Below are 120,693 nucleotides of genomic sequence, written 5' to 3'. Positions count from 1 at the left end.
GATTATAATCAAACCATAGTCTGTTCAATTAAATGTCTGTAGCTAGGGCATGAGCCAGTCACAATATTCAGTAATGGCAGGCACAGAGGAAGCAAAGACATAAGCCTCCGGCTCTGACAGCCTTGTGGAGTCAAGTATACAGCAAGATGCTTTAGAGCAAGGAGGAAAGTGGAGTACTTTGACCAGAATCCCTGGCACTTCAGGAAGCCTATGAGAAATGCAGATGCTCAGGCCTGTCATCCTTAGCTACTCATAAGGCTGAGAGCTGAACAATATTGGTCTGAGGCAAGCCATTACAGACTGAAACGTCTTTAAGACTCATTCCCCAAAATAACCAGCAAAAAAATGCAGGGTTGGAGGCATGGCCCAAAGGGTAGCTCACCCAGCCAAACAAGCAAGAGAATCTACCACAGACACTAAATAAAGTAACAGTTTTGATTACAGCTATAGATCTCAGTCAGGAGTTGTGCAGTGCCTGGGGTTGAAGCACCCCTCCACCCTCCATTTTACTAGGCACACACTGGAGAGCGAGATGGATGGCTATTAAGGAGTATCTGAGTCTGCACAGCCAGGATTGGGCAATTCTAGCAAGCTTTTACGGGGTGACACTGGGACCACATTATTAAGTGATGTTAGAAAAAGTTTTCTCAAGATGTTGGGGTGTCATGTAGGAATAAAGACACTAACTCAAAAGGAACTCAGCAAGGCAGAGTTTTTGTCCTGGGCTTGAACTTGGCTTGGGTGCTATCTCTGAGTCTCTTTGTGTCCAAGGCTAGGACTCTACCACTTGAACCACTGTGCCACTTCTGGCTTTTTCTGAGTATATTGGAGATAGAGTCTCACAGGCTTTCCTTCCCAGGCTGGCTTTGAATCACAATCCTCAGATCTCAGCCTGAGTAGCTAGGATGACAGGTATGAGGCCCCAGCACCCCACTGACAAAGTTTATTTCTACAGAATGGTGCCCTAGTGCCCAAAAATCTAGCAAGCAGGCACACAGAACAGGCAGGCTGCTCCCTTTTTAATCTCTAACCCAACAGGCCCTGGCCCTCCGCTCCCATTGGTTTAGGTCAGGTTCACAATCTGAAAAACAGGATGGGATTAAAATTCAAGGAATTTCTAACGGGCTGTCTGTTAAAGTGCTCAAAAAAGAGATGTATGGGGCTGAGAATGTGGTTTAGAGGTACAGTGCTTGAAGCAGTGCTAGCATGCATGAAGCCTTGGGTTCCATTCCTTGGTACCACATACACAGAAAAAGAAGTGGTGCGGTGGATCAAGTGGTAGAATGCTAGCTAGCCTTGAGCAAGAAAGAAGTTCAGGGACAGTGCCCAGGGCCCTGAGTTCAAGTCCCAGGACTGGCAAAAAAGGAAGGAAGAAAGAAAAAAGGAAAGAGATGTATGTAACCAAAATAGGATTAACAAGGGCCAAGCCAGGCACCTTTGTGGCTCATGTCTGTCATCCTAGCTACTCAGGAGGCTGAGATCTGAGGATCACTGTTCAAAGCCAGCCTGGAGCAGGAAAAGCCGGAGACTCTTATTGCCAATAAACTTCTCAGAAGAAGTCGGAAGTGGTGCTGTGGCTCAAGTGGTACAGCCCTAGCCTTGAACACAAAGGAGGCCCAGGGACAGAGCCCAGGCCCTGAGTTCAAGCCCCAGGACAAGCCAAAAAAAAAAAAAAAAAGGTCAAACCACCAAGCCAAAGCAGAACCCCTTTAGAAAAACAATTCTCTCAACATTGGCAACAAAAAAAGAAGTAATCTACTTAGATAGAAAAGACCCTCTTCTCACAATGGCCAACGTGGGAAGCCACGTCTCCCAATCAACAACCATCCTGCACCTGACCAGCGCAGACTGAGAGAGCTTCAGGCTTCATTTTTCCCGCCATCCTTCGCGCCGGCCCGAGATTGGCCCCACCCCCTGTCCGCTTGGCCCCGCCCTGGGACGCTTAGGCCCCGCCCCTGGGATTCAAAAAGAACCACCCAGCTGGGCTTCGGTCTCCAGCCCCGAGCCCCCTGCGCATGCTCGAGGCTGGCCCCGCCTCCCAGCGCTCTGAGTGGTGGCTTCCCCTTACGTCAGCTCTGCGCCCGGCGCGTCAGGCGCAGAGCGCGGAGTCCAGCTGGTGGCTGGAACGCTGTGGGCGTCATGGCGGCGAGGACGCCGTCCTCGCGCGGCGCGGGCCCTGGCCCGGGCCCTGTGTCGGCCACCGCTTACCCCGACACACCGGCCGAATTTCCCCATCACCTCCAGGCCGGCGCGATGAGGCGCCGCTTCTGGGGCGTGTTCAACTGCCTGTGCGCCGGCGCGTTCGGGGCCCTGGCCGCCGCCTCCGCCAAGCTGGCCTTCGGCCGCGAGGTGCAGCCCGGGGCGCCGCTGCTGCGGGCGGGGCGGGCGGCGGAGGGCGCTGCGGGGCCCGGGGCGGCGCGCGCGGAGCTGGGCGGGCTGGGGGAAGCCTCCCGCACCCCGACTTCGCCATCACCCCCACTCCCCCCCCACCCCGGCCCCCTCGTCCGAGGTGTGCGGCGGGAGACGCCGGGGACTGAGGCCTCCTCCTCCTCCTCCTCCCTTCCCTCGGGCGGGGAGCAGCTCCACCTCCCATCTGACATTTTTTAGCCCCCCCCCCCCACACTGTGCTCAGCTTTCCTCGGCACGTTGACTCTTGAAGGTGAGAAACCTGTTGCCCGTCTTAGTTGTTAGTCCTCCCTTCCCTTCCATCTTTTCCCTGTTCCCGCCGGCCAGTCTACCTGCTCAGCCAGGAAAATTGAGCATTTGGGGATTACCCCCCCCAAGTATAGGCAACATTGAAAAAAACATCGTTGTGGTCCCAGGCCCCTGGGCGGCTTATCTCCCTGCTCTACCCATTCAGGGGGGTACTAGATGGGCCTCGGCTTAATTGGAGGCGGGAGGGAGGATTCATTCGGTGCAGGTAGGCCCTGAGCTGGATGAGGAATGACTGGTTATTTAAATTTCAGCCCTTCCCAAGGTTGAAGTTAGTATTCTGTTCTTAGGTTAAACAACAACAACAACAAAAAAAAATCATTGGATCATAAAGGGTTTTGTATTGGCTTTTTAAAAAAGAGTTCGTTCGGGCTGGAAAGATGGCTCAGTGGTAGAGTGCTTGCCTTGCATGCATGAGGCTCTGGGTTCAATTCCTCCAGCAGCACACAAGCAGAAAAAGCCAGAAGTGGCGCTGTGGCTCAAGTGGTAGAGTGCTGGCCTTGAGCTGAAGAGCTGAGGGACAGCGCCCAGGCCCAGAGTCCAGACCCCATGACTGGCCAAAAGAGAGTTCGTTTTTGTGTGTGTGAACTCGGGGCCTAGACACTTGTCCCTTTAGCTCTTTCTGCTGAAGGCTGGTTGGTGTTTCTACCACTTAAGCCACAGCTCCACTTGCAGGGTTTTTTGTTTTTTGTTTTTTTACTGGTCCATTGGAGGTAAGAGTCTCAACAGCCTTTCTTGCCCAGGCTGACTTCAAACTGTCATCTCAGCCTCCTGAGTAGCTAGGATTACAGGCATGAAGCACTGTTGTCTGATTTTTTTTTTTCCTCCTACCCCACTCTTATTTTGGTCTTGTCTTCATAACCAGAAGATCAGGTTGCCACTAGTCCATTGGTTGCCCCTTCCCAAAACATGCTAGAGATTCAGCTTCTGGGAAAACTAATAGAACAATATCTATATGGGCCCATTCCTTGAAGAAAGTTGTTCTGTCTGTGTTTATTCACTTGTACCAAACAGATCCACATAACCTGTGTGTGAAAGCTTCCTTGCTAAAGGTTTTCTCTTTCATTAAAAATAAATAGTTTTAAGGGTTGAGAATGTGGCTTAGTGGTAGAGTTCTTGCCTAGCATGCATTGAAGCCCTGGGCTCAATTCCTCAGTACCATATAAACAGACAAGGCTGGAAGTGGTGCTGTGACTCAAGTGGTAGAGCTCTAGCTTTGAGCAAAAGCAGCTCAGGGACAGTGCCCAGGCCCTGAGTTCAAGCCCCAGGACTGGCAAAAAATAAAAATAGTTTTAAAACAAATAGTGGGGTGCTGGCACCAGTGGCTCACACCTGTAATGCTAGCTACTGAAGGCGCTAAGATTGTGATTAAACGCCAGCCTGGGCAGTAAAGTCTGTGAGACTATTTCCAACTAAGCACTAAAAATCCCGAAAGGAGAGCTGTGGCTCCTGTGGTAGAATGCTACTCTTCCTCTTCTCCCTTCTCCCTTTTGTCCTTTCCCCTTTCCCCTCTCCTCCTCCATTTTTTTTTCCTTTGAGCTTGAACTCGGCCTGGGCACTGTCCCTGAGCTCTTTGGCTCTAGAGCTCTCCACTTTGACTTTGAGCCACAGCTCCACTACATGGTCTAGTCTTAAGAAAAAGAAAACGGGGGGGGGGGACCCTCAGGGACACACCTAGGCCCTGGGTTCTAGCCTGAGGACCGGTACCAAAATAGATAGATAGATAGGACCTGCAAGTTTTCTAAGCAATGCCAGAACAGCCCAGATAGCCCTAGACAGACAGGGCTTTTGTCTGTGCCATACAGAGCACGGAGAACATTTGCCTGAGTTTGAATCTTGTCTGCTTTCCCCAGTTCTAGGTAAGTTCTATAGTACCTCTGTAAAATGAAATCAAGGAGTTAACAAGAATGTCTTGAAAACATTTAGCACAAATTCCAGCACAGAGGAAAAGCTCAAGAATGCTCAGAGCAGCTCACCTGAGTGCAGAGAGTTAGGCATGAGGCACAGATGGCTCATTTATGCTTGACCTGACCCCAGGAAGGAAAGACCCTTCCTTGACCCTCTCATACACATATCAAATAGTTGCAGCTTAGCTGTTTGGGTCTTAGCGTCCAGACCTGGTTCTTGTGGGATCAGTAAAGGATTCCACTGTTTAGCAGAAACGACTAGATCTGGACTGGCCACTGGTGGCTCATGCTTATCATCCTAAGTACCAAGGAGGCTGAGATCTGAAGATTGTGGGTCAGAACCAGTCTGGGCAGGAAAGTCCCTGAGATTCTTTATCTCCACTTAACCATCAGAAAACTTGGAATGACACTGTGGCTAAACGTGGTAGAGTGGTAGCCTTGAGCAAAAAGAGCTCAGGGAAAGCCAGGTACTGAGGGCTCATGCCTGTCATCCTAGCTACTTAGAAGTCTGAGGATCATGGTTTGAAGCCAGCTTTAGCATTAAAGTCCAGACTTTTTTTTTTTTTTTTTTTTTTTGGTGCCAATCCTGGGTCTTGAACTGAGGGCCTGGGCACTGTCCCTGAGCTTTTGCTCAAGGCTAGCACTCTACCATTTGAACCACGGTGCCACTTCCAGCTTTTTCTGTGTATGTGGTACTGAGGAATCGAACTCGGCCTCAGGCATGCAAGGCAAGTGCTCTACCACAAAGCCACCTTCCCAGCCCTCCATGAGACTTTTTATCTCCAATAAAATACTCAGAAAAAGCTTGGAATGGGGCTGTGGCTCAAGCGGTAAAGCACTAGCCTTATGCAAAAGAAACCTCAGGATAGTACCCAGCCCTCGAGTTCAAGCCCTATGACCACCAACAACTAAAAGACTCCATGTGGATGACCATTTTGCTACTAAGGTCACTCACATGGGCAGCAAAGGTTTTTCCCTGAGTTGGCTCTGCTGCCCGCTAAGGGCTCAGGAAGCTGTGTACTGGGACAGGGGTGGGGGCTCAGTAGACATCTGATCACAGCAGCTCTGGCCTGGCCATGACCGCAGTAACACTTCTCTTGCAGGTGAACATGGGCCTGTGCGTCTTAGGTATTATCACCATGGCGAGTACCAACTCTCTGATGTGGACTTTCTTTAGCCGGGGCCTCAGTTTCTCCATGTCTTCAGCCATTGCCTCTGTTACTGTGACTTTTTCTAACATCCTCAGCTCGGTGAGTACCCCCAAGGGCATGGTACCCTTGTCCGAAGCCTAGGTTCTAAGTGGATTGTCCTTGGGGGGACCCTGCTCCTTTCCCAGACAAGAGAAAGCACAGGAAAGGAAGTAGAGGTTGGATGTGGAGCTGTTTCACAGAGAAGTCTTGGCTTGGGCTGTGGTGGCTCACGCCTGTCATCCTAGTGACTCAGGAGGCTGAGATCTGAGCATCATGGTCTGAAGCCAGCCAGGGCATGAAAGTCTATAATAGACACTCTTATCTCCAATGAACCACCCCCAAAACCAAAAGTAGACCTGTGGTTCAAAGTGTTAGAGCGCTAGCTTTGAGCAAAAAAGCTCAAAAAGGTCCTCCGGGGCCTCAGTGGCTCACAGCTACACAGGAGGCTGAGATCTGAGGATTGTGATTCGAAGCCAGCCAGGGAAGGAAAGTCCCTGTGAAACTCTTATCTCCAATTAACAATTCAAAAACCGGAAGTGGGGCTCAAAAGTGCTAGCCTTGTGCTAGAGTGCTAGCCTTGAGCAAAAGACCTCAGGGGTAGCGCCCAGGCCCTGAGTTCAAGCCTCACAACCAACAAGAATAACAAAAAGCTCCAAGGGCTGGGAATGTGGCTCAGTGGTAGAGTGCTTGCCTAGCATGCATGAACCCTGGGTTCGATTCCTCAGTACCACATACACAGAAAAAGCCGGAAGTGGTGCTGTGGCCCAAGTGGTAGAGTGCTAGCGTTGAACAAAAGCTCAGGGACAGCACCCAGGCCCTGAGTTCAAGCCTTAGGACTGGCAAAAAAGAAGAAAAGAAAAGCTCAGGTCCTGAGCCCCACAACCAACAACAACAACAAAATAGAATTCTTACGAAGTTATAGGAGTGAAACCTGACTGTCAAAAGTCTATGCGTTGTGAACACTGTTATATATTACAGACTGTGGTAGACAATTTGCTCCAGGGAAGTTAGAATGAACTTGTGACTTTGAAATTATGTAATCATTTAATCACAATCAAAAAAAAAAAAGAACCTCGGGGAAGGGAGGGAGGGAGGGGATGGTAGGGGGAAAACAATGGAGGGGGTAACAATGTTCAAGAGGAAGTGTACTTATAACCTCACTCATGTAACTGTAACCCTCTGTATAGTAGCTTTACAATAAAAAAAAAAAAAAAAAAAGTCTATGCGTAATAAGCCAGGTGCTGGTGCCTCACGCCTGTTACCATAGCTACAAACGACATTGAGATCTGAGAGTCCCCGTTCAAAGTCATCCAAAGCCGGAAAATCCATGAGACTCTTACCTGCAGATTAACTGTGAAAAGGCTAGAAGTGGAGGTGTGGCTCCAGGGGTAAGAGAACCAGGTGCAATGTGAAAAAGTTAAGGGGGGAGCGCGCAGGCCGAGTTCAAGCCCTAGGATGGGTACACACACAAAAAGCCTGTGTACTTGCTGACCCTCCAGGCAGCGTAGCTGGCTCCCAGTGTGGAACATCAACGCCCCAGTAGTCGGTCCTCAAGAGAGAGTTGAGCGGTCAGTCCTGAAGAGCGTAGAAGGCCGCAGTTGCCTAACTAGGGTCAGAAATCTCTTAGGAACCCAGTGCTCCTGGGAAACACCTGCTGGGCTGCCACTGGACTCCTCAAAGGCTAAGGCCCTCCCTGCTCTCTCTGCCCACAGGCTTTCCTGGGCTACGTGCTGTATGGAGAGTGCCAGGAGGTCTTATGGTGGGGAGGTGTGTTCCTCATTCTCTGTGGACTCACCCTGGTCCACCGGAAGCTCCCGCCCACCTGGAAGGCCCTCCCACACAAGCAACAGTAACCTCCTGGCTGGAAGGACTCGTGAAAGGTGACCAGGGCTCTGCGGCCTTGGGTTGGTGTTCGCCACCACTTCCAGAGTGGCCTGGATACCCAGCCCTCCAGTTGGTGGCCACAGGGAGATGCTGGAGCAGCCAGGCCAACAGGCTAGCCCCGATCCCAAGAGATCAGGCCTCTGGCCACACAGCCTTGAGGGTGGTACTGCCATACTGGCCTCTGCCCTCCACCCAACATGTGGAGAGTGCTTTGATTCTTTGCCCACCGCCAAAACAACCTCAGACCAGCTGTACGTCTGTGTGGCTCACGCCTGTCATTGTAGCCCCTCAGGAGGCTGAGATCTGAGAATCGCGGTTCAAAGGCAACTCCGAGCAAGAAAGTTGGTGAGACTCTTTCTCACCAGTGAACCACCAGAAAACCAGAAATGGTCGAGCGCTAGCCTTGAACGCAAAAGCTCAAGGACAGCACTTAGGCCGTAAGTTCAAGCCCCACTACTGACCCAAAACAAAACAAGACAAAAAGCCTTGGAGCCCTGGCACAAGCTGAGATCCTGGGTGGCTCAGCTTTGTGTGCGACACAGTTCCTAAAACCATGCTGTCTGTCCTGATCGAGGCCTCTCTGCGCCCTGCCAAGGCCTTCTGCACAGCGCCATGCTGCGGGACTCCAGCCCGCTGCATGCCTGGCTACGGGAGCCAGAGAAGGGAAACGAGTTAATAAATGTTGTGTTGGTTTGTTTAGTTGTGTTTTCAGTTAAAGCTATAGAATCTTTTTGGAGCCACCAGTGTGAGCTGAAATCTGTGGAGCAGAGCAGGTGGCATTGTGTACAGTGCCCAGGCCAGTGCCCTGGGAAGCATGAAAACTGGGTCAATCAAAGAGGAAAGTAGGGCCTTCCATTAGAGCCCCTGATCATTTTGCTTCCTCAGAAAAGGAGGTGTCCCAGAACACACCCCATCTTTCATTTGATATCAGGAGACATGGACAGAACGGTATTCAAAACCTTCATCTCAGGCTGGGAAGGTGGCTCAGTGGTAGAGCGCTTGCCTAGCAGGCATGAAGCCCTGGTTCGATTCCTCAGCACCACATAAACAGAAAAAGCCGGAAGTGGATCTGTGGCTCAAGTGGTAGAGTGCTAGCATTTGAGCAAAAGAAGCTCAGGGACAGTGCCCAGGCCCTGAGTTCAAGCCCCATAACCGACAAAAAAACCCAAAAAACAAAAACTTCTTGGTTTCATGGGGACCCAAAGGTATGGTCTCCAGGCTGCTCATTGAGCCACCTTGCTGGGGGACAGCTTGCCAGCCACCCCAGAACAAGGATATTTTTCTATTCTTACCCTCAGAGATGGGTGGAGGGTGTCATTCGCTCGGGGTCACCCAGCTAATGAGGACTTTACTGCTTTGACCGTCTCAACCCGTTCTGCCTCTGCAGAGCGCCACCAAGCCCACAGGAAGCCATGGCGCACTGCTAGAGCATGAGAGCTGTCATGGCTCTCTTGGCACCAGCCACCTGTGTGTAGTCTCACCTCGTCATTCTGACCACCCAGGGAGAGCAAGGCTTCCGCAAGGGGGCTGTTCCCCCGCGAGCCACGCCCCCCAGCCACGAGCACCAGTGAAACAGCTGAACTAATCAGTGGTACAAGCAGGGCACCAGGTGATGCAACCTGCCAATCTACCCCTCAGGAAGCCGAGATCTCAAGGATGGCGGTTCAAAGCCAGCTCAGGCAGGAAGTCCCTGAGACTTTTTAGCTCCACTGAACCACCAGAAAACCAGAAGTGGAGCTGTGGCTCAAAGTGGGAGAGCATTAACCCTAAGTGAAAAGGCTCAGGGATAGTGTCCAGACCCCCAAGTGATAGGACCTCCCTGGGGAGAGAAGTCTCTGGAGAGAGCAGGAAGGAAGAAGGCCATCTTGGAGCCAGCCTTGGTCTTCAGGGAACCTGGCCTCCCATCTAAACACCTGCTGATACAAAAGAGCCAGTGTTGATTTAAGATGCTCTGACTTGAATCAACAGATAAAGCCTCCAGGAAGAGCACCAGATAGCGATAGAAGGTGCTTTCCCAAGGGGAAGATGACTCTCCCCCGCTCCGACCCCCAGGAAGCAGCTCAGGGTGCGCTGCATTATCTCAGGCAGGGAGCATTCGCCATGTTCCTTCCTTCCAGAGGCCATGTGGCCTCCATGTGATTCCATTCATTCAAATACTTGAGACACCACTTAGTAAAGAATATCAAGGCTGAGAAGGTGGCTCAGTGGTAGAGTGCTCGCCTATCATGCATGAAGCCCCGGGTTCAGTTCTTCAGTACCACATACACAGAAAAAGCCGAAGTGGCGCTGTGGCTCAAGTGGTAGAGTGCTAGCCTTGAGCAAAATAACCTCAGGGACAGTGCTCAGGCCATGAGTTCAAGCCCCAGGACTGGCAAAAAAAAAAAAAGCTGGGCATTGGTGGCTCCCACTTGTCATCCTAGAAGGCTGAGATCTGAGGATCATGGTTCGAAAACAACGCAGGCAGTAAAGTCTGTGAGACTTCCATCTCCAGTGAGCTTCCAAAAAAGCCAGAAGTAGAGCTGTGTTTCAAGTGGTGGAGCACTAGTCTCACGCACAAAAGCTCAGGACAGCATCTAGGCCCCAACTTGGAGTCCCAGGACTGTCAAGTATATATATATATATATGTGGTTGTGGGCTTGAACTCTGGGCCTGGGCGCTGTCCCTCAGCTCTTCAGCTCAAGGCGAGCACTCTACCACTTGAGCCACAGCACCACTTCTGGTTTTCTGGTGGTTCATGGGAGGTCAGCTCTGCTCCTGGTTCTTTGAGCCTAGATAAGGAATGGCGGGGTCCAGTGTGGAGAAGGGAATTGTGGCAGGTCACAATTTAGCCAGGGCTAAAACTGGATCAGAGGGTGGTTTACTCTAAAGTCTACAAGTAGGAAAAAAGCCTCTAGAGCAAGGGCTGAGGGGGCCCAGACTCCCCCCATTTCCATTCCACTGCTCCTAAGGGCTGAGCTAGCTCGGATCCCAGAGAGCATGCCTACAGCTCTCCTAAGCCTCCGAATCACCAGGTGTTGGTGGCTACTCAGGAGGCTGAGATCTGAAGATCACAGTTCAAAGCCAGCCCAGGCAGGAATGGCCTTGAGACTCCTCTCCCATGAACCACCAGAAAAGCGGAAGTGGTGCTTGTGGCTCAACTGTGGTAGAACCCTAGCCTGAAGCACAAAAGCTCCCAGCAGCCGGGCGCTAGTGGCTCACGCCTGTAATCCTAGCTACTCAGGAGGCTGAGATCTGAGGATCGCGGTTCAAAGCCAGCCCGGGCAGGAGAGACCGTGAGACTCCTATCTCCAATAACCACCAGAAAACCGGAAGTGGCGCTGTAGCTCAAGTGGTAGAGTGCTCGCCTTGAGCTGAAGAGCTGAGGGGCAGCGCCCAGGCCCAGAGTTCAAGCCCCAGGACCAGCAAAAACAAAGCAAAACAAAACCACCTGAGAAATGTGGCATGAGAGAGATGACTTTCAAATCAGTGACTGTTCAAAATCAGGGGTGTGGGGGTATGTGTGTGTGTGGGGGATCCGTCCACGGGGCAGGCTTCTGGGTGGGTATTGTGAGCATCTGAGGACCGTGTGCAAGAGAGAATTCAGACACCCTCGTGTGCCCCAGAGCGGGCACGAGGAACAGACTTCAGGAATCTAGTATGTTTTTTTTCTTCTTCTAATTTTCCTATAAAATTGTTTACCTTTCTAGGAACGCTGAGCGTCTGATCCATGATAAAAGCCACACAAAAACTCTAGGTTCAGAGAGAGACACGAGGAAGAGATGTGATGCCCCGCAGCTCGGTGGGTGCGTATTTACTGACTCCTCCCCGGCCCACAAACAAGCACATCAAAAGCAAGCAGATGGCCATCTTTACGACACAGGCCCACAAGCTCGGCGCCGGGAGTAGCCCCCGTGCTGGCGCCTGGGCCCCTGCCAGTGCCTTGGCTGCCCTGTGCCTTCTCTGATTTGGAGGAGGAGGGACAGAAATGGATGGGAACAGAACTTGAATTCCCCACAGCCATGTTTTCCCAGCCTGATTGGGGTCCCAGGAGGAGAGCCTGGCATCTGTGCCAGCCCTTCCTCCCTCCCTGCCACCTTAGCCTGGCTCAATTCAAACATTTGCCATTCACTCGCCCACCCCGGAACAACCTACCCGGCCTTTTCTGGTTGAAGTGTTCTGTGCTGGTCCTGGGGCTTGAACTCAGGACCTGAGTGCTTTCCTTAAGCTTTGGTGCTCAAGGCTAGCACTCTTACCACCTGGAGCCACAGCTCCCATTTCCAGCTTTTTCCGTACTTAATTGGAGATCCGTCTCATTTACTTTTCCTAGCCTAGGCTGGCTTGGAACCGCGGGCCTCAGATCTCAGCCTCCCAAGTAGCTTGGATTATAGGCATGAGCCACTGGTGCCACCTTCCCTTTCTTTTGGCATTAGGGATTGAACCCAGGGCCTCGGGCAGGCCAGGCAAGCTCTCTACCACTTGAGCTCTACTTTCAGTCCGCCTGGTTTTATTTTGCCTTTGAGACAGAGTGCTCCCTTTGCCCAGGCACCTGATGATTCGCCCATCTCAGCCTCCTAAATCCCCGGGATTATAGGCATGCACTATCACACTCAGCCTTCATACCCACGTTCTAGGAAGGGGCTTTCAAAGCCTCCTGTCTTCTGATGGTCCCTTGTCTGGTCCCTTTCATGAATGGAAAGCAGAAAGTTCTATCCCAGCATAAGGCCCGGGGGCTTTATGTGAGCCAGAGTTGTGGGGGCTCTCAGTACTGGCCTGTCACCCGAACGTGCTTCGGCTCAGGCTAGACTGATGACAGATGACCCCTGAGGACCAGATGACTGAGGAAAGCCATGAGCACAAGGTTAAGAACCTGCTCTGCAGAGGTCTAGGAGTTCCATTGGAGCTGGAGGGAAGGAAAGCAAGCTCAGAAACACGTGTGTGTGTGTGTGTGTGTGTGTGTGTGTGTGTGTGTGTGCGTGTGCGTGCATGCTGTGTCTTGAACTCAGGGCCTACACACTGTCTTTAGCTTTTTTGCTTAAAAATGGCACCCTACCACTTGAGCCACAGCAGCACTTCCGGTTTTCTGGTGCTTAATCGGAGATAAGAGTCTCATGGGGACTTTCCTGCCCAGGCTGGCTTTGAACTGCGATCTTCAGATGTCAGCCTCCTGAGTAGCTAGGATGACAGGCGAGAGCCACTGGCTCCTGGCTCATTTTGGTTTTGTTTAATGACCAGTGTTCCTTGGGGAGAGCCAGGGCACTGATAGGATGTCAGATCTGCCATTGATCATAACTGTGTTTGCTGTTTGGCTCAAATTCTCACTGAGTAAGGCCTTGCCCTGAGCCCCACGTAAAGTCTGCATCAGGAGGCATGGTCTGTGTGCCAAGGATGGGTTTGTCTTCACAGCAACTGATTGGCTGGCAGCCAACCCAAACACCCTATGGAATCGCTGGGAGATAAGTGACTGGTTATCAGTACAAAGGAACTCTACTGCGCAGCTGCGAGAAAGGCAGACCAGCTCATCCTGGTGGGAAAAAATCCCTCCCATCTCCAAGGCCTAGTAACTGAGGACACACGCAAGGTACGAACACGCATAGGTAGGCATCCCTTGTGAAATAAGACGGAAGATGACAGAGACCTCTGTTAGGCCTGGAGGCCCCGAGTACGTCTGAACCCTTCAACTGTATGAGGCATGTTTTAGAAAAGTCACAAGGGGGCTGGGAAGGTAGCTCCGCGGTAGAGTACTCATCTAGCCTGCATGAAGCCCTGGGTTCGATTCTTCAGCATCCCATATACAGCAAAAGCTGGAAGTGACATTGTGGCTCAAGTGGTAGAGCGCTCGCCTTGAGCAAAAGATGCTCAGGGACAGTGCCCAGGCCCTGAGTTCAAGCCCAGGACTGGCAAAAAAAAAAAAAGGTACATCTTTGTAATTTGAAATATACACTGGAGGAATGAGGGAATGAAGTAGCCTGGGCACTGGTGGTCACGCTTGTCATCCTAGCTACTCAAGAGGCTGAGATCTAAGGATTGCAGTTCAAAGCCAGCCCAGGCAGGAACGTCCATGAGACACTTATCTCCAGTGAACCACCAGATAACCGAAAATGTTGCTGTGGCTCAAAGTGGTATCTAGTCTTGAGCAAAAGAACTCAGGGGTAGCTCCCAGGTCCTAAGGTCAAGCCCCATGACTGACAAAAATAAAGTAAAATAAAATATGAGGGGAAAAAAATCAAATATGTCAGGCATTGGTGGGCTCACCTGTAGTCCTGGCTACTCGGGAGTTTGAGATCTGTGAATCCACAGCATGCTAGCTTTTGGTGGGTCATTCCCAGAGAGTGTGAGCATCACCTAAGAGACAAGATGCCATGCCTCATGTCCTTTCCCTTTTGTTTAACTTTCTTTTTGGTGCCAGTTGTGGGGCTTGAACTCAGGGCCCGGGCACTGTCCCTGAGCTTCTTTTTGCTCAAGGCTAGCACTCTACCACTTGAGCCCCAGTGCCACTTCTAGCTTTTTTGGTGGCTCGTGGGAGATAAGAGTTTCATGGCCAGATGGATCTTACCCAGGCTGGCCTTGAACCATGATCCTCTAGATCTTTGCCTCCTGATGGCAGGCGTGAGGCACCAGCGCCTGACTTGTTCTTTTCAGTCAGCTCAGCTGGACAGCTGGCTCGCCACGCCTGATGGGGGAGGTGATAAAGTTTTACTAGTTCGTGAGGACACGTCCCCAAGCCCCGCCCTTTCGCAGCCACCCTACTGGGTTACGCCTTGCCCAGGACCACATAAAAAAGCGCGGGGTCCCTCCCCCCTTGCTCAGAGGCAGCTCCGGCCACACAGGCAGCAGGACTGACTTCTTTCTGGGGCCACAGGACAGAGGACACAATGACCACGATGAACGGTGAGTGCAGGAAATCTCCCCGTACCTGCCATCTTTGCTCGCTCAGCCCAACCCACCGTTGGCCCACACACTGGCTGTCCCTAACCCAGCCCAGGCCGGCGAGGCCAGCTCCGCTTTATTCTCTATCTACTCATTTAAAAGACAAATGCAACCAGTACCCGTGGCTCATGCCTGGCTGACATCCGAAGGTCACAGGTTCAAAACCATCCCAGGCAGGAAAAGTCTGGGAGACTCAACCTCCAGTGAGCCACTAAAATCCAGAAGTAGAACTGGGGCTGAAAGCGATGAGTGCTATCCTGGAGCAAAAGAGGTCAGGTGGCAGTGCCTAGGCCCCGAGTTCAAGACCCAGGACCAGCAGAAAAACAAAAACTCCCACTTCGCATTTCTGTATGACTTCCAACATGACCCAAAAGTATAAGACGACTTCCCGTAGCCTTCCGCTTGAACTCCCTAAGTGCTGCGTGCATTTGTTTTCCCCTTCTTGATTATTCTGGAACCTTCTGTGGTCTCATGATATCCACCAGCTAGAGCCTTCAGGGCAGGCAAGATCAGATGAAGAACCATGCACTGAAACTCTGGGCCTGAGTCACTTTCCAGATGATCTCTTTTGCTTTTCTTTTTTTCTTTTCAGTGTTTGGTGTCCGTCCTAGAGCTTGAACACGGGCCTAGGCGCTGCCCCTGAGCTTTTTCCACGCAAGGCTAGCACTCTACCACTTGAGCCACAGCTCCACTTCTAGCTTTCTGGTGGCTCATCAGAGATAAGACCCTCACAGACTTTTTGTCCCCGGGCTGGCTTTGAACCACGATCCTAAGATCCCGGGCTCCTGAGTAGCTTAGGATTCTAGGTGTAAGCCACTAGCATCCAGCAGAGAAAGGGTCTGAAGTCCCTAGCACGTGTTCATTAGCGGGGCAGATCAGTGAACGTCTCCCACCCCCGCGCTCAGCCATCATTGGCTTCACAGCTGGGTGCAGTTTTGTAATTACCAGGGACGAGGTAGCAAGAAAGGTAGGGTGTCCTGGCCCAGATGGCGCTTGCTGCTTCTCGGGTCGTTTTCCTCCCTTGCCTGCAGTCTCAGGCTACACTGGCCTGTTTATTTCGCATCTAGTCCTCCTGCCTCTTCACTGCAAGGAACAATTTGATTTTCAGGGGTTAAAAGACCAAAGATGGCCAGCGCTCAAGGCGAGCGCTCTACCACTTGAGCCACAATGCCACTTCTGCTTTTCTGGTGGTTCACTGGAGAGAAGAGTCTCATGGACTTTCCTGCCCAGGCTGGCTTTGAACCACGATCCTCCGATCTCAGCCTCCTGAGTAGCTAGGATGACAGGCGGGAGCCGCCAGCGCCTGGCACATGCGCTAGTTCTATGTTCTGGGCCTTGAACTCAGGACCCGGGCACTGTCCTGTCTCTGAGGGGTTTTTTTTTTCTTTCTTTTTGCTCAAGGCTAGCTCTCTACCTCTTGAGCCACAGCTCCATGTGCAGCTTCTTTGTTGAGATGTGGGAGATAAAGAGTCTCCTAGACTTCGTTGCCCTGGTGGCCTCAAACTGCAATCCTCACATCTCAGCCTCCTGAATAGCTGGGATGACAGGCGTGAGCTATGGGCATTAGTGAGGCTTGTTGTGGCTTTAGGCTTGAGGGTAGCTGGGCGCTGGTGGCTCACGCCTGTCATCCTAGCTGCTCAGGAAGCTGAGATCTAAGGATCATTGTTCGAAGCCAGCCCGGGTGGGAAAGTCTGTGAGACTCTTATCTCCAATGAAGGAATCAGAAAAAGCCAGAAAGGGTGCTTTGGCTCAAGTGGTAGAGCACCCAGGCCCATAGTTCAAGCCCCAGGATTGGCAAAAAAAAAAAGAGAACGAGGGCTGTAAGCTCCTCCCCAGTGTTGATTATAAACGAAATGTCTGTCTGTCCATTCCCCCCCCCCCCCGCCGTGTGTGTCTGCACCTCCCTGTCCGCCCTGCACCCCAATAGAGTTGCAGGCTCTCCGCATTGACTTCTTGAGGAAGCAGAACACCACAGCCCACCACACGGACAACTTCCAGACCAACAAACTCGTGCTCCGTCGCGGGCAGGTATTCCACCTGCGTCTGATACTCAGCAAATCTTTGGAGCCCCACGAGCAACTGAAGCTGCAGTTTGCCATCGGTGAGTCCTCGGGGGGTGTGTGTGTGGGGGGGTTGTGTGTGAAAAGGGTAGAGTGGGGTCTGTGTTTTTGTCTCCCCAAATCTCAGCCATCCACCGGCCTCGCAGCCAGTCAGTCATACTTTGGCCCCACGTAGTAGCACACACCTGTAATCCCGGCGGGTAGACAGGAAGTCAAGACTCTCCCCGTTTTGGGTGTTCCCAGGGCCGAATCCTAGCATCGCCAAACACACCCTGGTGGAACTGAACCTGAAGATGCCCACCGCGTCCCGCTTCGAAGGCTGGAAGGCTTCGCTGACCAGTAACACCGGCAAGGAGGTGAGAGCCACGGCCCTGCGGGCTCTGCCTCACTGGCTTCTGGACAGTTCTGGGACTAATTTCAGACGCTACGGTCCTCACCTTCTAGGTGGCCACAGCTTAAAGACCCAGGCCACTGTCTCCCAGTGTCTCTCCTCCCCTCTGCCTCTCCATCTGTTTCTCTTCTCTGCCCCCTGACCATGGGTACACCGCCTCCATCTCACTCCTTCCTACACTTTTTTTCTTTTGCCAGTACCAGCATTTGAACTCAGAGCCTTTCATACTTGCTAGCTCACAGCCGGTGCCCTACTACTTGAGCCATGCCTCTAGTCCTATTTTATTTTGGTGGGTAATTAGAGAGAGGAGTCTCTTGGAGCCAGGTGCCTGTCAGCTTAGCTTCTCAGGAGGCTGAGAATCTTGAGGATTGCAGTTCAAAGCCAACCTAGGCAGGAAACTCCCCGAGACTCCTTTATCTCCAATCAGCACCAAAAAAAAATGTCAGAAGTGGAAGTGTGGCTCAAGTGGTAGAGCACCAGCCTTGAGTGAAAAAGCTCAGGAACAGAGTCCAAGCCCTAGGACTGGCGAGCACACACACACACACTCTCTCTCTCTCTCTCTCTCTCTCTCTCTCTCTCTATGTTGGTTAGGCCAGGCACCAGTGGCTCACACCTGTCATCCCAGCTACTCAGGAGGCTGAGATCTGAGGATCGTGGTTTGAAGCTAGCTTGGGCAGGAAAGTCTGTGAGACTCTCATCTCCAGTGAATCACCAGAGAAGCAGAAGTGGCGCCGTAGCTCAAGTGGTAGAGTGTTTGTGTTGCGCACAAAGTGGCTCAGGGACAGTGTCCAGGCCCAGAGCTCAAGCCCCAGGACTGGAAAAGAAAAGATCGTTAGGACGTATGGAGTGTTCTAGGGCCTTTCTAGGAGCCCGGTCTGGTGGGAGGGCGGTGTCCACCCTGTCCCGTGCCTCTCTCAGGTCATCGTGGCCATCACCAGCGCCCCCAACTCCATCGTGGGCAAATACGAGATGGCCGTGAAGACCGGAAGCCACACGTTCAGGGTGCATGAAGACTTCTACCTTCTCTTCAACCCCTGGTGCATTGGTAACGTGCAGCTGTGTGTGTGTGTGGGGGGGGGGGGATATGAGGAGGGCCCCTGATAGTGGAATGGGACCCAACCCAGCATCCCTGGGACATCGTCCTCTTTGTGGCCAAACCCCCATGAATTCAGGCCCCTTTCCCCGCTTTTCCTCCTCCCTATTGCCCTGCCTGCCAACCTTGATAGACATTGATGGACAGCTACAGCCCACCAATAGTGTCTTCCTTGGCAGCTGTAAGGGAGGGGCTAACCCCAGACAGGTGGCTCTTCTCTTCCTGTCTGCAGACTCTCGCTTGGTTCTGTGTGTGTGTGTGTGTGTGTGTGTGTGTGTGTGTGTGTGTGTGTGTATGTGTGTATGGGGGGGGGGTGTTGTCGATCGTGGGGCCTAAACTCTGGGCCTGGGTGTTGTCCCTCAGCTCTTCAGCTCAAGGCTAGCGCTCTACCACTTGAGCCATAGCACCACTTCTGGCTTTTTCTTTTTATGTGGTGCTAAGGAATCGAACCCAGGGCCTCATGCATGCAAGGCAAGCACTCTACCACTGAGCCACCTTCCGAGCCCTTGGTTGTGTTTTTGTTTGTTGGTTTGTTTGTTTTGCCAGTTCTGGGGCTTGAACTCAGGGCCTGGGCACTCTACTACTTAAGCCACAACACCAATTCCAGCCTTTTCTGTGATGAATTGGAGATAAGAGTCTCATGAACTTTCCTACCCAGGCTGGCTTCAAACCATGATCCTCAGATCTCAGCCTCCTGAGTAGCTAGGCTGACAGGCGTGAGCCTTGGATGCCTGGACACAGTTCATCTTCTTCTTCTTCTTTTTTTTTTTCCAGTCCTGAGATTTGAACTCAGGGCCTAGACACTGCCCCTGAACTTCTTTTTGTTCAAGGCTAGCACTCTACCACTTGAGCCACAGCGCCACTTCCAGTTTTCTGGTGGTTCAATGAAGATAAGATACTCACGGACTTTTCCTGCCTGGGCTGGCTTTGAACCGCAGTCCTCAGATCTCAGCCTCCTGAGTAGCTGGGATGACAGGCGTGAGCTACCAACGCTTGGCTTTTTCTTTTTTCTTCTCTTTTTTTCCCTCTCACAGTGAAATTTCCTTATACCTCACTCAGAATGTTCTGGAAGTTCTTAGGACTTCTAATTCAAACTCTATTGCCTGGGGTTGGAGGCACGATTCAAGGGGTAGAGTGCCAGCCCGTGAGTGAATACATCAGATACTTTGTTCCAATCCTGGTCTCAGACAAGAGACAAATGTGTTGCCATCATCCCTCCACCCCTCTCTCCCACCCTCCCACCACGGAGACTTTCCAGCCCCTGTAGCCCAGATGGTGCACCCCCTCCTCCCCAAGCCCCATGGGTTGGCCACCCACGCAGCCACATGGTCTCCCCACAGACGACCCGGTTTTCTTGCCTGACGAGGAGGAGCGCAAGGAGTACATCCTCAACGACACCGGCTACATATACATGGGCTTCGCCAAGCACATTCGCGGCAAGCCCTGGAACTTCGGCCAGGTAACAACTCACCTAGTACGCGCCCTCTCCCCTTGCTTTAGCTAGAGTGTGATGGGCTGCCAGACAGAGGGAAGTCGGGGAGCTTCAGGTCAAAGGTCAGTGGTGTGCCACTGGATCAAACTGGTGGGGGAACTGAGACAGAGGCCCCTCCATCCATCCATCCATCCATCCATCTGTCCACCCATCCATCCACCCATCCATCCACCTGTCCACCCATCCATCCACCGATCCACTTATTCATCCATCCACCCACCATCCATCCATCCACCCATCCATACATCCACCCACCCACCATCCATCCATCCACGCATCCATCCACCCACCCATCCATCTATTCATCCATCCACCCATCCATCCATCCACCCATCCATCCATCTACCCATCTACCCACTCATCCATCCACCCTCCACCCAACCACCCATCCATCCACTCATCCACCCATCCATCCATCTACCCATCCATCTATACATCCATCTATCCATCCATCCACCCATCCATCCATCCACCACCCATCCACCCATCCACCTATCCACCTACCCATCTATCCATCCATCCACCCATCCACCTATCCATCCATCCATCCATCCATCCATCCATCCATCCATCCATCCATCCACCCACCCACCCACCCATCCATCCATCTACCCACCCACCCACCCACCCACCCACCCATCCATCCACCCACCCATCCATCCATCCATCCATCCATCCATCTACCCATCCATCCATCCACTCATCCATCCATCTACCCATCTACCCACCCACCCATCCATCCATCCATCCATCCATCCATCCATCCATCCATCCATCCATCTACCCATCCACCCACCCATCCATCCATCCATCCATCTATCCATCCACCCACCCATCCATCCATCCATCCATCCATCCATCCATCCATCCATCCATCCATCCATCTATCTACCCATCCACCCACCCATCCACCCATCCATCCATCCATCCATCCACCCATCTACCCACCCATCCATCTATCCATCCATCTTTTCCTTCTTCCAGCCCTTCTTTCCCACATCTGTCCTTCCCTCTTTCATCTATAGTCTTTCTTTAGAGCTCTTTATTTTGTTGTCGGGCTTGAACTCTGGGCCTGGGCACTGTCCCTGAGCTTTTTCACTCAAGGTGAGTGCTCTACCACTTGAGCACCACTTTCGGTTTTCTTGGGTACATTGGAGATAAGAGTCTCCAGTGTCATCCTAGCTACTCAGGAGGCTGAGATCTGAGGATCGTGTTTTGAAGCCAGCCAGGGCAGAAAAGTGAGACTCTCATCCCAATAAACTACTGGGAAAAAGCCGGAAGTGGTGCCGTGGCTTAAGTAGTAAAGCGCTGGCCTTGAGCACAGAGAGGCTCAGGGATAGTGCACAGGCCCTGAGTTCAAAGCTCCAGGACGGGCAAAGAGAAATGTCTCATGGATTTTCTGGCTTGGCTCCAGGCTGACTTTGAACCTTGATCCTCAGATCTCAGCCTCCTGAGTAGCTAGGATGACAGGCGGGAGCCACCGGCCGGCTCCCTATTCCATCCATTCCTTGTGGCTTTCCTCTTTCCTTCCCTCCTCCCCTCATCCTTCTCTCCCTCCACCATCTCCATCCTCTCCTTCATCATCGCCACCATTGCTCCATTGTCTCCCTCCCTCCCTTCTATCCACCACCCCCTTCCATCCATTTCTCCCTTCCCCCCCCTTCCTAGATCCTTCATTTCCAGCACCCTCCCTCGATCTCATGCTCCCTCCCCTTCTTCCCCTGCTCCTCGCCTCTGCCTCCCTTGCGCGAACCCAGACCAGCAGCCAGCCGAGCAGCTAGCCATCGCCGCTCCTTCCCCGGCGGCCTAGTCTAGGTTGCAAGGCCAGCGCAGAGCGTGGCCGGGGCATTAACCACCCCCCACCCCCCCTCAGGCGGCCAGCCGTGAGGGCCACAGGAGGTGGTGCCTGGTAATCTGTAATCTGGGCAAACCATTCACCTGCCTCTCTTGTTTTTTGTCCCCCCCCCTGCCTTTCCCAACCAGTTTGAGAAAAATATCCTAAGCTGCGCCATTTACCTGCTGACCCAGAGCTACCTCAAGATCCTGGAAATGAGGGACCCTGTGCTGGTGGCCCGTACCATGTGTGCCATGGTTGGTCTGGGGTGGGGTGGGGGATGCTGGGCTGGCTGGGGGCTTCGGCTGGGTGGACAGGGTCACTCTGATCCCGTCAACCCCGCCCGGGGACCTGCCTTGGCCTTCTCAGGTTTAGAAACTCCTCCTAGGCCGGGTGCTGCGGCTCCCGCCTATAATCCCAGCTCCTCAGGAAGCAGAGATCCTGAGGCTCTGGGCTGGGAAAGTCCATGAGAGTTTCTCATCTCCAAAGGTGGAGCTGGGGCTCAAGTGGTAGAGCGCTCGCCTCGAGCACCAGAACCTCAGGGACAGCGCCCAGGTCCTGAGTTCAAATCCTAGGACCCCCCTCCCCCACACGCACAAAACAAGATACTGGAAGCCATGGAAGCTTTGGTGCGGGTCAGGGCTGTCCCGCCCGTCGCAGGCTGATGCCCCCCCCCCCCCATCCCAATCAGATGAGTGCGGCGAACTCGAACGGCGTGCTCACGGGGAACTGGTCGGGGAACTACGCGGGCGGGACGGCGCCGCACCTGTGGTCCAGCAGCGTGGCCATCCTGCAGCAGTTCCACACCACCAAGCAGCCCGTCAACTTCGGCCAGTGCTGGGTGTTCTCCGGCATCCTCACCACGGGTGGGTGGGCCGCACTGGTGGGGGGGGAGCTCCCCCACGCCCCCACGGGCGCTGCTCACCCCCTCACCCCGGCGCGTCGCCTTGCAGTGCTCAGGGCTCTGGGCATCCCCGCCCGCAGTGTGACGGCCTTCGAGTCAGCCCACGACACGGAGAAGGACCTCACCGTGGACATCTACCTGAACCAGACCGGCAAGACCATCCCGGACCTCACCAAGGACTCCGTGTGGTAGGGTGCCCTGCGCTCCTCTGTGATTTTTCTTTTACGTGTTGGTAGTGGGACTCGAACTCAGGGCCTGGGCGACGTCCCTGAGCTCTTCAGCTCAAGGCGAGCGCTCTACCACTTGAGCCACAGCGCCACTTCCGGTTTTCTGGTGGCTCATTTGGAGAGAAGAGTCTCATGGGGACTTTTCTGCCTGGGCTGGCTTTGAACCGTGATCCTCACATCTCAGCCTCCTGAGGAGCTGGGGTGACAGGCGGAGCCACGGGCGCCCCGCTCCACGCTTGATCTATTAGACACTGATAAGGGGGCGATGCCCAGAAATCCGTTTCCAAAATTCAGATTTGAGACAGGCTGAGCAGGAACTGCCCCAGCAGAAGTCATTTAAAAATGCAGTTCCCAGCTGGCGTCCGTGGCTCACGCCTGTCATCCCAGCTACTCAGGAGGCTGAGATCTGAGGATCGCAGTACAAAGCCAGCCTGGGCAGGAAAGGCTGTGAGACTCTGATCTCCAATGAACCACCAGGAAACCGGAAGTGGCACTGTGGCTCAAGTGGTAGAGCACTAGCCTTGTGCACAAAGAGAATCAGGGACAGCGCCCAGGACCAGAGTTCAAGCCCCATGACCCCCACCCCCATTCACACAAAATGAGTTCCAAGATTGGCCAGTTACAAAATCAGGATCCAAGCCAGAGGTAGTCTACTGCCCAGAAAACGGTCAGACCTGGACTGGGAAGGTGGCTCAGTGGTAGAGTGCTCGCCTAGCATGCATGAAGTCCTGGGTTCCATTCCTCAGCACCACAGACACAGAAAAAGCCAGAAGTGGCGCTGTGGCTCAAGTGGTAGAGCGCCCAGCCTTGAGCAAATGAAGCTCAGGGATGGCGCCCAGGCCCTGAGTTCAAGTCTCAGGACAGGCAAAAAAGAAAAAAGCAAAGAAAAAGGTCAAACTTCCCATTGCTCATTCATTCACCAAGCATTTATTCAGTGTGTCATACTCAAAACCCCAAAGATGGTGTCCGGCCTTGAGCGGTTCACTTGGTCTACCAGTGACATCTTCTGGGAAGGCTTGGGGCGCCCCACCCCCTCTACCCCCAATCCACCCCCCAGGCAAGGCTCTGGGGGTGGAACTCGGTGACCCATGCTCCCCTCTGTGGATCCTAGCTGTGTTCCCATCTAACCACGGGGCTGGGCCTTGTTCCCTGCCTGCCACAGGAACTTCCACGTGTGGACAGACGCGTGGATGCGGCGGCCAGATCTGCCCGTGGGCAACGATGGCTGGCAGGCCCTGGATGGCACCCCACAGGAGATCAGCCATGGTGAGCGTGCGGCCTGGGTGGGGGCCCGGGGGTGGGGATGCAGAGGGGCTGCTGGGGCATGGCTGCTTATGTTTTGGTTGGTCGTGGGGCTTGAACTCTGGGTCTGGGCGCTGTCCCTCAGCTTTTTAGCTCAAGGCCAGCGCTCTACCACTTGAGCCACAGCGCCACTTCTGGGTTTTCTGGTGGTTCATTGGAGATCAGAGTCTCACGGGCTTTCCTGCCTGGGCTGGCTTTAAACACGATCCTCAGATCTCAGCCTCCTGAGTAGCTGGGATGACAGGTGTGAGCCACCAGTGCCCGGCTGGCATGGCTGCTTTTTAGAAGCAGAGCTGAGGTTTGAACTCAGGATCTTGTCACTACTAGACACCCCTCTGCCACTTGAGCTACGCCTGCAGCCTGGCTAGTTATTCCTTAGGTCCTGGGAATTGAACTTGCATGTGCTGGGCCAGGTGCTTGAACCATGCCTCCAGGAACCTTTTTGCTTTCTTTCTACTGGTCCTGGGGCTGGAACTCATGGCACACTGCCACTTGGGTCATTTCCACCTGAGTGGTTCATTGGAGAGAAGAGTGTCGAGGACTTTCCTGCCCGGGCTGGTCCTGAACGCGATCCTCAGCTCTCAGCCTCCTCAGTAGCTGGGATGACAGGCGGGAGCCACGGGTGCCTGGGCTTCTTTGGTGATTTCTGGGTGGGATCGCACCTGGGCTGTGATCCTCCTATTTGTGCTTCCCGTGTCCATTGAGGCTGACAGGTGTGCACAGAGGCAGCCGGCACGGCTTGAGATGAGACTGAGTGCAGACTTCATTTTGCCCAGACTGAGTGCGATGCTGAGAGCCCCTGCGAGCCTCTTGATTGCTGGGAGCGGAAACCCTGACCTCTAGCCAGAAAGCCATCTTCACAGTTCATCTAGCCGGGCGCCGGTGGCTCCCGCCTGTCATCCTAGCCTCTCAGGAGGCTGAGATGTGAGGATCGCAGTTCAAAGCCAGCCTGGGCAGGAACAGCTGTGAGATTCTGATCTCCAATGAACCACCAGAACCCTAAGTGCACCCAGCTGAGCACTTCCGACCTTTTGCTGGTTCATCAGCAGTCAGAGAGTCCCATGGGCTTTCCTGCCTGGGCTGGCTTCAAACCAGGATCCTTAGAACTCAGCCTCCCGAGTGGCTGGGATTACAGGTGTGCGCTACTTACTAGTCCCTGGCCAGATGTGGCCAGTGGTGGGAGTGTTGACTCCTGGGCAGGTTCCGCTGCCGCCACCCCCCCCCCCACACACACACACAACCCAGTGTATGGGCTGCCCCCTGGGGTGACCCCTGACGGCCACCATTCCCACAGGCATCTTCCGCTGCGGGCCCTCCCCGCTGCCCGCCATTCGCAACGGCGACATCTTCCTGGGTTACGACACCAAGTTCATCTTCACCGAGGTGAACGGGGACAAGCTGATCTGGCTGCTGAAGAAGGTGGGCGGTGAGGACGTGTACAGCCTCATCGCCGTGGAGACCGACAGCATCGGCAAGAACATCAGCACCAAGGCGGTGGGCCAGGACCGCCGCCACGACATCACCTATCAGTATAAGTACCCCGAAGGTAGCTTGGGCCTGGCCGGGGGGAGGAGGGGTGCTGCTGGTGGTGGGACTGTGGGGTGGCGGGGAGGGGAGGCGATTTGTAGCCAGGCTGGGCTCAGGAGCGGACACCTGCATTAACAGCTGAGGGAGTGGCAGGCGTCCATCCATCTCTGCAAGTAAAGGAAGCGGAAATAGGAGGATCGTAGTCCGGGCTCATCTGGGCTTTATAAAGTCAGACCTGATTTCTTCCCTTTTTTGCCCGTCATGGGGCTTGAACTCAGGGCCCGGGCAAAGCGCTTGTGCCTGAGCTCTCGTGTTCAAGGCTGGCGCTCTACTTCTGGCCTTGGTTTTTGGTGATTCGTCTGAAATAAAGTCTCACACAAGACTGTGCTTCCCCTGGAGAAGGCCTCCACCCTCGATCCTCAGCTCTCAGCCTCCTCAGTCGCTAGGATCACAGGCGTGAGCCACCAGCGCTCTGGCCCCAAACGCCACGTCGTGTCTCCGTAGGCTCGGCGGAAGAGAGAGAGGCCATGAACCACGCATACTCTCTCCTGCAAGTTCCGAGGCCGCCGCAGGACCTGCACAAGCGGAGTCTGCTGGGGCTGTCCATCATGGAGGAAACGGTGGAGCTGGGCAGGCCCGTGGTCATGACCGTGCTGCTCAGGCGCACCACCGAGGAGACACGGAGGGTCAGCTTCTCTGCCTCCATCAACCTGCAGACCTACACAGGCAAAAATGTGGCGCAGCTCGCCGTGGTCAACAAGGAGGAGGTGGTCGAAGGGGAAGGTATGGAACAGGGCCGTGTGCATTCCTGCCGGGCGCCTGCCTGTCGTCCCAGCTGCTCAGGAGGCTGAGGTCTGGAGGATCGCGATTCGAGGCCAGCCCCGGGCAGGAAAGACTGTTGAGACTCTTGTCTCCAATGGACCCGCCCCCCCCCCCCCACCAGAAGTGGCGCTGTGGCCCAAGGTTGAGTGTTTTAATCCACCCCGAACTCATGGCCATGTGGGCTCAGTGTCAAGTGCTCTCTTCCCCTGCCCCTCTCGCGCAGAAGCCCAAGTGGTGTTCATCGTGTCCCCGGACACCTACATCCCCAAGCTGGGCATGGTAGACGATGAGGTGGTAGTGAAGATCATCCTCCTGGCGCAGGACCTGAAGTCGGAGGAGTCCACAGGCACCGACGACACCCTCCACTTCGTGTACTCCAACTTCTTTGTCGAGGTGAGCCGCCCGCTGCCTTCCGACGCAGCCCACTGATGGCAGCGCTCTGGGGTGGGGTGCAGACTCTAGTTTTGTGCTGGTCCCAGGGCTGGCTCAGGGCGGGTGCTCTACCACTTGAGCCAAGGTACCCCTTTGGGTTTTCTGGGGGTTCCTTGGAGATCAGAGTCTCACGGACTTTCCTGCGCAGGCTGGCTTTGAACCGTGTTCCTCAGCTTTCTAGAAGCTTTATGCTAGAGTCTGGTGTTTAGCATGTGGGCCACGGTGGCCTTCCAGGGAGTAAATCTCGGGCCTCAGTTCACCAAGGGGGAAAAGCAAGGGCAGTGTTCACTCGTTGCCAACTCCAAGGTCCTGAGCAAGCCGGGGCTGCAGGAAGCCTTGGTGAGCCCCCCCCCATGTGGCCCCCACTTCCATCTCCACTCTGTCGGGCTGTGGGCCCAGTGGCCTCCAAGCCTGTATGGATGTACCTCGTCCACAATGCAGCTCTGGTCATTTCTGCAAAGCGGAGCTTAGGACCAGGGCTGTGTGGCTCACGCCTGTCGTCCCAGCTGCTCAGGAGGCTGAGAGGTGAGGATCGCGGGTGAAAGCCAGCCCTGGACGGGAAAGTCCGTGAGAGTCTGATCTCCAAGGAACCACCAGGAAACTGGAAGTGGCACTGTGGCTCAAGGGGTAGAGAACCTGCCTTGAGCAAAAATAGCTCAGGGATGGGCACCTTGGTCCTAAGATCAAGCCCCAGTGTGGCAGCCCACGCCTGTAATCCTGACCCTGAGGTTGGACCCGTAGCTGTGGGCAGCCTTGACATCACAAGGAGATGCAGGCTGACCCCCACACGTGGTGAAATTGTGTGTGCAAGCAACCAAGCATCTGTCGAGCATCTGTCCACGCATTCGCGCGTGCGTGCACACACGTGCGTGCAGCGGTGGCGGGATGGGGGGGCCTGTGGGAGCACTCCCCCGGCGCGCGTGGACCCCGTGGGCCGTGTCTGCCGCAGATGCCGGACACGGGGAAGGTGGGCCAGGAGCTGACGTGCGTGTGCCGCTTCCGCAACGTGCTGCCCATCCCGCTCACCCACATCACCTTCTCCCTCGAGAGCCTGGCCATCTCCTCCACGCAGACCGTGGACAAAGGGTGAGCTCGCCGCGCCCCGACTCCCGACTCCCGACTCGGAGCGAGCGCAGTGGTGCCAGCATGTTTACTTGACAGACGAGGCCCTCGCCCCTGCCCGCCCGCCCGCCCCCTGAGGGTCTGTGGGCTTGGAATGTTCTAGGATGCTGCCCGCGGGCGAGGCCATCCAGTTCCAGATCCAGTGCATCCCGGTGAAGAGCGGCCCCAAGAAGTTCATCTTCAAGTTCACGTCGCGGGAAGTGAAGGGGATCCACGCGGAGAAGATGGCCCTCATCTCCTAGAGCGCGGGCCGCGCTCCGTCCTCCGTGGCTTGCAGACCCAGGATGATCGCTTCACGTCTCAGCCTTTCCTCACCCCCCCCCCCCCCCGCATCCGGCCACGCTGGGAGGCTGAGCGCGGAGGATCAGAGTTCGAAGCCAGCCCCGGGCAGGAGAGGCCGCGAGACCCCCGCGCCTAGTGAAGCACCAGGATGCTGCGGCGGGGCTTTGGCCCAAGAGGCAGGGCGCCCGAGGCCCCGAGTTCGAGCCCTGGGGCGGATCCAAGGAAAACCCGCCGCGCCGCCCGCGCGAGAGGCGCAGGGCCCGGGTCCCGCCGGGGCGGCCCGCGGCGGGGGGGGACAGGCCCCGCCGCCCTCGCTGCCCGCCCCGAGGCCCGCAGGCCCCGCCCCTCCCCGGCTGGGACGGGGTCCCGACCCCGCTGTCCCCCGCCCGCTTCCAATTAAACCGCTTTCACGCAGTGCCGCCTGGTCCGCGTGGCGCGTCGTGGCCCCGGCCCCCCACCCCGGCCCCGGGCCCACGCCTGCCATCCCGGCGGCTCCCGGGAGGCTGGGATCCGAACCCGAGGTTCGAAGCGCGTTGGGCAGGAACGCTCCCCCCCCCCCCCCGCCATGAGCCAGCAAAAAGCTGGCGCGGCGCCGTGGCGCAGGCGGCGGAGCGCCCGCCTTGAGCCCAGAAGCGTGGGAGGGGGGGCGACGCCCGGGCTCCGAGTTCGAGCCCCGGTCAAAGCCTGCTCCGCACCGCGCAGCGCCGAGACACGTGGGTGCGTGCGTGCGTGCGCCGGCCTGCGCGTGCGCGCATCTGTCCACCTGTGTGCGCGCGCACGTCTTCCTGCTCCCCTCGGCCATCGCTGCTCTCCTTGGGGACCTTGGGTTCGCTGCCCGGCCCCGCCCCGCCCCCAGCAGGCCCCGCCCCTCACCCCGGCCCCGCCCACCGCCAGGCCCCGCCCCCGCGCCCCGCCCGGCCGCCCGGCCGCAGAGGGAGGCAGCGGCTGGCACGGCGCGCGTCTTTACCGAAGCTGGGGCGGCCCGCGGCGCCTAGTCGCCGGCCGAGGTGGCCGCGGAGGCCGCGTCCCGGTGCGGGGTCTCGGGCGAGGCGGCGGCGGAGGCCGGGGAGGAGGAGCCGGAGGCGGGGGAGGAGGAGTCGGAGGCGGGGGAGGCCGAGGCCGCGCCGGGCGCCGCGAGCTCCAGGTCCGACAGCGAGGACAGCTGGCGGATCAGGTCCCCGCGCGCGGGCGCCCGCGGCCGGCCCGGCCCCGGCGAGAAGGGGTTCAGCCAGTTGGGGGACGGGGGCCCCCCGAAGGCCGCCTCCACCGACCGCCAGCCGCCGCGGGGCGCCCGCGGGTGGTTCTTGCGCTTCAGCCGCTCGATGCCCTGCAGGGGGGAGGGGAGAGGGGAGGGCCGGGGGGTGAGGGGAGGGCAGGGCGGGGGGGAGGGGAGGGGGAGGGCAGGGGGGAGGTGGGAGGGCGGGGGGGAGGGGAGGGGAGGAGGGAAGTGGGGAGGGCGGGGGGAGGGCGGGGGGAGGAGGGGAGGGGGGTGAGGGGAGGGCAGGGCGGGGGGGAGGGGAGAGGGGAGGAGGGGAGGGCCGGGGGGTGAGGGGAGGGCAGGGCGGGGGGGAGGGGAGAGGGGAGGAGGGGAGGGCCGGGGGGTGAGGGGAGGGCAGGGCGGGGGGGAGGGGAGGGGGAGGGGGGGGAGGTGGGAGGGTGGGGAGGAGGGGGAGGGCAGGGGGGAGGTGGGAGGGCGGGGGGGAGGGCAGGGGGGAGGGGAGAGGGGAGGAGGGGAGGGCCGGGGGGTGAGGGGAGGGCAGGGCGGGGGGGAGGGGGAGGGCAGGGCGGGGGGGAGGGTGAGGGTAGGGGGGAGGTGGGAGGGCGGGGGGGAGGGGGGAGGGTAGGGGGGAGGTGGGAGGGCGGGGGGGAGGGGGAGGGCAGGGGGAGGTGGGAGGGCGGGGGGAAGGGGAGGGGAGGAGGGGAGTGGGGAGAGCGGGGGAGGAGGGCAGGGCGGGGGGAGGGGAGGGGGAGGGCGGGGGGAGGGGGGGGAAGGGGGGAGGAGGGGAGGGCGGAGGGAGGGGAGGGGGAAGAGGGGAGGGGGGAGGGGAGAAAGGGGGGAACAAGAGGCTCAGCCGGCGCGGCCGCGGCCTGGTCTCCGCCCCCCCCCCCCCCCCCCCGGCCCGGCAGGACACCCCAGAGGGGCCGCGGGGCCGGCCCCCCCAAGCCCACTGAGATCTGGGGTGGGCCCCCGGGCCAGCAGCTCAACAAGGAAAACCAGATACCACGGACGGCGAGCAGGGGAGGGAGGCAGCGGGCGAGGCCGGCGGCGGAGGCCATGCGGGGGTGCGGGGCTGGTCGCAGGGGGGCGGCGGGGGGGGGGGGACACGACACTGGCCCCCGCGTGGGGTCCGCTCATGCAGGGTGGGCGCCCCCCGCCCCCAACCACGAGTCTTTCAAGCCACTCACCTGCCGTGGGGCCACAGGAGGCCCAACACCTCCAGAGGGAATGATGGACAGACAGACAGACACACACACACACACATACAGTGGGGGGAGTTGTTTGGGGAGTCGGGGTTCAGGACTAGCAGCTAGTAGTTCCACCCTCTTCTCTCCCACACGAGACAACGCAGCCCAGCGCCACCCCTTCTACTATGCTGAAAGGGAAACTGAGGCACAGTTTGTGCCCTCTGCTCCAGTGTTCACTCCACCCTAAAAAACAGTGATTTCAGGACTTTAAGTTTCATGGCCTTGTTGTGGGAGGACAGGCCTTCCTGGGGCTTGAACTCAGGGCCTGGGCGCCGGCCCTGAGCTTCTTTTGCTCAAAGCTAGCCCCTACCACTTTTTTTGTTGGTGGTAGTGGTCATGGGGCCTGAACTCGGCCTGGGCGCTGTCCCTCAGCTCTTCAGCTCAAGGCTAGCGCTCTACCACTTGAGCCACAGCGCCACTTCCGGCTTTTTCTGCTTATGTGGCACTGAGGAATCAAACCCAGGGCCTCCTGCATGCAAGGCAAGCGCCCTACCACTGAGCCACCTTCCCAGCCACCCCTCCCCCCCCACGTTTGAGCCACAGCTTTACCTCCACCTTTTTGCTGGCTCACTGGAGATAAAGTCTCACGGACTTTCCTGCCCTGGGCTGGCTTTGAACCTCCATCTTCAAATCTCAGCCTTCTGAGTAGCTAGAATGACAGGTGTGAGCCACTGACGCCTGGCTTTTGTTCTGTTTTGAATTCTGGTGCTGGGGTCTGAACTCTGGGCCTCTTGCTCGTGCTTAGTTTGCACACTCAAGGCTGGCGCTCCACCACTTGAGCCACAGCAGGTTTTTTGCTTTTTTCTTTGGCTGGTTCACTGGAGATGAATGTCTTCTGCATTTGATTGGCCAGGGCTGGTTTTGAACCGTGATGCCCTCAGTCTTCAGCCTTGTGTGGTGATATAGACTTAGTGAGCACAGACCAAAGGAGACTAGTCAGGACAAGCGGGGTCCTGCCAAAAAGAGGGGCCCTGGTGCACGCAGAAAAGCGCCGCTCTGCAGCTCTCATTTTTTCCACTCAAGATTGGCACTTTGCCACTTGAGCCACGCCTCTGCTCCTGGCAGAGACCCGATGAATGATACTGGGCGCGATATTATCCTGTCATATTCTTTTTGTCCGTCTGAAATTATTGCACAGCAAAAAGGTCACACAATAATCGAGCCGCGCCTCTGTGGCTCATGCCTGTCATCCTAGCAACTGGGGAGGCCGAGAGCTGAGGATCGAGGTTCAAAGTCCAGTCTGGGGATAGAAAGCCCGTGAGACTGTCAGCTCTAAACACCAAAAAAAAGCCAGAAGTGGGAGCTGTGGCTCCGGTGGTAGAGCGCTAGACTTGAGCACAGCAGCTCAGTGCAGGCTAGGAGCATCCAGGCCCTGAATTCAAGCCCTGGGACTGGTATTTAAAAAAAAGCCCAAGGTGGACTTGTGGGTCAAGTGGTAGAATGCTAGCCCGAATCAAGCCCCAGTACCCCTCCCCACACACACACACTAATGATAAGACATGAATAGTTACACCATACAAACCTGAACACCCGATTAGAATGCAAAGCTGGAATCAAAATGTACAACAGCAATAATAGCACAGTACATTGATTATGCAGCAATGAAAAATGCTGTTAATACAGGCTTTCTTTTCTTTTCCAGTCCTGGGGCTTGAAATCAGGGCCTGGGCGCTGTCCCTGAGCTTCTCTTGCTCAAGGCTAACACTCTACCACTTAGAGCCACAGTGCCACTTCCAGCTTTTTTTGTGTATGTGGTGCTGAGGAATCGAACCCCGGGCTTCATGCTTTCTAGGCGAGCACTGGACCACTGAGCCACCTTCGCAGCCCCTTCATGCGGGTTTGCTTGGCCCTGGAATATCACATTTGTGGGCGTCCCGGGGAGAGAACAAGGCAGGTGAGCAACGAGCCTCCTGGAAGACGTGGATTGGGGCTGAGGTGTACTTCTCTCGAGAACTTGTGTGTTCCAGGTTGTGGTGGTGGTCTTCGTACACCAGCGAGCCGGTGTTAGGAGGCTGTTTGGGTGGACGCAGGCCCGGAGGGCCCCCACCGGGCTGCAGGCACGCCGTCTCCCGCGGACTGTCCCGGGCTGGCCTCGAACGCCCAAGCCTCCGTCTGCCTCGTGAGCTCGGGGGTTGCAGGCGTGTGTCTCCACGCTGGCCTCCTGCCTTGTTTTCTGGGGAGGTGTCGGGGATGGGGCCTGAGCTCGGGGCCCTGGCGCTGCTGTCCTGTGGTTTTTCCGCTGGAGCCCGGCACTCCGCCATCGTCTTGTGGCTGTTGGAGATGAGCGTCTCCCCCGGAGCCGGCCTCGAGCCGCGGACCTCAGGCCTGGGCCTCCCCAGCCGGCTGGGCCACCGGCGCCCCCCACCCCCGCCCCACTCCGCTCGGGGTGCTCACCGTCAGGCCCCGTCTTCAGCTCCCATGGCTTCCCCTCGGAGCTGGTGGAACCCGGCTGGAGGGTTCTAGATTTCCGTCTTGGGGTTTTCCCCGGGGCTCCGGCCCGCCTCGAAGCTTCGGTGGGCAGCCAGGCGGGGCCGGAGCGGAAACGCCCGCGGCCCACGTGCCGGCCAAGGGGCAGCACCCAGAGCGGCAGCACCCAGAGCGGCTGCTCGGATTGGTCGCCCAGAGCACTGCTCGGATTGGTCGGCCGGGAGCGGCTGCTCGGATTGGTCACCTGGAGCACTGCTCGGATTGGTTGCCTGGGAGCGGCTGCTCGGATTGGCTGGCTGGCGGGCGGGCGGGCGGGGTCAGGGCGTGAGAACGTGCATCTCTTCGCAGGCAGAACCGCGGGGTCCGCGAAGGTGGAGGATGGGGAAAAGTTGATCCACGTCCGAGAAGTTACTAGCGAGAGATGAGAGGGCGCCGTCCCCGCGTCGTGCAGACCGGGACACCGGGCCGAGGACAGGCGGATGAGGACGGACGCGGGGGAGCCGAGCAGCGGCCGTCCTCTGACGCGGGGCGGGGCCGGGGCCCGCGGCCCGGGGCGGCCTCTCTCTCTGTGGCGGTTTCTGGGTCGGTCCGGGGCTCGCGCTCCGGACTGCGATCCTCGGGCCTCGGCCTCCCCACCGAGGTCGTGCCCCCCCCCCCCCGCCCGTGGCCTTACTTGGGGGTGGGGAGAGGACGGACAGATGGACACAGGAGACGGCAGAGCCAGGGCGTGTTTGGGGAACGTTTTATTGCCTCGTTTCCGCGGGGAAGCGCGTCCCGCCGCCCGGGGGCTGGCAGGGCCCCCACCCCCCCTCACCCCCACCCCGCGACGGCTACAAAAATGGGGGGCGATTGTTTTAAAAAAAGAAATCCGCGCGGAGGGCCCAGGAGTGGGGGCTCTGTGGGGGTGGGTGCCCCCCATCCCGTTCCCCCGCGCAGGAGAGCGAGGGGGTCTGCGTGCGAGCGTCGGCGCGGAGGCGGCCCTCTGTCCGTGTGAAGAACCCCCGACCCCCCCAGCCCTCCCCCCGCCCGGGCTTCACGGCTCACCCTGGGCCGGGGAGGGGGGGGCTGTGCAACGCGTGGTGGGTGTCACATCATCGAGGGAGCGTACAGAGAAGGCGGGGAGCCCAGGGCTGCCTGGAACCCTGCACCCCCCCCCTGCTCGGGGCGCCCCTCCTGGCCCCGAGCCCGGGCTGGCCGGGTCCGGCGTGGTCTCTGAGGAGGTCCCATGGAGGGGGACAGAGGGGGGGAAGAGGTCGAGCCCCCCCCCGGCTCTCCCCCCTCCCACCCCGGGGCCAACCGTCCAGGTCGGGTCCCACCACCGGATCCCCGCCCCCACGTTAGTCATGAGTCCGGGAGAGAGCGCGGAGGGGGCGATCGGGGGCCAGAGGAGTGATTTGGGGGGGGGGCAGCCTCCGCTCCCGCAGACACGGGGCGAGCGTGCAAACTCACACCCGCCGGAGGCGAGCTGGAAAAAGCCAACAGTGAGGAGAAAAACAACCGTGGCGCGGTGGGTGGGTATTCTCCGCCACCGCCCGCCATGGTCCTTGAGACCTCACGGAAAACTCGCTTTTGTGTGTTTTCCTCGGAAGGAGGAGTCGTCTCTGCTCGAGCCACGCGAGCCACGGCGGCTGCGGGGCCAGGTGTGTGTGCGTGGCCAGGCTGCTAGACCACGTACTGGTACGGGTCTGCCTTCCCGTGGTCTGGCGTGGCAAAGGGACTGGCCCAGCCCAGGGAGAAGGGGTGGCCGAACACGGCTTTCATGTTCATCCACTTTGTTTTTTTAGCCCATCTTCTCTCTTCCTTTTTCAATTGCTCTATTCCCTGAAAACAAGAACAATCACACTTTCAGTTAAGCGCTTCCAGGCGGGGGCTTTGGGCGGCCAGGGCCTGGCGTGAGCTGGATGCAGGTGGACTGGGCTGTGAATGCTTGCTTGCTTTTGGTGTGTGTGTGTGCACGGGCACGCATGTGCGTGCATGCATGCCACTCCTGAGATTTGAACTCAGGGTCTTGGGCACAAGCTGTCCCTCTCTGAGTTTTTGTGATCAAGGCTAGTGCGTTACTACTTTGAGCCACAGCACCAGTTCTGTGTTGCTGTTGTTGTGTTTTGGGGGTGGTTAATAAAAGAGAGATGAAGAGTTTCCTGAATTTTCCTTCTCGGGACTGGCTCTGCACCATCATCCTCAGATTTCAGCCTGCTGGGGAGCTGGGATGACAGGCGGGAGCCGCTGGCGCCCCGGCTGCTTCTCTTTTATTTTCTGGTCAGTCCTGGGGCTTGAACTCAGGGCCTAGGCTCTCTGTCCCTCAACTCTTCAGCTCAAGGCGAGCGCTCTACCACTTGAGCCACAGCACCCCTTCAGGTTTTCTGGTGGTTCATGGGAGATGAGTCTCACGGACTTTCCTGACCAGGCTGGCTTTGAACCACGATCCTCAGATCTCAACCTCCTGAGCGGCCAGGATGGCAGGCGTGAGCCCCGGCGGCGCCCAGCCAATGCTTCCTCTTTCTTTGAGGAGCCTCTCTGTGTCTGGTGACGAGGGTCACCGGGCTCTGGAGGAACGCATGCATGTCCGTGTGTGGCCCTGGGTGGGTGGGGGACCCCTCGGTGAGTCTGAGAGCCACTGCGACCGCTTTGCAGACAAAAAAAGGGGGGGAGGAGGGGAACCCCATCAAATGACTGCTCTGGCCCCGTGCTGGGTGAGAAGGAGGAGGGCGGACAGAGGCCCCGCGCGAGGGAGGAGAGGAGTTAGTACGAGTTACAGGGCGCCCCCCAACGCTGCCTCAGTGGGTCCTGGGTGGGTGGGGGGAACGGCGGCCTGGGAGGGGGGAGCGCTGAGCCCCAGCGCTGATGCCGTTGCTTCCCAGACCCGCATTTACTCAGAACCCAGAGTTGCTGGGCTGCACCTGGGGGGAGGGGGTGACCCCCCACCCCCAGATCACTGGATGGCAGCAGCTGCACCCCCCACCCCCACTCCCAAGCTCGGCTCTCCACACGCGGGCCCAAGTGCTCTTCCTTTTTCCCCCCAAAAAAAACCGCAAGGGGGGGGACACGGCCGCCCCACGGAGTGACCCGAACCTCCCCCGCTCCCCGGCCCGCCACTCACCGTCTCGTCCGTGCAGATGGAGTGCACCTGCGTGCCGAACATCACCGAGGTGAAGATGAGGAAGAGCAGCGCCTCGAAGCACAGCATGATGAGCAGGATGACCGTGGCGGGCGGCGAGAACGAGCTGCACTCTGCAACGCGAAGGCGCCGCTCAGCGCCGGCCGCACCGTGCGCGCTGCTCAGCGCCGGCGCCCGGCCCTGGCTGGAGATGGGTCCTGCGAGGTGGGGTCCGGCTGCACTGGTTTTGAGGGTGCCCCCCCCTTCCCGGTCTGCAAAGGTACTAGGGGACCCCCGGGGACATGCCTCGGGCTCCTGAGGGATGAACTCCAACAGAGAAACACTCTTCCCAGCTCTCCGCTGAGGGCTGGGGAGCAGCCCATCCTTGGGGGGCCCCCCGGGGAATATACCAGGGAGAAAGGAGGCTTTAGGGCCTCAACTCTGTACTCTGCGCTCCCTGGCTTCCCCTGTCTACCTGCCTTCTCTCCCTCCCTCCCTTCCTTTCCTTCCTTCTCTGTGCTGGTCCTGGGTCTTGAACTCAGGGCCTGGGTGCTGGGTCTGAGCCTTTTTGCTTCGGCTTGGCGCTCTACTGCTTGGCCGCAGCTCGGCTCCCCGCCTCGTCTGCTGGTTGGTTGGAGAGGAGAGTCTCACGGACTCCTGCTCAGGCTGGCTCCAAACTGCGGGCCTCAGATCTCAGCCTCCTGAGCAGCTACAGCATGGCGGTGGGAGCCCCGGGAGGCCGGGGACTTTTTCCTGTCGGTTGTGGGGCTTGAACTCAGGGCCGGGCGCCGTCCCTGAGCTCTTGCTCAAGGCTGGCGCTCGACCAGCCACAGCTCCGTTTCCGGTTTTGTGGTGGTTCGCTGAAAAAGTCTCATGCGTTTTCCTGCCTGCGCTGGCTTTGAACCGGGCTCCTCAGATCTCAGCCTCCTGAGATCACAGGGGTGAGCCCCAGGCACCCCACTAAGACTTTCATTTTGTTCAGGGCTGTACCAGCAGACCAGTGCTCCGCAACTAAAGGATCCTGGCGCAGGGTTGGATCTAAGATTTATTTTCTTTCCCCTTCTGTACTGGGGGGCAAAAAGGATTCATGGGAGACTGGGAATGTGGCTCAGTAGTAGTGTGCTCGCTAGCATGCATGAAGCCCCAGGTTCAACTCCTCAGTACCACCTACACAGAAAAAGCTGCAGGTGGCGCTGTGGCTCATGTGGTAGAGTGCTAGCCTTGAGCAAAAGCAGCTCAGGGACAGTGCCCAGGCCCTGAGTTCAAACCCCAGGACTGGCCAAAAAAAGAATTCATGGGAGAGCCAGACAAGGTGGCTTGTATTAGGTAAAATAGCCTGGGGGAGGGGGGGAGTTGCAAGGCTCCACCTCAATTAGTAAGCCAGGTATGGTGGTACATGCCTGTAGTCCCAGCTATGTGGGAGACACGAGGTAAGAGGAATAGGATGGGGAGCTGGCTCTGGAGAAACATCGGGGGCCCTATCTAAAAATGGAAGCAAGAAAGGACTAGGGATATGGCTCAAGCAGTGGAGAGCCCACGCAGGCAAGCTCGAGGCCCCGAGATCCAAACCCCAGTCACACACACACTTGAAAAAAACGGAGGAAGAGGCGGCAGCATTGCTCCGTGCAGCCTCGCACCGAGCACGGCCATGGGGGGAAGGCCGGCGCTAGCTACTCGGGCAGCTGAGATCTGGGGATCGTGGTTCAAAGCCAGCCAGGCCAGGAAAGCTCACGAGAGCCTTAACTCCAACAAACCCCCGGAAAACCGGGGCGGGGGTTTGAGCCACGACTCAAAATGGGAGCGCGGCGGCCATGAGCGAAAGAGCTCAGAGACGGCGCCCAGGCCCCGGGTTCGAGCCCCGCGACCGACAGAAGGAAAAACTATGTGAAGAGATAGAGATGTGGGAAGGAAGCTCCCTCGCCCGCGTGGGGCCTGGCCTCGGGGCTCCCCACGTTACCTGCGGGGCCGCCTGCGAGGGGCGGCCTCGTGTGGCGGAGGGAGGCCCGGGCCTCTGCGCTCGCTTTCCCGGCCGCGCCGTTCGCTTGGAGGATATCTAATAAAAGGAGGTCGGACCCCGGCCCCGGGCAGGGTCGTGAGAGCCGCCCCCCCACTTCCACCCTCACCCCGCTGCGGAGGGGGACGGACGGGGGGCGTGTCACCCCCACCCGCGCGCACTCACTGGTCCAGTCCTCCTCGAAGCAGTGCAGGAAGTGGAAGCCCACCATGATGAGCGCGTGCAGGGAGATGAGAGCTATGTACATCTGCAAGAGCAGGAGAGGCGCCGCGTGGGGCTGGGTCGGCCTCCTGACCCGCCCCCCCGGGGGGAGGGCACCCCGACTCACTGTAAACAGGACGAAGTATTTCTGGTTGTTCTCGCCCACGCAGTTGTTCACCCACGGGCAGTGGTGGTCCATCTTGCGGATGCACCGCTTGCACACGCTGTCGAGGTACACGAGGGGGACCTTCAGGGGCGGCCCACTGCCTGGGAGGGGGGGTCGGTCCCTCCCCTCCCCGTGGGGGAATGCGACGCCCCCAAGGGACCGGCCACAGGGGAGGCTGGGACGTGAGGATCGCGCTTTGAGGCCAGCCCGGGCAGGACGATCCGTGAGACTCCTATCTCCAACGAACCGCTCAGGAGAAACCTGAAGCGGCCCTGCGGCTCCGGGCGGTGCAGCGCTAACCTCGAGAGAAAAACGCTCCAGGATAGCACCTGGGCCCTGAGTTCAAACCCCAGGACCGGCACCAAAAGTTAAGGAAAAAAAAAAAAGTTGAAAAAGAAGGCAGATTGGGACTTTGGGGGTCATAGACCACAGGGGACAGAGGCCCGCGCACCCCAGCCCTCTTGGCTGTTGGGTGACGTAAGAGGCTGGACCCGACCCGGCGGAGAAAGACGTTCCCCCGGGGTGACAAGGAGTTTGAGATCGGGCTTGCGTGAACAACAAAAAAGGAACAAAATCGCTTGCACAACTTGACCAGGTGGCGTAGCCGAGAGAGAAGAATGGTCCTGACCCCCCAACCCCCCACAAGAAGGTGGGGGGAGGATGAGTGCCAGTGGCCTGTCGTCCTACTTACTCAGGAGACAGAGATCTGGGGGTCACGGTTCAAAGACAACCTGGTCAGGAAAAGTCCACAAGACTCATCTCCAATGAACCAGGAAAAGCCGGAAGTGGCGCTGTGGCGCAGGGGTAGAGCACCAGCCTTGGGCAAAAAAGCTAAAGGACGGTGCCCAGCCCGAGTTCAAGCCCCAGGACTGGAAAAAAAGCTCTTTGTGTGGGTGGCTTCGTGCCTGGTCCCCCGAGATCACTGGGGAAGCTCCCTGCTTTCCGAGGAGAAGCGTCTGCCGCCTCCCCAGTCTGTGATTACCAATGCTGCCTCCTAGTCTGAAGGCAGGTGGCCATGGTGATAAAATGTCACCAAGGGCCAGGCGCTGGTGGCTCTCGCCTGTCACCCTAGCTACTCAGGAGGTTGACTTCAGACGATCCTGGTTCAAAGCCAGTCTGGGCAGGAAAGTCTGTGAGATGCTCATCTCCAGTGAGCTACCACAAGCTGGAGGTGGCGCTGTGGCTCAAGTGGTAGAGCGCCAGCCTGGAGCAAAAGAGCTGAGGGACAGCGCCCAGGACCCGGGCCCAAGCTCCAGGACCCGCACAGAAAGAAGGAAATGATGCAGAAAGCGGCTCAAGCGGTAAGAATGCCTACGTAGCAAAGGTAAGGCTGCGAGTTCGAACCGTAGCACTGCCAAAATAAATGAATCGAGTACAACACGCAGTTATGCGTGCGAATATACGTATGACACACCCTCCCTCACGATATACATCCTAGCTGGTAACATCTGTCAGACACTGTTCTCCAGAGAACCGCCACGGTGTCTGCTTCCTGAAGGTTCCTCCCGATCTCCGCTGGCTGTAGGGCTGCTCCTCCTTGCTACTTACTTCCTTTATTTATTAAAAATAATAGTAATTTTTTTGGGGGGGAGGGTTGGTCCTGGGGCTTGAACTCCAGGCCTGGGCACTGTCCCTGAGCGTTCCCCCTCAAGGCTGGGGTTCTACCACTTGAACCACAGCTCCACTTCTGGCTTTTTGGCAGTTACTTGGAGATCGGAGTTCTATGGGGCTTTCGTTCTATCCATAGTCTGACTGGCTCGCCACCTTTTTGACTGAAAGGGATGGTGGGCCGAAGTGTTGTGGGATGGAAAGATTGGGGGACCCGAGAGCAGGTTCTCATCGAACCGAAGAGGGTGGGAAGGGCTCAAGTTCTGTTATCAGCCTCTGCAGATCTACCCCGTCCTCTCCGGTGAGCCCCGATAACGGACGCACAGCGATCCATCGGAAAGCAATACGGCGCTACGTAAGTGTGTGGGCACCACAGGGTAGAAAGACGAGCACAGGGCTGGGGTTGGCCGCGTGCGGGGCAGGTGGGGTGCACGGGGCGCATGTTAGGTCTAGGCCAGGAAAAGGGTCTTCAGCTCCCCCCCTCCCCCCAGAAGCCTGCTGCTCTGGCCGTCCACTCAAGCATTTCAATGGCTCCACCCACATGAGCATCCATGGCCCGTCACATTAGCATCCTTGGCTCCACCCACACCGAGTTCTACCCTCTTCTTGGGTCCACTGAATGGGAAGATGGAAGCAGCCTGGATCCCCAACACTGCAGGGAAAGATTCCCCCCTCCTCCCCGATCTCCCCTCCCGCAACCTCACGGCTGGTGCTCTACCGCTGTGAGCCCCGGCGCCATGTCTGGCTCTTTTGGCGATTCTCTGGAGGGAAGAGTCTTCTGGGGAGGCGTGTGTGTGTGTGTGTGTGGGGGGGGGGGGGGGGTACCTGCAGTGGTGGGCTCGGTCCGGCTTGATGCTGCAGCACTTGGGACACTTGTAGACCACCTGGCCGGGCTTGAGCTGTAGGCTCTCGATGAACTCTTTGGTGGCATTTCCCTTGGGCACGGCCCCCTGTGGGGAGGAGGGGGGGAGGCGTCAGGCCCGGGCGGGTGCGTTCTGCAGGGCAGAGTCATCATTCAGATCCACATCCCAAAACACGTCCACACGGAGGATTATTTCTATTTTTTTTTCAGTGGTGGGGCTCGAACCCAGGGCCCGAGCACCATCCCGAACCTCTAGTGTGCTCACAGCTAGTGCTCTAGCACTTGAGCCACAACACCACTTCCGGCTTTTTTCTGTGTAGGTGGGACTGAGGAATGGAACCCGGGGCTTTGTGCGTGCTAGGTAAGCGCTCCACCACTAAGCCACCCAGCCACACCTGACGCACCGGCCAGCCTTCCTGCTCCCCTGGCCCAAATCTGTGTGATAGCACATGGGGCCTCCTACTCCACTGTAAATTTGGGGGGGGCAGAGGCGACTTTCCACTCCCGGGGCCAGGCGCGAAGCCAGCCCTGGATCAACCCACGGGGAATAATAACCCGCCCCACAGACGTGGAGCGGGCGCTCGCATACCAGGCATAGTTCCGAGTGCTTTCTGACAAAGAGCGGCTGTCAGCAAGCACAACAAGAAACTGACAATAACCGATCAGACCGAGACCACGCTCTGGTCCCCACTTCACAGCGGAGGAAGAGGAGGAAGAGGTCGCAAGCCAACCAGGCGACCCCAAGGGGCAAATCTAGAAGCCAGATCCAGCCATCCAAGTGTAGAACTTATGCCTTGATCAAAAGCCAACCCAATTCACGGGATCCCTACTTAAGTAACTTTATTGTACCGGTCCCGGGGCTTGACCTTGGGGCCTCAACGCTGTCCCTAAGGGATGCTTGTTTCCCCCCTCAAGGCTAGTGCTTGGCCACTCAAGCTTCAGCTCCATTTCTGGCTTTGGTGGCCATTCATCAGAGGTGACGGTCTCACAGCCTCTCTGCCCCGGGCTGGCTTCAAATGGCAATCCTCAGATCTCGGCCTCTCGGGCAGCCAGGGGGACAGGCGGGAGCCACGGGTGCCGCAGTCTTTGCTTTTCCGTCGCCTCGATGCTGTTGTTAAGACGCGAACGGCCTGGGGAATGAGGCCTTCCTTCCCGGCATGGTGAAGTGTCTAAGGACTCCACCATTTTTACCACTGCTGTCATTTACCACTGAAAGGCACTGGCATTCTGGGGTTTGGGGGCGGGGCGCATGCACGCTCCCGGCTTGTCCTCCTCTCGTTGATGGACGGGGGTCTCTTGGGGCCAGTGCCCCAAGGCCGGCTGTCTCCTTTGTGAGAAGGTGGAAGGTGAGGGATCCCCCAAAGCATCACGTCCTCTCTCTGGGGCTATTTGAAAGTGGTAGTGACGCCCGGCATCCTGGCTACTCGGGAGGCTAAGAATGGAGGATCACAGTTGGAAGCCAGCCGTGGTTGGAAAGTCCAGGAGACTCTCATCTCTGATTGATCACCCAAAATATGGAAGTGCAGCCAGGGTGCAAGCAGGAAGAGTGCCAGCCTTGAACAAAAAGAAGCTCAGGGACAGCGCTCGGGCCCTGAGTTCAAGCCCCCGGACGGGAGTAAGAAAATAAAAGCAGCAGTGGCAGGTGAGAAGCCGCTGGGCAGAGTCCCGGGATGTGGTTTGGGAGCAGGCCCGCCCCTCAGGTGAGGTGGACCTGGCTGTTCTCTAGATGCACCAGCGCCCGGCCAGCTGCAGGGGGCGCGCGAGTGTCACTTGTCTGAATTTCCAATACCCCCCCACCTCCCCCAACCATCCTTCCTGGGCTAACGCCTGCCCCCCGGCCCTGGCACCCTCTGGGTGGCCTGTGGTAGTGTGAGACAGTCCCAGACTCGGTCTACATTGACGTGGGACCTCCAGCCTGGCAGGGATCGGGAGATGAATTTCCTTTTCTCGAACAGTCTGCTGAAATCGAACAGATCTTCCACCTTTTCTCAAAGCTCAGCTTTGAAATCATTTTTTGGGGTTCACTCATGATTAGGTCCGAGGAAAAGAAGGACAAAAATAAACAGCTTAACGCCAGGAGCTGATGGCTCACGACTATCATGGTTGCTACTCAGGAGACTAGATCTGAGGATCACAGTTCAAAGCCAGCCTGGGCAGGAAAGACCTACCTCGAGACTCTGGGAGCCACCAGTGGCGGGCACAGCATTGCTGTAATCGTGCGAGGCTTGGCTTCGCGCTTCTTTGCAGCCGGGCTACTAATGAGCTGTGTGGCTCAGCTCTACGCATCTTCTGGGAGACGCTGCCCCAGATCTGACTTTCCCCGATGAACGAAGGAATGGGCCACAGGCTGCAACAGCACACCGCGTCTAGGACTAGACAAGCGAGGGGGTGGAAATGGGGAAAGGAGGGGAAGGAAGGGGGGCTTCCAGGGTGCAACCTGTCTTCAAGAGGAGCTCTCCATTCCTCTGCATTCCTGCAGCTGTGTTTCTGGGGGGCAGGGAGCGCGTCGGTTGGCATTCACAATCTCCGAGTGGCCGGAGGGGGTGGGTGAGCGGTCAGATGCCACAGGACTCGACCCACTTGTGCCCGCCGGGCTGCGCGGTCCACTTGTGCCATCCCTGCTCCATTTTTCAAGCGGAACCTCCCCACGGAGGGGCCGCTGACAAGTTCAGGTACCACGGCACTGGAAGGAATGACTGCCAGATGGCTGGTTGTGTGTTTTTTCTTTTTTTTTCCTTTTGGGTCGTTCGTGGGGCTTGAACTCTGGGCCTGGGCGCTGTCCCTGCGCTCTTCAGCTCAAGGCGAGCGCTCTACCACTTGAGCCACAGCGCCACTTCTGGTTTTCTGGTGGTTCATTGGAGATCGGAGTCTCACGGACTTTCCTGCTTGGGCTGGCTTCGAACCGTGATCCTTCAGATCTCCCTGGCCTCTCCAGTGGTTGGGATGATGCACTCATGCCTCCAGCACCCGGCTTCGATCAAGACTCCCGATGGTCTCTGATTCACCTCCACGTCGGTCCTCAGACCCAGCTGATTATGAGCCACACGAGTGTTCCAACGCCCAGAGCCCGGCTCCCAGACCAGTTAAACCCAGATCGCGGGGTGAAGGGCACACCTTTGCTCCTCACTTCTCTCCGTCCTACCCTGAACCTCTGCTTGCAAGCACAATGCCAACTGCTTAAAACACCCAGCCCCTCTCTCTCGATGGCTCGGTTTTAATCACTGCTGCATCGAATGCCTCGTCGGTCATGCTATTCTCCCGTCTCCGCCTTTGTAGCTCCGGCCGATTTCTCAAACCACCTCCTTCGCTTTGCTTTTAAATTATATGCGTTGTCTTTTAAAGCTGTCGCCCAAGGCGTGATTACTGGTCCTGTCAAAACCACCTGGCCTTCCGCCTGTCAAGAGGCCGAGATCCTAGGATCCCGGTTCAAAGCCAGCCCAGGGAAGAAAGGCCATGAGATTCTCATCTCTAGAAAACCAGAAGTGGCGCCATGGCTCAAGTGGTAGAGCGCCCGCCTTGAGCGAAGAAGCTCGGGGGCAGCGCTCAGGCCAAGCTCAAGCCCCAGGATGGACAAGAGAAAACAAAACCCACAGCAAACCCAAACTGGAAGTGCAAACATGGCGCAAAGCGATAGAGCACCTGCCCTGAGCAAAAGAGCTCAGAGATGGCGCCCAGGCCCTGAGTTCAAGCCCTATGGCCGACAAAACGATGAATAAACCTCAACTTTCCAGTCTCATCAAGCTACTACTAGTTCTGGAGGAACTTCCATACCCTGGCACCCAGGGGCGCTCTACATGTACTTGATCCTGTCTGGTAACCCCATGAATAGCACTCAGACTGGGCCGGTGTGTGCGGGCGTGTCTGAGGCTCTGGTGTCATGGAGCCAGGAAAACCCCTCTCCTGTGGGCTGGATCAACGGCTCACCAGCCAAACTGATAAGAAACGGGAACCCCGGGAGGAGCCCGGCCCGGGACCCCTTCATCTCCACTGTGCTTTCCCGGGGCTCACAGAAACAGCACATGGGTGGCCCGCACCTCTGCCGTTAGCAGCGCTTTCCCTTTCTTCGTTTACACTCGCACACGCGTGAAACAGTCACGCCGCAGGAGGGACTTACCCAAGCACGGCTGTCTGGCTTTGCTCGTAGCCAGATCATGAACGGAAAAAGGATGATTTAATACTAGGGTGCAAAAACCAAAGCCGAAAGTCTGCCCAATAGCAAACTCGCGCGCGTGCAGCTCGGTGTGTTTAGTGACGTCACACAGGAGTCGCCGCCATGCCCACAGGTGTGCATCGAGAGACATCCTTTGAAAGGCCAGCACTGGGGCTCGAACCCAGGGCCTCCATGTTCTTGCTTAGCATTTTTCCACTCGAGGCTGGCCCGCTTCCCACCTGAATCAGGCCTCCTCCCCTTCCGTATTATTTTTACCGGCAAATTGGGTGATGAGAGGCCCACAGATTTTGCTGCCCAGGGCCGGCCTCAAACCCAGATCCTTAGATCGGGGCTGAGATCACAGGTGCGGGCCATGGGCGGCCGGCTGCACCACCGTGCCTTTCTGCCTCAGAAGCCGGTCTGGGCAGGAGCAGACCAGCCCAACTTGGCAGATGGCGTGCAACACGGTGCGCCATGTCCCCGGTGTCCCGTGGAACTCTAACCCCACGTGCTGCTGGGGTCCAGAGAGAGGAGCATGTGGGCCCTGGCCGTGCCTTGGGGGCCGGGGGAGGAACGACATACTCACGGGGTCCGTCAGCATGGCCCGGCAGTGGGAGGCCAGGGCCAGGAAGGCCAGCAGGTTGAACACGACCCCGTTGACGACGCTGTAGGCGTAGTCTCCCGATGGCACGAGCATGACGAAGAGGACCACGAACTCCGCGTAGAGGACCAGGAACCAGGTGACGGCGGCGCAGGCGATGCCACAGCCGTCGCGGATGAACCACATGGCGCCGGCGGGGCGGGGGCGGGGAGGCGGGGCGCACTCCTCCGGCCGCAGGTACTCCGGTTCGCGCTCAATGTCTCGGAAGCGGCGGGCGGGGCTGAGCATCATAGGCTATTCTGTCCATCCTGGCATCTGCGAGGACAAAGACCCACAGAGGCCGCCAGGTCGTCTCAGCGCGGGCAGACCTGTGCCAGCGAGCTGCGGGCTCGTGTGGGGGCGGGGCCGGACCCCACGTCTCCCGGGATCCCCCTGATCAGGATGCCGCGCTCCCCTCCCCTCGTGGGCAAAGTCCACGAGACCCCCACCTCCCATAATACACTTCAAAAAAACAAAAAAGCCAAAGTGCGGCTGTGGCTCAAGTGGTGGAGCGCCAGCCTCAAGCAAACAGAGCTTGGGGATGGCTTCCGGGGCCCCAAGTTCAAGCCCCGGGATGGACACCCACACAAACCCACAGATCCACACACATCCCAGCCCCGGCCACCTGTTCCCAGGGTTGGCAGGGTGGGGGCTAAGCGAGGGGGTAGAGGTGCTTTAAGCAAGTAACTTTTCTTCCCCCACACCTGCCTACCAGAGTCACTGGAGAGAGCAAGAATATTGGGGAGCACGCAAGCCACGCCCCGGCACCGCCAGTGACAGCCTAATTAGGCTTATTCAAAGACACGGGCCCTTGGCCAGACACCGGTGGATCAGGCTTGCTATCCTCGCAACTCAGGAGGCCGAGCGCTGAGGATCACGGTTCGAAGCCAGCCTGGGCAGGAAGGTCTGTGAGACTCTCGTCATCACCTGACCATCTAAAAACCCGAAGCGAAGCTGTGGTTCACAGGGGCAGAGCACCAGCCCTGAGTAAAAACACAAGCTCGGGCACCGAGTTCAAGCTCTATGACTGACAAAAAAATAACGCTGATGTAGTAAGTACAACCTCGACCACGTCTGGACACAGACTCATCTATAAAGTACCCACTCGGGGACTTGACAGAGAAGTTTCCTGGCCCTGGATCTGAAGTGATCACCCACTAAATAAGTAAGAGACCTGTCGGGATTCCCCACGGTCGTGAGGGACAAATCCCTGCATTCCACGCGCAGCTGTCATCTGTAGCCAGAGGTCCATCTTTTCCCTTCTATCGAACTGTGCTTTGTCCTCAATCAAGACTATACACACCTAGCGGGGCCTTGAGTCTGCTAGGGCCACAGCCGGGTGCTTCGTTTGGCCAAGGAATTAAGGCCTTCCATGTAAGTAAACTAAGTGAAGCAGATGCACAGTTAGATGGTTATGGTGCAAGTCTTAAGACATAAAACCGAACTGAGAGAGAGACAGAGGAAAGGGGGGGAGAGGAAGAGAAGAAAAGGAAAGGAGGGAAGGAGGGCATGAGGGAAGAAAGGAGGAAGGAAGGAAGGAAGGAGGGAAGGGGAGAGAAGGGTAGCTGCTGCTTGGTATCACTTCTATTCCTGCCTTAGGTACAAGAGCCATCCGTCTCTTCCACAGTGATTTACGGCCATCCCTGGCAGCGTCAATTACTAGAGTGTGCTAGGCAGATAATGATGTCCCCAGGTGCTACAGAGATTCACTGTGGTCCTCAGTCTCACACCAAAGTGACCTGATCAGACGATTCTAATCCTGGCATCTCTTTGGTGTGGTTCTTGCTCCTCTGTGAACTGGCGGCTGGGTGGGGGGTGTCCTCTGTTTACGACTGCTAATGAGCTGCAAGCGCAGTAAAAGGCGATCTCGTCGGGCCTCTCTGCCTGCTCTTGTCTCCGGGGTCTCTGAGGGCTGGACGGCTTCCCCCATCATTAGCCCACTGCTGTCTCATGCTTCCTACAGATTCAGACATCCGCTCCTTAACTCAATGCGAGGGCTGGGTGATCACAGGGCTCCCTTAGAGGTTCAGTCTGCTTACTTTCAGGACTGTGGCCATATTCCCAGAGGTGAAAGGTTCCCTCTTATTCTAGTAACCAGAATGTCCCTTTTCAATTTTTTTTTTTTTTTTTGGGTAGTAAACTAGGGCTTGAAGTTATGGCTAGGTAGCTCTGTACCATTTGAGCCAGAACTCCACTTCTGGTTTTCTGGTGGTCCACTGGAAATAAGAGTCTCATGGACCTCCCTGCCCCAGCTGGCTTCAAATTGTGATCCTCACACCTCAGCCTCCCAAGTCGCTAGGATGACAGGCATGAGCCACCGCCACCCAGCCAGAATGTATGATCTGTGAACAATCTAGGACCAAGAGTACATGGAGCAGCTCGGTTTTCCTGCTGTTATCACTGGTGGGGGACGGCTTGGGATGCAGGAAAGAACCTGGCCAGAGGGGCAGCAGGCAGCCGAGTGCTAATGGCTCGCACATGTCATCCCAGCTACTCGGGAGGCTGAGATCTGAGGATCATGGTCCAAGGCCAGCCAGGGTAGGAAAATCTATGAGACTCATCTCCAATTGAGATGAGTCTTCCAGAAAACTGGAAGTGGACTTGTGGCTCAAGTGGCAGAGTGCTAGCCTTGAGTGAAAAAGCTCAGGGACAGTGCCCGGGCCCACGGCAGATGGACACACACACACACACACAGATTGGTGTGGAACTGAAGGGCATATGCTCCAAGCCACCCTCAAGAGGCTCAAAATACACCAACTGAAACCACGAACTGCAGCTGCTACGGGAAGGTTCACTAACCCCTGGGTCTCCTCCACCAACGGAAGGAATTTTCCAATAAGGACTTTTCCCTTAAATTAGCCAAGCAAACATCTCAGACATAAGAGGGAAATCTGGTGGGGAACAGCCTGTGCTTCAGGAAAGGACGCAGCCAAAGGGGCACCAGCAGCTCACGCCTGTCATCCCAGCTACTTAAGAGGCTGAGATCTGGGCTGGGAAGGTGGCTTAGTGGTAGGGTGCTCGCCTAGCATGCATGAAGCCCTGGGCTCCATTCCTCAGTACCACAGACACAGAAAAAGCCAGAAGTGGTGATGTAACTCAAGTGATAAGAGTCCTGGCCTTGAGCAAAAGAAGCCTGGGACAGTGCCCAGGCCCTGAGTTCAAGCCCCAGGACCGGCAAAAATGACAGACAGAAAGAGAAAAAAGAGAGGGGGGGAGGGGGAGAAAGAGACTGAGATCTGAGGACCTTGGATCAAAGCCAGCCTGGGCAGGAAAGTCCCTGAGACTCTTATCTCCAATTAACTACAAAAAAAAAAAGCCAGAAGTGGTGCTGTGGCTCAAAGTGGTAGAACATTAGCCTTGAACATCAAAGCTGGGGGACAGCGTCTGGGTCCTAAGTTCAAGCCCTACAACGGACCCTTTCTGCCAAAAGAAGCCAAAACCAAGATGACTGAAACTAATGCTGATTTTCTTTCCCTAATTTTTTTTTTAAGGTCTAACACTAGCACTTGAACTCAGTACCTGACGCTTTTATTCACTGGCTGGCACTCTACCAGCTGAGCTGCACCTCCAACCCCTGATGCTGATTTTCTGAGAAGACCAAACCGAACTCTTCTGGTGTGAGAAACTGCCCCTAGACCCATGGCTCAGCACATCACCTTCATGATACACACTTCCTGAGCTCCAGATGTAAACTGCTGGTTTTGGTTCTAAGGTCAGCACATCACACGTGTGACTAAATTCCCATGCTGCTGTGGCATGAGGAGTAAATTCATACCCATCCATCTATCATCGGGTCTAAACGTGCCACCCATTGTCCTGTGTTCAAGTTCGGGGTTGAGAGGCTGACGGTCACAATCCTCCCAGATCACCCACTTGGATGGGACGAGATCCTATATGTAAGCAGCGGAGCGATTCAGATAGCTCTAACACCACAGCGGGAGCGCTTCAGAGGACTCTGTGAGGGTTACTTTTTGTTAGCCTCTCTGTGTTCAAGGCTAGTGCTCAATCTCTGGAGCTACAGTACCACATCTGCCTTTTTTCTAAGTAGTTTACTGGAGATAGCAGTCTCACAGATGTTCCTGTCCACACTGGTTTCGGTGATCCTTAGATCTTTGCCTCCTGAGTAGCTAGGATGACAGGCGTGAGCCGAGAGAGGGTTACTTTTCTTATGAGAGAGGGTTACTTTTCTTATCCATGTGTGCGACACTGAACAGTATAGAAGCAGATTTGGGGACTGCGTGGATTAAAAAGCAGCATTAACAAAGCCTGACTATAGACCGGTTAAAACAAACTCCAGATTAGATACAAAGGCTTTCCCTTGGCTCAGAGAGAAGGATTCTCTCAATACTTAAAAACACATCAAAGCGGGGCGTCAGTGGCTCAGGCCTGTCATCCTAGCTACTCAGAAGGTTGAGATCTGAGGATCACAGTTCAAAGCCAGCTAGGGCAGAAAAGTCCGTGAGACTCTTATCTTCAATAAGCCACCAGAAAACTGGAAGTGGGGCTGTGGCTCAAGTGGTAGAGCTCTGGCCTTGAGCTAAAGAGCTCAGGGACAGCGCCCAGGCCCAGAGTTCGAGACTCATAACCAACAAAAAACAAACCAAACAAATCAAACATCGAGGGACTTGACAATGCATCGTTACAGGAGGGAACTATAGATGGAAGTTTCAGCTGCTTCTCTGCAAGGGTCAGGAACAAGCTCCTAGAAACTGGGAAACCAGGAGGCTTCTGGCTCGGCTTATGTTAAGTGTATTCCAAGTGAACATGTCAAACTAACAAGTATTACCTTGCAGGCCGGCCCTGGTCCTGTATCTTTCTGAGCCCGCCCCCCACATGGAGCTCTGGCCTGATGTCATTTTTATGAGTCAAGTAACTCATAAAGCAGTCACTGGAAGCGTCATCTCAAACAGAGTAGCGCATTTTTCTGATTATTTCTTGAAAGTCCCTTCTGAAAGTCACCTAGCGAGTACATGAGCCTATCACCTTGGGAGGTGGCGTTCAATGCTTTTAGGAATGCTCACATCTTAGAGTGATGGACTCACAATATAAAAGTCAGGTGCTGGTGGCTCACGCCTATAATCCTAGTCAGGAGCCTAAGAGCTGAGGATCATGGTTCAAAGCTGCCCGGCACAGACAAACCTACAATCCCCATATCTGGAAGTGGTAGACGGCTGGCCATGAGTGAAAGAGCCAATCAAGAGCGTGAGGTCTTGAACTCAAGCCCCAATACCAAAAAAAAAAAAAAAAAGAATTCACAAATGAGTCCTGCAACTTCCAAGACGGCACATGTCCTAGAAACTATAAAAATTAATCTTGCCAAGTAGAAAATTAATTTATCTGAGCTACAATTAATTTAGAGTTGTGTAAGAGGCTGGGAATGTGGCTTAGTGGTAGAGTGCTCGCCTAGCATGCATGAAGCCCTGGGTTCGATTCCTCATTACCACATGAACAGAAAAAGCTGGAAGTGGTGCTGTGTCTCAGGGGGTAGAGAGACAGCCTTAAGCAAAAGCTCAGGGACAGTGCCCAGGTCCTGAGTTTAAACCCCAGAAGTGGCAGAAAAAAAAAAAAAAAAAAAAGTCGTATAAGAATCCAAAAAAAAGGGGATTATAGCCAGGCACTGATAGCTCATGCCTGTCATCCTAGCTACTCAGGAGGCTAAGATCTGAGGATCGAGGTTCAAAGCCAGCTCAGGAAGGAAAGTCGGTGAGACTCTTATCTCCAATAAACCACTCAGAAAACCAGACGTGATGCTGTGGCTCAAGTGGTAGGCTCACCTTCAGCTGAAGAGCTGAGGGACAGTGCCCAGGCCCAGAGTTCAAGCCCCATGACCACCATCACCACCAACAAAAAAAGGCGATTGTAAAATGCATGCTCATTTCTGATGAGCTTCCAAAAAAAAAAAAGAAGAAAGAAAGAAAATTAAAGAATGAACCATGAGTCACTATATTTGAAAGGTTTTGTAAGAAAATAGAATGAGTCACTCAACCTTTTCTCCAAAGAGTGAGGGTGTGGCTCATGGAGAAAAGGCGCCTTATCTGTTGTTATACCCGCCCAGGCCCAGAAGGTGCCTAGACAGGCAGTTACTGCCTGCCGTGTACAATCTTTACACACATGTCTCTCTCCCACAAGAACATCTGTCTCCTGCCTGCCTTTCGTCTCTGGCACGCTCCACCTTGAACTAACACATGAAAGGAAAAACAAAACAGAGATGGGCGGTGGGGGGGGGGGGGAGGTAATGGGAGGGAATGCTAAAATATTCCACCTGCTCACCATAGATTATTATATACACTGACGCTGCTAAGTGATAAGCTGCCCTAGCGGGCTGCTCTCAGGAAAACGTCATGCACACACTCAACCTTCTTATAGTAAGGAGTTTAACTTCAGAAGAAAAAAAGTCTGCGAAGTGGACACCCAACAGTTCTGCATGGAGTACAATCTCCTACAAAGATATGACCTGGCCTGGTGCTAGCTACTCAAGAGGTTGAGATCTGTGGGCTGGGAGGGTGGCTTAGTGGTAGAGTGCTCGCCTCGCATGCATGAAGCAGCCCTGGGTATCAGTATCACACGTGGCTGGAAGCCAGCCTGGGGAAGAAAGTTTGTGAGACTCTTCATCTCCAAATAATCAGCAAAAACCAGGAAATGGAGCTGTGACTCAAGCGGAAGAACGCTAGCCTTGAGGAAAAAAGCTCAGGGACAGTACCCAGACCCCAGGACTCTGTCTGTCTGTCTGCCTGTCTGTCTCTCACTCACACACACACAGAAGAAATAGATCCTCATATATGTGATATAACACATGTCACAAACACTAGAGTTGAAACCACTACTTATTTGAGCAACACGCTCATTTCTCTTTTTGAGGGTAATGTGGTAATACCACCAAGAAACAGCGACAACTTTAAAACAAGACCACACGTAAAATCACTGAAAAAAAAATACAGCCACTGTGTGATTTGGAATTTTGAGCCGACAGAACACTGAAGACCACCTAACAGATTTCATTCAAATTCTCCTGCTTCACAGAGTGGCAACAGGGATCCCTTTCACATTCGGGTGAAAACCTAAGTTTCAGAATAGACACACAGTACTGGATACAGGAAGGGGTGGTCGTGCACCAATATTCACTGAATGCTTATTGCACTGGAAGATTTACACCAAAGTGGCTCATTTTAGTTCTAATTCATGCAACAACCCAGCCCAGCCACTGAGCTGCTTCTCCACTGCAGAGATTAAAAAAAAAAAAAGTTTCAAGGCTTTGGGTAATATTCCCAAGGCCGCAGAGAACAAAGCAGCGCTGAGGCCAGGATTTAACACATATAATCCTAGTTACTCAGGAGGCTGAGATCAGAGGATCACAGTTCCAAGCCAGCCCAGGAAGGGAAGTCTTTGAGACTCTTATCTCCAGTGAACCACCCAGAGGCTTTGGAAGTGGAGCTGTGAATCAAGTGGTAGGGCTCTAGTCTTGAAGTAGGGGGGGAGCTCAGGATGGTACCCGAGTTCATGCCCCAGGACCAGCACACATGCATGCGTGTACACACACACACACACACACACACACACACACACACACACACACACACACACACACACACACACACACACACACACACACACACACAACACCAGCTCTGCTTGCTATCAGAGCCCAAAGCATGGCTGCTTTTCCTCTTGCTCTGGGAGGAATGACCAAGCAGAAAACCCAGAGTTCCACTTCCTCCTCCTCAGAGGTCCCTCAGCTGTGGGCCCCCGGGAGCAGTCATTTCCAAGACAGTTTGGTTTTTTTTTTTGGTAATAGGAGAAATGAGTTTTATTGTTCTACATCGCAATATGGTGACACTTTCTCCAAGTGAGCTTTAAAGTGAGAGGTGAACATGATCAGTAGTCTTTGTGACAACTTAGGGCTAGGAATGTGGCTGAGTGGCAAAGTGGGTTCCGTTCCTCAGCACCACAGATATAGAAAAAGCCGGAAGTGGCACTGTGGCTCAAGTGGTAGAGCGCTAGCCTTGAGCAAAAGGCAAGCTCTGGGACAGCGCCCAGGCCCTGAGACTGGCAATAATAACAATAACAATAATAAACCTTCAAGAAGTGGCTTAGATACCTGGGGGGCTTGGGGGAAAGGGGCTGAGAACATAGTAGTAGCCCTGGCAGAAAAGTCTGAGTTATTCCATCACCACAGCGGGAAGCTAGACAAAGAAAAGCCTCGTATAGGCAGATCTCAGTTCAGGGGCGCCCTGGGCAAGGAGACCCCATCCTGAAACTCTGACTCAGAGAAAAAACAGGATTTAGAGGGATGATTCAGAAGTAGCGTGACAGCTTCACGAGTGTAAAGCCCCAGGTTCAAACTCCCATGCTGCCAAACCATAAGGAAAAAAATAAATCAACAAGCCGCCGGCTCTGGTGGCTCGCACCCATCATCCTAGCTACACAGGAGGCTGAGGTATGAGGATTGAGGTTCAAAGCCAGTCCAGGCAGGAAAATCTGTGAGACTCTTACCTCTCACAAACCACCAGAAAACCGGAAATGGCTCCGTGGCTCAAAGTGGTAAGAGTGCTCGCCTTGAATGAAAAAGCTCAGGGACTGCGCCCAGATCCCCAGTTCAAGGCCCCTACTACCCCCCCCAAAAAATCAGTAAGCCAATGTGATGCATAACTGTCATCCAAGCATCGGGAGACTGAAGCAGAGGGATCCCTGACTGAGTATACAACAAGACCATGTCAATGAAGACAAGAAAACATACACATGAGCCAACAAAACCAAGACAAGAACTTCCTTCTTCCAGAGCCCATTTTATTGCTGGTGCCTAACCCTTGAACCAAGCGGGACCAGCAGCTATTTGTGGGCCCTCAGGAACACAGAGGCTGTGAAGGGTTCTTCCAAACACGGGTCCAGCTTGCCGGACATAGCAAGAAAATGAAGCTGGCCGGGCGCCAGGGGCTCACACCTGTCATCCTAGCCTCTCAGGAGGCTGAGATCTGAGGATGGCAGTTGGAAGCTGGCCTGGGCAGAACAGTCCTCGTGAGACTCTCAGCTCCAACGATCCACTCCAAAACCGGAAGTGGTGCTGTGGCTCAAAGTAGCAGAGTGCTAACCTTAAGCACAAAGAGGCTCAGGGACAGAGCCCAGGCCCTGAGTTCAAGCCCCACAACTGACTAAATAAACCAATAAATAAAGCTCAAGGAATCAGTGGATCTTGGATAAAATGTTTGGAGAGGGGACTAACTCACTCCCTAGGACAAAGGCACAATGCCTACTGCGACCTTAAAGGTTTAGCCAGTTTGTAACCCAGGAGGAAAACCTTCATAAGAGCCACACAGTATCAATCTGGCTACTGGAGAATATTTAGTCATGACTGATGCTTTCATAAGCTTGTGAAACTTTGTGTGTGTGTGTGTGTGTGTGTGTGTGTGTGTGTGATATGTGCCATTTCTGGAGCTTGACCTCAGGGCGTGGGTGCTGTCCTTGGGCTCTTTTTGCTCAAAGCTAAGTTCCACTTGCACCACAACTCCACTTCCGGCTTTTGTGGCGGTTAACTGGAGTCTTATGGACTTGCCCGCCTGGCTTCAAACCTCGATCCTCAGATCTCAGCCTCCTTAGTAGATAGGATGACAGGTGTGAGCCACCCCCGGCGGCCAGCCTGCTTGTGAAACTAAGTCAAGTGAACGCGGAACCGCCATCTGGTTTCTGGAAGGGTAGGTTCCAAGATGGACTTTTACCTGGCCTGCTGCCCCGGCTGTAGGGGTGAGGCGGGGACTCTTTCTGAACATCTCACCGCCTGCCAGCTACCACGCGGCACGGCGGACACTGCTCAAGCCGTCGGATCCCCACATCCACTCTGCCTTGTAGGAATGAACCCCTGGCTTTCCATCTCTCTGCTTGGAGAGGAAGACACTCAAGCAGAGAGAACTAGGCATTAGGTTCACACCTCGAGGAAGTGGTGGAGACAGGATACACCCCCAAAGCTGACCTTTTTTTTTTTAGTTACTACAACTGCTGAATTTTGCCTAGTAACCAGAAGATGAAAGGGGGAAGGGTAGGTGCGTTTCCACCAGGAACCTGGGTTACTAACAGTTTGGCTAGCTTGCCCATAAACGGTTACGTACTTAGAGAGCCGGTGCTACCGGTAGACCCCGAGTGTTCGTGGCCTCAGGCCTGAACAAAGGCATTCTGGACTGGAAGGTGGGACCCAGCAGGACCCCAGCCCACGGTTACGAGACGGATCCTGCTCAGGCCATGTCGCCTGAGCCCAGGAGTCACCCAAAGGTTAAATCCCTACGGTGTGCTTTCTGCCAGGGATCACTTCTTGTGGGGGTCAGGTGCCAGGACACTGCTACTCTCTCTGGGAGAAAGCCCACCCATGCTAGGCAAAGCCCCACCCGCTAAGGTTCCCCCCTGGGGGTGCTGAGGACACCCGGCCCTGCACTGTGCTGCGACACAGCCACTGCGACATCACCCAGGCAGGAGCTTGGCTCTTGGAGGGACCAAGAGCTAGAGCTTGCTCTAACAGGTACCTAAAAACTGCTCCTGTGGAAAAAGGAAACACCAAAACGAAACAGCAACAAAACCCCAAAAACAAACAAGCAAAGACAAATGCCAGTTCTGCATTGGGCCCACAAACGAACAGAACGCTGCAGGAAAAACTTGGCATTCCTGCCTCCATGTTGCATTTGTCTCCTGTGCGCTGAGACTCTCTCTGAGTGAGTCTTCCTAGGATGCAGAGAGACAGGACTGACAGATGGATAAACATGGAAGAGTCAAAGCCAGCCACGCACCAATGGCTCACACCTGTAACTCTAGCTACTCCAAAAGAGGCTGAGATTGGAAGACTGTGGTTCAAAGCCAGCCTGGGCAGGAAAGTTCCTGATATTCTTATCTACACTTAGCCACCTGAAAAACTGGAAATGGAGCTGTAGCTTATTGTGGCACAGTGCTAGCCGTGAGCAAAATAGCTCAGGGACAGTGCCCAGGCCCTGAGTTCAAGACCTAGGACCAACACACACACACACACACACACACACACACACACAACATACATATACACACACAAATGTATATTACAAAATGGTGAATAGAAGAAGCCTTAAAATCTTGAAAGTTACAGTTTTCAATGTCGAAATATTTGTAGATCCTGGATGGACTCTGAGTTTTATAACCTTGCAAGATAACCTTTTTCTTTGGGGGGGAGGGGAAGAGATGAGTCTTAGAAAGCTTAAGTGACTTGTTTCGAGTCATAAAGTATGTCAGTGGCAAAGCCCAACTCTCCAGACTAGCTGCCCAATCATCTGCTCGCCGCCAAGTCATTATCTTCCTAACTAACCAGTCTTTCTGGAATTTGTGTTGCGAATGCTCCGTTTAGAAACACACTTTACATGCCAAGGTCGCAATCGGGGACTGGGCTGTGGCCGGAAGTGTACTTTGTCTCCAGACACCCTTTCCATCTCTGCTGACCCTGAACAGGAGATAGTCATGTAATCCAAGAGGTTACACCAGTCGCCAAGCACCCGTGGCTCACAGCCATCATCATCTTAGGGACTCAGATCTGAGGATTGGGGTTTGAAGCTAGCCCAGGGCAGGAAAGTCCATGAGGACTCTTAGCTTCAAGTAATCTCAGAAAAAGCTGGAAGTAGCGCTGTGGCTAGAGTACTAGCCTTGAGCAAAAGAAGCCCACAGACAGTGCCCAGGCCCAGAGTTCAAGCCCCAGTCCTAGTCTGGGAACCAAAAACAAGAAAAAATTCCATGCACCTTGAAGACTATAGGTTGGGGGAGACTTTGAAGACCCCCTTCCCGAGGCCACACATATACACACACATTTAGGCTGCATGGGGATGGTTAAATTAGGAACATGTACCTCTGGCTTTCTTACCTTCCTGACAGCCAGGAGTGAGAGACCTGGCTATTTGTCTCTGGACATCTGTTCCCAAAGAAGAATGCAAATAATTGTAAAGACACCAAAACAGGAAGGAACAAGAGGCGGCATGGCATTAGCCTCCCCCAGCCTCGCTGGGTTTCTACCTCGCTCTTCCTTTCAGGGCTGTTGGGGGTGTGGATACTGCCATGGATGTGTGACCCCCCCCCCCCTTTCTTTCTCACACAGGACTTCATGAGACATAGGAAATGCCTTGCTGATACTCAAAATAAAATATATGTGAAAAACACTTCCTCTGATTGAGAATAAAGCACTAGCTATATGCCTGCCTCTGATGTGGAGTGCGCGTTACCCATACTGCTGTCGACTCTCCTAACACTGTAATCCCAAATTACAATGTCTAGTATCAGACAGACAGACATTTGCTGGCTAACTAGGACAGGTTATTAAATATCTACTTAAGACAAGGTACGAGCAGGACAGATGCAAAGTATTTAAAGGAAAAGGAAGTCAGGCGTGGATGGCTCATGTCCGTACGTAATTCTAGCTACTCAGGAGGCTGAGATCTGAGGATCGTGGTTCCAAGCTAGGCTGGGGCAGGAAAGTCCACAAGACACTCTTCTCCAATTAATCACAGGAAAAAGCTGCAAGTGGCGCTGTGGCTCCAGTGGTAGAGCACTAGCCTTGAGCAAAAAGGAGCTTAGGGACAGTGCCTGGGCCCAGAGTTCAAGCCCCAGGACTGGCTAAATAAATAGATACAAGAAAAGCAATAGATCACTTTGTGCTTTTCTAGGGTCTCGGGGTATGGTGAATATGCCTAAAATGTGGCCAGGTCTGCTTAAGCCTAAGGAGTAAAATATCCCCTGCTGGGTTTTTAAGTTTTCTGTAACTTCAGCACCACAGGTTCCGCACTGCCCCCAAGCTCTTCTGTAATGGGCTTTATTTTTTATAGCTTTAATTAACCAAGGTTAGGTGGGAGAGATTTACTCCGTGTGTGTAATATCCTATGATTGTAATGTTGATGGTTGACTGCTAGTCTTGCATTGGGTGCATGGCCTGTACAATTAGCATCTTGTTAGGGACTGGCTTTTCTTCTAATTACCACACAGCTTGAGCGCTTTATTTTATTTTATTGTCTTGTTCGTCCTGCACTAGCTCCAGGGACCTGGACTCTCCAGCTATAATAAATCTTAACCTCCTTTTAGGCAATTGTTTTAGGCTTCGCCCATCCTGAGGCCCCTTAGAACATGGGGGGGGGGGGGGGGAGACACACGGACAACTTGAAGGCATGCAAACACTTTAGAGCTGGCGGATGTTTGTTCTGAGAGCGTGGCACATGGCTGGAATCTGGCTTTCTTCACTAATGTTTACTCTATTCCCCACCCTCCCTTCACTATTGAGGGCTCCCAGCTACTTGGGAGTTAAAATTCTACCTGTTTCCCTTTATCTAAGGGGATGGCCTGAAACCCACAGGAACTTGTCATCTGTACCATGTTCCATACTCCACTAGAAAAGGGGGATGTGGGAATTCCTGCTTGAACTGACTCCTTGTTTTGGGGTTAAACCTAGATGTAGTTTCAAGGGCGGTTTAGCAAACAAGGAGCCTCCTTTATCAGATACTGTGGGCAATGAAATCAAGTTTTCTTGGTGGCTGCACTAGGTGACAGGACTGCAGGTATGCTTGCCAGATGAGTGGCTCATACCTATATTCCCAGCTAACTAGGGGAGCAAAGACTGTGAGGATCATAGTTCATGGCCATCAATGGGGCCTGGGAAGTGGGGGGGGCGGGGAGGCAGGGGTTACCAAGACTCCATCTCAACAAAACAAGGAGGCACAGGTAGAAAGATCTTAAATCTACGCTCGGTGAGACTGTACCCAGAAAATTATCTAAAGCAAGAGGCCAGAGAGGGATGGTTCAAGTGGTAGAGCAACAGCGAGCACAAGGCCCTAAGTACCTTAAAAACAAAAACTGAGGAGGGGGTGGGTAGAAGTACAGGAGCTGGAATGTTCGAGACTCAAATCCTGTCTCTGTCAGTTATTAAATATGTAATCTGTGACCTTGTGCGAAGACACTTAAGCTCAGTACCTCAATTTCCCCAGCTGGCTGTGTTGAGGACAATATTCATAAAAATTTGTGCATCAGAACAATGCTCGGAGCCGGGTGCCAGTGGCTCACGCCTGCCATCCTAGCTACTCAGGGGGCTGAGATCTGAGGATCATAGTTCAAAGCCAGCCCAGGCAGGAAAGCCTGTGAGACTCTTATCTCCAATGAACCACTTGAAAACTGGAAGTGGCATTGTGACTCAAGTGGTAGAGCTCTGACCTTGAGCTGAAGAGCTCAAGGGACAGCGCCCAGGCGCAGAGTTCAAGCCCCATGACCAAAAAAAAAAAAAAGGTCTAGCAACAATAGAGTGATTAGTGAAAATATTGTTTTAGTAGAGAGTTTTAAAATGAACACTGTATCATTTACATGTCTTCACACCTTCACTCAGGCCCAGATATCACTTATAACATCATTCAGCAAGCCCAGAGTTCAAGCCCCACAACTGACCAAAAAAAAAAAGAAAGAAAATAAAGTTTCAATAAGAACGGCGACCTTTTTCCATGTATCCATGTGGCTCCTTTAAAACTGGCGGGCACCCTGAGACCTCCACCTCAAAGGTGTGACCCCTTGCAAGCATTCTCTCTAGATATCCAGGGCCCATACTCCCCCTATCCCCCCACTACTCCTCTGCCTGAGGTTGGTTCTTTTCCTTTCCAACAGCGATTCATAATTTCCCAGCGATCACCTCCACCAAATAGTGACATCCAAGAAGCTGGGTACACGCAGGGAGGGAGACTGCGCACCCCACCTGAGCAGGTATTTCCCCCCCCCCCCACACACACTTTTCTTTGGGACACTGTTCTAGCAGGCACATGAGGCAAGCGGCCTTTTGATGAGAAGGGGAAAGATGAGAGGCAGGAAGAAAAAGCTGCGATGAGGAGGAGACAAGAGAGACAGAGAGTCTGAAATAGACAATGCCAAGGGTAGAGGCAGCGCTGTACTAGTTGCCCACTAGTGCCCAACTCCTGGCCCGGACCCTTCCCATTGAGAATAAACTAAAAGATGGTGGGAGGAGAGGAGAGGAGAGAGAGGAGAGAGAGGAGAAAGGAGAGGAGAGAAAGGAGAGGAGAGAGAGGAGAGAGGAGAGAGGAGAGAGGGAGAGAGGGAGGGAGAAGGGGGGGAGAGAGCGACACACACACACAGACAGAGAGACAGACAGACAGACAGAGACAGAAGAGGGCCAGGCTCCAGTGAGAGAGCCAGAGAGAGGGAGAGGGAGAGGGAAAGGGAAAGGGAAAGGGAAATGGAAAGGGAAAGGAAAAGGGAGAGGGGAGAGGGGAAAGGGGAGAGAAAGGGAGGAGAGGGAGAGGGGGAGAAAGCCAGGCTCCAGTGGCTCGCATCCAGGCTACTCAGGAGACTTGAGATCTGAGGATCGTGGTTCAGAGGCAGACCCGGGCAGGCAAGTTGTGGGACTTTTTAATCTCTCCAATTAACCAGATTTAAAAAAAAAAAAAAAAAAAAAGCTGGAAGTGGAGCTGTGGCTAAAGTCCACTAGCCTTGAAGCGCGGGGGGGGGGGGGGGACCCCCAAACCCGGGGGACAGCGGGTAGACCCCGAGTTCAAGCTCCAGGCCCCGCCCCCCCACGCTTCACTACCTCTCTTCTCACCACCTTTAGGGGAGGGGGGGAGGAGGAGTGGGGACAGAGCACTCCCCCCCACCCCCCCACCCCCACTTAGGTCGAGCACACTGTCCGCCTGGACGGCTGGCGGGTTCTCCGTCCGTCCGTCCGTCCGTCCGTCCGTCCCGTCAGGACACAAGCTGCTACTTCAACTCCAGCTCCCGGCACGGACCCTCCCCCCCGTCCTCCCCCCCACACACAGGGGGGCGCGGGTACCCCCCACCCCGCCCCCCCGGTCCCCTCGCGCGCCCCCCTCCCCTCAGCCTGCCCTCCTCACCTCCAACTTCCCGCACTCACCGTGAAACCTGAGGGGCGGGGATCCCCCACGCTGTGGTCCCCGGAAGCGGGGCTCCCGCGGCGGCTCCCGCGGCGGCTGCGGCTGTGGCTGCGGTGCCCGCCGCCGCCGCCGTGGTCGTGGTCCTCGTGGTCTCGGGCTGACTTGGGGACTCGGCCCGCCGCTAGGGTGACGGCTCCGGGACGCGAGGCGCCGCGGCTCCCTGGACTCGGCCAGACCCCCGGCGGCGGCGGCGGCGGCGGCCAGGAGCAGCCCATGGAGCAAGCCGCGGCGGGTGGAGGCGGCGGCCGCGACGGCGGCGGCGGCGGCGGCTGCGGGAGCGGCCGCCGCGCAGGGGGATGACGTCGCGGGCGCGGAGGGCGTGGCCGACGCCGGGGGAGGGCGGGGCGGGGGGGGCGGAGTGTCTCGCGCGCGCGCGCGCGCGGCGACGCGCGCTGATGGCGTCACGCGGCGAGGCGGGCCCCCGAGCGCCATGGCGTCCGTGGCGCTGAGCGAGGCGGAGAAGGTGTACATCGTGCACGGCGTTCAGGTAGCGAGGCGGTGGGGAAGGGACGGCGGCGATGGCGGGTCTCCCGGCGCGTGGCCGGGGACGGAGGGGTTGGGGGTTCCTCCGGGTGGGCCGGGAGGAGGGGCTCCGGGCCCGCCGCTGGCTCGGGCCTGTCAATCCCGGCTAAGCCACTCCCGAGGCTGAGATCGGAGGATCGCGGTTCAAAGCCAGCCCGGGCAGGAGCGGCTGTGAGACCCCCCCATCTTCAAAGAATCCCCCCCCACACACACACAAAGCTGGGAGTGGAGGCGTGTGGCTCAGGTGCTGGAGTGCCAGCCTAGAGAAGAAAAGAACAGGAAAGGAAACTCAGGGACAGCGCCCAGGCCCTGAATTCAATCCCCAGCGCTAGCCATCAATCAACGAGCAGCCCGTCCATAACCAGGGGCATGATAAGAATGCCGTGGCAACGATCCAGAGCTAAAGGTGATGGTCGGTTGGATTTAGGAAGATCTCCGCGTGGACGGCCGTGGCTGTGAGGACTACCGTTGTGTGGAGGTGGAAACGGATGTGGTGTCCAACACCAGCGGGTCTGCCAGGGTCAAGCTGGTAAGTGCTGAGGCGTTCCTGTCCAGGAGGCGAGAGGTTGGGTCAGCCCTAGGGAACCCTCTATGAGGTCTCCCCCCCCCTCCTCCCCCTGTATGAATTTCCCCTGGAGAGTTCCATGATCCAAGCCAAATTCACAGTGTTGTGCCAGAACTCGGGGGCTGCTCATCTCCAAACACCACGTTCTAAGGTCCCGACACTGGGACCTTCAGTGGAGAAATGGAAGGGCCACTGGTTCCTGGTTGCCAGTGCTGAGTGAGTGAGGGAGGACCTTCTTCTATATGTCTGCAGGGCCACACAGACATCCTGGTGGGAGTGAAAGCAGAAATGGGGACACCGAAGCTGGAGAGACCGGATGAAGGCTACCTGGAGTTCTTTGTTGACTGGTTAGTACCGGGAAAATGGTTTTAAAGAGAGACGATTTAAAAGATGGAAGATTCAGAAAGGGACTTCTGATTTCCTGTAGAGTACTCCTATTTTGCATTTAATCATTCAGTTATCATCGGGGGTCTGGTGGCTTACCCCCTGTAATCCTAGCTACTCAGGATGCTGAGATCTGAGTATCACAGTTCAAAGCCAGCTTAGGCAGGGAAATCTGTGAGACTCCTCTGGAAGTAGAGGTATAGCTCAGTGATAGAGCACCAGCCTTGAGTGACAAAGCCAAGCCACAGCATGAGATAATTCTAGCATTGGAAAACAAAAGGAAACAAAAAACCAATTCATTTAGTTTACTGATTTTGTACCAGGTACTAGGGCTGCCTACCATTGTCTTGGACACCTGGCCTCGCTAGACCTTACTTTCCCTGTCTAAGGAAGACGGTCCACAGCCAGGTAGCACTGTGCAAGGTTGTTATGAGGGTCAGATGACAAGATAGGGGTTGTGGTGCTTTGAAAATGTATCATACACGGATACACATAGGAGGACTCATTGGGTTATAAATGCCCTATTCGTCTTCTTGCTCAAACTCTGCAGAAAACTGCTCATGTATTGCTTGCCAAATGAGGCTCAGGGTCAGCCAAGCAGCCTGACATTCCAAGGAGGTGATTCCCAGGTGGGCAGCAAGGGTGTTGGCAAGAGTCTAGGTTTGTTGTCTACAGCCAGCCCTGGACTACAAGGTCATTTCCTTTTCTTGCTAGCTGTTGGATCTCAGGCTGTATAGTCAGCCTCTCTGTGCCTAAATGTCTTTATCCTAACAATGCAGATATTAACTGTGGTAATACAGAGGAAGTTGAGGCAAAGTGGACAAACAGATGGCCATTAGCTATCTCCCAAGAAAGGTTTGAGGGATGTTACCTCTCTCCCCTTCTAGGGACTGGGGCTTTTACTGGTTTCTGGCTCCTCTCAGTGTCTACGTCTAGAACATATGTGTTGACAGCTGGTCTCCGTTGGCGCATATCAGGTGTTGGCATGTAGTACTGCTATTCCCGAGACCTCCCTTCACATTCAGAGATATGCCAGAGAAACTCCAAACTTATTACACAGCACTGTATTTGTGGCTGCAAAACAATATAGCAGTGGAAACACACCAGCTTCTCTTGGCCTTTTCTGCCCAAGAAAGCCCACTAGAGACTCAGCACCTCAGATTTTAGTGGAGACAAGTCCCATAGGCATTTTCTGTTTGCCACGTACAACTGCCACACTAAACCATGAAAAACATAAAACACAATCTGGGCACAGTAGACTCCTGTCAGTTACTTTGGCCTTGGAGCACTCAGAGATTGGTCCCTGATGCTAGCTGGGGCCAACCTCACAAGTAACTCTCTGCTCGTGTCTCTATGACAGCCCTTTTCTCCACAGAGGCAAACCCATTTTCATACAGTAAGTTCATCTTCGCTTCAGGGCCTGGGTGCTGTGCCTGAGCTTCTTTTCCTCAAGGCTAGCACTCTACCACTTTAGCTACAGTGACACTTCCAGCTTTTTCTGAGTAGGTTCTTGGAGATAAGAGTCTCATCGACTTTCTTGCCTGGGCTAGCTTCAAACCATGATCTTCAGATCTCAGCCTCCTAAGTAGTTATGATTACAGGCATGAGCCACCAGTGCCCAGCCTTCTATTTATTTATTTATTTATTTTGGGGCTGGTCCTAGGGCTTGATCTCAGCCTGGATGCTGCTGTCCCTGAGCTTTTTTACTCAAGGCTAGCACTCTACCACTAGAGCCATAGCTCCACTTCTGGCTTTTGTGGTGCTTAATTAGAGATAAGAATCTCACAGATTTTCCTTCCCCAGCTGGCTTTGAACCTCAATCTTCAGATCTCAGCCTCCTGAGTTGCTAGGACTTCAGGCATGAACCACCAATGCCCAGCTTGATTTGGATTTGTTTATTTGTTCTGATCCCTTAGTTCTTTTTTGCTCAAGGGTGAGCCACAGGTTCACTTCCAGCTTTTTCTGATTAGAGATTAGAATCTCACAGACTTTTCTTCCAAGGCTGGCTTCAAACCTTGATCCTTAAATCTCAGGCTCTTGAGTAGTTAGGATTACAGGCATGAGCCACGGCACTTGGCTAGCTAATTGATCTTTATAGTACTCCTGTGGGAGAAATGACACTGGAATTCATAGATGAGAGACAACTTTCTCAGGCTCTTCATAGCCCAGAAGATCAGTTCAGGGCTGTCTTACTTTGAATTTATACTGTCTTTTCTTTCTTCCTCCCTTCCTTCCTTCCTTCCTTTTCTTTCTTTCTTTCTTTTGTCCGTCGTGGGGCTTGAACTCTGGGCCTGGGCGCTGTCCCTCAGCTCTTTGGCTCAAGTCAAACACTCTACCACTTGAGCCACAACACCACTTCTGGTTTTCTGGTGGCTTATTGGAAATAAAGAGTCTCACAGACTTTTCCTGCCCTCTATCCTCAGATCTCAGCCTCCTTAGTAGCTAGGATGACAGGTGTGAGCCACCGGTGCCTGGCATATACTCTATTTCATGCAACCTGCAATGTGTCAGAGTGATCCTGGGTTTGGAGGTCCAAAACCAATTCCAGTTCATCTTTCCAGCAAACAGTCTCTTTCTGCTCAGAGGCTCTCACCATCTGAGTTGTCCAGGGGGACTGGCCCATCCTTGAGGGTTAGTGTGGAAGCTAGTGACCTTGTTTGTGTCCCCAACTTAGACCACCATCCTTTGCTCCTGGAGGAAGCAGAATGCCTCTCCTGGCCTTGATCTGCCTACTTCAGTGCAAAGAACAGCCCATGGGGAGCAGACACACTGTGCCAAGGACTGTAATTTGCTTTGCTCTGCTTCCCCTTCATTATCTTCTGCCTCATTCACCCTGGGCAGAGCAAAGGTAGTCGGCTCAGACACACTAAAGAAAAGGCTGCACTTGAATGCGTGGTACTGGAGGTGTTTTATTTTGGCTCTGTGTCTGAACATGACCCTGGGCTAGCTGGTTGCTCTTCCTTCCTTCTTCATCCCAGCTATAAAAGCAGGTGACTTCAGTGTGGTAAAAGGAACCCTTGGGCTATCTCTTCCCAAGATTTGGCTTCTAGAAGTGGCTTTCCTAGCTGGCCTGAGAGGCTGCTTGCTCATTTATTTCCTTCCTTTGTAGGGACCCAGCAAGGTCTAGGGAGTTCTCAATCCTCAAGGCTGCATACGTTGGCTTTTGTGTGTTTGTGCGTGTGGGTGCATGCCCATACATGCAGAGATACTGAGACCTTGAATTTGGGGCCTGGGTGCTATCTCTTAGCTTTTTTGCTCAAGGCTGATGCTGTACCACTTGAGCCACGGCTCTACTTCCAACTTTTTGGTGGTTCATTGGAGATAAGAGTCTCAGATTTGTCTGCCTGGGGTGGCTTCAAACTATGATCCTCAGAATTCACCCTCCTAAGTGGTGTAAGATTACAGGTGTGAGCTATACACACCCGACATCTTTTAAGTGGCTTGGTTAGTGTCAGTTTTGGAGGGAAACTCCAGGAGAGAGTCACAAACCCTTTTTCCTGCAGAAGAAGAACAGGCTGCCAAACACTCCGAACTTTACCTGAGACCTTTTTTTTTTTTGGTTGGTCCTGGGGCTTGAACTCAGGGTCTGGGCACTGTCCCTGAGCTTTTCTGCTCAAGGCTAGCACTATACCACTTTCAGGCACAGCTCTATTTCCAGTTTTCTGGTGGTTCACTGGAGATAAGAATCTCCCATACTTTACTGTGCTGGCTTTGAACCGAAATCCTCAGATCTCAGCCATCCAAGATGCTAGGATCACAGGCATAAGCCAACAGCACCTGGTATCACCTGAGTCTTAAAGGTGTGTGTAGCTCTTGATTGTACAAACTGACTGGTCCTTCTGTTGTTGCTCAGTAAAAAGGAATGGCTTCTAGAGGAACAGCTATGGCCCCCAGCAGTACCATGACCTCCTGCCTGAGAGCTTGAGACACTCAACAGGGTCCATAGCTTGAAAACAGCTGCTACCCAAGGGGGCAAAGTAATTGGTGTTAGAATGGGGTCCGTCCAGTCCCTCTGGGCCTAGTTTGATTTAATTCCGTAGCAGCCACTTCCAGGTCTTAATTATGCAAATTCCCAGTACTAGGGAAATCTCTACCAGCTAATTGCTTTCTTGCTGACTCTTTTCCCTTTGGGTTTTTTTGTTTTTGTCTCCATGAAATGATTACATTTATGTTGTTCTTAGGAATGTGGACTGTCTTGAAATCTCGAAGCCCTGTGAAAAAGATGCTGGCCTATTTGACCCTAAGTCCTGCTCCTGAGATACCGAGAAGTACTCTCACTAAACAGGACCTGGATGCAGATAATATAACCTCTCTCTGTGTCTGTGGTTTGCTAGATAGGTGGAGGGTGCTTTCCACCTAAAGTCCAAAGGGAGATAGGGAGGGAGTGAGCTGTGTGCTGCCCTGGGCTACCACTAGGTGGCGTGTGGTGGAGTCTGATTTACTTTTTGGCCAGTCCTGGGCCTGTGCCCTGTCTCTGAGCTCAAGGCTAGCGCTCTACCACTTGACCAACTACCACACCACTTTCAGCTTTTCTCTGTGATTAACTGGAGATAAGAGTCTCACAGACTTCCCTTCACCGGCTTGCTTTGAACCACAATCCTCTGATCTCAGCCTCCTGAGTAGCTAGGACTACAGGTATGAGCTACCAGTGCCTGCCAGGAGTCTGACCTTTTGTTTAGGATTAGTTTTACCTCTCTCAGAGGCTGCTGCTGGTGGTGGTGGTGGTCGTGGGCCTTGAACTCAGAGCATGGGTGCTGACCCTGAGCATTTTTTACTTAAGATTTGTTCTACCACTTTGAACCACAGCTCCACTTCTGGTTTTTAGGTGGTTCACTGGAGTTAAGAGTGTCACAGACTTTCCTGTCTGGGTTGGCTTCAAACTGTGATCGTCTATCTTGGCCTCCTGAGTAGCTTGGATTACAGGCATAAGCCACTAGCACCTGGGCTTGTTTTGGTTTGCTTCTGCTTTTTTGCCTTTTTTATTGTTATTTTTCTTTTCTTTTACTTTTTCCCTTGTAGGGCTTGAACTCAGGGCCTGGGCATTGTCCTTGAGCCTGTTTGTACTCAAGGCTAATGCTCTACCACATGACACACAGCGCCACTTCTGGTGTTTGAGTGGTTCATTGGAGAGAAGTGTCTCACGGGGACTCTTCTGCCCAGGCTGGCTTTGAACCTCGATTCTCAGATCTCAGCCTCCTGAGTAGCTGACAGGTGTGGGCCACCGGCCTCAGCTTACTTTTATTTCAGCTTTTTGGGGTTTTATTGTTTTGGACAAGGGCTTACTAATACAATCTAGGTTGATGTCAGATTTACTGTACAGCCCAAGCTGGTCTCAGACTTTCCAGTCTCTCACTTCTGCTGGAATTACATGTGCATCAGAGACTTTTTAACTTAGTTTCACTCATAGATGTTTTAAGGGTCTAGCATGCATCACAATCCTTTTTTTTTTTTTTTTTTTGGTGACAGTCCTGGGGCTTGAACTGAAGGCCTGAGTGTTGTCCCTGGGCTTCTTTTCCATAAGGCAAGTGCTCTACCACTTGAGCCATAGCTCTACTTCTGGCTTTTTCTGAGTTTACTGGCGGTAAAGAGTCTCACAGACTTTCCTGCCCATGCTACTAGCTTTGAACTGCCAGTCTCAGAGTCTCTCAGGAGCTGGGATTACAGGCACAAACAACTGGTCCCCAGTCGAACCAGTCTTTGAAACTTATGTTGGTGGATGGAGCCACTAGTTACTGCTGCTGGAAGGGGCCCCATTCAAGCCTGAAGGGCTGGGGTGGGGACAAAGTAGAGAGGCAGTCTGCAGAAACCTTTAGAAGTGCCAGATAAACTTCCAGAAGCTTCACCTGGAAGAAGAGAGTGAAAGGTTCAGAATGTACTACGGTTCCTGTATTCATTTATAAGCAATCTTCTTATGCACAGAGGAATCAACCTTGGGTAGGTAACTCTAACTTGGGGAGGGATAAACTGGCTCCAAGTTAGCCCTGCCTGGTGAGCTAGCTAAGTCACTCTTCCTGCTGTGCCCTGGCCTGTTCGTGAGGCTGCCTCCATTTTTTTTCAGGCTGGATTGATTACAAGAAAGCAACAATGGGCCTAGTATTTAGTCTTATTCCAGGTAGATCAGAGATATGGCCTTGATCTCCGCCTACTCCACTTTAACCCAGCTTGGTGCCAAGTAGGGGTGGTGGGGGGGAGAGAAATGAGTCAGGAGGGTGGGGAGGGTTGGAGAACCGGGAGGAACAGTGTCCTGACTTCATCCAACTCAGCAAGCTGTTTTTCACACAGTTTTGGATGAGTCATGTTTTTTGGGTGGCTTTTTAAAAATTAAGGCTCATTATTGCTTTGGTAATAAAGTGCAGAAAGCACTTGCTTTTATGCCCAAAAAAGCCACACCCCTCCTGAAAGGGTCTGAGTAGGGAGCCAGGATTACTAGTCTGTTTCTCTCTCTTTCTCCTCTCTTTTTTTTTCTTGTCTGTTATAGGGCTTGAACTCAGGGCCTGGACACTATCCCTGAGCTCTTTCAATCAAGGTTAGCACTCTTACCACTTTGAGCCACAGTGCTACTGCTGGTTTTCTGGTGGTTCATTGGGGATAAGAGTCTCACAGACTTCTTGTCCAGGCTGGCTTTGAACCGGGATCCTCAGATCTCAGCCTCCTGAGTAGCTAGGATGACAGGCGTGAGCTACCAGTGCCCAGCCTCTTTCTCTCTCTCCTTTCTTTTCTCCCTCTCTCTCTCCCACACATACACCATTACACACACTTGATCTCAGAACCTTAGCCCCGTTCCTTGTTTGTTCAAAGCTAGTTAGTGTTCTACCACTTGAGCCACAGCTCCACTACTGGCTTTCAGTGATTCATTGGAGATAGCAGTCTCCTGGACTTGGCTGCTCGGGTTGGCTTTGAACCATGATCCCCACAGCTCAGCCTCCTGAGTAGAGAGGATTACAGGTGTGAGGCACCAAGCTTTTTATCTCATTTGGCTGTTTTTTGTTGACTACATTTGTGGCCTGGTAAAAGTCCATGATGAGAATTCATTAACTTGTGGCAGAGGTAAGCCTAAGGAAAAGCTGAGCTGGCTGATGTTCGACGACAGGTCAGATACATGGAAGCACCGGTTCAGGAGACAGTGCAGGGAAGCCTAGCAGGGAAAATACAGTCTTCCAGGCTAGAAACTTAGCTCCCCACGCGCTGGTCAAGTGACCTGGGACCAGTTACATAATCTGCAGCCTCAGTTTTCCTTACTTCCAACAGGATCAATCAGAGGCCGACATCTGGCTCTCTTCTGGATTTCACGTCACGTAAATCATCCCAGGAAAGTTCATATACCATGGTTCTGCTATTAAAACCTAGGCATGAAGCTGGGAGCTGGTGGCTCATGCCAGTCTTCCTAGCTACTCAGAAGGCTGAGATCTGAGGAGCGCAGTTCAAAGCCAGCCAGGTGGGAAAGTCCATGAGACTCTTTTCTTCAGTAAACCACTAAAAAGTTGGAAGTGGAGCTGTGGCTCAAGTGGTAAAGTGCTAGCCTTGAGGGGAAGGAAAAAAAAAACTTAGGGACAGGGCCTCAGCCCTGAGTTCAAGCCTTAGGATCAGCACAAGTGCGCGTGCGCACATATGCACACACACATACAATAAATAAAAGTAGGTATCCTGTGCTTAGTATGACAACCCTGTAAGCCAGACTTCAGATTCTGAGCCTCTGGGAGAAGAGGGTCTATATACTGAAGGTAAGAGTTCATTATTACCAGCTGAGGCATGTGTGCCCATAGCAGTCTTGTTTCTTTTTTGGCTAAAAATGGCTTCTGATAACACTTGCCAATCACACACAGACAGATCCAACGCGGCGCTGGGAAATTGTGTATGTGTAGAAGCTCACCAATGGGAAATAACCATCTTTTTCTCCTTCCAGTGACTTAATCCCAAATGCTTAACCCCAGGGCTTCCTGCTGTGGGAGGCCAGTGCTCTATCCCTGAGCTACCCCCAAGTCCTCAGGGACTTTCCTTACAGGGCCAGACTCTTCCACATTCCTCAGAGAAACCAGAATAAAGCCTGGCCATGCTGATGTTTACATCTGGAAAGCTTTCAGTTAGATGTTTTTGTTGTGGGGCTGTGTGTGCTGGTACTTGAGATTTGAACTCAGTGCCTGAGCATTGGCCCATAGCTTTTTTACTCAAGGCTGGTGCTGTATCACTTGAGCTATGGGTCCACTTCCGGCTTTTTGAGTAGTTTAGTGGAGATCAGAGTCTCAGACATCCTGCCCAGGCTGACTTCGAATGAACTCCGATCCTCAGATCTCAGCCTCCTGCGTATCTTGGATGACAGGTGTGAGCACTCAGCTCATGTCGCTTTGCAATTTCCTGTTCTGTGTAGTTCAGCCAACGCCACCCCTGAATTTGAAGGTCGAGGCGGGGACGACCTTGGCACGGAGATTGCCAACACTCTCTACCGGACCTTTAACAATAAGAGCAGCGTGGACCTGAAGGCGCTCTGCATCAGCCCCCGGGAGCATTGCTGGGTGCTTTACGTGGATGTGCTGGTAGGTGTCCTGCTATTAGACCAGCACCTTTGCTGGCGTCCACCTGGCCTGCTTTCTTCCCTCTGCTTTTCCCTCTTCCCATGGATCTTAGCACCTCCAGCATGAGTTTTACCCGAGAAAAAATGGTCTCCTGTTTTGTCTGAGTGTGTATGCATACATGTGCACGCGTACCAGTTTTGAGACTTGAACTTAAGGCCTAGGCACTGTCCCTGATCTTTATTTTCTCAAGGCTGGTGCTCTACTGTTTGAGCCACAGCTATATTCCTGGCTTATTTGGTGGTTCATTAGAGCTAAAGAGTCACAGACTTTCCTGCCCAGGCCGGCTTTGAACTGTGTTACCCAGATGTCAGCCTCCTGAATAGCTAGGTTGTCAGGCAAGAGTCACTGGTGCCCAGCTGCCTTGGATCCTTACATTTATTTTCTCAATAAGCACTCAGCATTAATTAGGAATTTGTCGTAGAGAGGTCGTCCTAACAGTAATGAATTGATCCTTGGTTTTTCTTCCCCCTCTCTTCCCCCTTAGCTGCTAGAATGCGGAGGAAATTTGTTTGATGCCATTTCTATTGCTGTGAAGGCTGCTCTCTTCAACACAAGGTAAAATCTTCCCGGACACAGCCCCAAGGGCCCTACAGAGAACTGACTGTGGAACACAGGAAATTTCTATTGCTGTAAAATTGGAAGCCAGGCAATGGTGGAAATAGGACAAATCGGACAGTCATAGTCTGAGGCTGACACCGGCATGTTTTCTGCATGTGGGTGTTATGTGTTGGTCCTAGGGCTTGAACTCAGGGCCTAAGTGCTGTTTCTAAGCTTTTTTGCTCAAGGCCAGTAGTCTATTACTTGAGACATGGTTCTACTCCTTGCTTTTTGGTGGTTTGTTGGAGATACAGAGTCTCACCTGCCCAAGCTGCCTTCAAACCACAATCTTTACCCTCCTGAATAGCTAGGATTACAGGCTTGAGCTACCTGTGCTGGTCTATAAGACCTTCTCTAAAGCAGAGTTCGCTGGGAGCCAGTTTCTACCAGAGGATGATAATTTTTTTTAAGTTGTTGAGCGCTGGTGGCTCATGCCTGTAATCCTAGCTACTCAGGAGGCTGAGCTCTGAGGATCACGGTTCAAAGCCAGCCCAGGCAGAAAAGGCCATAAGACTCTTATGTCCAATTAACCACCAGAAAGCTAGAAATGGAGCTGTGGCTCAAAGTGGTAGAGCGCTAGCCTTGAACACCTCAGGAACAGTGCCCAGGCCCTGAGTTCAAGCCCCATGACTGACCAAAAAAAAAGTTGTGCCTGGTGTCACTGGCTCATGTCTATAATCCTAGCTACCCAGGAGGCTGAGATCTGAGGATCGAGGTTCAAAGCCAGCCTGGGCAGGAAAAGTCTGTGAGACTCTTATCTCCAATGCACCACCAGACATAGGAAGTGGCGCTGTAGTTCAAGTGGTAGAGCGCTTAGCCTTGAGCTGAAGAGCTGAGGGACAGCGCCCAGGCCCAGACAGAGTTCAAGCCCCATGACCAACAAGCTGTTCCTCTTCCCTGTAAGTAGAAGTCTTCATTGTGTTTCTGCTTCCAGAATACCAAGGGTTCATGTCCTGATGGATGAAGAGGGTTCCAAGGACATCGAACTGTCTGATGACCCTTATGACTGCATCCGACTGGGCGTGGAGAACGTCCCCTGCATCGTCACCCTGTGCAAGGTGCAGGCTTGTCCTCGGGGGATTCTCCTCCGGTTCAGATGGGGGCTCCTCCAGCCTCCCCCTGTGCGGACTGCTTCATAGGCTGAGCAGTTACCCTTAGGAGATCTGAGGGAGAAAGTGGGTGCCAGACCTTGACCTGTGTGGATCTCCCTGCTGCACCCTCAGTGGGGTGAACCTGGGTGTGCATTTCCCTCCCCCCCTCCCCCCCTTACCCACCCCCACGAGTCCTGTGCCACCCTGACTGCAGATCGGCTGCCGGCACGTGGTAGATGCCAGCCTACAGGAGGAAGCCTGCTCCCTGGCCAGCCTGTTGCTGTCAGTGACCAGCAAGGGAGCGGTGACATGCATGAGGAAAGTGGGGAAGGGCAGCCTGGACCCCGAGAGCATCTTTGAGATGATGGAGGTAAGGGGGGGCGGGGCAGGGGGCTTTAGGGAAGAGCTGATAGGCTGGATGTCTGCTGACCTAGCCCAGGAGGCGGGGCCAAGGGAGGGCAGGGCCTGGACTTGAGGTAGCCCCTGGTTGGCTGCTTCCTGTCCCTTACAGGGAGAGTGGAGGGGTGGGGAGCATGTCCCAGGTTGGCAGAGTAGTGGGGAGGGGGATCTCAGGAGTCAGATGAAGTGGTTGGTGTATCCCCTGGCTCAGGCCCTCAGCAGCACCGCAGTACTTCAGCTGTTTGCTTCACTTTTGTACCTGGGGCTAGAAGCCCCTGTAGGGCCTTGGGCTTTTCCAGGCCTTCATCCCACACATGCCCCTCAGCCTTCTCTCTGAACTGCCTGGAGCAGTCAGGTGGATCTGGTTCATTTTTCTCAGGTAATCACGGTATCACCATGTCCAGAGGGATTGTGGAGTAGCTCTAGGACCACTGGATAGGTCCAGGGGACTAGCTATGCCGGGTGCTGGCGGCTCGCGCCTGTCATCCTAGCTGCTCAGGAGGCTGAGACCTGAGGGTCACGGTTCAAAGCCAGCCCAGGCAGGAAAGTCCATGAGACTCTTACCTCCAATGAACCACCAGAAAACCAGCAGAGGAGCTATGGCTCTTGTGGTAGGGTGCCAACCTTGAGAGAAAAAGCTAGGGTTCACCACTCGGGCCCTGAGTTCAAGCTCTAGTATCACACCAATAGAACCAGAAAAAGAGCCAGGTTCAGTAGCTTGTGCCTGTCATCCTCGGGAGGCTGAGATCTGAGGTTTGTGGTTCAAAGCCAGCCTGGGCAGGAAAGTCTTAGCTCCAAAGAAAACAAAAGTCAGAAATGGAGCTATGACTCAAGTGGAACAGTGCCCGGACCCTGCACTCAAACCTCAGCATAAGCACCTCCAAAGAAGGGAGGGGAGGGGAATTTAAAAAAAAAAAAAAAAAATTTGAAAGCTGGGATGCATCTGGTATTGGGAGTGGCAGGCTGGCTGGCAGGAAGGGGAGCTTGCCCTGTCAGAATGTGCGCACCTCACAATTAAATCAGCCGTTTCCTCTCTCCATTCCCGTCCCATCCCGCAGACCGGCAAGCGTGTAGGCAAGGTACTGCACGCAGCTCTGCAGAGTATTCTACACAAGGAAGAAAGTCTGGGACCCAAGAGGCAAAAAGTGGGGTTCCTCGGGTGACTGGCCTATCGCCCCTTCAACCCTCGACTTTATGGTTTACTCTCTTACTGAAACTGAAGTTTGTATATATAAGTTTTTTTCTTCATTGTTGTACCTGCAGACAGCATTTATACATGTAAAATGAAATTTATTTTCTGGTCTGGTCTGGTCTGACTGGAGTCCTTCGGCTGTCCTGGTGCTGTTTGGTTTGGGACTCAGCAAGGGAGAAGAGGGGACCATGGGCTTCCATAGTCCAGAGTCCGAAACACTTGCAGCAAGCAAGCACTGCATTAATGATTAGGAGATCCCAGCTTCTCCTGAGGCTGAGATCTGAGGACCAAGGTTCTAAGGCAGCCCAGTCAGGAAAGTCTGTGAGGCTCTTATCTACCATTAATCACTAAAAACTGGAAGTGGTGCTGTGGCTCAAAGTGGTAGAGCACTATCCTTGAGCATAAGAGTTCAGAGACAGTGCCCAGGCCCTGAGTTCAAGCCCTGCAACTGACCAACAAAAAAAAAAGGAAAGGAAATGGAAATGGACCTGTGGCTCAAGCAGCAGAATGCTAGCCTTGAGCACAAAAGTCCAGGCTCTGAGTTCAAGCCCCAGGAGCAGCAACCAAAAATTAGAACTGTTCATTGGACCTTGTATATTCTCCCTCGCTGGCCAGCCTTCCCCCATCCTGCGTGAAGAGAGCCACATGGAGCTCTCCTGGGCCAGGGCCCTCGCAGCCATGTTGGTCCTTCGCCAACCTCTCTTATCACTCTTGTGAAATTGCTTGTGTGCTACGACCACTCCCTGGCGTTACATAAGCCTGCGTGTTCTATCAACATGATTAGCTTTAGCTGCTTGAGAGAAGCCGTCATCCATTGTCCGCAGCTTTCATACTCTTGGGACAGGAGGTCGGCTGCTCTGCTCACTGTGCAGAATTCAGTCTCTGTGGATAGGGCCTCACACTTCAAGGGCCCTGGGGAAGAAACTGATTCATGATGGAGAGCTTCAGCCAGGGCATCTTCATGCTGCAGTTACTCAGACAGGAATTTAGCATCTAATAGAACACACTGCAAGCAAAAGACTCCACAGGCCACATCTGCAGGGCCTGGTGTGAGTGTCTCTAGCACGACATGCCTGTCCTGTCTCTGAAGAGGAGCCCCAGACTGAATAAAACTTAGAAGCCTTTGGTTTTTGTTTTATTTTTGCCAGTCCTGGGTCTTGAACTCAGGGCCTGGGCACTGTCCCTGAGCTTTTGCTCAAGGCTAGCACTCTACCACTTGAGCCACAGTGCCACCTCTGGGTTTTCTGTTTATGTGGTACTAAGGAATCGAACCCCGGGCTTCATGCATGCTAGGCAAGCACTGTACCACTGAGCCACCTTCCCAGCCCAAGCCTTTGTTTTTAAGGCTTGATTTCAGTGGTTGGTCATTTTGAGATGTGTGTGAAATGGCTCAGCTGTATTTTGCTTGCTTGCTTGCTTGCTGTGTGTGTGTGTGTGTGTGTGTGTGCGCGCGCGCGCGCGCGCGCGTGCGCTCACACATGCGCATCTGCACATGCATGCACGCTTGCATGCATGTATGCTGGTCCTGGAGCTTGAACTCAGGGCCTGAGCACTGTCCCTGAGCTGCTTTTTACTCAAGGCTAATGCTCTACCACTTTGACCTACAGCTCCACTTCTGGTTTTCTGGTGGTTCACTGGAGATAAGAGCCTCATGGACTTACCTGCCTGGGCTGGCTTTGAACCACAATCCTCATCTCAACCTCCTGAGTAGCTGGGATTATAGGCGTTAGCTACCAGTGCTCAACATCATTGTCTTTTGTGTCCTTTATATAAACATTTCAAGAAAGCAACATCAGCAGGTGCTGGTGCCTCATGCCTGGGATTGTAGCTACTTAGGAGGCTGAGATCTAAGGATTGTAATTCAAAGCCCAGCTGAGCAGGAAAGTCCAAAAGACTTATTTCCAATTGAGCTTGCACACACAAATCCAGGAGTGGTGCTGTAGCTCAAAGTGGTAGAGTGCCAGCCTTGAGCAAAAAAGCTCAGGGACAGGGTCAGCACCTGGCCTCAGTTTGAGCTCTTTGACTGGCACGCACACATACGTACACACACACACACACACAGAAATTACATTGAGTCTTTTGAGCCTTCTTCCTTTAATTGTTCTGCCTCTAAAGGCTTTGTTAGGATCATTCTTTGGGCCCAGGGAATTGTAATGATACCCTGGTGGGTAGGTGTTAGCTACAGACATTTCCTGGAAATAATCTACTCTCCTGGCTAGAATTACCCTTGCCAGCTGCTGTGGCTGGTGAAGGCCACTAGGATAGTGCCAGTGGGAAACCTAGAACCAGAAAGATGGAAGGACACTGGTGGCTCACACCTACAATCCCACCTACTCAGGAGGCTGAGAACGGAGGATCAAAGTTGGAGTCAGCTGGGGCAGGGAAGTCTGGGAGACTCTTATCTGCAATTAGTGGTGTTTCCTCAAAAGATTCCAGAATTGGAGCTGTGGCTCAAGTGGTAGAGCACCATCCTTAAGCACAAAAGTTCAGGGACAGCACCGAGGTTCTGAGTTCGAGCCCCAGGATAAACACACACATACACACACACAGTGACATCACAGCTTGTCACCAGGTCTGTGGAGGTTGACTATAGTTGACTGCAATACTGGAATGCAACCAGCCAGAGAAAACTGGGGATCGACAGGCCTCACACTTGCTAGGCAGGCTCTCTACCACTTGAACTACACTCCAGTCCTTACTGTTTATTTTTCAGATGGGGAGGGGGAATCATCTTGTTTGTGTTCAGGTGGTCCTGGAATATGATCCTCCTATCTGTAGCTTAGGTTACAGGTGTGGAACACTCTACCTGGCTTATTGAGGTGGGGTCTTGCAAACATTTGCAATGAAGGGAGGGGGTGGGCTGGCCTCCAACCCCAAACCTCCTAAAACTCTGCCTCCTACACAGCTGGGATTACTGTGCGAACTACACCCAGCAAGAAGAACATTCATTTTTCATTTGCCTTACCCACCCAGAGTTCCAGGAAGCCACTCTTCATTAGGTTATGTAATTGTCAGGCCCCACATTGTCTCAGAAGACCCAGCTGTGAACACAAAGCTGTCCCCCACTCTGAAGGTGGAGTTCAGGGTCGTTCAGGGGCCTTGCTAGGCCTCTGCTTCCTGCTCAGGGCCCACACCCTTGGCACCTTCCTTCCCAGTGCACAGGGCCAGCCAGGCCAGATCCTTCCCCTGGGGCTGCACAACAGGCCCCTCCCTGAGCCTGAAGAACTAGGCTTGCAGATTTCGAGAAGGCGGGGGAAAGCTGACACCATGGTATGGTCTGGTATTTTCTCCCCCACCCCCTTTTTTTTTTTTGGTGCCAGTCCTGGGGTTCGAACTCAGAGCCTGAACCCTTAGCTTTTATTGCACAAGGCTGGTGGTGCTCTACCACTTAAGCCTCAGCTCTATCTCCAGCTTTCTGGTGACTCCTTGGGGACAAGAAGCTCATAGACTTTCCTGCCCAGGCTGGCTTCAAACCATGATCCTCAGATCTCAGCCTCCTGAGATTCCAGCTGAGGCTTCTCTTGTAATGAACAAGTCATTTGTAGCCTAACTGATCAGGCAGGGAGAGACGTCCAGCATTCTGTCTTTTTTCTTTATTTTCCAGTTGTGGGGCTTGAACTCTGAGGTGAGTGCTCTACCACGTGAGCCACAGAGCCACTTCTGGTTTTCGAGTGGTTCATTGGAGATAAGAGTCTCACGAACTTTCCTGCCCGGGCTGGCTTTGAACCTCGATTCTCAGATCTCAGCCTCCTGAGTAGCTAGGATGACAGGCGTGAGCCTCCAGCGCCTGGCCAGCACTCAGTCTTTTAATGTCTGGGTAGCTTGAGCAAGGCTTCTCACCTCCTTGAGCCTCAGTTTCCTTCAAATGGGAGATGATCCTTCTTAGCCCATGTGGTTTGAGGCCTCCCCGATGCATCCATCTGCTTGACAGACATGAGCTGTGGGCTGAGACTATTTGGAATTTCCCAGAATCCTCAAGACTTCTGACCATCTGATTCCCTTTAGTAGGCAGGGTGGGTGTTTCTTGCTCTGTGGCTCCCAAACTTTCCTCACCCTCTATCCCCCCCCACTTCTTTTTGGCATGCCTGCCAAAAAAGTCTGGCCTGGGCTGGCTCCGTGCCCTGGGAAGGAAGGTGCCAAGGGTGTGGGCCCTGGGCAGGAAGCAGAGGCCTAGCAAGGCCCCTGAACGACCCTGAGCTCCACCTCTCGGTTTTGTACAGGGTTTTGTACTCAGCCTGCAGCTAAGCCTTGATTTCCCTGGACAGGAGTCCTGGTGGCTGCTGCTTCTCAGAAATACAGCCTGGGCCCCAGCTGCCAGTGCTTTCCAGAGCAATCCACAGTCCCCACTTTTCACGGAATGGAGCTCTGGGGAGCCTATCTGCTCCTCTGCTTCTTCTACCTCCTGACTCCCGTCACTGCCGAGTCACCAACTCCCAAGGTCAAGAAGGCTGCTGGTGCCAAGAAAGGTAAGACAGGGCTCGGGGCTTCTCCCCCATCTTCCTGTAGAACCTCATCCTGTTCCTTTTTCTTTGGCCAGTCATGGGGCTTGAACTCAGGGCCTGAGCACTGTCTCTAAGCTTCTTTTGTGCAAGGCTAGCACTCTACCCCCTTGAGCCACAGCACCACTTCTGGCTTTTTCTGTTGATGTGGCACTGAGGACTCGAACCCAGGGCTTCTTGCATGCAAGGCAAGTGTTCTACCACTAAGCCACCTTCCCAGCCCTCCTGCTCCTTGTCTGTGGAATTTTTTTTATTTTCTGTTGTGGGGCTTGAGCTCAGGACCTAGGCATTGTCCCTGAGTTCTTTTTGCTCAAGGCTAGTGTTCTACCACTTTCAGCCACAGCACCACTTCCAGATTTTAGGTGGTTCATTAAAGAGTCTCACAGTCTTTTTATACCCAAGCTGGCTTTGAACCATGATCCTCAGATCTCAGCCTCCAGAGTAGCTAGAATTATAGGCATGAACCACCAGCTTTGTCTGTGGGATCTTAAGTACTTCATAGCAAGGGTGTTTGGCAGAATGGTTCAGAATCACTGACTTCCAGTTGGGAAGAACCTTCCAGATCATCTAAACTAACATCTGCCCCCCACCCCTCCACTACCAAACTCTTTAATATCTTAAAGAAGTGTGGCTAAGCACCTGCCTAGCAAGCACAAAGTGCAGCATTCAAGCCTGGGCGACGGAAAAATGTATCAATCCTTTGACTTAACGGTCTGGAAATGTTCAAAGGCCAACAGGAGGCACTCTAAGGCCTTGTGCCTTGTGATCGCAATCTTAAGTTTTCCCTGCTATGATCTTCTGGTGGTTGGTGGTAGTCGTGGGACTTGAACTCAAGGCCTGGGCCCTGTCCCAAAGCTTTTGTACTCAAGGCTAGCATTCTACCACTTTGAGCTACAGCTCCACTTCCATTTTTTTGTGTGTGTTTGTTATTTGGAGATGAGTCTCATAGTTTTTCCTGTTCAGGCTAGCTTTGAACCTTGATCCTCAGATCTCAGCCTCCTGAGTAGCTAGTAAGAGAGGTGTGGCTTTTATTTATTTTGTCAGTGATAGGGCTTAAACTCTAGGCCTGGGCACTGTCCTTAAGCTCTTCTGCTCAAATCTAGCATTCTACCACTCTGAGCCACAGCTCCACTTGCAATTTTCTGGTGGTTCCTTAGAGAGAAGAGTCTCATGAACTTTCCTGCTCGGGCTGGCTTTCAACGTCGATCCCCAGATCAAGGATGTCACCCCCTGGGGCTCAGAGGTAGAGGGAACAATTCAATGGCCTGAGAGCAGGGAATGAAGCAGAGAAGACAGAGTATCAGAGCCAAAATCACAACACAGGAAAAGAAGGGAGAGGGGCTTCTGGGGCTCCCTTGTGCCTAACTGAAGTTCATGAAAGTACTGATAGAGAAAAACAGTCTTGGAACTGGGAAGGTGGCTCAGTGGTAGAGCGCTTGCCTTGCATTCATGAGGCCCTGGGTTCGATTCCTCAGCACCACATAAGCAAAAAGAAAAAAAAAGAGAGAAAAACAGTCTTCTACCTCCACTTTTGAGCAGCTGGGATTACAGGAGTGAGCCACTGTTCCAATCAAATAACCAAAACTTGTGTGTGTGTGTGTGTGTGTGCCAGCTCTGGAGCTTGAAGTCAGGGCATTGGCACTGTCCCTTAGCTGTTTTGGGGGGCAAAGATAGTAACACCCCATGGTACAGATGAGAGAAGGGGGTTGAGCAATTTCTCCAGCAATTTTCCCATATTTGTGGGACCTGGGAAACATACACAAGTACCTACATTCTGCCACTCGTAGCCCAGGCTGGAATCCTTGCCCTGCTGGTCTGGCCTGTCCTTCCAATGTAGGGAAGTGGCCCTTGCTCTGGGTCTCAAATGATGCCTCCCCCCTCCCCCCCAGCCTTGTGATCCTGTTTTCCAGGGCTCTTATTTAGGAGCTGATGGGGTGGCTGTACCCCAATTCCATGAAGCTCCCCCATCTTTTCCAACAATCCTGATGAGTACAAGAGTGAGGGAGTAACCCCCTCTTTCCCCCCAACACACAGGAGTGGAGTTAGGATCAGTGTAACACTAGCAAAGGCACATTGAGATATTATTAAGGGGACCCCTTTCCCTGTACCCCTTTGGGGTTCTTTGGAAAGTCTTCCTGCACAGTCCCTGGCTTCCATGGACTCTCCAACATGAATGTCTCTGTCTCTAACACTGCCTGATTCCATCCTAGATGCTATGGGCCCAAAAATGTTCGAGGAATTCAAGAGCCGCTTGGACAGCCTTGCCCAGGAGGTGGCGCTGTTGAAGGAGCAACAAGCTCTGCAGACAGGTGAGTGTTGTAAACTTCTGGTCAAAGAACCCACCAGGGACAATCCATGGCTTGTGGCCTCCAGCTGGTGACAAGCCCAGAACTGTCAGGCCAGGTCACCAGGTTTATGGGCCTGTCTCCCCCATTCCCAGACCGTGCATAAAACCCAGGCTTGGTTACAGCTAAGTGGTGTGTTGGGACACTGTCCCCCAAAAGACCAAGGTCAGGATCAAAGATGACCAACCAAAAGGGAGCTGCAGCTCCAGAATCCAGAATTTAGGGGCACATAAGCCTGATTTTCCCCCTTTTAAGACCTATCTGCTAGCCGGGCGCTGGCGACTCACACCTGCGATCCTGGCTCCTCAGGAGGCTGGGATAGGAGGATGGCGGTTCAAAGCCAGCCTGGGCAGGAAAGTCCAAGACACTCTTGTATCCAATTATTCCCCAGAGCTGGAAGTGGTCTTGTAGTTCAAAGTGGTAGGGTGCTAACCTAAGAGGGGATTAAAAAAAAAAAAAAAATCTTAGGGACAGCCACCAGAGCTCTGAGTTCAAACCTCAAGACAAAACATATAGTTAGGTAGACGGGATAGATAATCAAGCCTTGGTCTTGACCTATCTTTGGGCAGACCCAAGGTAGCATAGGATGAGGGATGTGACCTTGTGGTTAGGGGACTGCTCATCCTGGGGGGGGGGGAGGAGCCACGGTGGGTCAGCACCTGTCTGAAGTTGGGGTGTGTGTGTGGGGGTGTCTGTTACCAGGGATGAAGCAGAATGGGAGTGAGGAGGGTGGGCCTGCCCCTGATCAGGGTGTGGCTGGTAGAGAAACCTTCGATCACGGCTATTTCTCCCCCGCCCGCACCCCCCCCCCCCCCCCCCCCGCCACCCCAGTCTGCCTGAAGGGCACCAAGGTGCACATGAAGTGCTTTCTGGCCTTCAGCCAGGCCAAGACCTTCCACGAGGCGAGCGAGGACTGCATCTCGCGCGGGGGCACCCTGGCCGCCCCGCAGGCGGGCTCCGAGAACGACGCCCTGTACGAGTACGCGCGCCAGAGCCTGGGCGGCGAGGCCGAGGTCTGGCTGGGCCTCAACGACATGGCGCACGAAGGCGCCTGGGTGGACATGACCGGAGGACACATCACTTACAAGAACTGGGAGACGGAGATCACGGCGCAGCCCGACGGCGGCAAGGCCGAGAACTGCGCCGCCCTGGCCGGGGCCGCCAACGGCAAATGGTTCGACAAGCGCTGCCGCGACCAGCTGCCTTACGTCTGTCAGTTCGCCATCGTGTAGTTCCGGTGCTTGGGGTGGGGGGGGGGGGACCAGAGAAGGAGGGACCAATGGGAAGCTCCGAGGGGCGGGACTTTCAAAACGACTGGGCGGAGAGGGCAGGGGGAAGCGGGTGGGAGGTGCCCGGAAGGGGGCGTGGCCGCAAGAGGGGCGGGGACACGGTGGGGAGAAGGGGCGGGGCCTCAGGAGATGGGAATCTGTGGGAAGCCTTTGGGGGCGGAGCTTTCGGGGCTGGGGCGTGGTCAGAGGCCTGAGGGGCGGGGCCGTGGGAGGAAGTGGATCCCTGAGGCCGGAGGAGGCCTAGTGGCCCAAGGAGGGATGAGGGTCCTGAAGTCTGAGGAAGAAGGACCAGGGCCCAGGGAGGATGGGGAGGCCGCGGGGGGGGGGGGGGGGGTAAGGACTGGGCTGTTCATGATCATGTTGGGATCCCTTGGATTCCCCTTGTTTGCAAATAAAGTTGTTGTAGAGTGGCTGAAGTCTGTGCAGGGTTTTGGAGAGGCAGGGAGAAGATTCCAGAATGCTGAGGAAGAGGAGGAAGGAAGGTAATCTGGCCCTGCAGACAGGAAAAGGATCTGAGAAGGGGGTTGGGGAGAGGGGAGCGTTCATCCTGGGGCTTGAACTCAGGACCAGGGCTCTGTCGCTTAGCCTTATTCACTCCAGGCTAGCCTTCCGTCCGCCACTTGAGCCATCGCTTCCGGCTTTTCAATGGTTCATTGGAGAAAAGAATGTCTCAGCAGGACTTTCCTGCTCTGGCTGGCCTTGAACCACAATCGTCAGAACTCAACCTCCTGAAATAGCTAGGATCCCAGTCACCAGGGTGCAACTCATGTTTTCTCTTTTTCTTTGCTGAAGGGATGTGCAGTGGTGATGGCCTTGTGCCCCCTAAATACTTAAGTGTGTGTGTTTCCTGGAAACAAGGCTCTGTTCCTTTCCTCCCACGGTACATTGATCAAGGGTCAGGAAATTCACATTGATAACAATATGGCTGACTAAGCTGCAAGCTTCTCTTTATAGAATTCTCTTTCATCTGCTGGAGGCTTATCTCGTGCTCTCCCTTGTCCCCACTTCCAGAAGAGAGGGAGCACCCACTCTGCTCCTGCTGGGGGTTTCATTTCTGAGGTTCATGGGCCTGGTGTGGGGGTTTTATGCTCTTGCCTCCGGGAGCTAGGCGGTCTACCTTCTTCTTCACACTCAGCTGATCTAGAAGCCAAATATGACAGTCACTGGTACTGCCAGGGTGGTATGTCTCCTCTCTTCATCCTCACCCATTGTCACTGAGGTAATCAAATTGCCAGTTTAATCTGTTGCCCACCTTTATTGTTTTTAATCGGTCATGGGGCTTGAACTTTGGGCCTGGGCTTGATTCCTGAGCTCTTTTGCTCAAGGCTAGTGCTCTACCACTTTGAACCACAGCACTACTTCTGGTTTTCTGGTGGTTCACTGGAGATAAGAGTCTCAAGGAGCTGGGTGCCAGTGGCTCACGCCTGTCATCCAGGCTACTCAGGAGGCTGAGATCTGAGGATCATGGTTCAAAGCCAGCCCAGGCAGGAAAAGCTGTGAAACTCTTATCTCCAATAAACCACTAGAAAACCGGAAGTGGCATTGTGGCTCCAGTGGTAGAAAACTAGCCTTGAGCTGAAGAGCTGAGGGACAGTGCTCAGGCCCAGAGTTCAAGCCCCATGACTGACAAGGCTAGTACTCTACCATTTGAGCCACAGCTCCACTTTCAGCTTTCTTTTTGGGGTAGTTAATTGGAAATAAGAATCTTACAGACTTTCCTGCCTGGGCTGTCTTTGAACTTGGATCCTCAGATCTCAGCCTCCTGAGTAGCTAGGATGACAAGGTGTGAGCCACGGGCATTGGCTGCTTTTCATTGTATCTTGGCTTTAGTGAGGTATCATTGACAGCAGTTTGATTGGCTGGGGCAGGCAGTTTGTAAGCCATGGGCATACTTCATGCTGGTCTATTCTCACAGGAAGCCAATCCATAGAATTCCTCGTTCAAATCCATGTCTTCTAGCTCAGTTCTGGACCCTTCCAACTCCCCCTCAGCCTTCTAGAAGGACAGAGGTGCCTGGGATAGGAGTGGGGGACATTCTAAAAGTGTGAATGGCTACGCTCCTGAGAATACCCAAGGCTCTTTATGTGAGCAAGGGTAGAAAAGCAGCCACTTGGACAGCCTGAAGACAGGCATTACCTGCTTCCGGCAGCAGGTGGCGATATGGGAAAGAAAAATCATTCCCATCTTTTATCAGCCACTAATGCTTGCCCCCACTTAGATTTGAGATCTGTGGCCAACTCCCACCTTTTTTTCTTTTTGCCATTCCCGGAGCTTGAACTCAGGGCTTGAGCGCTGTCTCTGAGCTTTTGTATTCAAGATTATAGCATTCTACCGCTTTGAGCCACAACTCCACTTCTAGCTCTTTGTGGTTTGTCGGAGATAAGTCTTTTGGACTTTCTTGACTGGGCTGGCTTTGAACCATGAGCCTCAGATCTGAGGATCACAGTTCAAAGCCAGCCTAGGCAGGAAAGTCCATGAGACTCTTATCTCCAATGAATCACCAAAAAGCCAGAAGTGGAGCTGTGGCCGAAATAGTAAGGTGCTAGCCTTGAGCAAGAAAAGAAAAGAAAAAAAAGGCTCAAGAACAGCATCTAGGCTGAGTTCAAGCACACGCACACGCACACACACACACACACACACACACACACACACACGCCAAATGAAAATATGAATTCAAGTCCCAGCACACCCTGCCCACACACAACAAAACAAAAACTGGCTTCTACACTGGGTGGTAGCAAATGAATCGAGAAGTTTGAGTCCAAGTGCAGCTTTCTGTAGGATAAGCCAAGGAAAGGGTGAATAATACAGCAACAAACATCTCCCGTGGGGAGCATGTCATAAGAAATGGCCAGAGAAAGCCAGGCACTGGTGGCTCACTCCAGTCATCCTAGCTACTCAGGAGGCTGAGATCTGAGGATCAGGGTTCGAAGTCAGCCTGAGCAAGAAAAGTCCTGGTGTGACTCTTACCTTCAATGAAACACCAGAAATCTGCAAGTGGTGCTGTGGCTCAAAGTGGTAGAGTACTCGCCTTGAGCAAAAACAAACAAACTCAGGACAGCCCTGAGTTCAAGCCCCACAGCTGACAAAAAAAAATAATAAAGAAGAAAAAGAATAATGGCCATAGAACCGAGACCAGCAAACCGAGTGAACAGCAAACCAGAAGAGCATTCAAATAATCCAATCCACAGTTGATTTGTAAATCTGTTTATTTAAAAAAGCATAGGAAACAAACAAAAGGCTAGCTAAAAATATGTACATTCAATAAATTATTTCCAGCTAAGTATTGGTGATCCATAGGAACCGATTCTCTAAGATGGACTGATAGATTTAGGATCTCGGTTGACTGTCCCCCTCTGAGCACTGGCAACAGCATCAGAGATGAATCACGCTGAGCTGGACTGGCTTAAATTTAAGCCAATGAACACAGATGCTGGTGGCTCCCGCCTGTCATCCTAGCTACTCAGGAGGCTGAGATCTGAGGATCACAGTTCAAAGCCGGCCCGGGCAGGAAAGTCCATGACAATTCTTATCTCCAATAAGCCACTCAGAAAACCGGAAATGGCGCAGTGGCTCAAGTGGTAGAATGCTAGCCTTGTGCAAAAAAAAAAAAGAAAACGAAAAAGCTCAGGGACAGTATCTGGGCCCCGAGTTCAAGCCCCAGGATGCATGCGCACACACAAACACATGCACAAATTGTCACTTCAAGGTGACAAATGATCTGAACCCAGGGCTTAGGGCTGCCCGGTGCTAGCCCGTGCAAATCTCTCTCCTGTCAACACATCTACTCCGCAACATGAGCCAGGGTTAGAATTCACACAGCCATGAACCCTCATGGCCAGACACTAACCCCAGCCAAAATCCATCACTTCTGCTTCGTGACCAGAGCAAGTCCACTAGATAATTGGAAGTTCGTGGCATCCAGGATCCTTTCTTCCCTCTTCCCCTATTCAATCCCTTTTCTTGGAGGAGGTTCTGGTTAAGGGGATCTCTTGGTGCTGCCTCAGTGTTTATCTCCGCGAAGTCTCTAGAAGGATACTGAAGTTATTCTGCTGCTGGTTTTTCAGGCTGTTGGGTCTCTAGCAAAGGTATATCTGTGTCTCTTTGGCTTCCCTCATGTGGATGAGGATGTGAAAAGGTATAAGGTTCACTCTCCGACTCTGGAGGGGTACAAGGAGGAACTTCATCGCTGCTCAACTTTGTAGTTGGGGCCCTGGAGCCTATGGGAGGTGGAGATGGGGGGCAGTCCCCCATTGGGCCCTGGAAAGGACGGTAGGTGTCCACCTCCGGTCGGAGAAAGGACCCATTCGATCCTTCCTGTAGCAAATGCCCGTACACCATGCAGTCATCGATGACGGCGTACACGTGGGAGTCATTGTCTGCCCGACCTTTCGGGAACTTTCTCGGCTGCCTGGGCATCTGGGTGTTGATGTGGCCATTGTAGATTCCCACCACCGGACCTTTGTTGAGCTGCTTTTTCCTGTGTGTCACAAAGGATACAAGAAAGATGAGAGGGGCTGGGAAGGGGGCTTTGTGGTAGGATAGGTGCCTAACATGCAGGAAGCCCTGGGTTCTATTCCTCAGGACTATGTCAACAGAAAAAAAAAGCCAGAAGTGGCGCTGTGGCTCAAGGGGTAGAGCGTTAGCCTTGGGCAAAAGAAGCTCAGGGTCAGCACCCAGGCCCTGAGTTCAAGCCCCAGGACTGGCAAAAGAACTACAACAAAAAGAGGCAAGAAGCTTAGAGGTGTGCCATTTCTTTTGTTTGTTTGTTTGGGAGCCAGTCCTGGAGCTTGAACACAGGTCCTGGGCACTGTCCCTGAGCCTCTCTGTGCTCAAGGCTAGTTCTCTACCACTTGAGCCACAGTGCCACTTCTGGCTTTTTTCTGTGTATGTGGTGCTGGGGAATTGAACCCAGGGTCTCATGCATGCAAGGCAAACACTCTACCACTGAGCTACCTTCCCAGCCCCGAGGTAGGCCATTTCTATAGAGACCCGAGGGAACTTAGGCTTTCCTGTCTGTGTTACCTTTCAGTTCCTGAAATTGTTTAGAACCTGAAACTATGGCCCTGGGAACACTTGAAAAAACACTTTAAAAAAGCTTTTGGGTCAGATGCTTATGGCTCACGCCTGTCATCCTAGCTACTCAGGAGGCTGAGGTCTGAGGATCGTAGTTCAAAGCCAGCCAGGGCAGGAAAGTCCATGAGATGTTTATATCTAATGAACCAGCAACAAAAAGTTAAAAGCAGAGCTGTGGCACAAGTGGTAGAGCACCAACCTTGAGCACAAAAGCTCAGGGACAGCACCCAGGCCCTGCATTCAAACCCCAGGGTGAGCACACACAAAAATGACTGCCTAGATTCTCAATGAGACTCCACTAAGGAGAGAAGAGATCAGTTCATTCCCTGCTTGAGTTGGACACCATGAAACTCCTCATTAGCAGAAACTACCAACATAGGAAAGACGCAGCATGATGACAAAATTCAGGATATGCTGGGGCCCTGCATGGTTCACCCCTGTCATCCTAGTGACACAGGAGGCTGAGATCTGAGGATTGCAGTTCAAAGCCAGCCTGGGCAGGAAAGTCCATGAGACTCTCATCTCCAATGAACCCCCCAGAAAACAGGAAGTGGCGCTGTGGCTCTAAGTGGTAGAGTGCTAGCCTTGAGCTGAAGAGCTCAGGGACAGTGTTTAGGTCCTGAGTTCAAGCCCCACAATCAAAAAAACCCACCACAAAACAAAACAGAACAAAACCTCAGGCTATGCTGCCAGAGTTGTTTAATAACTGTATTAATTGACTGTATTAATTCTGGCTGGGTACTGTTGTCTGCACTCATAGATGACTGGGCATAGCGTTCTCTTGTCTTGGACAACCAAGCTTTGTGTTCTCTGATCCCAACGGAGGGCAATAATGACAATCGAGAGTGGAGACCATTATCCAAATTAGCAGAATGGACCGTGTGATACAGGCTGGTACTTCACTGGATTCCTGGTATTTTTTGGGAGAATGAGATACAAATAATGGTACTGTTGCTTATAAATTCAGACTTTCTGGCCACAATGACCAGTTCCCAAGGTTCCTGCTTGAAGCCTGTCATGGACACTCCCTAGTATCTAATTTTGCTCCCACAGTGTCTTGTGTGTCCCCACTAAAGCTCCCTTCTTGCTGCCCTGAACCTGCCAGGATGACAGGTATGAGTCACAAGCACCAGGGTTCACTTCTGGCAATCTGAAACATTCATCTCTGGGCTGGACGCTGGTGGTTCACACCTGTCATCCTAGCTACTCAGGAGGCTGAGATCTGAAGACTGTGGTTTGAAGGCAGCCAGGGCAGGAAAATCTATGAGACTCTTATCTCCAATGAACCACCAGAAAACAGGAAGTGGCGCTGTGGCTCAAGTGGTAGAGCGCTGGCCTTAAGCTGAAGAGCTGAGGGACAGCCCCCAGGCCCAGAGTTCAAGTCCCACGACCACCACCACCAACAACAAAATCTTTGGTGGGGGGGCATGGCGGGTTGGGGAGCAGGGGATGCAGAAGCTAGAGAGGAAAAGTGAGTAATTAACAACCTATCTGGTCTGTATGATCGAACCAGCCATAGCCAGTGAGAGAAGACAGTCCACTTACTTTTTCTTCAACAAGCAAATAATGAGTAGAAGGACAGTGAGCAACACAACTCCACCTCCGACCACGGCGATGACGATCACTGGCAGGTCTATGAGCAGAGACATGAAGACAGCAATGAGGAAATGAGCGAGGGTTAGCACCAGGCTGAAACTCCAGGACTCTCCAAGATGGCCACCGCCAGCCATTTCCCCTCTACACACACACACACACACACACACACACACACACACACACACACACACACACACACACACACACACACACACACACACACACACACACACACACACACACACACACACTGGCTTCAAACTGCAATCCTCAGATCTCAGCTTGCTGAGTAGCTAGAATGACAGATGTACACCACTGGTGTCAACCTGCAAGATATCTTAATGCTTCTAGGACGGCCATATTGTAAGGAAGCCTCTCCCTGCAGGGAGAGGGATGAACTGTCTTGTCATCCAATAAGCTATGGGAAGCACCTGGCTAGTACTTTAGATATTTGAGGGTAGACGTGAAAAACTCCATGCAGTGTCTTGTCTGACTGACTTTCTTTAAATCTTCTGTTTGTTTTTGTTTTTGTTTTGGCAGGTGTTGGGGCTTGAACTCAGGGCCTGGACACTGTTCCTGAGCTTTTGTGTTCAAGGCTAGCGCTCTACCACTTTAAGCCACAGCCCCATTTCTGGTTTCTTGGTGGCTCATTGGAGATAAGAGTCTCATGGATTTTCCTGCCCAGGTTGGCTTCAAACCACCATCCTCAGATCTCAGCCTCCTGAGGAGCTAGGATGACAGGCGTGAGCCACCGGTGCCTTTTCTTCTGTTACTTCTTTTCTTTTTTAAGTCAGAAATTGAACTCTGGACATCACACTGGCTAGTTAGATGCTCTACCACTCAATCTATCATTCTATCTCTTTTTTTTTGGGGGGGGGGGGAGGGTTTCGATGGCTTATTTTATTTATTCATTTTTGCCAGTACTGGGGCTTGAACTCAGGGTCTCTTACTCTTCCTTAGCTTTTTTTTTTTTTTTTTGGTCCGGTAGTGGGGCCTGAACTCTGGGCCTGGGCGCTGTCCCTCAGCTCTTCAGCTCAAGGCTAGTGCTCTACCACTTGAGCCACAGCTCCACTACCAGCTTTTTTCTTTTTGCTTATGTGGTGCTGAGGAATCGAACCCAGGGCCTCAGGCATGCAAGGCAAGCGCTCTACCACTGAGCCACCTTCCCAGCCCTCTTCCTTAGCTTTTTCTTTTTCTTTCTTTCTTCTTGTTTTGCTCAAGGCTGATGCTCTACCACTTGAGCTCTACCTCTAGGGCTTCCGATGCCAATTTTTCTCTCCTTTGTCATCTCTGAAAGATCCTAACGCTCCTTACCTAGAGACCTGGGGGTAAGAGTCACCCAGAAGAGGAGATTGAGCTGCTTGCTGCTCGCAGGGCTACAGTTAGAGATATTGACCCAAAAGCTGTGATGGTAGCATCTAGGTTTGGGGAGGATATCATCTTCCAAGCTGAAGATTTCCTCGGCCTGGCTCTGCTGCTCTTGGATGATCATGTATGCACGGCCAGACTGGCACACCACACCTGACCGCTCCCGGTAGAAGGTCAGATAGGCTTCCTGTTCACGAGGCACACTGATGTTCCACGATACCGAGGAGAGAGCTGGCATGCCCCGATCCCAGTTAGGAGTCCGCAGGTACACTTTACTTGTAGTATCTGGGGTCACCGTGAAAATGCCTTCTTCTGTAGAAAAAGAAGGAAAGACGGAGTGATGGAAGGGGTGACACTGTCCAAAAGAGAAATGTACTCATTGGGTGTCAATGGTTCTGCCTATCATCCTAGCTACGCAGGAGGAGCTGAGGATCATAGTTCAAAGCCAGCACGGGCAGAAAAGTCCCCATGAGACTCTGATCTCCGATCAACCACTCCAAAACTAGAAGTGGTGCTGTGGCTCAAGTGGTAGAGCGCTAGCCTGGAGCAAAAGAGCTCAGGGACAGTGTCCAGGCCCTGAGTTCAAGCCCCAGGACTGAAAAAAGAAAAGAAAAGTACTCATTTTCTGACTTATGAAACTGTAAACTCTCTGTATATCACCTTTAGAACAATACATATATAGATGTAGACATATGTGTGTGTATATATGTATACATATTCATATGTACACATATAGGTGTGCATATATATTTTATTATTATACATTGTACGTTATTACATGTTATTATATATTATATATGCTATATATGATATAATAATAAATTATGTGTAATGTACATTATAATAGATTCTGTATTATGCTGTATTATATATTATATTTAATATAATATATTGTATATGTTGTATAATATTTACACTAAAAAGGAAAAAAAAAAAAGCTGGGTACTGGTGGCTCATGCCTGTCATCCTAGCTACTCAGGAGACTGAGATCTGAGGATTGTGGTTCAAAGCCAGCCCAGGCAGCAAAATCCAGAAGACTCATCTCTCCAATGAACCACCAGAAAACCAGAAGTGGCGCTGTAGCTCAAGGTGGTAGAGTGCTAGTCTTGAGTAGAAAGAGCTCAGGGACAGTTCCCAGGCCCTGAGTTCAAGCCCCACAATGGACAAAATAAAAAGAGGGGGGGGGAGCAGGAAGGAAGGAAGGAAGGAAGGAAGGAAGGAAGGAAGGAAGGAAGGAAGGAAGGGAAGGAAGGAAACTAATCTCTTGTGCGATCCTCCTGTCCAAATTCACCACTTAATTAAGGGGCTCCTAAGATGTAGCCCCTTGCTCAAAGGAGGAAGGCCACGGTGGGGATGGGAGCGGGTGGAGGTGGGGAAGAGGGAGGTGGAGGAAGCCCTCTCTTACCTTTCAAGTTTGGGATGAAGGACACAGTGAGGCTCTGTCTGGAGACATCTTGCAGGAAGCTAGAGGCGAATGTACGAAGGGTCACAGAACTGTTCTCCTTCACCAGGATCCGCTCAATGGAACCTCCAGGACAGAAGTAACCAAAGTCATGGCCGCCCGTGCTACTGCCCACAAGGTAGCTGTAACTTGTGTTGCAGACTCTCTCTTGTGTGTGTTGCTGTAGCTTCTGGGCTGGCACTAGTACCAGGCTGAGCTGGTCCTTGGGTACCAGCAGCTTCCACGAGAAGTCACGGAGCTCTACTGGCAGTTGAAGGATGTGGCCAGGTACCCGCAGAGGATAGGATCTCTTGTAGCAATATCGGGGCTCCAGGCAGCCTGGAACAGAAGGTGTGTGGGACCCAAATGCAGAAGAGATCGGAGCAACTTCAGCCCACCCCACCCCTACTCTCTCAAGTCAGCCTCAGGCTGCCCTTCTTTGCATTTTGTTCCCCTTTCTCCCCCTTCTGGCATCTTCCTGAATTAGTGTTTTTCTCTCCTGCTGGAACTTTCTTGTTCTTCAAGCAGCAAGGAGAGAAATAGGCTTTGGTTGAACCAGGTGCTGTAGGTCACACCTGTAATCCAGGCTACTCAGGACTCTGAGATATGAGGATTGTAGTTCAAAGTCAACCAGGGTGAGAAAGTCTGGGAGACTCTTATCTCTACTACACTACCCAAAAGAAACCAGAAGTAGAGGTGTGGTTCAAGTGGAAGAGCACCAGCATTGAGAGAAAAAGCCAAGGGATTAGGAGAAAAACTGTCTTTTCTATCAGTGTATTGCTTAAAAGTTTCTGCTGTCTGGGCAGGTGGCTCAGTGGCAGAGTGCTTGTCTAGCATGCATGAAGCCCTAGGTTTGATTCCTCAGAACAAGAAGTGGCATTGTGGCTGAAGTGGTATATAGCTAGCCTTGAGCAAAAGAAGCTCAGGGACAGTGTGCCCAGGCCCTGAGTTCAAGCCCCAGGATTGGGGGCGGGGGGGAGGGGAGGAATGTTCCTGCTTTGGCCTGATTGCTTGGCTCTTCTCAGGAAAAGAAGCATGCTTTGAGATATGAAAAGATTTGTAGCTACTCTGGAGGCTGAGATCCGAGGATCGTGTTTCAAAGCCAGCCTCGGCAGGAACGTCTGTGAGACCCTTATCTCCAATAAACCACCAGAAAAACAGAAGGAGCGCTGTGGCTCAAGTGGTAGAGCACTAGCCTGGAGTTGATCATCTGATCTCAGCCTCCTAAATAGTAATCTCTGGACTGTATTATTCCAATTGAGGCTGAACCTAAGGAAATAAACACATTGATATCTTCTCTGCTGCTCTCTTGTTGATCTTGCTTTTCGGCCCTGGATGGGCATTGCAGATCAGATGATTGACTTCATTTATTTTTTTTGTCAGTCATGGGGTTTGAACTCAGAGCCTGGGCGCTGTCTCTGAGCATTTCACTCAAGGTCAGCACTCTACCACTTTGAGCCACAACTCCACTTCCAGTTTTCAGGTGGTTCATTGTAGATAAAGAGTTTCACAGACTTTCCTGCCTGGGATGGCCCTGAATCACGATCCTCAGATCTCAGCCTCCTGAGTAGCTAGGGTGACAGGCATGAACCACTGATGCCCCAGCTCACATCAGATGATTTATAATCTACCTATGACACCCCAAGAAAAAGAGTCAGGGGCAGAGGGAAGAGACCCGAGCACTGGGGTTGGACATACTTATAGTTTTCTCTGCGTTCACCCACAAACGAGTCAGGTCATCACAAAGGAAAGATATGGTGTGTTTGGAGCCGGCTGTCAGGGTGACGTTGGTACTGCAAGTCCGAGATTCTAGACACACAAAACAGCCAGGGACAAACTTGCGGCCATGTTTGAGGTGTCGGGGCTCAATGGTGAGTGACATGCTTCGTTCTTGGCTCAGGTCAATCACGTAGGTTTTATCTGAAACCACAAAACAGATATGAGTCAAGATGAGATGTAGCCACAAACTGACGTGTTGACTTGAAATAATAAAGACAAATATTCGGGGGGCTGGTGGCTATCATCCTAGCTGACTAAAGACGCTGAGATCTGCAGATCATGGATCAAAGCCAGCCTGGGCAGGAAAGTCCATGGGACTCTTATCTCCAATGAACCACCAGGAAACAGGAAGTGGCGCTGTGGCTCAACTGGTAGAGCGCTCGCCTTGAGCTGAAGAGCTTAGGGGCAGTGCCCAGGCCCAGAGTTCAAGCCCCACAACCAACCAAAAGAAAAAAGAAAAAGAAAAAGAACTAACATACTTAAAAGGCTGGGCATAGTGACACAAACCAGTCATTCTAGCTACTAGGAAGGCAGAGATAGGAGGCTGGTGATTTGAGTTCAATCTAGGCAAAAGCAAAAGTCCCTAACTGGAAAATAAAGCGAAAAAGGGCTGGAGGTGTTGCTCAAGTGGTAGCACTCTTGAAAGGCTTCGAGTTCTAACTCCAGGACTGACAACAAACCAACCAACAAAACAAAACACAACCAAAAAGAAGAGGAAGAAAGAAAACTGGAAAAAATTAAGGACTCCAGGTACTTAGTGGCTCACATCTGTCATCCTAGCTACTCAGGAGGCTGAGATCTGAGGATCACAGTTCAAAGCCAGCCCGGGGCAGGAAAGTCTGTGAGACTCTGATCTCCAATGAACCACCAGAAAACAGGAAGTGGCGCTGTGGCTCAAAGTGACATTGGAGTAAAAGAGCTCAGCAAGTCTCAGCACGGAAATAAATGAGAGAGGCAGACAGACAGAGAGAGAGAGAGAGAGAGTGTCTTCTGGACAGAGCCTCATAAGAGCCCTCATTCAAGGGCATTGGTTAGATTCCATCCTTCATCCTTCATAGACTTCAGGTTCCGGAAGTCACGCCCACCTCCACACTACTCCCTTAGGGTGAAGAACCTGGTGGGCAGAGTTACAGGATGACCCAGTTCTTACATAACCAGGTGAAGGTACCTCCAAGGGAGTGCCACCCTAAAGATTGTACCCCGGGGGTGATATGACCTCACCCTAGTCCTTGCCCCATACAGTTTTCATTCTAGGCCCATCTTGCAGTGGCTTTTATGAGTGTGTGTGTGTGTGTGTGTGTGTGTGTGTGTGTGTGTGTGTGTGTGTGTGTGCGCACGCCAGTACTCAGCCTTGAACTCAGGTCCTTACGTTCTCACTTTGCTTTATTGCTCAAGGTGTGGTTCTTTAGCTATCTTTTTTCCTTGCTGGAGGCTGGCATGCAACGGCTTGGATCATCTCTCCAGTTCTATTTTGGGGCTCACCAATGGGAGGTAAAGAATCTGCATGGATTTCTCTGCCTGGGGCTGCCTTATGAACCCAAATCCTCCAGATCTCAGCCTTCTGAGTAGCTAGGATGATAGGCGTGAGCCTGGCCTCCAGCTATATATTTTCTTATTGTACTAAAAAAAAAAAACAAACCACCCAACAATTGTATGCCAGGTGTTCACCACTAAGCCTGTCTTCACTGCCTAGCAACCTACTTCCTGAGATTGTGTTCAGTGTCCAAAGTCTAAATGCTCAGGCGATCACAGGTAAGAAACAGGTACCTCCCCCAGGCAAACTAGCTGGGAAGCAGAGAAGGAAGTAAGGAGGGGAAGGGGAGAAGAATGGAGGAGTGCCCGAGCCAGGTAGCTCCTGCCTATAATCCTGTCTACCTCAGGAGCCTGAAATCTGGGAACCGTGGTTCAAAGCCAGCCTGGGCAAGGAAAATCCTTGAGACTCTTATATCTCCAATGAACCCCCAGAAAAACCTGAAGTGGAGCTGTGGCTCAAAGTGATTGAGCTCTACTCTTGAGTAAAAGAGTTCAGGGACAGTGTCCAGGCCCTGAGTTCAAGTCCTAGGATGGACACCAGAGAGGGGTGGGGGGGGGTGGGGGGGATAGACAAGCAGGGCTCACTTACTGCTTTCATTCTGTGGATGTTGGACCAAAACTTGAAACTGCAGTCTGAGGATGCCAGGGCTTTGGGCATCTTGATCACAACCCTGGAGGGAGAGATTGAAGTTTCCTGCCATGTTCCCAGGCTGTTTATCCCCCAGCTTGAACACCTCCGGGTTGGTGGTGGATCCGGGAATATAGTATTCCACACGCTCCTCCTTCCGCTCGCAGTTGGAGACGCTGAAGTTGAGGAAAGAGACGCTGGCCCGCAGGTGCGCAGGGATGACAAACTGCCAGGTCATCAGCTCGTCCTCAGGAAAGGCTTCCGGGTAATTGGCAGACATCAAGGTAGCTGAGCCCTCACCCTCAAACACAGATTCGATGATGCACAGGCCTGCGGAGATGGAACCCAGACCAGAAAAGAGAAAGAAAAGGGCGGGGGGAGAAGAAATGATGATTCTTGGTTATCTGTGGCTGAGGGGTTGGTATGTTAGGAAAAAAAAAAAAAGATGGGGTGCCAGTGGCTCACCCTTGTCATCCTGGCTACTCAAGAGGCTGAGATCTGAAGGATCACGGTTCAAAGCCAACCCCGGGCAGAAAAGTCCGGTGAGACTCTGATCTCCAATGAACCACCAGAAAACCGGAAGTGGTGCTGTGGCTCAACTTGGTACAGTGCTCGCCTTGAGCACAGAGAGGCGCAGGGACAGTGCCCAGGCCCTGAGTTCAAGCCCCGGGACAGGAAGAAAGAAAGAAAGAAAAAGAAGTAAAGAAAGAAAGAGAGAGAGAGGAAGGAAGGAAGGAAGGAAGGAAGGAAGGAAGGAAGGAAGGAAGGAAGATTTCAAATTGGGTACCAATGGCTCCACACCTATCATCCTAGCTACTCAGGAGGCTGAAATCTTGAGGATCACAGTTCAAAGCCAGGCTGAGGAGATAAAGTCCATGAGACTCTTATCTCCAATGACTCATCCCTCTACCCCCAAAAAAGAAAAAAAGAAGTTGGAAGTGGAGCTATTGCTCAAGTGCTAGCCTAGAACACAAGACAGCTCAGAGACAGTGCCCAGGCCTTGAGTTCAAGCCCTGGGACCAGCACGTGCACACACACACACACACACACACACACACACACACACACGCACACACACACACACACGCACGCACACACACACACACACACACACGCACACACACACACACACACGCACGCACACACACACACACACACACACACACACACACACACGAAACCCTCAAGATAGTAAAATGCAGTAAAATAGGAAAGAAGAGATGAACTTTCCGTGTTTGCTGCCTTTGTTTCCCTCATAGTCTGCTTCATTGCAAGTTTATGTAATGTTCTTTGGGGAGAGCCAGTCCTGGGATTTGATCTCAGGGCTTCATGGTTGCTAGGCAGGGACACTAATGCTTGAGCCATGCTTTTAGCCCGTTTTTGTTGTTGTTGTTGTTCTGGTTATGTTTCAAATAGAGTCTTGTTTTTTCCCCTGAGCTCTTTTTGCTCAAGGTGATCGCTCTACCACTGAGCCACAGCTCCACTTCTGGTTTTCTGGTGCTTCACTGGAGATAAGAGTCTCATGGACTTTCCTGCCCGGGGTTGGCTTAGAACCTGGATCCTCAGATCTCAGCCTCCTGAGTAGCTAGGATGACAGGCGTGAGCCACCAGTGCCCAGTCAGAGTTTTGACATTATTATCATCCCAGCCCAAGAATCCTGATGATCTGAAGCTGCGAAAGCTTCATTCCGCAGAGAGGAGGGGAGAAGAGGGGAGGGGAGGGGAGAGTGTGCTCACGTTTTATAGACGATGATCGATTGGTGATGTTGAAACCAGAGGTGTTTCTGGAGAGGAACCAAGGCAGGTGTAAGGCCACTTTCACACCCTCTTGCGTCTTGATCCGGGACACGGTGCCGTTACGACAGAAGGTTCCGATTTGGACCACGGTGGCATCAATGCGGCCGCTGATGGAGTAAGCGGCCCCATCTGGACACTTCTCGCCCGGCGCAATCTGCCTCAGTCGGGGCAGGGGAAACTGCAGCTCCAGGCCCACGCTCTTATGGGCTTTCACATCCCAGATGAAAGTTCTGTTGAGTCTGGGTAATTCTGACGTCGGGGGCTGAAGTCGAACCTCCCCCAAAGGACACAGGCCTGACATGCAATCTGCAAAGCAGCCACAAAAGGCATTTTACTTTTATTTTATTGTCAGTTGCAGGACTTGAACTCACACCCTAGACTCTAGCCCTGAGCATTTTCTCCCAAGGCCAGCGCTCTACCACTTTGAGCCACAGCACCACTTCTGGTTTTCGGGTGATTCATTGGAGAGAAGAGTCTCACAGACTCTCCTGCCTGGGTTGGCTTTGAACCACGAGCCTCAGATCTCAGCCTCCTGAGTAAGCTGGGATGACAGGCGTGAGCCACCGGTGCCTGGTTAACATTTTAATTTTCATATCAGTTCTAAAGCTTGAACTCGGGGTCTGGGTGTTGTCCCTGAACTCTTGTTTATTTATTTTTTAAACTCAGGGCTAACGCTCTATATTTGAGCCACAGCTCCACTTCTGGCTTTTGGTGATTCCTTGGAGAAAAGAGTCTCATGGACTTTCCTGCCCAAGCTGGCTTTGAACCGTGATCCTCAGATCTCAGCCTGCTGAGTAGCTAGGATGACAGGTGCACAAGGCTCTCTTCAAGCTTAAACAAATGAATTCATGCCCAACATTGGGATGGTAACCCAAGAACAGGGAGAGGGGTTTAGAACAGATCCTGTGCAAGTTTCTCGGCAGGAACTCACCGATGTTTTTCTGGATCTCCAGGACAAAGTACCTCTCTGGATCCGGGCAGCTAAAGACGATCGAGACTTTTTCTCCAGGTTTGACGAGCAACATGGTCACCTGCCTACGAGCCACGATGATGTAGCAGGGTCTCCCGGCCGCAGCTGGGGTCCCCTGCTTTATGAGAATGGTCATGCCACTCCCCGGCGGGACCATGATCTCAGAAGCCTCTGAAGGAGAGAGGTAAAAAGAGGGGGGGGGGAAAGGAAAGGAAAGATGGAAGAAGGAAGAGGAAGCAGAGGGAAGGCAGGCAGGAAGGGAGTAAGGGAAAGAGAGAGGAAGGATGGATGGATAGGAGGGAGGGGAAAGAGGAGGAGGGAGAGAGGAGGGAGGGGAGGAGGGAGGGAAGGAAGGGAGGGAGAGAAAGAAGGAAAGAAGGAAGGAAGGAAGGAAGGGAGGGAGGGAGGGAGGGAGGGGACATGATGTGAGCATTCCAGCTGTGTTTTCCACATCTGGTGTTCCTAATACCATTGTCTCTTCCCCTCCTGGTCTGAGAATGGGCAGAGTATACAGATCGACACCTCTGAGCTTCCCAGTGATCATGAGCGAGGATAGAACCGGCCAGGCAAGGATGCCTGTCTCTTGTTTGAAGTGGGGTGGGGGGAAGAAGGGGGTTCTGGGGTTTGAACTCTCAGGGCCTGGGTGCTATGTCCTTGAGCTCTTTAGCTCCAGACTAACGTTCTACCACTTGGAGCCACAGCTCTACGTTCTACTTTTTTGGTGGTTCACTGGAGACTAGAGTCTCATAGGACTTTCCTGCCCGGGCTGGCTTTGAACCATGATCCTCAGATCTCAGCTTCCAAAGTAGCTAGGATGACAGGCGTGAGCCACCGGTACCCAGCCCTGTCACTGATCTGAATTTTGATGTGATATTTTTTTGGGGGGTCCTCCAAGCTGAGGGAAACTCAAAGGAGCCTTCTTGGGAGTAGTACACTCTGTGGATTCCCAGGACTAAGCCAGGCTGGATTTCTGGGTCACCAAACTCTCTAGTTCGCCCTGCCTGGATTCCGTCTCTCCGTATTCATTCATCCGGCTTCCAGTGGGAATTCCCAATGGTTTTAACCTCATGTTCATTCTTATTCACCCTATCACAGGCCTGTCTGCTTCCTCTGGTAGTTCCTGTCTCTGTGACCTTATTTCTGGGCAACTCCAAATCATAGCATAGGAAACAAAAGCAGAAGCAAAAGGAATCCCAACACACACACACACACACACACACACACACACACACACACTCCAAATCATAGCGTAGGAAACAAAAGCAAAAGGAATTCCACCACACACACACACACACACACACACACACACACACACACACACACACACACACACACACACCCTGTCCAAAACCTGTCCAGTCATAATGAAGAGACAGAGTCAGATCTACTCTGTAAGCCCCAGGGCTTGATAAGTAAGGAATGAAAAGCAGATCTAATCCTGCCCAGGAATTCCAGGAGCAACCACAAACACTTTTTTTTTCCCCATTGAAAATGGTGTGTTCTCATCCACAAGGTAAATCAAGATAGAATTTAAAAAAAAATTTCCAATCTGCTTGCCAGCCAGAATATCTCCGGGATATATGTATGTGTGTGTGTGTATACAAACAAAACACCCCCCCCCCCCCAAAACCTTGTTTAAAATGGTCCAATGGGGGTAGAGAATCGGGGCTGGGACAAGGTGCTTTGGTGGAAATCTGTACATCTTGCTTCATTTCAAACGCATCTGGGAGTATAGCTTAAAATCAAAAGATGCCTGGAATTTGAAATGTTTGGTCACTGCTGTTCCCTCGTGAACTTTTTAAGACCACGTCTAGGAGGTAAGGCTTGGCTGTTTGTTTGGCTGGTGCTCTACCACTTGAAAAAGTCAGGCCTCCAGCCTGACTTTTTGCTGGTTAGAGATGGGCTCTATGGTTTTCCTTCCTTCCTTCCTTCCTTCCTTTCTTCCTTCCTTCCTTCCTTCCTTCCTTCCTTCCTTCCTTCCTTCCTTCCTTCCTTCCTTCCTTCCTTTCTCTTGCTTTCCTCTCTCTCTCTCTCTCTTTTCATGGAGATGAACTCTCAAAAACCCAGGCTGACTTCAACCCACGGTCCTCAGAACTCAGCCCCTCCCCTGATCCCCCAATGTAACTAGGATTACAGGCAGGCGTGAGCCAGAGTGTCAGGTGTCATTTGTGTTCTGAACAGATAAGAAGTGGCCAGCCAGACTGAACCCACGGCTCAAGTGTCTAAGATCTCCAACATCTTCTAGGCCAGTTCCGTTCATCAAGGATTAACAGCTGGAGCCCAGCCGGGCTCAGCTCCAGCATTAGCTCTGGTTTCGCCCAGTTAGCCTGGTCCAGCTTTGGACTTAGAATTCAGGCTCAGGGTTCCAAGGAGAGCAGCAGTTCTCAAAGCATGCTGGGTATCCCTGCCTACATCTTTCATCTAATTGAAAACAACATTTAAGCGGCTTCAAACCTGTCTGATGGGTTCTTTGGCTACAAGGAAATGTGTGTGCATGTGTGTGTGTGTGTGTGTGTGTGTGTGTGTGTGTGTGTGTGTGTGTGTGTGTGTTGGTCCTTGGGCTTGAATTCAGGGCCTGGGACATTATCCCTGAGGTTTTTCTTTCTTTCTTTCTTTCTTTTTTTTTGCCAATCCTAGGGCTTGAACTCAGGGCCTAGGCACTGTCCCTGAGCTTCTTTTGCTCAAGGCTAGCACTCTACCACCTGAGCCACAGTACCACTCCCAACTTTTTCTGTGTATGTGGTACTGAGGAATCGACCCCAGGGATTCATGCATGCTAGGCAAGCACTCTACCACTAAGCCACCTTCCCAGCAATCCCTGAGCTTCTTTTTGCTCAAGGCTGGTGCTCTACCACTTGAACCACAGCTCCACTTCTGGCTTGTTTGGTGGTTCACTGGAGATAAGTGTTTCACTTGACTTTCCTATCTGGGTTGGCTTTGAGCCATGATCCTCAAATCTCAGCCTCCTGAGGAGCTAGGATGATAAACTTCAGCCACCATTTGAGCCACAGCTCCACTTCCAGCTCTTTTTTTGGAGGTGTCGTGTATTAAGAGTCTCACAAACCAGGTACCTATGGCTCATGCTTGTCACCCTCGCTACTCAGGAGGTTGAGATCTAAGAATCACAGTTTGTAGCCACACCTGGCGGAATGGCTGTGAGATTCTTATCTCCAATAAACTACTCAGAAATGGCCAGAATTGCCTCCGTGCCTCCAAGCGGTAGAGCGCTAGCCTTGAGCACAAAGAGGCCCAGGGACAATATCCAGGCTCTGAGTTCAAGTCTCAGGACCGCTGGAAAAAAAAAAAAGAGTCTCACCAACTTTCCCAGAATCTCAGTTTGAAGCCAGAGAGGGCAGAAAAGTGCATACGACTCTTACCTTCAATGAGCCAGAGAAAAGTTGGAAGCCAAAGCGTGGCTCAAGTGGTAGAACGCCAGCCTTGAGCAGGAAAAATGCTAAGGGACAGCGCCCGTATGCTGGGTTCAAACACACACACACACACACACACACACCACCACCACCACCACCAAATAATAAAAGGTGGCCCTGCGTGTCTAGACGGTTGTTGGCTGTCTGGGAGAGTCTGATGGGCTAATTACAAGGCTTGGTTAAGTAGTTTGAAATGGTTTGATTGCAGGATAATTTTTTTATAATTCTGAAGGGTAATTAAAGGTGCTGACCCTTTGTTAACCAGGGAGGCTGTGCACCTCTGGGGGTCTCCATCTATCCTGACCCTCAATCATGGAATTCCTCTAACAGGCAAACTCCAATCTCCACGTCTCTACCTCAGCCTGCAAAACACAAAACAAAACAACTCTCGTCTCTCAACAGCCCTGTTAGCAATGCTAGGCAAAAATACAAATAAAGCTGGGTGCTGCTGGCTCACGCCTGTTATCCTAGCTCCTCAGGAGGCTGAGATCTGGAGGATTGCTGTTCAAAGCCAGCACAGGCAGGAAAAGTCTGTGAGACTCTGATCTCCAATGAACCACCGGAAAACCAGAAGTGGTGCTGTGGCTCAAGTGGTAGAGCTCTTGCCTCGAAGTAAAAAGGCTCAGGGACAGCGCCCAGGCCCTGAGTTCAAGCTCCAGGACTGGAACAACAACAACAAAAAGTCTCACGGACTTTCCTGTCCAGGCTGGCCTTGAACTGCGATCCTCCGACCTCAGCCTCCTGAGGAGCTAGCATGACAGGCGTGAGCCACTAACGCTCAGCTCTCGCTTCACGATTGTTTTGAGCTTCCTCTACATTGCTAAGACATGAGAACCCCCTTGCCCTCCCCCCCAAAAGAGCAGGTCTGTGGGTGGGGTGCCATCTCATCCAGCCTGGCAGCATCTGGGGTGAACACACATCCCAGGGCTGACAGCTAAGCCTGGAGCACAGCTCAGTGAAGGGCAGGGAGAGAGGGCTGCGTGACTCAGCTCAGGCCAATGTGTGGGTTGTTGGGGTGTGGGGGAAGGTGGGACTCATCTGCTGGACTCACAATCCCCCTACCCCCCCCCCCCCCAGGTGCCAGGTGCTAAGTATGCATTCCAGAAAACGGCAGGCAGCTGGAATCTGAGCTCTCTCTCTCTGACACACACACACCTCATTTTTTTCTGTCTACTCACACTGTTAAAAGAGGCAGAAACAGAAGACAGCAAGAATGGGGTCATTGATTTTCTCCCCCCCCAGCCCCCTGCTCCGACCTCACGCCCTATCGGTGACTCATGGAAAGCCAAACCTGCTTGAATTCTTTTTATGTCAGTCGTGGGGCTTGAACTCTGGGCCTGGGCGCTGTCCCTCAGCTCTTCAGCTCAAGGTGAGCGCTCTACCGCTTGAGCCTCAGCGCCACTTCCGGTTTTCTGGTGGTTCATTAGAGATCAGAGTCTCACAGACTTTCCTGCCCGGGCTGGCTTTGAACCATGATCTTCAGATCTCAGCCTCTTGGGATGACAGGTGTAAGCCACTTCAACTTGAGATTTTAACCAAGTTATGACTTGATCTGACTAGTGTCGCATTCTTGAAAATAAGGGGTCTTCTACACACCCCATTAAAAAGTACATTCCCTGCTGGGCACCAGTGGTTTCCCGCTTATAATCCCAGCTACACAGGAAGCTGAGATCTAAGGATCAGGGTTCGAAGCCAGCGTGGGCAGGAAAGTTGATGAGACTCTTCCCTCCAATGATCTACCAAAAAGCCTGAGGTGGAGCTGTGGCTCAAGTAGTAGAGCCTTAAGCACAAAAGCTCAGGGCCGTATGCCCAGGCCCTGAGTTCAAGCCCCAAGATCGGCACAAAATGAAACATAAAAAGAAAAGGCAAATTCCTTTACTTGCCACTCTGAGTGCTTCTATTCTATTCTATTCTATTTATTTATTTATTTATTTTGGGTCCGGTCATGGGCCTGAACTCTGGGCCTGGGCGCTGTCCCTCAGCAATTCAGCTCAAGGCTAGCGCTCTACCACTTGAGCCACAGCGCCACTTCCGGCTTTTTTTGCTTATGTGGTGCTGGGGAATCGAACCCAGGGCCTCATGCATGCAAAGCAAGTGCTCTACCACTGAGCCACCTTCCCAGCCCTCTGAGTGCTTCTAATTTCATCTCCACTCTGCTAGCCTGTGCTCGGTCTGTCCTAAACTAGAAACTTCTCGAAAGCCTTCCTCACTCAGAAGGATTACCCAGAACTTCAGGCGAACTAGACACTCTCCCAAGTTCTTTCCAACCACAAACACTCAATTGTGTCCTATCATGTGAGGTTATAGGCCCATTTTTGAGATCTCATTAAGAAAATGAGCAGGGCACCAGTGCAGTGGCTCACGCCTGTCATCCCAGCTACTCAGCAGGCTGGATCTGAGGATCACGGTTCAAAGCCAGCCCAAGACAGCAAAGTCCATGAGACTTTTATCTCCAGTAAGCCTCCAAAACGTTGGAAGTGGAGCTGTGGCTCAAGAGGAAGAGCTCAAGGATGGTACCTGGGCCTTGAGTTCAAGGCAGGATGGGAAGGGAAGGAAAAAAAGAAAGAAAGAAAGGAAGAAAGAAAGAAAGAAAGAAAAAAGGGAAGGAGGGAAGGATAGGAGGAAGGAAGGAAAGAAGGAAGAAAGGGAGGGAGGGAGGAAGAAAGGAAGGAAGGAAGGAAGGAAGGAAGGAAGGAAGGAAGGAAGGAAGGAAAGAAGGAAGGAAGGAAAGAAGAAAATACAGTCAGCTGGGTGCTGGTGGCTCACGCCTGTAATCCCAGATACTCTGGATGCTGAGATCTGAGGATCTTGGTTCGAAGTCAGACTGGGCAGAAAAGCCCATGAGACTCTTATCTCCAATTAGTTACCAAAAATTCCAGAAGCAGTACTAGCCTTGAGGAAAAAAAAGAAAAAAATAAAAGCTCAGGGACAGTGTCCAGGTTCTGAGTTCAAGGCCCCCCCCCCAAAAAAAATACAGTCAAATATGCCCCTAACATTTCAAATAAACTCTCAATATTCTTTTTTTTTTTTGGGGGGGGGCGGTCCGGTCGTGGGGCCTGAACTCTGGGCCTGGGCGCTGTCCCTCAGCTCTTCAGCTCAAGGCTAGCGCTCTACCACTTGAGCCACAGCGCCACTTCCGGCTTTTTTCTTTTTGCTTATGTGGTGCTGAGGAATCGAACCCAGGGCCTCAGGCGTGCAAGGCAAGCTCCCTACCACTGAGCCACCTTCCCAGCCCCTCCCCTCAATATTCTTTACTTAGCAACATTTTCTGTGTAGCATCTGCTAGATGTGGCAGAAAGGAACCCGGAAACAATCCTGTCTTTTGTTTGTTTTTAACACCTACTCTAGCTACTTTTCCTTCTTTCCCTCCATCCACCCTAATTTATGGAACTGTCAAACACAAATCCCCCTTTGGGTGATTTTGGGTCAAAGACCCAAATCATTTCCTAGATAATTCTATTTAAAAAAATATACAACAAACATGAGCCAGACGCTAATAGCTCATGCCTGTCATCCTAACTGCTCAGGAGACCCAAGTCTGAGGATCGTGGTTCAAAGCTAGCCTGAGTAGAGAAGTCCATGAAGTAGATCTGTATGGTTCAAGTGATACAGCACCAGCCTTGAGTAAGATATCAGGCCCTGAGTTCAAGCCCCAATACCAGCACAATAATCAAAACAAGCAAACATGAGAAATCTCTGCTAGTCTGTGTAGACGTCTCGTATCAAAATTCTCACACAAAGAGAGCGGATTGTTTTTTGGCCAGTCCTGGGGCTTGAACTCAGGGCCTGGGCACTGTCCCCCTGAGCTGCTTTTGCTCAAGGCTAGTGCTCTACCACTTGAGCCACAGCGCCACCGATGGATTTTTCGGTTTCTGCGGCCCTGAGGAATCGAACCCAGGGCTTCATGCATGCTAGGCAAGCACTCTACCACTAAGCCACATTACCAGCCCAGAAAGCAGATTCTTTACTAGTTTTTTTAACACATGTTCCGACTTTCAGGGACACAGAGGTCCATTTCTTTCCAACCAGAACTCCTGGAAATTCACAATCCCAGCAACAAACATCTCCCCGCCACCCTCCAGTCAAAACCCACAGCCCCCAGAGGTGCAGCCTGACTCATAAAGCAAGCGGGGCACAGGGGAGCTATCAACCTCCTTTTCTACCATTTTGAATCAATGATCTTAAACGGAGAGAGAGAAGAGGGGAGGGGGGAAGGAAACGGAGCCTGTGGGTGGGGATCATGGGGGGCGAGAGGCAAAAACTTCCCCACCTGACCACCGCAGTAGCTCACTACATTAATCTAGGCAGAGGGGAGGAAATTCAATTCCCCGCTGCCTTTGGATGTCTCCCCGCACCCCTCCTCCCCAAATCCCACTGAAATCCCTTTCTTGGATGGGTAGCAGGTACCATGAAGTAGCTCCTTCTTCTTCTTTTCCTCCTCCTCCTCCTCCTCCTCCTCCTCTTCCTCCTCCTCCTCCCCCTCCTCCCTCTCTCCCTCCTCCAGGGCTGAGCTCAACCTTTCCCAGTCCAGAGTCAATAGTGGGCCCCGTCCACGTGTCCAGCCTGGGGCCAGTGGGTTTGAGAGACGCCCTAAGCCATCAACCCCCCCCCCCCATACTGCACTTTGGAGGAGTTGGAAGAGAGAGGGGCTGTGGGTCTTGGGACACCCCCTCCCCAATCTCAGGACCTGCCAGCTCCCTCCCTCTGCCCCCCTTCCCCCCTTCACCACCCCCAACACTTCCAGAACACCCCTCTCTGGGGAGGGCTGGGGGGGGAAGGCCTCTCCCCCCACCCTTCCACCCCAACTTACCTGTCCTGAGAGCCCCAGCCAGGAGCAGGGCCCCCAACAATGCGATCGGGACCCTGTGGTGAAAGCCAGCCATGGCTCCGGGGGTGTCTTGGCTTCAGGGGGGGGCGGTCAATCCCTGGCAGTTTGGCTGGGAGCTGGGGAGCCGTGGGCACCACCCAGGCTGGCGCCCCGCTGAGCCCCAGCCCCGCCTGGCCGGGCCCTGCCCAGCCTTGCTCACCAGCACGCAGGTGATTTCAGGCCCAGACTCCGCCCAGCAGCTCTGGCCTCTTCCTCCTGCTCCTCCTCCCCTTCCTGCCTCGGTCGCCACTCCCGCTGCCCAGGTTGAGCTTTGTCTCTTCCCTTCTGAGGTTGAAGGTCCTTCTTGCTAGGCCATGCTCCCCGGGGAAAACCCTCATCTCTGCCTGCCTCTCCCTCTGCCAACCCCGGGCAGACCAGGGAGTTAAGCCTGGAAGCTCACTGCTGTCCAACTAGCTCCTTGGAAAGCTGAGATCTGAGCGTCCAGGTTTGAAGCCAGCCTGTCCAGGAGACTATTTTTTTTGTTGGGAGGTGGTGGTGGTGGTGGTGGGACTTGAACTCAGGGCCTGGGCGCCGACCCTGAGCTCTTTTGCTCAAGGCGAGTGCTCTACTACTTGAGCCACAGCTCCATTCCCAGCTTTTCTGGTGGTTCATGGGAGATAGGAGTCTCACGGGCTTTCCTGCCCCGGCTGGCTTTGAACCACGATCCTCAGATCTCAGCCTTCTGAGTAGCTGGGGTGACAGGCGGGAGCCATTGGTGCCTGGCTGGCTGGTTGTTCCCTTTAAGATAAGAGGAAGAAGGCCTTGCCCTTCTGAAGAGTTGTCTGCCTTCTACGTAAGGTGGTTATCATGATGCTTTTTCCTGGAACCTAAGAGAAAGTAGCAGAAAAATAGCTCAGACCAAAGACTGCTGGAGGACTTTCAGTTTGCTTCACAGGGCTTCATTCTAGAGGTAGAGATCTGGAGGACTGTGGTTCAAAGCAGGCTGGGCCAAAAACCGGAGTGGAAAATATCCTCCATCTCAAGCAATAAAGTAGGGTGGAGCGATGCGTACCTGTCATCTCGGCCGTGCAGGAGGCCAGAGGTATACGGCTCATATCTGTCAGGAGGCTGAGATCTGAGGATTGCGGTTCAAAGCCAGCCTGGGCAGAAAAGTCCCTGGGACTCCAATAGACCACTCAAAATCCAGAAGTGGGCTGGGAAGGTGGCTCAGTGGTAGAGTGCTCGCCTAGCATGCATGAAGCCCTGGGTTCGAGTCCTCACTACCACATACACAGAAAAAGCCAGAAGTGGCACTGTGGGCTCAAGTGGTAGAGTGCTAGCCTTGAGCAAAAAAGCTCAGGGACAGCGCCCAGGCCCTGAGTTCAAGTCCCAGGATTGAAGAAAGGAGACAGAGAGAGAGAGAGAGAGAGAGAGAGAATTCAATCTGTGACTCAGTTAGCTGGTAGAGAACATTGAATGAGATCATACAAAGTGATTTCTGCTGCTTCTTCACCTTTTCCCAGATTGCAACATCCAAGAATCAGATGAACAAGGCCAGGGGGTGGAAAGAGAAAAAGCAAAACCGATTCTCCTCCTTGTTTAAGCTTGAACAACCAGTCCTCTTAAGTCAGCTGCCCCGGGGCTCTTCCCTGGAGCCCAAAGCTCTCTCTGATAGGATCCCTGTCCACTTACTCACCCGCTTAGCTGTCTTGTTCATTCTTTTGCTGCTTTTGGGGGGGGGGGGAAGAAATATGGCTCTGTGTGTGTGTGTGTGTGTGTGTTTGATTTCAGGGATGTCCTTCCTGTTAAACAGAGAAATCAAGTCAGAAATCCACAGACTTCAACCTGGCCCCCGAGCAGTTTGAAGCCAGCCCTGGCAAGCATGTCCCAGAAACTCCAATAAATTACCTAAAAGCAAAGCAAAACCAAAACAAAAGATGGAAGTGGAGGTGTGGATCAAGTGGTAGAGCGCCAGCCTTGAGCAAATGAAGCCCAGGGACAGCGTCCAGGCTCTGAGTTCAAGCCCCAAGACTGACAAAAGATAAAAAATAAAAATCTATATCCTCTTCCTCCTCCTTGTCTTCTTCCTCCTCTTCTTCCTCCTCCTTCTCACGTAGGAAGCAAATAGACAAGGTTTCCTAAGGCTTAACGTGACCCTCCTAACCAAGAGGCCTGTTGGAGATTTATACCAACCTCCCTGTATCTCAGAAGCTGGCCTCAGTTTCCCATCTGGTGTCTTACTCTAATATCAAATTAACTTTGTCTCTGCTCTCATTTCTCCTGCCCTATATTATTTTATTTTATTTTTGCTGCAGGGGCTGGGGCTTGAACTCTGGGCCTGGGCGCTGTCCCTCAGCTCTTCAGCTCAAGGCTAGTGCTCTACCACTTGAGCCACAGCACCACTTCCAGCTTTTTGGTGGTTCCTTGTGAGACAGAGTCTCACAGACTTTCCTGCCCGGGGCTGGCTTTGAACCTGCGATCCTCAGATCTCAGCCTCCTGAATAGCTAGGATGACAGGCGGGAGCCACCAGCACATCTGGCTTTCTACTTCTATTTTAGTTTTCCACAAATAACAGCCTACTGGTGCCTTGTTTTCCCCCCTAGGGTATTTGGTTTGCTGTTTGCTGGTGGTTTTTGTTTTTCTGCACGACAAGCTTCCTGCTTATCTCCCCCTGTCCAACAGAGGTCTCAACATGGCTGTTTTTACAGCTGTGTGGGTGACAAAGCTCCTGCCCAGGCCTGCCTGCCCCGGCTTCAGATTGCTCACCTTGCAGTGTGGGTGGGGCCGGAAGCAGGTGGCGACTGAGGATTGGTCAGGGCAGGTGCTATTCATGGGGTGTGGGTGTGTACCTGGCAGCAGGCTGGAAAGCCATCACCACTCCATAGCACGTCTAGTCACTGGCTCATTTCACACCACCTGCTCAGGGTCAGTATTTTTTCACCAGCTTTGCTCTGTCAGAAAAAAAAAGCTCAAGGAGCTTGGGCATTGGTGGCTCACACCTGTCATTCTAGCTCCTTAGTGTTAGGTTTTTAAAAAGAGGTGGCCGAGTAAGAACAGCACCACGCACGTGGTATTCAGGTAAGGGGTAGGTTTATTCATCGTTCCGGCTGGCACCAGGCCATCTTGGTCCTCCACGCGGTGGGGAAAGGCCTGGGAAAGAGAACTGGGTTAGAGAGAGAGAAGAGCTAGAAAAGAACAGACAGAGATCAGAGAGAGAGCAGAGAGAGCTAGAAAAGAGCAGAGAGAGAGCGTCTGGGCCTGCGCTAGGCCTTATCTAGGGTATGGGCGGGGAAAGGTGTGGCCACATCAAATTCAGATGGGACCTCAGCGGATGCAGATGTGACCTCTTCCAGGTGTCCCAGTTGCCTAGGTAACGCAGGTACTGGGTGGAGACTTTGCTGCCAGGAGGGTGGAGTCTGCTAGCCATCCAGGAGCGGACCTTACACTTAGGAGGCTGAGATCTGAGGATCAAGGGTTCAAAGCCAGCCCAAGCAAGAAGGTCCGTGCGTCTATCTCCAATGAACCAACAGAAAACAGAAGTGGAGCTGTGGCTCAAAATAGAAGAGCTCAGGCACAATGCCCAGGCCCTGAGTTCACACCCCAGGACCAGCACTCACTAATAATAGTATATAATAATAATAATCATTTGACCACTGATGTATATCCAGAGTCATTAAACACATAGCTTCTGATCACTTCTTGTTGCTTCTTTCTTTCTTTCTCTCTCTCTTTCTCTCTCTCTCTTGCTGGTCCTGGGGCTTGAACTCAGGGCCTGAGCACTGTCCCTGAGCCTCTTTGTGCTCAAGGCTAGTGCTCTACCACTCGAAACACAGCTCCACTTTGCGGTTTTTGGTGGTTCATTGGAGAGAAGAGTCGCACAGACTTTCCTGCCTGGGCTGGCTTTGAACCATGATCCTCAGATCTCAGCCTCCTGAGTGGTTAGGATGACATGACTGTAGTCCTGAGGATAATTCTCTTTTCAGGTTTAGAAAAAAAAATCTCTAGGCAGAAGAACGTTTGCTCCTTGCAGGGAAAAACCTAGAAAGCATCGAAGTACCTAACAGTTCAGGGATGATGACCTGAAATGAAATGTGGTTGAATCGCTCTGTGCTACACTGCGCTCCCTCAATAAGAAAGAAGGGAGTAGCCGGGAGCCCCTGGCTCCCGCCTGTCATCCTAGCTACTCAGGAGGCTGAGATCTGAGGATCAGGGTTCAAAGCCAGCCTGGGCAGGAAAGTCTATGACACTCTTGTTTTTTTCTTTGTTGGTTGTGGGGCCTGAACTTTGGGCCTGAGCACTGTCCCTCAGCTCTTCAGCTCAAGGCAAGCGCTCTATCGCTTGAGCCACAGCACCACTTCTGGTTTTTGGTGGTTCATTGGAGATAAGAGTTTCATGGACTTTCTTTCCTGGGCTGGTTTCAAACCATGATCCTCAGATCTCAGCCTCCTGAGGAGCTGTCAGCGCCCGGCAGTACTCATGTTCTTATCAGGACCAAGGTTCTAAGACGTTTCCCTCCTGTGCCTGAATTAAAATCCCTTCTCCCAGTGTCCGTCCATGATGGTGCTCAATCTTGTCCATTCTTCCCTGGGTGTGTGTTTGATAATGAACTCCATCCAAGCCCCATGGCTGCTCAGGGAGGGGAGCGGTGGCTAAGAACCAAGGGAACCAAAGAACTCAGGCCCAGGGCCAGGGGAGAGGAGGGAAGGATTTTCTCTTGCACCTCTCCCATCTGAGACAGCAAATGGGCATCCGCTGAATTAGTGGAAGGTGGTGTGACTGACTCTCTCTCTCTCTCCCCCCCCCCCCCCCCCCCCCCCCCCGGGGAACCTGACCAATGGGGATTGCCTGTCAAGTAAAGGGCCAATGAGGATCGTCTAGCTCCAACACAGCCAATGAGGATGGCCCACCCACCCAGAACATGACCAAGGAGGACCATGCATTCAGGACATGGCCAGTGAGGATCATCTGTTTAAAATACAGCCAATCAGGATCATCCAACACAGAACTTGGCCAATGAGAATCATCCACCAGAAGACACGGCCAATGAGGATTGCCCGCCTTGACCCTGGCCAGTGACAGCTAGGAGCAGGGCATGCCCCAGGGATCCCCAGGGGCCAGCACTGAACCCCACTACCTCTGAGACGCCCCCATCCTTGCTTCTGCCTTCTCCGCCCTCCGCGGTCCCTCACTCTCCTCTGCCTGGCAGCCTCCCCATTGCAGAGCAAGCTGGGCTGCTCTATGGAGCTTCCAGATGGACAGGGGTGGCCTGAGGGGAGGGCGGTGGGAGCCGTGGGGGAGAGCGATGGGGGACACTGTGACAGCTCCGTGTGACCGCGGGATGGCGGCAGCACAGGCCTGGCACTCAGGCATCAACCTGGGCACTCAGCCTCTGAGTCCAATGCCTGCTATCCGTCATGAAACAGCAAATTCATACATTCCGTAATCAGTTATGTTTAATTATGCCTCACTTGCATATTACCCCACGTTAGTTATTTATATAATCATAGGTGTAATTATGTAATTAATATCATTATAGCCATTATTTATTTATCGTTATGCACACACTATAATGATATATTACAATATATTAATTTTAGACATCAGTATAATGTAATAAGTAATATTACACTCAATACATTGTAATGTGATATTAAATATATAGTCTATGACTACTAATAAATTCCTTATTAAATAATTTTGTTACATATAAGTAATTAATACATTTTAATATGACATAAATACACTAAATTAACACATGAATCAATATATTGTTGCATAACATGCAGTGGTAGCACATGATGTCATACATGACACATTACATACGAATGCCACACAATATCTCAATTTAGGTGACGTGTGATACTTTCATGTAATCTAGCACAGCGTGCTATGGTTGCATGTAATTATTGCACAGATGAAGACACTAAGGTAACCGTGTTTGGTCTCTGACATGGGCCCAGGCGGCTCCCACCTGCCAGCCTAGTTACTCAGGAGGCTCACGCTGGGAGGGCGCCTCTGCCCAGAAGAGGAACAAGGAGGCTACAGCTCAGACCACTCCTGGCCGGGGCACTCGGGCGCCGCTCCGCTCTCAGGGCAGCCTGGGCTCAGGACCCCTGTGGTGGTGAAAGGGAAGAATCGCCTTCCTTTGCTCTCCTGCCAGCCTGGGATTAGCGCGCCCTCCTGTGGCGCCATCGGGAAGCTGCACCTGCATTTGCTTCCACGGAGGCCTGGACCTAGGGCGCCCTCGTGTGGCGTAATAGTGAAGTTGCATCACCATTTGCTTCCAGGGAGGCCTGAGCATCAGGGCGGCCCTCGTGTGGTCCAGTCGTGGAGCTGCACCCTCCTTTGCTATCAAGGAGGCCTTGGTCTCGGGCGCCCTCGTGTGGTTCAGTCGTGAAACTGCACCCTCCTTTGCTATCAGGGAGACCTTGGCCTCGGGCGCCCTCGTGTGGTTCAGTCGTGAAACTGCACCCTCATTTGCTATCAAGGACGCCTTGGCCTCGGGCTCCCTCGTGTGGTTCAGTCGTGAAACTGCACTCTCAATTGCTATCAAGGAGACCTCGGCCTCGGGCGCCCTCGTGTGGTTCAGTCGTGAAACTGCACCCTCAATTGCTATCAAGGAGGCCTTGGCCTCGGGCGCCCTCGTGTGGGTCAGGCATGAAACTGCAGCTTCATTTGCTATCAAGGAGGCCTTGGCCTCGGGCGCCCTCGTGTGGGTCAGGCATGAAACTGCACCTTCATTTGCTATCAAGGAGACCTTGGCCTCGGGCGCCTTCGTGTGGTTCAGTCATGAAACTGTACCCTCAATTGCTATCAAGGAGGCCTTGGCCTCTGGCGCCCTCGTATGGTTCAGTCGTGAAACTGCACCTTCATTTGCTATCATGGAGACCTTGGTTTCGGGCGCCCTCCTGTGGTTCAGTCGTGAAACTGCACTCTCATTTGCTATCAAGGAGGCCTTGGCCTCGGGCGCCCTCGTGTGGTTCAGTTGTGAAACTGCACCTTCATTTGCTATCAAGGAGACCTTGGCTTAGGGCGCCCTCGTGCGGTTCAGTTGTGAAACTGCACCCTCAATTGCTATCAAGGAGGTCTTGGCCTCGGGTGCCCTCGTGTGGTGAAAGTGAAGATTTACCATCCTGTGCTCACCCGGAGGCCTGGGCGTAGGGTGCCCCCTAGTACTGAAATGTCAGCCATGACCACAGGCTCAGAAATTCAAGGGAAATGTTTAGGGATTCTGGGAAGACAACACACAAAGCCAGGCCTCAGCAGGAGATGTCCAGTGTCCAGGCCCTGAGTTCAAGTCCCACGACTGATGAAAAAGAAAGATGTGAAGTGTGTTCAGGGTTTCTGTGGACCTCACCCTTCCTCTCCCTCCTTCCTTCCTTCCCTTCCTTTCTCCCTCCTTCTGTCTTGTGCTAGTGCTGGGACTTGAACTCAGGTCCCCCAGGTTCACTTGGCTTTTTCTATCATGGCTGGTGCTCTACCACTGGAACCATACCTCCACTTTGGCTTTTTGCAGTTTCTCAAGGACTCTTCTGCCTGGGCTGGCTTTGAACTAGGATCCTCAGGCCTGTGTTAATTTGGTTTTATGGAATGTGTACAATTACTATGGAAAGGTACATTTGATGTCACCATGGATTCAGTTAAGTACTGGTCTTAACTCTGTTTCTTCTGTTGCTGTTGGACTTACTTGAGGGCTATATTTTTTATTTCTAAGGGGGAAGTTTTTTTGGGGGGGGGTTGTGGGACATGGGGCTTGGTGCTGTCCCTGAGCTCTTCGGCTCAAAGCTAGAGCTCGACCACTTTGAGCCACAGCTCTACTTGCAGTTTTCTGGTGGTTCATTGGAGATCAGACTTTCCTGCCTGGGCTGGCTTTGAATCTTGATCCCCAAATCTCAGTCCCCCTGAGTAGCTGGGATGACAGATGTGAGTTACTCAGCACCTAGTGGCACACTTTTTTGGGTCCTTTTACATTAATATTTTCCCATGTTCCCCTTTAGTCCCCTTTAGAACTTGTTACGGAAGCCCAGGCTTCTGTGAGAACAAATGAAGTTGAGTCTTCACTATTGCACCCTAAGCCCAGGCTTCCCTGAGAGCAAAGAGGACGTCCTAAGCCCACTGATCAGGTGTGATGTGAGCTGTAGCTACTATTGGTTCTTTGCTGGGGAGAGGGACAGCACCCAGCATTCTTGCAAAGGTAGATCTGTATTGTAAGTCTTATTTCAAATGAGTGAGGAAGCAAGGTGGGGGAGGGAGGAGTAGAAGGTGGGAGGAAGGGAAAGGAGGAGGAGGAGGAGGCAGAGAGGAGGAAGATGGAGGGGGAGAGAGGAGGAAAGAGAAGGAGAAAGAAGGGGATGAAGGAAAGAGAGAGGAGAAAGAGAGCAGGCTCTGATGACTCTCACCTGTAATCTTAGCTACTCAGGAGGCTGAGATCTGAGTGAAGATCAAGCTTTGAAGCCAGCCAGGGCAGGAAAAGTCTGTGAGACTCTTAACTCCACACACAAAAGCCAGAAGTAGAGCTGTGGCTTAAGTAGTAGAGTGCTAGCCTTGAGCAAAAATAAACTCAGGGACAGTGCCCAGGCCCTTGAGTTCCAGCCCTGGGACTGGCAATAAGTAAATAAATAGATAGATAAATAAATAAATACATACAAGGCTGGGAAGGTGGCTTAGTGCTAGAATACTTACCTGGCATGCATGAGGTCCTGGTCTCCATTCCTCCGTTCCACATAAACAACAACAAAAATAGTAAGATTAACAATAATAAAAGGGTAAAAAAAGAGGAGGGAGGAAAAGGAGAGAGGAAAAGAAGGAGGAGGAGGAAGAAGAGGAGGGAGGAAGAGGAGGAAGAAGAAGGATGATGATGAGGAGGAGGAGGGGTAAGGGAAGAAGGAAAGAGGAAGGGAGGGAGATGAATCATTGGATGGAAAGAGTAAGAGACATGGGCCCTTTCTGCTCAATTCTACCCGGCTTCCCTCCCTCTCCTGTTCAGCCGCCTGCCATTTAACTGGCAGAAAATGACCAGATCCTGTGTTCTCTGTTTAATATATTTGATAACTGTTTTAAAGGAAAATTTTAGTATAAAGAAATAGTAATACACAACAAAAAAGATGAAGTTGCTATCTCTGTAGTAAAAGAAGCTCTCTGTATCTGACCAGAGCTGTATTTGAAGTTTGTTTATTTTCTTAATTTATTTTAAAAAGAGGCCTGGGGGAGGGAGGGAGGGAATGAGAATGATTCAACCGCTGTTAACTGCAAAGCACATGAACTTTCCAGAACATTTTCAAGACAATCTATATTCAGTGATGTAACCCAGCAGGTGTTTCTTCTTGTATTTCTGTTATTTTTTCCCCTGCCTTTTAATAGAGACATTTTGCCCCTTCCTTGTGGGATGTGTATGTCTGTTCTTTCTTTTCTTGAGGGGGCGAATAATGCAAGAATTGCAAGACATCACCCTAGAAAATGAGGGAGGGATTCCTGAAAAGCTAAGAGATGAATTCTGCCTGACTGGTAAGAGACAAACCCCAGCCCCTGCCCTACAAATGCATTCACTACTGGTCCCCAATCTGCCCCAACCCATCCCCAGGCCATCATATCCACCATGGCTTCGTGTGTGTGTGTGTGTGTGTGTGTGTGTGTGTGTGTGTTGGAGATAAGAATCTCATGGGTTTTCCTGCCTGGGGTGGCTTTGAACTGTGATCCTCAAAAGGTGGTGATTCTTCACTATTACGCCACACGAGGGCGCCCTAGGTCCAGGCCTCCGTGGAAGCAAATGCAGGTGCAGCTTCCCGATGGCGCCACAGGAGGGCGCGCTAATCCCAGGCTGGCAGGAGAGCAAAGGAAGGCGATTCTTCCCTTTCACCACCACAGGGGTCCTGAGCCCAGGCTGCCCTGAATGCAGAGCGGCGCCCGAGTGCCCCGGCCAGGAGTGGTCTGAGCTGTAGCCTCCTTGTTCCTCTTCTGGGCAGAGGCGCCCTCCCAGCGTGAGCCTCCTGAGTAACTAGGCTGGCAGGTGGGAGCCGCCTGGGCCCATGTCAGAGACCAAACACAGTCACCTTAGTGTCTTCATCTGTGCAATAATTACATGCAACCATAGCACGCTGTGCTAGATTACATGAAAGTATCACACGTCACCTAAATTGAGATATTGTGTGGCATTCGTATGTAATATGTGTCATGTATGACATCATGTGCTACCACCGCATGTTATGCAACAATATATTGATTCATGTGTTAATTTAGTGTATTTATGTCATATTAAAATGTATTAATTACTTATATGCAAAAAATTATTTAATAAGGAATTTATTAGTAGTCATAGACTATATATTATTTAATATCACATTACAATGTATTGAGTGTAATATTACTTATTACATTATACTGATGTCTAAACTTAATATATTGTAATATATCATTATAGTGTGTGCATAATGATAAGTAAATAATGGCTATAATGATATTAATTACATAATTACACCTATGATTATATAAATAACTAACGTGGGGTAATATGCAAGTGAGGCATAATTAAACATAACTGATTACGGAATGTATGAATATGCTGTTTCATGACGGATAGCAGGCATTGGACTCAGAGGCTGAGTGCCCGGGTTGATGCCTGAGTGCCAGGCCTGTGCTGCCGCCATCCCGCGGTCACACGGAGCTGTCACAGTGTCCCCCATCGCTCTCCCCCACGGCTCCCACCGCCCTCCCCTCAGGCCACCCCTGTCCATCTGGAAGCTCCATAGAGCAGCCCAGCTTGCTCTGCAATGGGGAGGCTGCCAGGCAGAGGAGAGTGAGGGACCGCGGAGGGCGGAGAAGGCAGAAGCAAGGATGGGGGCGTCTCAGAGGTAGTGGGGTTCAGTGCTGGCCCCTGGGGATCCCTGGGGCATGCCCTGCTCCTAGCTGTCACTGGCCAGGTTCAAGGCGGGCAATCCTCATTGGCCGCGTCTTCTGGTGGATGATTCTCATTGGCCAAGTCCTGTGTTGGATGATCCTGATTGGCTGTATTTTAAACAGATGATCCTCACTGGCCATGTTCTGAATGGATGGTCCTCAATGGTCATGTTCTGAGTGGGTGGGCCATCCTCATTGGCTGTGTTGGAGCTAGATGATCCTCATTGACCCTTTACTTGACAGGCAATCCCCATTGGTCAGGTTCCCCGGGGGGGGGGGGGGAAGAGAGAGAGAGAGAGAGAGAGAGAGAGAGTCAGTCACACCACCTTCCACTAATTCAGCGGATGCCCATTTGCTGTCTCAGATGGGAGAGGTGCAAGAGAAAATCCTTCCCTCCTCTCCCCTGGCCCTGGGCCTGAGTTCTTTGGTTCCCTTGGTTCTTAGCCACCGCTCCCCTCCCTGAGCAGCCATGGGGCTTGGATGGAGTTCATTATCAAACACACACCCAGGGAAGAATGGACAAGATTGGGCACCGTCATGGATGGACACCGGGAGAAGGGATTTTAATTCAGGCACAGGAGGGAAACTTCTTAGAACCTTGGTCCTGATAAGAACATGAGTACTGCTGGGCGCTGATAGCTCACGCCTGTCATCCTAGCTCCTCAGGAGGCTGAGATCTGAGATCATGGTTTGAAACCAGCCCAGGAAGGAAAGTCCACGAGACTCTGATCTCCAATGAACTACCAGAAAACCAGAAGTGGGGCTGTGGCTCAAGTGGTAGAGCGCTAGTCTTGAGCACAAAAGCTCAGGGACAGCGCCCAGGCCCTGAATTAAAGACTCAGGACCAGCGAAAGACAAAGGAGGAGGAGGAAGAAGAAGAAGAGGAGGAGGAGGAGGAGGAGGAGGAGGAGGAGGAGGAGGAGGAGGAGGAGGAGGAGGAGGAGAAGGAAAGGAAGAAAAGAAGGAAGGAATTTCTTAAAAAGAAAATAAAATAGCTGTATTTAAAGGCTTGAATTCTAATGTGCCCAGGGTAGTAACTTGGCAGCAAAGTCCAAAGCTGAGCTAAGCTCTCCACCCCTCCCTTTGGCCCCCCTCACTCCCCCCCCCAGCAGAGGATGGAGGGGGAGGGAGGAGGGAGAGAGCTGAGCGCACATGGGACCCCGCCACTGGACACCCCGGTGTGTTAGCCTGAACTACTTCTGGAGAGAGGGTCTCCAATTCACCTCCCCTAACTTCTGCTGAAACCTCACTAGACAAAGCTGAACTGGGCGGTTCTGGAAGCTTCTAGGACGGCAGAAGAGGCTGCCAAAGAACGTCCCCTAGTGTCAGTCCTGCGGTTTGAACCCAGGGTCTGTATCTTAAGGTGCTTTATCAGCAGATTTCACCTCTGACCAGGAAAGAAGGAGAAAAAGCCGGGAAAAGAAGACTAATAAATCAGGCACCAATGGCTCACGCCTGTCATCCTAGCTACTCAGGAGGCTGAGATCTGAGGATCGTGGTTCAAAGCTAGCCCAGGCAGGAAAGTCTGTGAGACTCTGATCTCCAATGAACCACCAGAAGTGGTGCTGTGGCTTAAGTGATAGAGCACTTGCCTTGAGCTGAAGAGCTGAGGGACAGTGCCCAGGCCCAGAGTTCAAGCCCCACGATCGACTATTAAAAAATATTAAAGACTAGTAAGCCAGATGGGTTTGCCAACTGCTGGCCTCCATCTCCTCCATGTTCAGTTCTTTGTGTTATTTATTTGTTTATCTATCTAGATATTGTGCTTGTACTAGGGCTTGAACTCAGTACCTTCCACTCTTGTTTAGTGTTTTTTTCTCCTGCTTAATACTGGTGCTCTACCACTTGAGCCACACCTCCACTCTGTGTGTGTGTGTGTGTGTGTGTGTGTGTGTGTGTGTGTGTGTGTGTGTGTGTGCCAGTCCTGGGGCTTGAACTCAGGGCCTGGGCGCTGTCCCTGAGCTGCTTTTGTTCATGGCTAGTGCTCTACCACTTGAGCCACAGCACCACTTCCAGCTTTTTCTGTGGATATGGTACTGAGGAATCGAACCCAGGGCTTCATGCATGCTAGGCGAGCACTCTACCACTTTGAGCCACAGCTCCCCTTCTGATTTTCTGAGTGATTCTTTGGAATATAGAACCTCACAGACTCTTTCCTAACCCAGGCTGGCTTCGAACCGTGATCCTCAGATCTCAGCCTCCTGAATAGCCAGGGTGACAGGCGTGAGCCACCAGCACCTGGCCTCAGTTTATTATCGAGAATTCACGTAGCCCACAGCTCTGCCC

At 53.0% G+C, this 120,693-nt stretch overlaps 6 protein-coding genes across 8 annotated transcripts; 4 read left to right on the top strand and 2 right to left on the bottom strand.

Moving 5' to 3' along the window:
* Window positions 1-2,127: 2,127 nt before the first annotated feature.
* Tmem42 (transmembrane protein 42) lies at window positions 2,128-8,022 on the top strand. 2 transcript variants are annotated; one of them, XM_042666041.1, is made up of 3 exons: window positions 2,128-2,349; window positions 5,723-5,867; window positions 7,615-8,022. In XM_042666041.1, the coding sequence occupies exons 1-3, from the start codon at window positions 2,140-2,142 to the stop codon at window positions 7,998-8,000; spliced, it is 741 nt and encodes a 246-aa protein (XP_042521975.1). In that variant the 5' UTR covers window positions 2,128-2,139; the 3' UTR covers window positions 8,001-8,022. The 2 variants fall into 2 exon arrangements, with proteins under 2 accessions (XP_042521975.1, XP_042521976.1); XM_042666042.1 differs by having other exon boundaries at window positions 5,723-5,869; window positions 7,522-7,756.
* A 6,531-nt stretch (window positions 8,023-14,553) lies between these two features.
* Tgm4 (transglutaminase 4) lies at window positions 14,554-28,117 on the top strand. The gene is made up of 14 exons (XM_042665902.1): window positions 14,554-14,560; window positions 16,527-16,700; window positions 16,903-17,015; window positions 17,969-18,095; window positions 19,484-19,602; window positions 21,619-21,726; window positions 22,161-22,335; window positions 22,423-22,561; window positions 23,763-23,866; window positions 25,197-25,448; window positions 25,934-26,212; window positions 26,475-26,644; window positions 27,633-27,769; window positions 27,909-28,117. Exons 1-14 carry the CDS (start codon window positions 14,554-14,556, stop codon window positions 28,045-28,047), a joined length of 2,043 nt encoding a protein of 680 aa, XP_042521836.1. The 3' UTR covers window positions 28,048-28,117.
* Window positions 28,118-33,736: 5,619 nt separating this feature from the next.
* Window positions 33,737-61,878, bottom strand: Zdhhc3 (zinc finger DHHC-type palmitoyltransferase 3). Of its 2 annotated transcripts, XM_042666059.1 has the most exons (8): window positions 61,599-61,878; window positions 45,665-45,994; window positions 40,892-41,016; window positions 38,420-38,516; window positions 38,257-38,338; window positions 38,035-38,130; window positions 36,081-36,211; window positions 33,737-34,801 (listed from the first exon to the last, which is right to left on the bottom strand). In XM_042666059.1, the coding sequence occupies exons 2-8, from the start codon at window positions 45,968-45,970 to the stop codon at window positions 34,643-34,645; spliced, it is 996 nt and encodes a 331-aa protein (XP_042521993.1). In that variant the 5' UTR covers window positions 45,971-45,994; window positions 61,599-61,878; the 3' UTR covers window positions 33,737-34,642. The 2 variants fall into 2 exon arrangements, with proteins under 2 accessions (XP_042521993.1, XP_042521994.1); XM_042666060.1 differs by lacking the exon at window positions 38,035-38,130 and having other exon boundaries at window positions 61,599-61,706.
* A 163-nt stretch (window positions 61,879-62,041) lies between these two features.
* Window positions 62,042-75,069, top strand: Exosc7 (exosome component 7). The gene is made up of 8 exons (XM_042665976.1): window positions 62,042-62,125; window positions 62,588-62,689; window positions 62,978-63,072; window positions 71,475-71,640; window positions 72,164-72,234; window positions 73,211-73,334; window positions 73,582-73,737; window positions 74,825-75,069. Exons 1-8 carry the CDS (start codon window positions 62,069-62,071, stop codon window positions 74,927-74,929), a joined length of 876 nt encoding a protein of 291 aa, XP_042521910.1. The 5' UTR covers window positions 62,042-62,068; the 3' UTR covers window positions 74,930-75,069.
* A 4,105-nt stretch (window positions 75,070-79,174) lies between these two features.
* On the top strand, window positions 79,175-83,073 carry Clec3b (C-type lectin domain family 3 member B). Its single transcript, XM_042665979.1, has 3 exons — window positions 79,175-79,424; window positions 81,668-81,766; window positions 82,634-83,073. Exons 1-3 carry the CDS (start codon window positions 79,316-79,318, stop codon window positions 83,032-83,034), a joined length of 609 nt encoding a protein of 202 aa, XP_042521913.1. The 5' UTR covers window positions 79,175-79,315; the 3' UTR covers window positions 83,035-83,073.
* Window positions 83,074-86,728: 3,655 nt separating this feature from the next.
* Window positions 86,729-107,677, bottom strand: Cdcp1 (CUB domain containing protein 1). The gene is made up of 9 exons (XM_042665999.1): window positions 107,517-107,677; window positions 99,240-99,449; window positions 98,249-98,614; window positions 96,474-96,842; window positions 94,271-94,492; window positions 92,537-92,911; window positions 91,078-91,443; window positions 89,713-89,800; window positions 86,729-87,571 (listed from the first exon to the last, which is right to left on the bottom strand). Exons 1-9 carry the CDS (start codon window positions 107,587-107,589, stop codon window positions 87,136-87,138), a joined length of 2,505 nt encoding a protein of 834 aa, XP_042521933.1. The 5' UTR covers window positions 107,590-107,677; the 3' UTR covers window positions 86,729-87,135.
* Window positions 107,678-120,693: the final 13,016 nt, after the last annotated feature.

Source organism: Dipodomys spectabilis, unplaced genomic scaffold (genome assembly GCF_019054845.1).
Source record: "Dipodomys spectabilis isolate Male_0828 unplaced genomic scaffold, ASM1905484v1 ptg000360l, whole genome shotgun sequence".
Classification (NCBI taxonomy): Eukaryota; Metazoa; Chordata; class Mammalia; order Rodentia; family Heteromyidae; genus Dipodomys; species Dipodomys spectabilis.
Note: the sequence above shows the minus strand (reverse complement) of the source record. Positions and strands in the feature narration are given on the sequence as shown.

Coding starts and splice junctions, on each gene's coding strand:
- Tmem42 (XM_042666041.1), top strand. CDS start 2,140: ATGGCGGCGAGGACGCCGTCCTCGCGCGGCGCGGGCCCTGGCCCGGGC. Junction 2,350..5,722: donor AGCTGGCCTTCGGCCGCGAG/GTGCAGCCCGGG, acceptor CTTCTCTTGCAG/GTGAACATGGGCCTGTGCGT. Junction 5,868..7,614: donor TTTTTCTAACATCCTCAGCT/CGGTGAGTACCC, acceptor ACCCTGGTCCAC/CGGAAGCTCCCGCCCACCTG.
- Tgm4 (XM_042665902.1), top strand. Junction 18,096..19,483: donor CTTCAACCCCTGGTGCATTG/GTAACGTGCAGC, acceptor GTCTCCCCACAG/ACGACCCGGTTTTCTTGCCT. Junction 22,336..22,422: donor CTCCGGCATCCTCACCACGG/GTGGGTGGGCCG, acceptor GTCGCCTTGCAG/TGCTCAGGGCTCTGGGCATC.
- Zdhhc3 (XM_042666059.1), bottom strand. CDS start 45,970: ATGATGCTCAGCCCCGCCCGCCGCTTCCGAGACATTGAGCGCGAACCG. Junction 41,017..45,664: donor GGGCCATGCTGACGGACCCC/GTGAGTATGTCG, acceptor TCCTCCCCACAG/GGGGCCGTGCCCAAGGGAAA. Junction 34,802..36,080: donor CCATCTGCACGGACGAGACG/GTGAGTGGCGGG, acceptor TCTTGTTTTCAG/GGAATAGAGCAATTGAAAAA.
- Exosc7 (XM_042665976.1), top strand. CDS start 62,069: ATGGCGTCCGTGGCGCTGAGCGAGGCGGAGAAGGTGTACATCGTGCAC. Junction 62,690..62,977: donor GGTCTGCCAGGGTCAAGCTG/GTAAGTGCTGAG, acceptor ATATGTCTGCAG/GGCCACACAGACATCCTGGT. Junction 73,738..74,824: donor GCATCTTTGAGATGATGGAG/GTAAGGGGGGGC, acceptor CCCATCCCGCAG/ACCGGCAAGCGTGTAGGCAA.
- Clec3b (XM_042665979.1), top strand. CDS start 79,316: ATGGAGCTCTGGGGAGCCTATCTGCTCCTCTGCTTCTTCTACCTCCTG. Junction 79,425..81,667: donor GGCTGCTGGTGCCAAGAAAG/GTAAGACAGGGC, acceptor ATTCCATCCTAG/ATGCTATGGGCCCAAAAATG. Junction 81,767..82,633: donor GCAACAAGCTCTGCAGACAG/GTGAGTGTTGTA, acceptor CCGCCACCCCAG/TCTGCCTGAAGGGCACCAAG.
- Cdcp1 (XM_042665999.1), bottom strand. CDS start 107,589: ATGGCTGGCTTTCACCACAGGGTCCCGATCGCATTGTTGGGGGCCCTG. Junction 98,615..99,239: donor GGAGATCCAGAAAAACATCG/GTGAGTTCCTGC, acceptor GCTGCTTTGCAG/ATTGCATGTCAGGCCTGTGT. Junction 89,801..91,077: donor TCTTACCCCCAGGTCTCTAG/GTAAGGAGCGTT, acceptor CTCTGCTCATAG/ACCTGCCAGTGATCGTCATC.